Source organism: Grampus griseus (genome assembly GCF_964374135.1).
Source record: "Grampus griseus genome assembly, chromosome: 16".
NCBI lineage: Eukaryota > Metazoa > Chordata > Mammalia > Artiodactyla > Delphinidae > Grampus > Grampus griseus.
This window is the reverse complement of record NC_139010.1, coordinates 24,481,712-24,598,267: the sequence shown is the minus strand read 5'-3', so window position 1 is coordinate 24,598,267 and position 116,556 is coordinate 24,481,712. Positions and strand designations below refer to the sequence as shown.

General features: G+C 43.9%; 4 protein-coding genes and 1 long non-coding RNA gene across 10 annotated transcripts; 4 read left to right on the top strand and 1 right to left on the bottom strand.

Annotated features, from left to right (window-relative positions):
• Nucleotides 1-6,143: 6,143 nt before the first annotated feature.
• Nucleotides 6,144-27,144, top strand: NPFFR1 (neuropeptide FF receptor 1; the record flags this gene model as incomplete). Its single annotated transcript, XM_082673734.1, is given in 6 exon segments — nt 6,144-6,211; nt 6,436-6,506; nt 16,076-16,390; nt 22,946-23,045; nt 26,279-26,936; nt 26,938-27,144. Coding segments are annotated over 6 exon segments (1,419 nt in total).
• Nucleotides 27,145-38,252: 11,108 nt separating this feature from the next.
• On the top strand, nt 38,253-75,193 carry PPA1 (inorganic pyrophosphatase 1). The gene is made up of 11 exons (XM_082673532.1): nt 38,253-38,442; nt 41,068-41,126; nt 52,307-52,360; nt 53,440-53,559; nt 55,708-55,794; nt 62,694-62,820; nt 67,909-68,036; nt 68,312-68,397; nt 73,034-73,103; nt 74,224-74,263; nt 74,848-75,193. The coding sequence occupies exons 1-11, from the start codon at nt 38,379-38,381 to the stop codon at nt 74,877-74,879; spliced, it is 867 nt and encodes a 288-aa protein (XP_082529658.1). The 5' UTR covers nt 38,253-38,378; the 3' UTR covers nt 74,880-75,193.
• An 11,495-nt stretch (nt 75,194-86,688) lies between these two features.
• Nucleotides 86,689-87,479, bottom strand: LOC309834583. The gene is made up of 3 exons (XR_014297872.1): nt 87,330-87,479; nt 86,855-86,932; nt 86,689-86,757 (listed from the first exon to the last, which is right to left on the bottom strand). It is a non-coding gene; the product is annotated as an uncharacterized lncRNA (long non-coding RNA).
• A 174-nt stretch (nt 87,480-87,653) lies between these two features.
• SAR1A (secretion associated Ras related GTPase 1A) lies at nt 87,654-102,668 on the top strand. Of its 5 annotated transcripts, XM_082673377.1 has the most exons (9): nt 87,660-87,753; nt 88,156-88,216; nt 91,207-91,346; nt 91,586-91,658; nt 91,793-91,912; nt 92,343-92,408; nt 95,433-95,536; nt 98,883-99,014; nt 100,229-102,668. In XM_082673377.1, the coding sequence occupies exons 4-9, from the start codon at nt 91,601-91,603 to the stop codon at nt 100,343-100,345; spliced, it is 597 nt and encodes a 198-aa protein (XP_082529503.1). In that variant the 5' UTR covers nt 87,660-87,753; nt 88,156-88,216; nt 91,207-91,346; nt 91,586-91,600; the 3' UTR covers nt 100,346-102,668. The 5 variants fall into 5 exon arrangements, with proteins under 5 accessions (XP_082529501.1, XP_082529503.1, XP_082529502.1 ...); XM_082673376.1 differs by lacking the exon at nt 91,207-91,346 and having other exon boundaries at nt 91,585-91,658; XM_082673378.1 differs by lacking the exon at nt 91,207-91,346 and having other exon boundaries at nt 88,156-88,279; nt 91,585-91,658.
• Nucleotides 102,669-105,339: 2,671 nt separating this feature from the next.
• On the top strand, nt 105,340-112,304 carry TYSND1 (trypsin like peroxisomal matrix peptidase 1). 2 transcript variants are annotated; one of them, XM_082674124.1, is made up of 4 exons: nt 105,340-106,581; nt 108,331-108,461; nt 109,471-109,656; nt 111,901-112,304. In XM_082674124.1, exons 1-4 carry the CDS (start codon nt 105,410-105,412, stop codon nt 112,116-112,118), a joined length of 1,707 nt encoding a protein of 568 aa, XP_082530250.1. In that variant the 5' UTR covers nt 105,340-105,409; the 3' UTR covers nt 112,119-112,304. The 2 variants fall into 2 exon arrangements, with proteins under 2 accessions (XP_082530250.1, XP_082530251.1); XM_082674125.1 differs by lacking the exon at nt 109,471-109,656.
• The last annotated feature ends 4,252 nt before the right edge of the window (nt 112,305-116,556 follow it).

Sequence of the window (116,556 nt, the reverse complement as noted above, 5' to 3'; positions counted from 1 at the left end):
TCAGGGCCGGGTGGGCTAGACCCATCCCTCAGAAAAGGCACACAAGCCCAGATACTTCAGGTCCAAGCAGGAGCAGTCACTGAGCGCCTACTGTTTGTCAGCACTGGGCCAGCACTTGTATGTTTTCTCGTTTACTATCAGCAACAGCCTCTTGGTGCTCACTCTGCAGATGAGGACAGGCGTAGGGCTTGGGGGTTGGTGTGTGGCTCGGAAGGAGCAGAGCTGGGGTTTGAACTGGGAGGCTGGCTCGGGTGGGAGAAGCGATTGCTTTTTCCAGCTCACACGTTCCTTCTCCCATCCCATTCCTGTGAAGAGCCTCTGAGCCTTGCTTTCCTCATCTGTAAAATGGGTGCAAAGACTGCCTCCTATAATGCCACAGGTGGTGTAGGTAAGTAGCCCTTGGTGATCAGCATTTTGCCCATTTCACACACCCGAGAGCTTCCTCACCCATCTGCTTACACTTACACCTGCCCTTGTGTGGACAGCTTTAGTGCCCTGACAAGAACCCTGCCTCTCTCAGACGAGCACAGAGCTGTTTGTCTCACATCCCTGGGGCACATCTGGATGTTGATGGGCACATCTGGATGCTGATTCCCACAGGGAATGAGAAGACTGACAGCTCACCGCTCCCCCCATCTTCACAGTTCAGGGATCTATGAAGTTCTGCCTCGGGCTGCCAAGGACAACTAATAACTCAGGACAATGAGGCATTCAAGGCCTTGGCCAGGAGCCAGTTGGGGTTCATGCTACTCCGTGTACATCCAGATTCTGCCCAGCCAAGAGCATCCTGGCACCCTCTCTCCTGTAGACAGGAAGCACTTAAATTAGGGCGTCTTCAGAGGTGGACCCTGCAGGACCGCCACACCACACAACTCCAGTGGTGCCAGTCAAAACGCATTCTAGCTTATCGACGCCAGTTACCTAGAAAATAACGTGCCTGGGCTCCGGGAGCTGTACAAGGGATGTCTGGACTATATAAGAGATCCAGTCACTAGGATCTTTTTAGATGCAGATTCCAGGCCCACCTGAGCCCCAGTAAACCAGACTCAAAGCAGGGCCCACACCTCTGCACCTTAATGAGTCTCTGTTTCTCCCTCACACAGCACCCAGAGTATCCTTTTATTTTTATTTATTTATTTTGGCCGTGCTGCGTGGCTTGTGGGATCTTAGTTCCCCGACCAGGGATTGAACCCAGGCCCTTGGCAGCAAAAGTGCAGAGTCCTAACCACTGGACCGCCAGGGAATTCCCCAGAGGATCCTTTTAAATCCTAAGCCACTGTCTGCCCATGTCCCACAGGGGCTCTCCAGTGCAAAAGCCAAGTCCTTACAGTGGACTTTAAGACCCGGCATGGTCTTCCCTCCATTACTTCTCTGGGCTTCACTACTTCCCCCTTCTTCACTGTACTCCAAGCACACTGGCCTCCCACTGTTCCTCCATCCCTTGGAGTGGCGGATGGCCAGTATGCATGACCTGAGGGAGGATGGGCATCCCCCAGTCTCCCCCGCTAGCCTGTCACTGTGCCTGAAATCCCACCAGAAGGAGAGCATTGTTTCTGGCTTAGCATCACCCTCTCCCTGAGATCCTATTCCAACCCTTGACAGGATTGCGAAGGGGATTCCTATAGACAAAGCTGAGCGGTTGGCTGGGACTCTCTCTCCTCAGAGCGTGATTCTCAGCATCAGGAGCACCTGGGGGCGTGTCACACCTGCAGAGGCTGGGTCCCTCCCCTTACCTTCTGAATCAGAATCCGCATTTTAACCCCCCACAGGATCCATGGGCATATTAACGTTTGAGAAGCTTGGCTTTTGATGACTCTGTGATCCCCTCTCCCCTTCTCAAAGTCCCTGTGATAGGCAGTGCCAAAGTGTAATTTTGGTACTTGCAGTGGGTCCTGCAGTGGGGCTCTGCCTTGCCTGCATATTAGGATCACCTGGAAAGTTTTGAAAAAATACTGATTCCTAGGCCCTGCCTGCCAGAAACTCTGATTCAATTGGTCTGCACTGGGTCCCAGCACTGGTGGATTTTTTTCTTGAAAGCTCCCTTGTGTGATTCTAAGGTGCGGCCAAGGTTGAGAACCACTGGCCTGTAGAGATTTAAGAAGTTGCCGGGCTTCCCTGGTAGCACCGTGGTTAAGAATCCGCCTGCCAATGTAGGGGACATGGGTTTGAGCTCTGGTCTGGGAAGATCCCACATGCCGCGGAGCAACTAAGCCTGTGTGCCACAACTACTGAGCCCGCATGCCACAACTACTGAAGCCCGCGCACCCAGAGCCCGTGCTCCACAACAAGAGAAGCCACCTCAATGAGAAGCCCGTGACCCACAACGAAGAGTAGCTCCCGCTCGCCAGAACTAGAGAAAGCCCACGCGCAGCAACGAAGACCCAACACAGCCAAGAATAAATAAATAAGTTAATTAATTTAAAAAAAAAGAAAGAAGTTGCAAAAGGGCCCTGAGCTGAATTCAGCCCACAGATGTATTTTGTTTGGCCTGCACAATGTTTAGAAGTAATTTTGAGTTAAGTTTCTCAATAATTTTAAATTGGGAGCTGAAATTTTTCATGAAAAATACCTGGGTTTCTGGCTTCTGAAAAATCAGAAAACCTGGCAACCCTGAGCCTACATTCTGACGGCAGTGATCTCCTGGATCTGGAAGCCAGGCAGGAGTGCCCTAGTGGCCACACCTGGCCACATTCACTTATGTGCTGGCCTCACCTGCCCCGCCCTTGTGGGCCCCCAAGTCTGACACCTGGTTAATGTTCAGCCTGTGCGGAGGGGTGTCTTTCCCTAGGAGGACAGCACAGCAGGAGGAGCGGCCAGCAGGACAGGGGAGGGATGATGAACAGATTTAAAAAGAGGTGGGATTTCCAGCTTTGTGTCCCCTGGGAGCAGATTAGGGCTTGCCAAATGATTTCCTTCTAATTCCACCTCTGTTTTCACATTGATGCCAAGAATGTGGACTTAAGCAACTGTGTAACTTGCTCAAGGTTACACACTAAGCAGAACTTGTTCTAGAACCGGAGGCTCCTGACTCCCAGACACAGCATCACACAGCCTAACACATGGCACACTGCCAGCCTGGACTTCAGCCAGGTTGCTTGGCTAGGCCTCAGTTCCTCCAAGTTCACCACAGCCCATTAAACCTTCCCTCCCTTGGCTGGCCGTTCCTGTTTTGCTTTCTCCAAGGAGAAAGGCAGTCCTTCAGTCATGCGATTGCCCCTCTGACCTCCCTCTGTGCCCCCAGAAAGCTTGATTTAAGAAGATCACCTTGGTCTTCCCTGGTGGTGCAGTGGTTGAGAGTCCGCCTGCCAATGCAGGGGACGCGGGTTCATGCCCCGGTCCGGGAGGATCCCACATGCCGCGGAGCGGCTGGGCCCGTGAGCCATGGCCGCTGAGCCTGTGTGTCCGGAGCCTGTGCTCCGCAAAAAAAAAAAGATCACCCTTTACCTCCTCCCCCGCCATTCCCTTCAGACCCTTCTCCAAGCAGGGGTCCACATCTATTCCAGTTAGCACAGGAAATGCTCCTCTCTTCAAGGACCTTCTCAATCCCACTGCCCTCCTGCCAGCTCCTGGCATCCAGCTTTTCAGATGGAAATCAGTTCCCAGGAAGGTGAGGCTGTCTGTGCAAAGGCTCCCTGGGGCACAGCACTTGAACCCAGCCACAGCTGTTGGGGGTGGGGTGGGATGGGAAGCAGCTCCCCTGAGCATGAGGGGCGAGGCCAAGGGCTTGGCCAGAATGGGCATAGCGGGAAGCCCTGAAGGGCAAGGAAGTGGTGGGGCTCCTCGAGATGAACAGGGATTGCTTCTGTGCCCTGGATGACTGCACTCATAGTTTCTCAGATGCTCCCAGAGGACCAAGAACCTTGACGGTAGGCTGGGGTGGGGGGCAGAAGGGCCAATGCCCTAGGAATCCAGGGGAATGTTCTGCCTCTTTCCTCCACTGTCCAGCTGTGTAATATTGGGTAAGTCTTTAACCTCAGTAGCTTCACCTGTAAAAGAAGAATGACGATGCCTGCTTGACTGAAGGTTTGGGGCTGGGCAGTACCTCAGACTGACAGGCAGGTGAACCTGGGAGTAGGCATGATCTGAAATAGAGCAGTGGCAGTCAGGTTTCCCGGGAGGCCCTTTGGAGGAGGGAGGGGAGTGAGAGGAGAAACTTTTTAAATCTTCATGGAAAGACCTTTACCCAATCTATCTGTGTAGCCTCCACCCATAACTTTGGGGATAAGGAAGGACACTGTGTCAGTGGTACTTGCCTTTTTATCCTCACAGCAGCCTTGAGAAGATGATAAATCCCATTTTACAGATGGGGAAAATGAGGCTAGAGGGTTAAGCGACTTACGCAGGGCCACACAGATAATAAATGGTGGAGACAGAATTCACACCCAGGTCTTTGCATCCACGGCACTGCCCTGCCTGGCCCTCAAAGGCTGGACCACTGAGTTTGTTTCGAATGGTGCCACATGTACTTGGGCACGGTACAAAGGTTCCGATGGTGAAAGAAAGAAGTCTGTAGAAGAGGAGGGGGAAGGAAGGAAAAGAGGCTCTGTGATCCAGAATGATTTAAATAAAAAAGACCAGGTGGGGGAATTGACCACAGGCTTAAGTTAATGCACCAGAATGATGTGGCTGCTAAAGAAAGAAGAAAGGGAGGGGAAAAAAGGAGGAACCGAGAAAAGGTGAGACTGAACTATTCAAAGCCTAGCGCCCACATAAACAGAGCTCATATTTATTGAGCACCTTCTATGTTAGGCACTGTTGTCAGTGCTTTGCTATATGGTAGGCACTATTATTATCCCTATTTTTTAGATGAAGGGAAACTGGGGCACAAAGAGGTTATGTAACTTTCCCAAAGTCACACATACAGTAAATGGCAGTGCTGGACTGTGCAGCCTTGTCCTGAACTCTGCATTGATCAAGGGGGCTTGATGTGACTTGTCGCAGTTCTGGGTCCTATCGGGGAGACTTCAAGAACTGCGAGGACTTCCACAGAAAGGTGGACTCAAGATAGGAATGATACGATAACTAACTTTTATTGAGCTCTTACTCTGAGCCAGGCACTATTCCAAGAGCTTTACACAGAGGAACTGCTTTCATCTTCACAGTAACTCTAGGGGATAGACATTATCCCCATTTTACAGATGAAACTGAGGCAAATCACAGGAAGCAAAAAGCCCAAAGAAACCCAGGTGTTTCACCTGCAGAAGGGCAGACTTGAGAGGGTGCCCTCCCTCCCTCCAGCTCTCTGAAGGGCTGTCCTGGGGAAAAGAGAGTGATGTGAAGGCAGAGAACCCACTGCTGGGCATTAAGATAGGGACACCTGCCCAGGTCAGGGTTACACTCAGTGACCTCTAAGGCCCTTCCAGTCCTGAGACTCTGCCAGCCATTTGGGGCAGAGGACAGGCTAGAGGGAGAAGGGAGACTAGGAAGAAGCCTGGTGGGAACCGTTTGCCCAGAGACCCCCAGAATAAACCCCTAATCCCCAGTAATGGGAAGAATGGGACGTTCACTCTCTTCCATCTGCCTGGAACCTGGGATCATCATTCATATGACAAGAGTATATGGTGGTGCCTGACAGGGGCTGGAATGGTGGGAGGGAGATGGCCTCCTACCCAGCTCAACGGACCATTTGTTGGGCATCTACTACATGCTGGGCAGAAACTTTGACGTCATCTCATTTACTTCCCTAAAAGGCATTTCACAAATGCAGAAACTGAGGCTCAGGTGCAGGTAAGACACTTGCCCAAGGGTAGACATCTGGTGAGCCCCGGCCAGTTAATTCCAGAGTCAGTGGTCATCTACCGACACATTGTCCCTGCTCTCCTTGCCCTCCTGTGTATCACAGCTGCCTCCATCCCCTTCTCAGGAGGGCCTCGGGGTCCTGGACACCAGACTGGGTGGCTGGGGGTCAGGCTGGGGTGAGACGAGGATGAAGAGTGGCGCTGGGATGGGAGTCACGGGGAGAGGGACACAGAGTTATCGGATGTCGCGGCCAGGGCTGCAGCGGTCAGTGGGTTGTCCTCTACTTTGGAGGGGTGCTCCGTCCCTGCGGAGGGAGTCACATCTGGGAGGCGACCCGGGGCGCCCAGGCTCGGACGGATGCTGCGGGCAGGGGGCGCTGCTCAGGCAAACGTGTGCCGGGTGCCATGGCGACGGCGCGGCGCGAGCCCCCTCCTTCTGGACGGGGAGGGCGGGCAGCGGGCAACGGGCCGCGGTCAGCAGAGCCGGGAGGGTAGCTGCGCTGCTCGGGAGCCTTCAGCCCCGGCCGCTGCCCGGCCGCCTCCGGGCGGCAAGGGGAGCGAGACCCCGCGCAGGGCTGGGGCCTGCGAGCGCACGCCCCTCCGTGCGCTTCCGCCGGGCCCTGGACCAGAACCGCCAAGCGCAGAGGCAGGGGCGCGTGCCAGCAGCCCAGCGCCGGAGACCCGCTGTCCCCTGCAGGCTCACAGGGGCCCGCTGCCTCCCTCCGTTGGTGACTGTCCCAGAGCGGGCCGGAGTGGGCAACATGGAGGGTGAGTGACCCCGGGGCTGGGGCTGGGGCTGGGGGTGGGTGGGTACCGACTAAGGAGCAGTGAGCCAAGAGACAGGAAAGGGACTGGGGGGTCTCATCGGGGGCTGTCCAGAGCCCAACACTGTGACACTGTGTGTATGTGTGTGTGTGTGACAGACAGACACACACTGAGAGAGGGAGAGAGAGAAAGACCTAGAGGGCTCTGTAGTGTGTGTGCGTGAATATGTATGTGTGAGAAACTGAGAGAGAGAGGGAGGGGGTAAAAAACCTGGAAGCCTCTGTCCCTGTGTGCATAGGACGCTCCCTCCTGCATGGGCAGGGGATCCTTTGAAACCGGCTGAGGACAGCTTACCTATTAGCTTTAGAGTAATTGCCATCCCTTCCAGCAGGGAAAGTCACAGAGATGGAATTCTACACAAGATCTCAATGCAGAATTTCCCTCCCTGAGAGAAAGGAGAGGGAACTATGGACCTGACCTCCAGGACTTTAAGGGATAGGGACCCCAGGCATAAGGCTGCTTCCTCCAGCCTTAACAGGTGGGGGTCCAGACGCCCCTCTCAGCCAGTGTAGGAAGGGAAACCATATTTGGGCAAAGAAACTGGAGGACTGAGGGCTGGTCCACTGGCTTGCTGGGTGTCTTTGGGGTTTTGCCTAAACCTCTCCATGCTACTGGTTACCCATCTCTTGAATGGAGAAACTTACATTCAGCTGGCTTCACAGAGTGGCTGTGAGGGTAAAATAAGACAAGATGTGTTGAACAAAATCATACCTGTAAAAGAAGACTGCTCCAGGAGGTAATAAAACCCAGAAATGCCAAGCAAGGCATTGCAAACACTGCTGGCAAGAGAGAAAAGGGAGTTTTACAGAACATCGTGTGCAGCTGCAGTTGTAGCTTTCCAGTGAGTTAGGGTTGAAAAGTGCACACACACAAGATACAATGAGAAATGCAGAACCGAAGTGTCAGTGAACGGAAGCCAAGGAAAACTGGTGAAGACAGAGCAAAGAGCTTTCAAAGTCTATGTAAGGATAGCAAATGAACCTGCTCGGGGCTTGGACATGTGGTGCCCATAACCTTTACGCACCAGGGAGAGCAGCCAGCGCAGGGCACAGGCAATTTTACTTCAAATGGTGGAAGGAGGAAATTGAAGCCCAAGATAGGTGATTGGATAAGGCGTCAAGCCACATACAATCCAAGCCCAGACAAATGACATCCCAGGGACCTGGAGCCATTTGCAGATGTAATTATTGCCTTAGAGGAAATGACAGGGAATGAAGGAAGTGCCAGAAAACTGAAGATGGGCAAATGTCCTGATTTTCAGAAAGGAAGGAAAGGTAGATTTAAAAAACCCTAAACTGCTCAGATTGATATTGACCTCTATTAAAATTCCAGAATAAATGATCCAACGTACAGTGAACACTTAGGAGACAATAAAGCAATCCCACATCTAAGAATTTTCTTCAAAGGCTGCCATCCTGTACGCTTGCAAAGATATGTGCCCAAGCATTCTCATCACACAGCAAAATCGGGAGTCATCCAGATGTCCATAAATTAAGTAAATTAAACGATGAGAACACCTGCAACGGCATGCTGTATAGACATTAAGAACTGTGTTTAGGATTTCATTTACTGGCACGAGAATACATTTACTGCCTACTGTGAGTAATTTTTTAAAAAGCAGGTTTTAGAACACATGTTTAGTATGATCCCCTTTATGCAAAATTACATAGGCTTATTATTGGATGTATATGTAAAGTATCTGCAAAGAGATGGTCACTAACATCTTTGGGGGCTCCTGCTTCTGAAAGCACACCCTAAGAGAGCTTATGCCTGGGAGCAGAGGTCAGGAGACTAAGATGGGAAAGGGAGAAAAGGCAAGAACCAGAACCAGGCATGTGGACGAGCTGGGTTCAGCTATGGGCCAGTAGGGTTCTCTCTCTCTGGTCGCCTTCTGAGAAAAGTGCAGAATGCACCTGAGATTTTCGCCACGCAAGACGGGGAGCCGACTGCTGTTTGTTCCTCTCCCCTGGCTGTACTCCCACACGTCTAGGTTGTTCCCGTTTGTGGCTTCAAAGAAAGCAAACCAGAGAGAGCCCTGGTGCAGGCTTGTTGAGGCACTGGAAGTGCAGGGAACTGTCCACCCGGCCAGAATCTTTGGGATGTGTCTGGGAGCATCACAAACGCGTCGGCCACGAGGGTCATCTCTGGGTGTGAAATTTCAGGGATGTTTATTTTACTCTCTTCTTTTGTCGTGCTCCGAACTGCTTTATAGAAAGCACATTGTTTTTTTATAAAAACAAAACAATCTTTTTCAAAAAGAAAGAAAATGATGTAGTGGTCATTAGGAACGTATTAGTGCTCACCAAGAACAGATCAGGCTAAACCTACCACATTTCCTCTTTCAGACTGGGTTTCCAAGAGGTAGAAAGATGAATTACGAGATTTCAGCAGGACCCTGCTAAGTTCTCTCATGAAAGCCCTGTGAACTGATGAAGGGTTGCGGGAAGGGGGCTGGAGGACTGACGGCGGGGCTTTCATTAAGACTTTAATGCAGCTTAGAGGTCCCTCGGACTCTGACCTTGACATGACATTAAGTAATTTAGAGGGAAAATAAAAGGCATGCTCATCAAATCTGTGGATAAGAGCCATGACACCCACATGGCAACAGTTCAAGATTTAAATGAAGGGTATCTGAACATTCTGGAATGCTGGATCAAAACCAAGAAAGTGAAATGTAAATGGAAGTGAAGTGCAAAGTCCTGAATTTAGGTCCCCCCCAAAATCAATTGCATACATTTCAAATAGGGGAGATCTGGTTTGTAATCTTGAGGAAAGTTTCTGGGGAGATCAAAATGGATTGACAGTGAGATAGGTCTGGAATCCTGCTTGCTGAAGAGACACTGAGATGTTCAGGGTGGGAAAAATGGCAGGGAGAGGGGGATGACCTTGGAGACAGGTGCCCATTCTTGTTCTGTGTGGCTTCAGGGAGCAGAACTGGGGCAGGTGGGGACAAGTTACAGTAAGACAACTCAACTCAACAACAGGAAGAACCTTCTGTCCCTCAGAGTTGGCCTAGAAGCTGTGTGCTTACCAGGTCTCATTGAGCAAAGGGTCACGGACTGGCCGGATTACTGACTGGAGGGCAGAAGGAGGTATTCTTGGGTGGCTGGCCCAAAAATAGGATCTGGGTGGTCTCTGAGGGCTTGCAGACAGAACCGCAGTCTGCCCAGCCTCCTGCAGAGCTGCTGGGGTCAGTGGGCAGTAGTTCCCCTCAGGCCTTCCACCCTGGGCCTGGGCTACGTGGTATGCTGTCCAGTGAGACAGCAGAGGACAGCAGTCCTCACCCCACTCCCAGCCCAACCCCAGTCTAGCGGCGTCCTCAGAGCCCCTGGTAGCCTCCACAGCTGCCTGCCCGGCCTGGGAGCTCCATGGCTGAGGGAGGCCAGAGGCTGGGAGGATGTCTGCTCACACTGCCTGGTGGTGGGTGACTTGTGGGGAAGTGGCCCATGCGGGGGAAGGTCACTGGAGAGAGGAGGGGAGAGGAGCAAGCTAGCTGGTGTCCCTCCAGCACGGGACACAGAAGCTTCTTGGAAGTCCAGGTGGGTTCTGCTTTTCCGTGCCCCCAGAAATGCTGCCAGAGACACTGTCAGAGTTGCGAACCACTGAAGTAGTGAGTATTTTAATCATATTTATCAGTTTCCTACTGATTAGAATGGTTAAAACTCAGTTTAGTGAAAAGGAAAATAAGAGTCGCTTAAAACACCCGCTGTGAATATACACTGTTAACGTTTTTTTGTTTATTTTTTGTCATTTGTTTGGAATGACACACACACTTTTATACGGAATACAGTTTATAATGCGTGTACATACTATTTTGTAAGCATTTCAACCTTGGCCAGTATTTTCCCTCACACCATCAGAACTTGTTCTATTCCTTAGGTGAATCCCTAGAAGTGGAACGCCTGGCTCCGGGTGTGAGTCTGGTGTCAGGGTGCTGAATGGATGTGCCCCAGTTGCAAAGGCTGAGCGGATGTGTGTCTCTCCAACGCCCCGCAGTGCACAGCCACCCTCTGGCGTCACTGAGCGCTTTTCCTCTCTGTGAATCTGATTGATGGAAAGCTTACCCCTGTGTTCTTTTAAAATTGCATTTCTTTGATTACAAAAGAACATCTTTGTCTCATGTGTTCATTAGTCATTTGTACTGTGTTGTGTTGTGTTCTTCTGTGGGTCCCCAGTGGCTCACGGCCCAGGCTGTGTTCACCCAGGAGGCTTTTGGGAAGTGGGTGCTGAATGGTGAACCCAGGTCTCTAGTCTGGGGCTGAGCTCCTAGGTGGTGGTACCGGGACAGACAAGCAGGTGGCTATAACGATGAAGGTATTAGTGGGAGAGCTGTGAACTCAGAGGCGTACCCAGACGGATTCTGTGCTCAGGAACTTCATTTTGGTGTTGATTTATCTTTCAGGCTCTGCAGGGAGGCCCACACTAAAAGTATTATAAAAATATCATGCTCAGATTCATTGTGCAGTTTAATGCTGTCAGTAGGGCTGCTGCTGGGCTAACACGTATTGAGTGCCATGTGTCCCATATTTCACCGAGTTCTCTTCTTACGTTATCTCACTCTTTTCAGTAAGTGTGAGCTTATCTCCATTTTGCCAGTGAAGACTTTGGTTTCCAGAGGGGTGATGACTTACCCGAGGTCATAGCCAGGAATTGTGTGTTTCCACTTTAAAGATGAGAACAATAAGTTCCCACATAGATGAGGAGATGTCTTAGTCAGCTTGGGCTGCTATAACAAAATACCATAGACTGGGTGGTTTATAAACAACTGAAATTTACTTCTTACAGTTCTGGAGGTTGGGAAGTCCAAGATCAAGGGGCCAATCCAGTGTCTGGTGAGGACCCGCTTCTTAGTTCACACACGGGCTCCCTGTGTCCTTAGGTGGTGGAAGGGGCAAGGGAACTCTCTGAGATCTCTTTTATAAAGGCGCTAATCCCATTCATGAGAGCTTTCCCTCATGACGTAATTACAGTTGACCCTTGAAAAACACGGGTCTGAACTGCGTTGGTCCACTTATACCCAGATATTGTTTTTTGGTAGATGTGTACTACAGTACTGAACGATCTGTGGCTCGTTGAATCCGTGGATGTGGACCCACAGATACGGAGGGCTGACTGTAAAGTTATATTCGGATTTTCGACTGCACAGGGGTCCGAGCCCCTAACCACCCCATGTGTTGTTCAAGGGTCAACTATACCTCCCAAAGGCCCTACTTCCAAATACCATCACACTGGGGAAAAGGTTATAGCATATGAATTTTGAGGGGACACAGATATTCCATCTATTGCCTGAAGTCACCAGGAAGGAGAGCCGGGATTTCCCAGTCTGTGTGCATCCACTACCTTCAGGGTCTTTGGTCCAACTCCTTTATCTGTGGTTCCCAGACTGGAGTGTCCATCAGAATCACCTGGAGGATGCGTTAAAACAGAGATACCTGGTTTCTGGTTCCCTGGAGTTTCTGGTTCCCTAGATCGGGGGTGATTCCTGAGAATCTGCATTTCTAGCAAGTTCCTGGCAAAGCTGATGCTGCTGGCGGGGGACCACACACTGAGAACCAGTGCACCCCCATCTTCTCTCTGGCCCCAAACTTTCAGTGGCTCACAGCTTGATCTCTGAGATCATCAGAATGCCCTGGAGATAACCATTATTATACCCTGAGACCTCCAGGAAGCTCCCCGAGTAGAGGAATGGCTCAATTGGGTTCAGCGGATGAAATTTTCACAGGCTGTAGTGTATCCACAAAGGCACCAGGCAGACCCCAGGAAGGACGAGGCCAGTTGTTAATGAGGTCTCCGGCTGCTGGCTTGGGGCCCAGGTCGGGTGGGAGGCCTGCCTGCCTCCAACCCATCTCACCACAGGCCAGGGGAGTTGCCAGGAATAGGAAGCAGTTTTTCCTCCTTGAGAATAAATGCCAGAAACTGGCCTAAGTATAGAGAGTGATGCTCAGGCTCAGGGTCCAGGGATGGGCAGGGTTGCTCCCAGACTTCTCAGGGCCAAATGAAAGGCAGTGGGGGAAACAGGCAGACTAGAGTTTAGCTGGGCAGGTTCTGGCAATTCCCTCTACCCATCCACACCCACAGATTTCCCCAAGTCCTGCGGGTTGATTTTGAGGCTCATCAAGGGTGAGCTATCTAGGGAGGCTCCCAGCAGACTCTGTGATGGGGGGTTCTTTCCAGAGGACCCTGGAGAAGGCCTTCCAACACCAGAAATGCCAGCCTTGAGCAGGACCCTGTCACCTGATGTCAGGATTTGTCTTTCCTTCCTTTTTCTCCTCATACAAATATTTATCCATTCAGCAACCATTTAGTAAAGCATTTACAGTTGTCAGGCCCTGACGAGATGCTGGGGATATGACCACCAACGAAAGAGTGAAGATCCCTGCTCTCCAGGACCTGACTTTCAAAGGTGGAGGAAAAAACCAATAAACCTGGAAACAAATAAAATATCGGCAGATTGAAGAAAATAAGCAGGATGCTGTGAGAGATAATAATGGGGCACCTAAATTAAATAGAGTAATCGGGTACAGGCTTCTCCGAGAAGACAATGTTTAATTGACAGCTAAAGGAGGGGAAGAGGCAGAGGGAATCGAAAGAGATAAAGGCATTGAGATTGGAAAGAGCAAGAATGTGTTGGAGGCATCACGAGGTGACCAGAGCACAAAGGGCAAAGGGGAGAGTAGCAGGGGGTGAGGCCAGTGATGACAACAGGAATCAGACCATGCAGTAAAGAGTTTGGATTGTATTCGAGATGCAATGAGGAGTCTAGGCAATAATTGTTAGTGGCTCCTGCTGAAAACATTGGTGAAAAGCTAATGGGGAACTTGACAGTGGAGGGATCAGGCTGACATCAGTTAAGCCCACTGATCAACCTTAGCGTTAAGAAAGAGACCACCTAGGGCTTCCCCGGTGGCGTAGTGGTTGAGAGTCCGCCTGCCGATGCAGGGGACACGGGTTCGTGCCCCGGTCCGGGAAGATCCCACATGCCGCGGAGCACCTGGGCCCGTGAGCCATGGCTGCTGAGCCTGCACGTCCGGAGCCTGTGCTCCGCAATGGGAGAGGCCACAACAGTGAGAGGCCCGCGTATCACAAAAAAAAAAAAAAAAAAAAAAAAAGCCCAGTCTAGCCTCTTGGAAGATGAGAGGCCACATGGAGGAGAACTAAGACACCTTAGCACCAACCACCAGCCACGTGAGGGAGGTTATCTTGGACCTGCCAGCCCCAGCTGAGCCATCAGATGACCACAGCTGCATGAGTGATCCCATGAGAGACCTGCAGAAGGGCCGCTCAGATTCCTAAGCCACAGTGCCATGTCACGAGATTTCGGGGTGGTTCACCACATAATACGGAATAGAAACAGAAACCTTGTTCGGATCCTCGCTCAAACAAACCAATTATTTAAAAAATTCTGTAACAATGAGGGAATTTTGAATGCTGGATAATTGATAATATTGTGACATAATGGTTGATTTTGTTAGGTGTGATAATGATACTGGGTTATGGATTTTTCTTGAGCCCTAATTTTTAGAGATACAATCTGAAATATTTATGAATGAAAGGAAGTGATGTGATTGTGCCCCAGAATAATCCAAAGAGAGGTGTGGGTATGGATGAAACAGAATTGGCCTTGAGGTGGTAATTGTTGAAGGCGGATGATGTATACATGGGCGTTCTTTATACTCTTCTCTCTTGTCATGGTTCATTAAACTATATACTCTTGTATATATTCACTATTAAATTCTCTCTTGTACATGTTTGACATATTAAAATAAAGATGTTTGGGTACAACTGGCTGCACCTGGAGGGCCTAAGCAGGGGAATATCATTTCCTCTTCTCACTGTGCACCCAAAACTTCCAGCTTCTCCCCCTCCACCGGCAGTCCCTCCACCCCCCTCCTGAGTGCCCCGCTGTACCTGCTGGTCCCTGTTGTCCCCACTGTGCCAGGTCATCGGCCTGTGCTCCCCCAGGGTCTTTCTAGCCTCCAGGTCCCAAGCCTCTGGCCGTCCTCCAAGCCAGTGGCTGAGCTCTGGATGCAACAGAAGATTCCCCTAAAGACTCCTCATCTCCTGGAACAGGCCACATTCAGTCCCAGAGGAAGGCAGGAGGAGAGTTTACAAGACGACATCATGAGTCACCATAACTAGTGACTTCCCAGAAGAGCTGTGGTTGGACACTCAGCCGCTCCCTTCCATACGTGTCTAGAGAGACACACACTGAAGCCTGGGATGAATTAGAGACACACGGAGCAGGGCCAACTCTGTTGCAGACTCCTGTGTCCCCTTGAGCGAGTCTGGGAACCCCTCTGATCCCAGTTCTCCCATTTCAAATGGGGCTAATACCTAACCTGTTTACCTCACGGGGTAACGGGGAGGGTTTGATCAAATAATAGACACGGAAGCGCTTTGTTAAATGCTGTGCAAATGAGGCAGCTGATACCGCCATGGGAGGAGGTAAAGGATGGGTGGCCTTGGCTTCAGATGTTCTTCCGGAGAATTTAACATGTGCTTTCTTTGATCCTCAGCCCTGGTTCGGAGTCCCCTTTCGCTCTCTCTCCCTCTACGGCCTTCTTGCCTTCCCCAACTAAAGTTCTGTGGACATGATGATGAGGGATAGCAAAGATTTTGAGGGTCTAATAGTTAGGATCCCAGAAGAAAACAAGTGGTGCACTCAGAAAGGATTTAACAGAAGAGAGTTTAATAGAGAGACTTTACAGTGGGTAGTGGAAGGCAGGAGAACCAGCATGGGATGGTGACTCACCCAGCAACTGGCAGTCACAGGAAGCGGTCAGTGCAGAGAGGGAACGGTGTCACTGTGGCTCTGCAAGAGCTGGAGCCGTGGGAGAGGAGTCACCCAGCAGGAGCTGTGCCCATAAAGACAGCCCCACAGGAGACCTGGTCCAGGCAGGGATGGAGTCAGGAGATGAATACCCTGACTTCTCTCTCCTCCCTTCCTTCAAGCTCCTTCAGTGCCTCCCATTGGCTGAACCCAGTCAAAAACCAGAGGGCAGGGAATAGAATCTAAAAAAGAGTGGATATATGTATACGTATAACTGACTCCCTTTGCTGTACAGCAGAAACTAATACAACATTGTAAATCAACTATACACCAGTAAACAAACAAACAAACAAGCAAACAGCCCAGAGCGCAAGGGAACTTGGGTCATACAGTCCTGATGTAATGTAGTCCTGAGAAGTCAGCCTCTGGGGCAGAGAGCAGGGCTGAGAAGGATGGAGGCTAGATGGGGCCGAGGGGGATTGTCTGCAAATGGAGAAGAGCCAACATTGGGAAATGAAATGAGTGGTGGACAAGACGGGGTGGGAGGTGTGAGATCAGGGTTTGAGTGGCTGTGGGGTAGAAGTCTTGCATCAGTGCATCCAATTGCAGTTAGAGTTGAGTACATGATCTGGGTATTAGGGCAGGGGCAGGATTTGGAGCACAGAAGGATCTCGCCAGCGGTGAGAAGTCAGTCATTTCTTCTTCGCCTGGGGTCCTGACCCGTGTGCTCCTTTGCTCCTAGGGGAGCCCTCCCAGCCTTCCAACAGCAGCCGGCCCCCATGCCAGAATGGGAGTGATGCCGAGGCCAACACTGCTGCAAACCTCACCTTCTCCTCCTACTACCAGCACTCCTCCCTGGTGGCTGCCGTGTTCATTGTGGCCTACGCGCTCATCTTCCTCCTCTGCATGGTGGGCAACACCCTGGTCTGCTTCATTGTGCTCAAGAACCGGCACATGTGCACTGTCACCAACATGTTTATCCTCAACCTGGCCGTCAGCGACCTGCTGGTGGGCATTTTCTGCATGCCCACCACCCTCGTGGACAACCTCATCACTGGTGAGTGGAAGCCCTAGAGGCAGCAGGAGTACCCCTACCACTGAAATCATGGCTGGTCTGGTCTCTTGGCCGAGATGCCATTGTCTCAAAATCTCAGGACAGCCTTGTGGCTGAGGGATTCGACTAGAAATAATAGACGTAATGAATTAATCATTTTCTATGTTCCAGGCATTGTGTGATTTACTCTTCCTGCATGATCTTAACTAATCCTCACAACAACCCAATGAAGTATGCGTTATCGTTACCCCCAATGTATGGATGAGAAAACGGATGCGCAGAGTGATTAAGGGGCAGGTCTGTAGTTTACACAGCTAAGTGTCAAGTCCTGCATTCACACATCTATATTTCTAACCACTACACTGTTCAATCCTACTCTCCCAGGTAGCTCCCTTGGGCAGAACTAGAGCCAGCGGGAAGAAGCGGGAGGGAGGCAGGTTTCCTCTGAATAAGGACCTAAAAACTTATTTGAGTTGTTTTCCAACAAAAGAGTGTTCTCTCGTACAGGTATTGTGCTCCCTGTCACTGGGAGTGTCTAAGTAGGGACTGGCTGGCTGTTTAGCAGGGATTTTGTAGAAGGGATCCAAGCAGAACTAGACCAGCCGACCGCTAAATTCCTGCCTATCATCCTGCAAATATCAGAAGGATCCTACCGTCATCTATTCTCTCTCCTGTGATTTGCCTTTCTTACTTCAGAATAAGCCTCCACAGACTAACTGGTGGGAAGGACTAGTTTCCAGAGCTGTGGAGACCCCTAGAGGTCTGTGCCTGCAGGTTCTGAGCTCAGAGCTCCCAGGAACTCAGGATTCAAATGGACAGCCCCATATGGAGTGACTTAGCGGACTTGAGGCTGGGGGACTAGCAGCCTATGTTTCTGTAGGTTCCAGGACCCAGAAAGTGGAGCCGGGGCTGCCAGCTTCCCGTCGGCTGTACTGGCTGTGCCTGGTGGGATCTTTAATCACAGCTGAATCCCAGGTTCTTTCAGGGCTGCTGAACAGAAACTGCATCCTTCTTCCCAAAACACATAGGCAAACATATGCATGCATGCACACACGTGCAGAGGTGCACACACATACAGGCGCACGCACGCACACACACACCAGTTAACAATGATATGGTGAGGTCACTAGTGGGTTAAGGTGGTGTCTGCCGGTCCTTTTCACATGTGTAAATTTAAAAAATTGTTTAAATTGACAACACATTCACATGGTTCAATGGTCAAAAGCTAACAAAAGGTATCCAGTGAAAAGTGCTCCTTCCACTTCTGTGCTCTGGCCTTCCAGCTCTCTCCTGGGAGGGAACCGATGCTGCCCGTGTCTTGTATGTCTTCCCCAAAATACTTGGTGTAAGTACAAGCACTTTCCAAAAATATTTTATATAAGTACAAGCAAATTAAGGAAATGCTAACTTTCTAACCAGTCAGTTCTGCACCTTCACTTTTTCCCTGCTTAAAAATGTAATTTGTAAATAGGATTCATTAAAATTAACTCACATAGAGTGAGTTACTCCATACTAATAAATGAAAGAGGTTTTTATTCTTTTTTTACAACTGTTTAGAATTCCATTGTATAGATGTACTACAATTTATTTAACCAATCTCTTTTTGATGGGTATTTACGTTGTTTCTAATAGAATCTTCTGCAAGAAAAGAAAACTTCACATAGCTTTTCTTTCTTTGTCTTTGTTTCTGCTTTTTTGAATTCAGGTGCAGAGAGTTGAATTATTCGCATCCACTGTTCCTGGCACTATGTGACTTCACTGTGTTGGGAAGCCCCTTGTGTATCTTTATTCATTCCCTTCTGTACCCTTACCCCACTCCAAACCCCCTCCCCCACTGACAGGCAAACATTCTATTAAATGTAATGTTTGTGATTTGCATGCATTCTTACAAAATGTGCATCGTACATGTGTGCATGTTTTACATTTAAATATTTTGTTAAGGTATAATTTAACATACAAAAAACCCACCCTTTTTAATGTACAGTTCCACAAGTTTTGACAAACATATACAGTCATGTAGTTAAAATCAAGACATAGAACAACTTCATTGTCCCCCAAAACTGCCCCTTGTTCCTTTGTAGTTGCTTCTTCCCTCTGCTCCCTGGCACCATTGGTCTGTTTTCCTGTAGGGACAGAAAATATCGTTTTGCCTTTGCAAGAATATTATATAAATGGAATCATACAGTATGTAGCCTTTTGAATCTGGGTGTGTTTTGTTTTGCTTTCTTTTACTTTCTATTTTGAAATAATTTTAGATAGATGTGCTGAAAAGTTGCAAAAATGGTAGAGTATTCCTGTATACTCTTCACATACCTTCCCTTAATGTTATTATTATTTTCTTTTTTCTGGAGGAGATTAAGCTTTTATTTCTTTTAAATTTATTTTATTTATATTTTATACAGCAGGTTCTTATTAGTTATCTATTTTATACATATTAGTGTATATATGTCAATCCCAACCTCCCAATTCATCCCACCACCCGCCCCCCACCCCCTGCTTTCCTTGCTTGGTGTCCATACCTGTGTTTTCTACATCTGTGTCTCTATTTCTGCCTTGCAAACTGGATCATCTGTACCATTTTTCTAGATTCCACATATATGTATTAATATACGATATTTGTTTTTCTCTTTGTGACTTACTTCACTCTGTATGACAGTCTCTAGGTCCATCCACGTTTGTACAAATGACCCAATTTCATTCCTTTTTATGGCTGAGTAATATTCCATTGTATATATGTACTACATCTTCTTTATCCATTCCTCTGTTGATGGACACAGGTTGCTTCCATGACCTGGCTATTGTAAATAGTGCTGCAATGAACATTGGGGTGCATGTGTCTTTTTAAAAATAAATAATTAATTAATTATTGGCTGTGTTGGGTCTTCGTTGCTTCACACCGGTTTTCTCTAGTTGCGGTGAGCAGGGGCTACTCTTCTTTGTGGTGTGCGGGCTTCTCATTGCAGTGGCTTCTCTTGTTGAGGAGTACGGGCTCTAGGCACGAAGGCTTCAGTAGTTGTGGCATGTGGGTTCAGTAGTTGTGGCTCGTGGGCTCTAGAGGGCAGGCTCAGTAGTTGTGGCGCATGGGCTTAGTTGCTCCCCGACATGTGGGATCTTCCCGGACCAGGGCTTGAACCCGTGTCCGCTGCATTAGCAGGTGGATTCTTAACCACTGCTCCACCAGGGAAGACCTGGGGTGCATGTGTCATTTTGAATTATGGCTTTCTCTGGGTATATGCCCAGTAGTGGGATCGCTGGATCATATGGTAATTCTATTTTTAGTTTTTTAAGGAACCTCCATACTGTTCTCCATAGTGGCTGTATCAATTTACATTCCCACCAACAGTGCATGAGGGTTTCCTTTTCTCCACACCCTCTCCAGCATTTGTTGTTTGTTAGATTTTCTGATGATGCCCATTCTAACTGCCCTTAATGTTAATATCCTAAATAACCATAGTATAATGATTGAAACCTGGAAATTAGCATTGATACAATACTATTAACTCATCTGCATACTTTATTTGAATTTCACTCCTTTCCCCACAAAGGAGTCCCCTGGAGTCCTTTTCTAGTCCAGGATCCAACTGAGGGCCATACATTGTATCTGTTTTTTGTTCGTTTGTTTTCTCCAACCTGTGACTGTTCCTTGGTTCTGGACTTTCCTGACCTTGACGTGTTTGAAGAATACTGATCAGTTATTCTGCAGAAACCCCAGAAACTTGGGTTTGCCTTATGTTTTCTTACAATTAGATTTAGTTTATGCATATTTGATGAGAATACTACAGAAGACATATTGATAAGGCACGCACTATCAATACGTATTAATGGTGGTGTTGATGTTGATCACTTTGTTAATGTGGTGTCTGCCAGATTTTTCCATTATAAAGCTACCATTTTTCCCTTTATAATTAATAAGTATCTCATAGGGAGATACTTTGAGACTATGCAAATGCCTTGTTTCTCACTATACTTTTACTCACTACGAGCATCCATTGGATGGTTCCTGCCTGCAACAGTTATTACTGTTATATTTCCTCAGTGTTGATCTTCTACTTAACATCATTCCCCCTACATTTATTTTACTCTATGGGTTATAACCCAGTTTTACCATTATTTTGTTGCTTAAATTACCCCCAGTTTTGACTATTGGGAGCTCTTTCAATTTGGCTCCTGTGTCCTTTTGACATGCCACCATGGATTTTTTTTAGTCTCTCCTTACTTTCTGGCACCATAAAGTGTTCCAGGCTCACCTTGCATGTTCCCTGCTCCAGCCCTGGAATCAATCAACAATTTCTCTAAGAAGGTCTGGTTCCTTATATTGGAGAATGACATTTAGGAACCAAGACCTTGGCACTAGATGTGATCGTTGGCACTGGGGTTTCATTGCTTCTAGGCCCTCTCGAGGGACAGAGCTAGGAAATATATGTGTGCTAACACACACATACTTAACATGTGCATCTTTATTCCTATATCTATCCATCTGTATGTATATTGAAAACTATTATGCCTCTGATTCCAATCTAATATTACAGGATCATTTTAACTTTCCTCTTTTCCTCACCTGTAACTTCTTTCTCTAACAGTGAGAAATCTAACTCTATTCATCCACAATATATTTACTTATTTGTTCCATCTTGGTATACACATAAGGTAGATTCAGTATTGCTAACCCATACCCTTGTGAGAGACACATTTATTGATGAGAGTGTAGTGTACGTGTATAGTTCTTTTTGTAATCTTACAGTATACGGTCAAAATACTGTTTTCCAAAGTTACCGAGGTTAGTTTCTTGCTTCCCCATTCCCCTTCAGTGTGGTTATTTTATTCATTTGTAATGCATTTAGGTTCATTTGTTATTGTTTGTGTCCCACTTTGGGTTTCCCCCACATCCTGATGTTAATTAACTTATTTTTTGAAGATGTGAAACATTGCCATAATTCTAAGGAGTCAGATCCATACAAAAAGATATACTCGGAGAAGGGTCACTCCTCTGTCATCTCTAGTACCCATTCTTCCTCATTCTTACTGCCTCCCTGTATAGGTAGCCAATCTCGTTATTTTCTGATCTTCCTTCCTATACTTCCTTTGTACAAATAAGCAGATAAGTGTATATTTTCCTATATCCCCTTCTTTCTTACATGAAGGGTAATATACTATAGATACTCTTTGTACTGTGCTTTTTGCATTTAGCAGTATATTTTGAAAACCTCTTCATATCAGTTCATAGAGGTCTTCCTTATTCTTTTTTACAGCTGTATGATACTCTTCTGTGTGGATGTACCATAGTTTATTCAACAACTTCTTTATATGGGCATTTAGATTGTTTCTGATATTTTGCAATTACAACAATGCTACAATGAATAACTCTGTGCATATGTATTTTGTGTCATCAGAGGTGTATATTCAGGATAGAGTGAGATTGTCAGATCAAAAGATAAGTGCAGAGGTTAGGCATCGCCTAGTTCCCCTCCAGAAGGACTGTATCGGTTTTCATTCCCACCACCGATGTCTGAGAGCTCCTATTTCTCCACAGCAAATATCATTTGCATTTTTTAAATTATGAATGAGGTTTGAACATTTTTTTCATGTCTATCAGGCTGCTGTCTACAGCGATCTTGACTTTCCATGACATTTAAACTCCCTGGCACCCAGACCAAACTCTCACCACTAATCCATAGTGACTTAGGGACAAAGAGACTGTAAGTCAATTAGTCTCCCCCTCAGTTTCACATCTGTAAAAAGGAGAGAATAATGGGGCTGCTGTGAGGATTGAGTGAGCCAGCGCTCGGCATCTAGTAAGTGTGCAGGCAGAAAATCAACATGGGGGAGGCCATTGGTGAAAGAAGACCCCAGCCTTGGAAGATGACTCCTGTCTGCAGGCACAACAGACAAGAACAAGGTGGGCCCCCCCGCCCTGCCCCCAGGCCTAGAGGGGCAGAAACACTAAGCAGTTACCAACACACGGCCTCAGGTAGCCAAGATGTGGACCTGGCTACTAGTCCTGAGAGCAGGTGGGACCCAGATCTCATGAGAAAGCAGAAGCTTGGGGATCAGAGTGAGGACATCAGGTAGGAGGGGCTAGAGCTGCTTATACCTCCCCCTGCCTGACAGTCAGGCTTGATCTGTCCTAGTGGTTCTCAACTTTGACTGCCACTCAAATCTCCTGGGTAGATTTGGAAAATATGGTTGTCTGGTGTGAGCCTGGGCACTGGTCCTTTTCCAAGTTCTCCGTTGATTCTAGTGAGCAGCCAGGGCTGAGAACCACTGGCCTAGAACCTGGAACAGGGCTATGGGAGCAGAAAGCCAGGCAGGGCTGGATGGATCTAAAGTTCATGGAGAGAAATCGCTGGTCAGTATAAAGACTGTCTCTAATAGAACTGTCCACGGTGGTATTGGCTGCTCAGTTCCTCACTCCTGGAAGTGTGTAAGCAGAGGCAGGATGACGACCTGGCAGGACATGGAGGAAAGATGCAAGCCAGAGGAGACTGGCCCCGATGGCCGGAGGTCTCTGGCTCTCTGCGAATGAGGCATCTCTCACTCTGGTGGCTTCTGTCATTGCAGGGTGGCCCTTCGACAATGCCACGTGCAAGATGAGCGGCTTGGTGCAGGGCATGTCCGTGTCAGCTTCTGTTTTCACACTGGTGGCCATTGCCGTGGAAAGGTGAGAAGGTTCCTGTCTGGTTATCCCGGGCCTGGCACTAGGCCAAGCTGCTGTCTCCACTTCTGGGCCTGCCAGGAGGCCGGGGCTGCTCTGTGGTCGGTGGGGCTGAATCCTGAGCCACAGAGGCAAGGGTTGTGGGGCTGGCTGCCTTCTAGACTTGGGGGACTGCAGAGGACACTGCCACCTCCTTCTGGAAGGCCCGGAGGCAGCTCCTGAGGAGGTTTAAGAGGGATTCCTGGGCCCTGAGAGGAGCTTGGGGGCAGTCCTTGTTTCCTGAGCAGCAGGCCTCCTTGCAGGTCCCTGATTCCCCATCTCCACTATGTCCAGCTACTTCTGGTCTTTCCGCCTCAGATTCCATCAGATTCTCTGAAGCGTGGGTCTGCTAATGGAATGGAGCCAGGGACCAAGGAGGCTTTCGTTGCAGGCAACACATCCGACCCAACTGCAGTAGGTCCTCCTCTCCATCCTCCCTCTCAGTGAGCCCTTTCAATAAGGGTTCACTCCAGGCACTTCCCCCAGGGCACTTCCCCCAGGGCAGGTAAGCTGGAGGGCTGCCTAGCTGCATGACCTTGGTTAAGTCAATTAACTGCTCTGAGTCTCAGTCTTCTCATCTGTAAAATGGTAAATATCCTACAGGGTGGCTGGGAGGCTTCAGTGAACTTCTGTTTGTAAAGCTGATACACACCACCTGGCACAGAGACCAAATGTCAGCTGTTAATATTATTCTATTTCTTCCTTACACCCACACCCTCCTCCTTGTCTGCTTCCCAACATGGGCACCTACTGGCTCCACCCTTTCTAGAATCTAGTGTCTTCATCCTCTCACCACTTTGGCCCTCATCAAACCCAGTCTTTTGTGACCCAGTGAAGTAGGCAGCTGGGGAGATAGAACTGGGTTCCTGTCTGCAAGGCCACTGGTGGTGGGGGAAGTCCTCCTTCACTGATCTTCATTTTGTTGTCATCGTTAACGATAGGTGAGTGTGCAGTGTCTCCCAGTAGTGTTTGGACTATTCTTCAAGTTCCTATCTCCTCCAGGAAGCCTTCCTGGTCTGCCCCAGGATTCCCCTCCATCCATTAAGTGCTATTGCACTTACAGCCAGTACTACGTGCTTTAAGAATTATTTGTTCTCTGGCAATTCCTTAAGTATGTGATGCTATGAGACCAGTAGGCCAGAGTCAGGTAGGTTGAGAAAACAAGGCTTGAGACTGGCTGTGGGGAAAGTAGAAAGTGTTGTCAGGCCGGGGAAAGGGTGGGGAGTCGGGAGAGCAGGACACAGTTTGCTGAAGTAGAAAGAGCAACATGGCTGGGAGTCAGCTCTAGGCCTGTGTTCTAGTCTAGGTTCAGCTCCTAAACTGCCCCATGACTTTCTTAGACTAATCAGATTGGCATCCTCGACCAGGAGAACTGGGCACAGGTATTTTTTTAAATGCTTCAGGAGAGCCTAATGCACAGTGAGGGTTTCCGGCTGCAGGTTTATAAGGCACAGCGGAGCAACACAAATCTGGGCGCAAGGCTGGTCCTTGCTACTTGCTAGCTGTGTGACCTTGAGCCAGTTACTTATCACCTCTGAATCCCAGTTTCCTCAGATGTAAATTAAGGGTGTAATAATAATCACTGCTGAGACATCCTAATGAGGAAATGGTGCAGGTCTGTCCTAATTCTGTGGAGGCACTGTTGGAAGGACGCTGGCCAAGGTGACATAGGGACAACCTGTCATGTAGACTCTGCACCTGAACCCCCAAGATTTTCTGGAGAAGCCATAAACAGCTAAAAATTGTTTTCTCTGATACACCTACCCGATCGGCCTACTCAAGGACAGAATGTGCGGACTTATAGCTCTGCAACCTGCGAATAGCCACTGGACTCCTTGCCCAGCCTGTAGGGCCTTCCTACCGCCCTGTGGCTAACCTCTCCAAACAGCTAGACCCAACCATTCGGGGATGGCAACCATGCCTTTGGGCCCTAGCAGCAGCAGCTGAACTGACCAAACAAACACTCAAACTGACTCTGGCCCACCCACTCACTCACCGTGTTTTCCTCCCACTGGCTGGTCGACCTCCTAGGCCACAAGTCTCTCTCCCTCCTGGGCCCCTCCCGCATCCAGGAGTTCCACCTACTGTTCATTGAAAACCCAGCTATTTCTCTTGATCTCTCCCCTCACCTGAACCCGGCTTCCCTCCTGCCCATCTCTGGCACCAGGGGTTTTCCATCCCATTCCTGCCCTCATGTCATAGAAGCCTTCAAACCACCAAGAGAGAGACTCTTTGACAGCCCTCTTTCAAACCCGGACCGCACCCTCTTCGTAGCACGCTCGCTCCCTGTTTTCTTAGGTTCCTTCGCAGGCGTGTGGAGGAAGTCTCGCGGGTGGCCACAAACCAAATGCTCCTCGGCCCTTACACCTTGCTTCCTACAGAACCCCCCACTGGTCTCCCCTAAGCCTCGGACCTCTGGTCGCCCGACTCCCTTTTCGACGCCCCCATTCAGCATGAAGTAGCCAGAGATCAGAACGCCGCCCCATTACACCAAAGATGTCGGGGTGTAAGGCCAACTGGCCCGAGGCAGGGGAACACAATCAGATTCACAGGTTGCATCAGACCGAAACTCTCCGGACCACCCAGTTCCAGAAACTGACCTGGGGACTTTGCACCCGGCCCAGCCTTCCCGCCTTTCGAGGGGCGGGACTAACGGTCCCCCAGGATACCCGAAAAGACCACCAAATAAGGAATACCCTGCGCCTTCCCAGATTCACCACACCCCTTTCCCTTCTTCCCCTATAAAATCTTGCCCAACCCTCGCCCGGGTGCGACTTCTCTGGCCCCTTTCTCTCGGACCAGTGAACCTCGCCCTGGATCGCTCCCTAATAAAGCTCACTTGAAGCTTTCCTGTTTCGCGGTGCCCTTTGTTAAGATCCGACCTTACACCTGCCAGCTAATGTTTATCCCCCGAAGTGCACAAACAGGATTCAGCTCTTGTAAAACCCTCCTTTTGCCTTTGTTGCGTGGCTACTCAGCCGAGGAGCTGACTCCCCAACAGGTGAGAAACCAGTTTGCTTGCAAACGAACTTAACATCTGAGCCTTCTTTGATGCCACCTAAGGTGCAAGGTCGAAGGTGGAGTGCCCCTACCCCGCTCCCAGCCCTCCGCCCTCAATCGGGGATGGCTCTCATCCGTGGGGCCACTGGGACCCCTGGGACCCGCCCAGACCCCCGCTTCTCTTTCCTCCGTCGCCGCAGGTTTCGCTGCATCGTGCACCCTTTCCGCGAGAAGCTGACCCTGCGGAAGGCGCTGGTCACCATCGCGGTCATCTGGGCCCTGGCCCTGCTCATCATGTGCCCCTCGGCCGTCACGCTGACCGTCACGCGCGAGGAGCACCACTTCATGGTGGACGCCCGCAACCGCTCTTACCCGCTCTACTCGTGCTGGGAGGCCTGGCCCGAGAAGGGCATGCGCAGGGTCTACACGGCCGTGCTCTTCTCGCACATCTACCTGGCGCCGCTGGCGCTGATCGTGGTCATGTACGCGCGCATCGCCCGCAAGCTGTGCAAGGCCCCGGGGCCCGCGCGCACCGGCGAGGAGGCGGCCGGGGAGGGCGGCCGCGGCGCCCGGCGCAGGGCCCGGGTGGTGCACATGCTGGTCATGGTGGCGCTGTTCTTCACGCTGTCCTGGCTGCCTCTCTGGGCCCTGCTGCTGCTCATCGACTACGGGCAGCTGAGCGAGCCGCAGCTGCACCTGGTCACCGTCTACGCCTTCCCCTTAGCCCACTGGCTGGCCTTCTTCAACAGCAGCGCCAACCCCATCATCTACGGCTACTTCAACGAGAACTTCCGCCGCGGCTTCCAGGCCGCCTTCCGCGCCCAGCTCTGCCCGCCGCCGTGGGGGAGCCACCGGGAGGCGTCCCAGCGGGCTCCTGCGCACGCAGGTCTTCGTGGAGGTGCAGCCCAGCGACTCGGGCCTAACCTCCGAGTCGGGCTCGAGCAGCGGGGCCCCCAGGCCCGGCCGCCTCCAGCTGCACAGTGGCCACGTGGCCCCCCCTGGCTTGGCCGCTGAGGGTCCCGGCTTTTCCCATACACCCCTCACCATACCAGCCTGGGGCGTTTGAGTGGGACATGGAGGGCCGGCCCCTGAACCCGAGGGCCCCGGCTGGACACGTGACACCCAGGCATGCTAGCGGCCTGGTGTGGTGTTTGCAGAGGGTACCATGTGCCTCCCTCTCAAATACAAGGCAGTGAGCAGTTAGTTGCTAGTGGAATCTTCTTTGCCACCTCCCCCCACAGACAGAGGCAAAGGAGGGTAAGGGGAGAGGAGCCTTGTTCCCCGAAAACCCTTCTGTGTGGTAGAAGCCACCGGCATCATCTCTCTGAATTCTCAAAACGCTTTCAGAATAGGGGTTTTTCATCCCCCTTCTGAAGACGTGAAACTGAGGCTAGAAGAGATGCGGCTAGCCCAGTCTCAGCTGGAAACCCTACAGGAGTCTGTGTGCCTCCAGTGCCTGATGGTTTTGACCATCTCCAGCTGTCTCCAGAAGGACCCCCGGAAGGTGAACACAGTGAAGAGTGTAAATCCTAATTAGGCAGCTGGGAAGAAGTGAAAAGCAAGGCTGGCCTGTCCATCGGATGCTTGGTGTCCACGTCCTGGTGTCCTGTATGTATGATTGAAGCCACTCCCCTGATCCCTTCCCAGAACATAGTGTGTTCTGTGTAGCTTTGTCTTGTTTGTTCCAGGAAGTGTCCAGGGCCATTCTCTTCTCCCCAAAGTACCATTTACAGAACGTCATGTCTGAGCAGCTGCGGAACTAGCCCTGGGGAGCCTGCATCAGTTTCAGGCACTCTGGGTCTGAGCCCAGAGAAGGGTGGGTCTCTGTCCTCCCTCCTCTACCCATAGGGCCCACCGCCATCACGGCGGCCCAGGTGAGAGCTCACAGTGCGACAGGCAGCTGCAAGGCCACAAGAAGCATCAGTTTATTTATTCATGGACAGGAGGAAGGGAGGGCATAGCACCCAGTTTCAGCCTTCCGAAACACATCTGCTCACTGGAGCTGCAAGTATAAGCCTTCCCCAAGGCCTTTCCCCCTGCTCCTTCCAGGGGATTGCAGGGGAGAAGTTGGCCAACCAAAGCTATGGTGTCTTCTGGGGCCTCTGGGATGACAAACACTAAACCTCTCCCTGGCATGGATAACTTGTGTGCCCTAAAAAGGGATGGGCACCATCCCTTGTTTGCTCTGGCTCTCACCCAGCATATCTGCATCACCTTGAAGAGAGAGGCTTCTCTCCAGGAGGTGGGAGGAATTGGGATCACCTTGTGATCCTTGCATGGCTCCAGTAATCTGCAGTTAACTGGGTATTTCCCCCTCATCTCTATAGAAAATGCACTGCTGCCAGAATTTTAGTGAATAAAAAAGAAACATTTCCAGGGCAGAGAATGTGACTCTGAGGCTCCAGTAGTCTCCTTAATCGACACACGATGACTTAAGTCTTAACCCTGTTTACTCCATTCTAAGTACTAGATGTAGGGGCAGAAGAAAATTCCTAAGCCACTGTACAGTGTGTTCTCCAAGCATGTCGCCAGACACTGTCTCATCTGATCCATACAAATGAGGCTGAAGGAGATGTTGCTGTTTTACAAAGTAACTGAGGCTCAAAGGGACCATGTGAGCCACAGAGGGGCAGGGTTTGGGTTAGAATTTGTCTTCTGGTTTCTTCCCACGCCCCTTCCTTCTTTTCAAGGAAGGTGGATTGGGGAGGAGAGCCAGAAATTCCCACAAAGACTTTTTGCCTGATGGTGAACCAGAATGCTCACAGATCCAGAATCCCCACCCTCAAGCTCCTGGTCTGGGAAATGAGAGTCTATTGTATTTACTCTTGTACTATCTGGCCTGAGCTGTTCTGTGTATGCTCTCTATGACCCATATACTGAGCAGGCTGCCAAGATCCATCATGACCCCGCCCTGGTCAAGGTGTCTGGGAGTGATGGATGTGGGTCTTAGGAAAGGGTGTGCCATCCTGTCCCTCATTAGGTAGTGCGTGTGTGGGCCCCATTTCTGGTGCTGTATCAGTGTTCTGTGTCACATAGGCCAGAGGATTCCTGGCTGCTTGCTGTAAAGAACTCTGACTCCAGGCTCTAAAAATAGACCAGAGAAAGGGCCCTCTTAAACCCAAATGCTTGTCCCTGTGGCAGGGGGGAATCTGTTGGGAGACACTGTCTGGTCTCTCCTCCGGTGTGTGTTTCTCCCTTAGCATGGTCTCCCCAACCACAAAATCACAGCCTTTACAGCTGGGGGGAGACCAGGGCACTCACCCAAGCCAAACTTCTATCAAGGCCCCTTTGTTTTACTTCCCCCCAAAGATGCCATGCTTTGAAAGATTGGGCCTGCCAAAACAAAAAACAAAAAAAACCTGCACTAGGCCATAATTCATATATTTGCTGTTACTGTTATTTCTTTTAAAAAAATCTTTCAAAGGCTATGCCTGCTGGTTCAGATTTGATTTGAATCAGGCATGACGATGCTTTCATGAGGGGTGAGGCCTTGTGGGTTCCTGTGGAATGTCTGGTTTTTTGTGTATGTGGCAAAATATATACAACATAAAAGTTACCATGTGACCATTTTTAAGTGTACAGTTCAGTGGCGTTAAGTGCCTTTGCATTGCTGTGTAACCATCACCACTATCCATTTCCAGAAACTGGAAACTGCAGTTTCCCAAACTGCAATTCTGTACCCATTAAATAACTCCCCATTCCTCCCTGCCCCTGGTAACCACCATTCTACTTTGTCTCAGTGAATGTGATTACCCTAGGTACTTCATGCAGGTGAAATCATACAGGATTTGTTCTTTTGTGATCGGCTTGTTTCACTTAGCGTAATGTCTTCAAGGTTCATCCGTATTGTAGTAGGTGCATAATTTCCTTCCTCTCAAAGGCTGGATAATATTCCATTATATGTATATGCCGGTCATCCATTCATCCATCGATGGACATTTGGGTTGCTTCCTCATTTTGACTATTGTGAATAATGTGTGGAGTTTCAAGATATTGGAAGTAGCTCCTGAAGATAGGGTGTGTGTGAGCCCTGAGGACAGATGCCGCAGGTTGGGACCCAGGATCTTTCCCATCTCGGCATTTATGGGTGATGAAGCCGAGGCTCAAGGAAAGCTATGATTTGTCTCATTCCCCTGTGCCCACCCCATCTGCTCTGAGCTTCTGTTGGGCTTTACTTCTTGACTAGAGTAGCTAGAAAATTGTATGCTCCCTCCATGAGGTCATATTTTACGAAGGTATTTTTATAAGTGTAGGTTTATTATTCTGGCTGGAATCCTGTGACCCAACAAACACCTGGGCCCTGTCAGGGGCCTTGCCCGGTTACCCCAAGGCACACAAGGGCAAGCAATATGGATTTCACCCCATGTGCCATCCTTTGCCTACAAGCTGGTTGGGTCGCCTAAGGTGACTGCCCTTTCATAGGCAGCACGTTTGGAAATGAATTGGATGTGTGATAGGGGAAAAGGGCCAGAGGCCTGTTGACCCTGAGCGACCCTACCCCAGCGAAGCTCTTGAAGGGACTCCGCGTCCTGTCCTGCCGTTTGCAGCATGAGCGATCATTCTAATCGTGGGTCTGCACTGAGGAATGGCCTCTTGACTTGACCAAGACCATGCAGCACTCCACAGACCAATGTGAGCTGGAGGCAGATGCCCGGCCTGGACCCCGAAAACCATAATCTGCCCAGCCCTCTGCCGAGGACTTTCTCTTGGGGCCTGGAGGACACATGAGTTGACTTAGGTTGGAATGGAGGACAGAGTTGGCCACTAGGATGACAGCCCCCCTATCATTAGTCTTCTGTGTATTCATCCAAAAATCCAGGTGACAGCCAAACTGAGAGCTGGATGGACAAAGCATTGCTATTAAGCTGTGTACCTTTTTGCATCTGTTTCCTCAGCTCACCCCTCAGAAGTGCCACTGAGGAAAGATAGATGAGAAGGAGGTGACCCAAATGGGCTTCACTGCAAGCAAACAATGTGGAATCAGCAATAGACTTCTTGTTGAACAAGCCAATTATTTATGTTTCTGGCATTTTATTGTTGGTGTTTTTCTCTCTCTACACAAATACTCCATTGTGGAAATTTTACAAAATTTAGATAAGGAAAGAGAAGAAAATAAAAAGCACCCAAATCCCACCACAAGAGATAAGTATGGAATCATTTTCTATGCATATATATGTTTTAAAATTTTATAACAGCTTTATTAAGGCATAATTTGCATACAATAAAATTCACCCATCTTAACTGTACATTTTGATGGTTTTAGCTATTGTATACAGTTGTGTAATCACCACTACAATCAAGATACTTCCAGCATCCCCCCAAAATTCCCTTGTGCCAATTTGTAGTCAACCCTCTCCCCTCCTCCCTGCCCCAGATAACTACTCATCTGATTTTGGAAGGTCAGATACTTGGAACAAGTGTGTAGCTTTTTGAGTCTGGCTTCTTTCACTCAGAATAATGCTTTTGAGTTTCATCCATGTTGCAGCATGAATCAGTAGTTTGTTCCTTTTTATTGCTGAGTAGTATTCCCTTGTATGGCTATATGATATTTTATTTGTCCATTCATCAGTTGATAGACATTTAGGTTGTTACCAGTTTTTATGAATTTATGAATTATGAATAATGCTGCTATGAACATTCATATATGTCTTTATATGTATATATGTTTTCAGTTCTCTTGGGTAAATACCTAGGAGTGGGTTGGCTGGGTTATAAGTGTATAGTTTATGCAAGAAACTGCTGAAGTGTTTTCCAAAGTTGCTGTGCCATTTTGCATTCCCATCAGCAGTGTATGAGAATTCTAGCTGTTCTTGCCAACACTTAATAGAATCAGTGTTTGAAAAACTTACCTGGGACTTCCCTGGTGGTGCAGTGGTTAAGAATCCGTCTGCCAACGCAGGGGACGTGGGTTCGAGCCCTGGTCTGGGAAGATCCCACATGCCGCAGAGCAGCTAAGTCCGTGAGCCACAGCTACTGAGCCCACGTGCCACAACGACTGAAGCCCACGCCTAGAGCCTGAGCTCCGCAACAAGAGAAGCCACCGCAATGAGAAGCCCGAGCAACCGCAACGAAGAGTAGCCCCCGCTCGCTGCAACTAGAGAAAGCCCGCGTGCAGCAATGAAGACCCAATGCAGCCAAAAATAAATAAAAATTTAAAAAAATAAAAAAACTTTCCTGATGACTAGGGATGCCGGGCATCTTTTCATATGCTTATTGGTCATTCTTACTTTTTAAAAAATTTATTTATTTATTTATTTTTGGCTGCATTGGGTCTTCATTGCTGTGCATGGGCTTTCTCCAGTTGTGGCGAGTGGGGGGCCACTCTTCATTGCAGTGAGTGGGCCTCATTGCGGTGGCCCCTCCTTGTTGCGGAGCATGGGCTCCAGTCACGTGGGCTTCAGTAGTTGTGGCGCAAGAGCTCAGCCGCCCGGCGGCACGTGGGATCCCCCCAGACCAGGGCTTGAACCCGTGTTCACTGCATTGGCAGGCGGATTCTTAACCACTGCACCACCAGGGAAGTCCCGGTCACTCTTATGTTATTTAAAGTGTTTTGAAACCTATCTTTAGAAATATGATTATATTGAAATGTAATTCTATGATATTATTACATTGTAGAGACTTTAGTACAAAAATTTGCCCTGAATCTAAGAGGAATTTATCACTAACAGAGGATTTTCAAACCCATCAAGAATGGGTTTAAAGCAAGATAGATCCTTTGAAAGGATCCTGTGGGTAGAATGTGGTAGGAGTGGAGGGCTGTTTTAATAAGTGATTAGGAATGGCCTCTCTGAGAAGGCGAGATTTGAATATAGATATGAATGAAGTGAGAGAGGGAGCATGTGAACAGCTGAGGAAAGAACAACCCAGACAGAGAATATCATGTGCAAAGGCCCTGAGATAGGAGAGGGAGCATGAGAAAGGAGGTCATGCACATCAAAATGGTACTGAATTTCAATAATTACATTTCTGGTCAACTCAAAACATTTACCGAGTGCTTGTTGAAAGCCAGGCACAGTGGCACAGCACTAAGTGCTTTGTGTCTGTTATTTATTTCTCACAACAGAGCATAAGCTCCATGAGAACAGGAGCTATGTCTACTTCACTCACTTTTGTGGACTCAGATCTAGGGCACTGCCTCGTACGTAGGAGACACCCAATAATAAATGTCTATTGAATGAATGAAGTAATTACATAAATAGGTATTTCTTATTATTCCAATATTATAGATGGAAAAACCAAGTCTCAAAGAGTTAAGTAACTTACCGAAGGTCATATAACTAGATGGTGCTGAAGCTGACTCAAATCCTGGCGTGTCTGAGCAGGAAGCCCAGATTTTTGCCACTCCCTCAAGCTGCTGTGAATTCTCCTTCCTATATTTGGGAAACTGAGGTTCAGAATAAAAGAAAGAGGCTTGATGGAGATCCCCTTTAATCCTCAAAATAAAACCAGCCAGCCACAGGCTCCAGACCGCTGTTTTAGCTGTTAAGACCACATTTCCATCACATTCAGTGGCTTCCACAGATCTGAGATGGAAGGAATACCAGCAGTTTAAGTAAACGATGTGCACTTAGTCTGATCCAATACCACATCGAGCCTTCGTGGCAGCCATGGGCTGAAAGAAATCATCCTTTGGACTCCTCTGCCTTGTGGTCATTGATGAGGTGAAAGGTGCTGAACTGGCTGTCAGGTCCCGCCTTGAGCTGTTTGTGTTCTCTTAGTAACTGCAATGCGCAGGCCTTTGAATCCCATAACCAACAAATGCTGCTGTTGTCATGTGCAAGCAACCAAATGAATGTGCGTGGAAAAACCCAAGCTTGGTGATTTGGGCAAATTAGCTTATCTGTCACATAGCCAGTGGTGGTGTTAAATCACTCTCCGTTAGAGGAATAATCACTCCCCACTGCCCTCTGTCTTCCCCTCTGCTGTAGCATGTGTTAGGATTTCATTCCTTTTTCAGGCTATTAGTCTATTTTAGCCAAGATATTTTGACTTCAAGTAACAGAAATACCCAATTTAACTGGTTGAAACTCTATGAAATTTGTTATCTAATGCAATAAGAGATTCAGAGGAAAAGTAACTCCAGGCTTGGTTAAGTCAATAGCTCAAAGATATCTTAAGAATTCAAGTTCTTTCCATCATTTGCTTTGCTAATCTCTGCATGTCAGCTTGGTTCTGTCTCAGGCAAACTCTCTTGGTGGTTAATGCCTCATAAGAGGGCTGCAGCAGTTTCAGTTATTTGTGTCAGCCGGGCTTTGGCTAGATTACGCTACTATAACAACCTCTAAAATTTCTGTGGCTTCAAACAACAAGCATTCAGGAGTATACTCTCCTTTTAAGATAAAACCTTTTCTGGAAACACTGGGCAGCCTTCCCTTCATCCCATTGGACAGAATTGTATCACATTTGCATGCCTGAAACAAATACTGACAGCCATGATTGTCTTAGCTTATTTAAAATGCATTCCTTTGCAGGGGGAGGGCGGAGGGATAAATTAGGAGTTTGGGATTAACATATACACTCTACTATATATAAAATAGATAACCAACAAGGACTTACTGTATAGCACGAGGAATATTTTGTAATAATCTATAAGGGGAAAGAAGCTGAAAAAGAATAGACAGATATATATGTATAACTGAATCACTTTGCTGTACACCTGAAACTAATACAACATTGTAAATCAACTATATTTCAATAAAAAGAATAATAAAATGAAATGCATTCCTTGAAGACAGTGGAGGGGCTGGCTGCTCTGAAGCAAAGGTATGTATAGAGGAGTAGATTCCTGAACAAATTTAGGATTCTCTTAGAAAGGAGGAGGTAATATGATTACTGGGCAGGCAACTAGCAGTGTTTGCTATAATATTCAAAACTAAAGCCATCATTTTGCTTACCCTCCATCCTAACCAAACTATCTCAGTAAACGACACACCATTCAACCAGTTGTCGTAGCCAGAAACCTAGAAATCATCCTCAAATCCATCTTCCTCATCTTCCACTCTGTCCAACCAATGATCAATTCCATTGATTCTACCTTGAACATAGCTCTGTAATCACTCACCTCTTTTGCCACCCAAGTCCAGGGCACCACCATCATCTTTTACCTGGGCCACTGCAGCAGCCTTCTCATTGTTCTCCCTGCCTCTGTTCTTGCTAAAATTCAATCCAGGCTTCAAGCTGCTAACAGAGCCACCTTTAAAAGCAATTCTGACATGTCACTTTCCTGCTAAAAACCCCTTCTAGGTTTTTCATTTCTCTTTTGGAAAAAGTTCAACCCCCATGTCATGCCTCCACCATTTAACTCTGACCACATCTCTTCATAGTCTCTTTCTGGCTTCTACCTTGTCCCTTTTGCTTTATTAACTCCTTGTCATCTTTCAGGTCACAGATTAAGGGTCACTTCCTTGGAGAGGTTCTCTGCTCCCACAAGGCAATGCCTTGTACTTCCTTTATCACTCTACTTATACAAACCATTTTTTGGGCAGCTCCCCACAGCTTCTGGGATCTCAGTTCCTCGACCAGGGATTGAACCCGGGCTGTGGCAGTGAAAGCCTGGAATCCCAACCACTAGGCCACCAGGGAACTCCCTCTACTTATCCAAACTTTTTGGACGTATTTGCTGAAGATTGTCTTCCCTTCAAACTATAAGTTCTGTGAGGGCCCAAACCATGTCTTTCAAAGCACTACATCCCTACCACCTAGCACAGACAATAGTCACAAGTGTTAAATAAAACACAGTTACACATTTGAAAGTTTTCCTGTTATAGGACCTAGAGGTGGTAGTTGACACCAAATATATACATAAGGTAACCTAGGGAGAGGGTATCTCTAGAGAGAGAGAACATGAGATGTTAGAAAGACAGTGATGATCGAGATGAAGGGATGAATGGGACTTCCTTGGCGGTCCAGTGGTTAGGATTCCAAGCTTCCACTGCAGGGGGCGTGGGTTTGATCCCTGGTCGGGGAACTAAGATCCCACATACTAGTGCGGTGCGGCCAGAAAAAAGAAGGAAAAAAAAAAGATGAAGGGATGCAGAGAAGGCTAAAGGGGAAAATGAGAAATAAGTGGCCAGAGAAGTAGGAGGGATGTCAGAAGGACATGTAGTCACAAGCCAAGGAAGAGAGAGTGCATCAGGAAATTGGAAGTGCCTAACAGGGTCAACCACAGCAAAAAGGATGTGGACTGAAAAGGGCCACTGGTTTGGTCACAGAGCAAGAAAGACAACGTTTGAGAACAATTGGGTTCATCCTTTGTCAAACTGTTATACTTAAGAAGGTATTTTTGCCCTCTTTTTCATTAATTCCTCTATCTGTTGGTCCAGCAGAGTCATTAAACACCTACTCTAGGCCAGGTACTGTGCTAGGCCCCAGGGAGACATGAGAAAGAGAACAAGGTCAAAAGGGCCTGTGGGGTTCACCAACCTTGCCTGCAAGGGAAAGTTACAAAGCACTGACTTCTGCCCCAGCTAAGGCAGGGCTTGGCTTTTTAATGGAGTTGGTACTGATTGGCTCTCTGAATACATTCAATACAAGAGCTAGCATGCAAGTCCAGAGGTCAGCAAGACTTTATTTGCTTGCTCTGACCTGGCAGGAAGCAAAAGGGAAAGTGCGTGTGGCACACTATTGCATCATTTCTGTCTGTTCACAAGTCATCACAGATGAGATTCTGGGGTTTTCCCAGAAAACTAGCTCCATCTGCTCAAAGGTAGAAAATTGACGGCACAGTTCAGTCGGAAGAGCATCCTTTTAAGAAACTCTCTGAACATGAGCCTACTTAGTGTTCACTCTGCAGAGATTCCCTTAGCTTTCAGTAATGCGTTGCATTACTGACTAAACTACTGCTCTACTATTTTGTTTTCCTGCCCTTGTGTTCTAACTACAGTAAAGATGTGTGGTGTAGTGTTCAAAAGGTCAGTGAGTCATGACCTTCTGAAGATTAATGGGAGTCTGGCTGGAGATAAGGGAGGAACACTAACTAGAAAATTATCTTACTACGTTTTCATTTACTACAGGAAGCACCTCATTTATATAATAGATATTGATTTGAAAAAAAAAAAGAGTTTAAGTCAAAATGTCATAGAGGCACATTATCTTTAATGCTCTAGAAAATCAAGATCATTTAAAGAAGACCAGCCCATCAAAAATTTTAAATGAAACTAGGCATTCTTCGAAATAATTTTGTAATCAAATTGGTGAATAATAATTGCCTAATTTGAGGATTCTGAAATATACAGTAAAAAAAAAAAAAAAAACCCACATACAACTGGGGAAGCAAGTGATGCAAATATCTGCCCACAACCTCAACTGACTTCAGCTTTTGGGGTCTGGCCTGACACCATGAAACAGTGGTATAAAAACAAGTTTCAAGGAGCTTGCACCTGAGGAAATGTCCTCAGGGGACTCTGAGCTCACGCCTGGACTATCCCACTGCTTCCATCTGAAGTCCTAGGGGACGTGGGGAGGGTTGGGCAAGCCGGGGGAGCAGACTGAATCCTCCACTGGGGAGAGTGGGAATAACAATTTACACTTCCCGAGCGCTTACAACAAGCCAGGCTCTTCCTCCAGCTCTTGACGTGTATCAACTCAGTTCATCATCCCAGCAACCCCTGAAATCGTTACTATTAACATCTCCATTTCCCAGGTGAGAAACTGAGCCACAGAGGTTAACAGCAGTTTGCTCCATGTCATACACTAGAAAGTGATGGAGCTGCTACCCAGCTGGTAGCCATTACACGTGTCAGTAATATGTCTTAACTTTGCTTAAAAGGATCAGAAAACCGCTCACCTTTAAGACTGCTTGGCAGGGATTGCCAGGTAAAGCAGCTGACTCCTAAACGTCTTTTGAGATAAGGAATTACTCTGCGGAGAAGGGTGTGTGAGTCAAAGGTGAATTTCCAGTGTGCGTGAGAGGCGAAAAGTCGACGGTCAATTCTTAGCCGGTCGAATCTGAGAACGTGTTAACAACCTCCGTCAGTGCCCCAAAGCCCGCCAGCCCAGAGGGATCACTCAGCCAGAGCCTGCCGCCAGCCACGTGGCCCAGCCTGGGAGCTGAGGGGAGGTCCGCGGAGGCGCGGCCCGAGGGGGCGGGGCTGGGGCGCTGGGACTCGCGGGCCCTACGGAGTGCGCCTGCGCGCGGCGTGGGCTCGAGAGCGCCAGCAGCGTTAAAGGCTGCTCCCCGCCCTGCTAGCCGGTCCAGTCACGGCAGTGCGCAGGCGCAGAGCTTACTCCTTGTCAGTCGGCGTCGCGTGCTGGCTAGAGGCTTTGTAGCAGCGGCGGCAGCGGCGGCTGGTCTCCGGCATCATGAGCGGCTTCAGCAGCGAGGAGCGCGCCGCGCCCTTCACCCTCGAGTACCGAGTCTTCCTCAGTGAGTGTCGGAGGCCCGCGGCCCCTCCCTGCCCGCCCGCCCATTCATTCCTGGGCCTCGCCTCCCCTCCCGCCCTGGCGGCTGCGGCCCGCGCTCGGCACCTTGTCCCGGGCGCCGGCCGGGCTCCTCGGGCCGGTCCCGGGGGCCTGGGCGGGCCTGGCCCTCTCATTTCACACGTCCCGCTCGCGGCCAGGGCGGCGTGGGTCGGCGTTCCTCTTTCACATGCTCGATTGGACCTGAACCTGGGCCAGGCTAGTTTTGCAGGTGTCCGGCTCGGGCAGTGTCTGATGGGAAAAGGAAACCACTGAGTCACCCTAGAAAAGGTGTCTGGGGGTAAACTAATCCCCGTAAGAGGATTATTCAGTTTGGAGGAACCGCGTGGCGAGGGGGAGGAGGTGATGGTGGTGACTCCCTAAGACCTTAATTCCTCCACTGTAGCTCAGATTGTGGGCACGTAGCGGGGTCAAGTACAGGCCCTCGTCCGACAGACGGGGAAGCTGAGGCCCAGATCTGGAGCGATCAGTGGAGGACTGGACCCATCCCTCTGGGGCCCCAGTAGCGCTCCTGCCTCCCTGACGCGTGCTTTCCAGTAGCACTGATGCTGGGAAAACGCCTTGTGAGACAGAAATCTGTTCCCCTCCAAACAGGTGACGTCAATCTGGGAAGCATGAGTAAGAAAGTGCCAAATTTTGGCCCCTGTGCAGCGGATCGCGTCTAAGGGGTACCTCCCCTAAGTCTGCGTTTAGAGCCGAGGAGGCCGCAGGCGCTGCTTTCCTTGGTGCACCACCTTTAGCCTTGTAGGTGGGGGAAAGCTACCTCGGGTTTATCTTTATCCTCTTACCACCTCCCCACCTCCCCGCCCCCCCGCCCCCAAAAAGATTATTAGAGATAACGGAGGCGTTTCTATTTTAACTTCTTTACAATTTTGTTCCCAAGGAAATAGGCAGGTGCCTTGAATTCTCTGAGTTCCGGTGTATGAAGGGCAGTAAAGAGAGAGGAGGAGGGGATGAATGGTAATACTGAAAGAACAAAGCTCCTAGCAAAAAATAGCCTGGTGTGAGAGGAAAAGGAAAGTGAACTATAAAGTTACACAACTAAAGTTTAGATTGCCATGTAAAATCCAGTGACGTGTGGGACCTCTTCCACCCATTTTATTTAATTTCAGAATTCAGCAACAAGGGCAGTGCAGGAACTTTTGACAAATAGTTCCCTGAACTGTTTTTCTGGAGTTGGTGTTGGCTCCAGAATTTCTCTGCAGGAGGGATTTAGAGAGGTGACCCTCTAGTTTGTAGGTGGGGGGGATGATTAGGGTAATTGTTTTCAAGCTATATTTGCAACACAAATACAGTTTTTACTTAGATCATGTATTGGTAGTGAGTACTATATAATTTTAATTTAAAAAATCATAGATTTCTTAATATCCTTCCTTAATAGGAGAAGATTTTTACCTCTATAATGTTACATTTGCCAGTCTCTTTAAAACTGATGGTGGGTTGGATCGCAAGTCACTATTGACACTGAAGGGACCAGTATGCCATTGGGGATGGTCACAGATCAATTTTGCCTATTCCACTTTGAGTTTTTTTGTCCTTTTTTTTTTTTTTGGCCACGCCATGTGGCGTGCAGGATCTTAGTTCCCCAACCAGGAATCGAACCCGGCCCCTTCACAGTGAGAGCACAGAGTCCTAACCACTGGACTGCCAGGGAATTCCCTCCACTTTGATTTTTTATATTTTTTATTTTTTTGCGGTATGCGGGCCTCTCACTGTCGTGGCCTCTCCCGTTGCGGAGCACAGACTCCGGACGCGCAGGCTCAGCGGCCATGGCTCACGGGCCCAGCCGCTCCGCGGCATGTGGGATCTTCCCGGACCGGGGCACGAACCCGTGTCCCCTGCATCGGCAGGCGGACTCTCAACCACTGCGCCACCAGGGAAGCCCTCCACTTTGATTTTTAATCGTGAAGGGATGCAATGTGGACTGACCCTTAAGGTTTTCTAAAGAATAGTAAGGAAGTTTTAAAATTACTTTTTGGATATGGTAGTTAGGTCTCTAGAATACAGAAATTACCTGTGAAAGTGCTGTTACAGCTAGATTATCCTTAAGAAAAATCCTAATCTAAGATGGTTCTGTCTCCCTGGAACACCATTTAAAGCAACATTGTTTATAATTTGGCAGATTGGTCCCCTGCCTTCTCCCAGAGCCCAAGTATTTCATGAGCTCTGTTAACTGTTAACTGGTATAAAATCAAACAATTTGATTGCCTTTTGTATACCAGGCACTGCTAGGCTCTGTGATACAAAGGCTTGTAAGGCAGTCCCCACACTCACCATAGAGGTTAGTACCTTTTAGACCCCTAAGGAACATGTAGGATGAAAACCTAACCTGATCTTGGAGCAGTCAGGAAGGTGAAGCATATAGCCAGTTTTTCTGGGGTGGGAATAAAATCTGGTGAGTGGTGTTGATAATGGGAAGAGAGAGGGTATGTGGGAAATCTTGGTACCTTCTCAATTTTATTGTAAGCCTAAAAATTCTCTTTAAAAAAAAGTCTTAAAAAATGTGTACTTCATGCATCTGGAAATATAATTAACCAATAAAAGCAATAACTTTTTCTAATTAATTTTGCAGAAAATGAAAGAGGACAATATATATCTCCATTTCATGATATTCCAATTTATGCAGATAAGGTAAGACATCCTTCTCTGACCGTAGTCTCATTGCTCAGATCAGTTAGTTCCACGTACGGATTTTCTTATATGTCTTAACAAGTGCTTAAAATGCCTCATTGTGCTGTGAGTTAAAGGTGCATTGACTAAATAAGGAGACAGTCTTAAATCTAGATTATTTGGTTAGAAGAAGCAACTATAATTTGGAGAAGGAGTAGAGGAACAGAAACAAATGTTTTAAAGCTGCCTTGGTTAAAAAAAAAAATCACCAGAATTGCTGGTAACTCTTTTTGTTTTTATTTTCATTTTTGCCTTTTTACATTTCCTTTTTTTTTTTTACAAAGAGCATGCATTGTTTGTGCAAATTTAAATAGCTATTTTTTTAAAAAGCCATTGCTTGTTTTAGACTCCCTCCCAATAAGAGAAGTTTGTGCTGTATTTAGGAACTGACACAAGGACAAATGTCTGATTCTTTTTTATACCTTAAAATTTTTTTTCCATTCAACCAAGAAGGATTCACACTGAGTGCAAATCTTTTTGAGTCGTAAAAGCTTCATAGGTTATTGATCTTCCTTAGCTAGATGTCAATACATAATACATGTGAATATCACATTCCAGTGCATGTCTAGAATAATAAAGATGAAATTTTATCCTTGTGTGTGCTGTCTTACTTTTTTTCTGTGCTTGACTATCATAATTAGATAAATTCATATACTTCTACCAGGAAGATTGCTACAGTTCTGCACTGACACTTGGACACTGGCAGAAAATCTAACCTGAGTGTTGCTTCTGAGCAGCCTGCCTGAGCTGGGCTCTAGCTGGAGACAGTGGAGCAAACAGCTCAAGGGCAGTTATGTCCCACAGTTACAGGAGAGACCTCTAATTGGCATGTGTTCTCCTGTGGGATTCTCAAAGCTATATTTATTCAGAAACTTTTAATTTGTTACATCTGATTCCCTGGGAGTTGACAAGAACTGCAGAATCCTTCCTTCCTCTTGAATTGGCATCATTTGGTTGGTTTAAATTAGCTGTTGTATAATTAGTATGTATATCAAAGTACTTTGCAGTAACATCTCAGACCATTTTGAATAATGAAGAGGTAAAAAATGATGACCCTAAGTTTACTGATGGTACCTTGGCATACAGATGTACTAGGGAAAGGAAACATTTTCTTGACCTGTAGCTGGGTTTCTTTGCGTTCATAAGTGTCTTGCCTGTTTGGGCTGCTATAACAAAATACTATAGACTGGGTAGCTTATAAACAGCAGAAATGTACTGCTTACAGTTCTGGAGGCTGGAACTCTGAGATCAGGGTGCCAGCATGGTTGGGTAAGGGCCCTCTTCTGGTCGCAGACTTCTAGCTGTTTCCTTATGTGGCGGAAGGGGCTAGCGATCTCCCTGGAGCCTCTTTTATAAGGCACTCATCCCATTTATGAGGGTTCCACCCTCATGTCTTAAGCATTTCCTAAAAGTCCCACCTACTATACATCACCTTTGAGGGTTAGGATTCCAACATATGAGTTTTGGAGGGACACAAACATTCAGACCATAGCCTTAAGTTATTGGACAATATTCTAGCCAAGGACCAGAAGAATCATAGCAGTTATGGTGCCTAATCTTGTTGCTGCTGCAAGTTACCCCCAAATAGGAAGCTGAGACTACATTTTGGTGTCATGTAAAACATCTTCACTCAGGTTACTCTGCAACTCCTTGAAGTTTTTTACAGGACTGGTTGTATCTGTAATCTGGGATTACTCAAATGAAGAATCTGCCTTTTGTACCACATTGGGCTGGCTGAAAAGTACAAGCTCTTGCAAAGACTCTGGATTTCACCAGTGGTCCAGACCTCAGTGAACTTCAACACTTCAGATTCCTGCCTCAGAGGCAGGAAAGAGTTCTTTCTGTTTTGTTTTTAAGGAAGTTCAGTTTATACAAAGCACAAATAAGGGTGTGGTACACATAACCTATTTTGGATTCTAGCCTAAACAAAAGATCTGATTAATTCCGTTGGTTACAGAAGAGTATGGTTTTTGAAAAAAAAATTTTTCAGTGTGATTAAGTTTATGTAAATACATTTTTGTGTGGGTAGCCATCGACTTTATCCCTAATATGGTCAGTCATTTGAGGGGTGATAATGAGGGAATGTGCCTTTAACACAGCTCAGCTCTATAAGGAAAAAATGCCCAAAGGCTTATATTCTACTCCACAGCAGGACCTTTCAACGTGGACAGCATTTGATTTAGTATATGTGTCATTAGGTAATCCAGCCAGCCAGTTCTGGAAATCCTTGTGACTCAGATACCCTACTTGGGTTATTTCCAAATCCACTGGGTAAAAGAAGGCAAAGGCAAGGACTCACTGGATGTGTATATATTGTAGGGCTGTTCTTTGCTTTGGGTCTATTTTGGAATCAAATATAAAAACACCTGTAGCTCAAAGTGTCTTCTGACATAAAACTTCTGAGATAACAGAAAATTTAACAATCCAGAACATAATCAGCATAAACAGTGTGAAACACTGGGTAGATTAAAAGCTTTATCTAAATCTTAGAGTACTCAAGTATCATGACTTGACGTTCTCATTTTAGAAGTTTGGTATTTTCTATTCTGTATCTTAAACTTCCATGTTAAATACTAGTTCTAACAATATAGGCTTCTATAATGTTTTTCAGCTGACTGTTGGGAGAATATATAAATATGGAACTTTTCTCCTCTAAAAAAAAGTCAAGCTACTAGTCAAATAGGTGGGTGCTTCAGAAACTGAATAGGATATCTTTGGCAGTTGTGTATCATTCTTAAATTTTTAAAGATACTATCTTACTGTACCTGAAACTTTTAGAGGAGATAGGCCACCCAAGTGGATGCTTTTAAAATTATAGTTGAACCTTGAACAATGCCGGGGGTAGGGGCCCTGACTAGCATATAATTTATAGTTGGCCTCCTGTATCTGAGATTCCTCCGTATCTGGAGATTCAACCGACAGATTGTGTAGTTCTGTAGTATTTACTATTGAAAAAAATCCACATATAAGTGGACCCACACAGTTCATACCTGTGTTGTTCAAGGGTCAGCAGTACTCACTTCCCTACAGGGTTTGCTTTGTTTTGAATTTTCTATTTCTTTTTGTAGATAGTTCTATAAATGGAACTTAAAAAAATGTCACCAAATTAATCATTTAAATACTGTTGGTCTTCTCCAACTTTATATGTATATAGAATGGTTGGGGTTTTGTTTTATGTTTTCCAAACCGAAGTTAGAACTGGCAGCATAGATGAAAACTGATAACAGACTTAATTGGCATGTCATAACTAAGAATAAACTCCTATTTTTTCCCTTCAGATGAGCTTTAAGGTGACTAAATTTTGAAAACAGATATTCTAACCATAATGTCTGTGGTTTAACAATTTTGTCAAAAGATAAAGTTGTAAAACAAACTTAACGAAACAGAAACAGACATACGTAAAGAGAACAAACTGGTGGTTGCCAGAGGCGGGGCTGAGGGAAATAGGTGTGGGAGATTAAGAGGTAAATCTTCCAGTTATAAAATAAGTCATGGGGATGTAGTGTACAGCGTGGGGAGTATAGTCAATATTGTAGTAACTTTGTATGGTGACATGGTAACGACTTACTGTAGTGATGATTCTGTAATGTATAGAAATATCAAATCACCATGTGGTACAGCTGAAACTTGTATAATATTTTAAGTCAATTATACTTCAATCAAAAAAAAAGTAAAAAGGGCTTCCCTGGTGGCACAGTGGTTGGGAGTCCACCTGCCGATGCAGGGGACACGGGTTCGTGCCCCGGTCCGGGGGGGATCCCGCGTGCCGCGGAGCGGCTGGGCCCGTGGGCCGTGGCCGCTGGGCCTGCGCGTCCGGAGCCCGTGCTCCGCAGCGGGAGGGACCGCAGCGGTGAGAGGCCCGCGTACCACACACACACACACACACACACACACACAAAGTAAAAGGACAAAAGTTTTTTGGATAGCTTTGACTACAAAAAAAAGTTGTGTTGATTAAATATGCACGTAATGTGCAGTCACAATGCCTGGCTTATAAAGTCTCAATATACAAAAACCAAAAAACCCCCCCAAAACCCCACAATAGGATGATGATGTTAACCACAATGACTGGTTATGTCTGAAGCCTTTCGGAGCTCTACTGTATAGAGTAAAGATCACTGAAATGGAAGTAAGAAACCTTGGTTTTAGTCCTGGTTTTACCACTAACTGGCTTTGCCATATTGAGCAAGTTGCTTTACCTCTGAGCACTGTTGGTCTTAGTGGGTGTTTTAGATTACATTTAGCGCTATGCTAAAGCCTTATGTGGATTTTCTCCTTTAGCCATCATTTCAATCTGTGAGCTGGGTTCTTTCAGTAACTTAATTGTCCAGGATTACCAACTAGAATTCATAAGCGGTAGTGGCAGGATTCAGACCCAGGCATTCTTGTTCAGAACCTGTGGCGTTAGCCACTGAGCCACACTGCCTCGAGTGATAAAGGGTGGTGGATTTTACTTTGTGCTTTTTGGTATTTTCCAAATTTTCTACAGTAACTATCTCTTTGATATTTACAAAGAAAAAAAGCAGAATAAAAGGCTTGCTTAATTTTTTTTTTTTTATGCTGAGAATTCAAGGGAAATGAGTAAGAACTTCCTTCATTCGGGAAAGCTATAAAGTCTTCTAGTCCAGGAATTCTTGGTGACCCTGAGACCCTGGAATACTCATCGATGGGTTTCTGAGGTTCTGAGTTCTGTCTGAAATTGCAATTTGGTGTAAATGTGCATTTTTCTTGGAAAAGGTTCTATGGTGAAAATTCTTAGTCATTGCAGATCATAGAAGATGTTGACAGCTGGAAATACAGACTCTTGCTTGATTTTATAAAGATAAGAAAGTAAACAGATTATGGTTAGAATATCTGTTTTCAAAGTTGAGTCATCTTAAAGCTCATCTCAGGGGAAAAATAGGAGCTTATTCTTAGTTATGACGTGTCAATTAAGTTGTATTACTTTCTGTGTATGTGGCGTATGGCAGTATGCATTACCAAATACAATAGTTTGTTGAAACTGCTATGAGTAGAACATCTGTGTGATTGGAAACAAATGAGCATTACTGAAAGCTGTTTGTTTTTTAACTATCTCGCCTGCTCAACAATTTGTTGAGCAATTTTTTGGGGGGTTGGTATAAATCATGTTTTCCTTTGTGAAGTTATAATTCTAAATGAATAAGAAGCACACAGTGTGAACTTCGGTCATCATATTTCTTCTGTGTCAGCTTCTCCAATAGACATTTGTCACTTGTCACTGAAAGAAGTCAGGAGCCCATTTATTTTTTCCTTAAAATTTTTTTAAAAATTTATTTTTCAGCTTTATTAAGGTATGATTGACAAATAGTCATTGTATTTAAGGTGTTCAGTGTGATGTTTTGATATATGTATACATTGTGAAATGACCCCACTAATCACGTTAGTTAACCTCTATCACCTCACCTATTTATTTTGGTTGTGTGTACGGTGAGAACACTTAAGATCTACTCTCTTAGCAACTTCCATAGAGCCATACTATACATTAGGTTTCCAGAACTTATCACTTATAACTGAAAGTTTGTACCTTTGATCAACATCCCCTCATATCTCCCACCCGTCCAGCCTTTGGCAACCATTTTTCTACTTTCTCTTTCTATAAGTTCAACTGTTTTAGATTCCACATACAAGTAAGTTTATGTAGTATTTGTCTTTCTCTGTCTGACTTATTTCACTTAGCATAATATCTTCCACATTCATCCGTGTTGTCACAATGGCACGGTTTCCTTTTTCTTTTTTAAAAAGGCTGAATATTCCAGTGTGTGTGTGCGTGTGTGTGTGTGTGTGTGTGTGTATGTATCACGTCTTCTTTATCCACTCATCCATTGATAGACACTTAGGTTGTTTCTGTATCTTGGCTATTGTGAATAATGCTGCAGTGAACATGGCAGTACAGATATTTCTTAGAGATTCTGATTTAATTTCTTTTGGATAAATACCCAGAAGTGAGATTGCTGGATCATATGGTAGTTCTTATTTTGTGTTTTGAGGAACTGCCATGCTGTTTTCCATAATGGTGCACAATTTACAATCCCATTGATACTGCATAGGAGGAACCCATTTACTTTTAACAACTTAGAATATATCCTGTAATCACAGAACTGGCTTTGAAGCCAAAACTTAAAACCAAGTGTTACTTGGTGAGCACTTAATAGGATAAAAATACTCTTGGAAATGATGAAATCTGTTAAACCTTTACAGAAGCACCTTTATGGGAGTAGAACATTTCCTTACTAACTACATGAGCTCTTCTGATAGGAATTTTATTCTCCAAAAATACTTTAGAGATAAAAAAAAAAAAAAGGCAAACTGCCCTTGTTTTCTATTAGCCTCTTGCTTTATATCTAATCTCTAGATAAATTTAGAAGAAAATCCTCTCTACCACCATTGTTTTTCTCCAAATTTTATTGCAAAATGGAAAAATAAAAGAAAGGATGGTGAAATCAGGATGATTTTGTATTTCTTCGTAAGTCTGGTATTTATTGTACTTGGTTCCTGAAGTTATCTAGAGAAACACATGAAGAGTCAACTTAAATGCTAATTTAAGTCACTTATGCAGTTTTGCAATACAGTAAGTCATGTTCACTAGGCTTCAGATCCAGTGTTGGGAAAAGATCATAAGTCATGAGGTGTTCGTAAGTCTCCCAATAAAGACACATTTAACTTTACTACTAAGATTCAGAGATGGGATGTAATTAAGAGTATGTTCCCTGTATACGTGCTTAATGATATTAGACATAATAGCCTACCAAGTAGCCATAGCCTATTCATTAGTAAATGACTTGTCAGACTACTGACTTGATCCACAAGAAAACTAACCAGTTTGGAGATGAGACCTCTGATCACTGTACTACTGTGATACTCCTGTTTCATCAATGAAATTAAAAACCCGATCAATATATAGGTTATATTTCTTCTATCTGTAAAACAATTTTATTTTAAATCTTTTTGATTAGTGGAATGCCATGATTTAGACTTAAGTTTCTAATCTCCTTAGAATCTGGACATCTATAACATTAACATTCTTGTCTTCCTGTTGAAATGACTGTAAATCTGGGAAGTCAGACTGATTGCTATGTCTCTGACTTTGGAAGTCAGAGCTTAGAGCTATGCTTTGCCTTTCCCCTGCCTCCTACAGCCTTGTCAGCATCATCCTACTAGGGGTACCAACGTCTTCCTTCCTTTCTCTGGAACTGTAAACGGAGCTGAAAGCTTGGTGCCAGAGCAGGGATTGAGAATCCAGAGCATAGCAGAAGTGGAGAACAGTTCTGAGAAGTCCTAACAATGGGAATAATAAGAAACTAAATCCAGGATTGAGCTAAGTAATAGTTTAAACCAGTTAGGATTAGAGAAAGAAGGCATGAATTTTTAACTAGGTAGTACTAAACTTCCTAAAATCTTGTCTCATTCTTTTAAATGCCATAAACATTGGAAATATTAGAATGCATAATTTTTTCCAGTTTTTTAATGTAAAATACATAAAGCATAAAATCTACCGTTCTAACTATTTTAAAGCATACAGTTTGGAGGTATTAAGTACATTCATATTGTTGTGCAACCATTACCACCCTTCATCTCCAGAGCTCCTTTCATCTTGGAAAACTTACATTCCATACTCATTAAACATTAATTCCCCAGTCCCCTGGCAACCACCATTGTGCTTTCTGTCGCTATGAATTCGACTTCTCTAGATCCCTCATGTAAGTGGAATCATATAGTCATTTGTCTTTTTGTGACTGGCTTATTTCACTTAGCATAATGTCCTCAAGGTTCATCCATGTTGTACTACATGTCAGAATTTCCTTTTTAAGGCTGAATAATATTCCATTATATGTACATACCACATTTTGCTTATCCATTCAACCTTTGATGGACACTTGGGTTGCTTCTGCATTTTAGCTATTTTGAATAATGTTTCCATGAACATGGGTGTACAGATATCTCTTCAAGACCTTGCTTTCAATTTTGGGGGGTATATACCCAGAAGTGGAGTTGCTGGATCATATGGTAATTCTATTTTTAATTTTTTGAGGAACCATCATACTGTTTTCCACAGTGGCTATACCATTTTACATTCCTACCAACAGTGCACAAGAGTTCCAAATAGAATGCATAATGTTTTAACAGTAAAAGTGTTTTTTTCTAGTAGCAATGGAGTGATTGGTTGAAATTCTCATGTCAGTTGCCCTGAAAATCCTAAGTATCATTCTGTACCTAGTGGCAACACCCTGAATTGTAGCCATGGTGTCTAGGAGAAATAAACTGTTCTTTACTAGTAGTTCCTTCTAAAGAATAAGAAGTCTGCCCTTTTTAATATCAAAATAATAAAAAAAACCCCTCTGTTTAGATAATGATTGATGGGGAAAGTAGTGACAAAATTACTACACATTCATTGCCTTAAAAAAAGATACAGGGACTTCCCCGGTGGCACAGGGGTTAAGAATCTGCCTGCCAATGCAGGGGACACGGGTTCAAGCCCTGGTCCGGGAAGATCCCACATGCTGCGGAGCAACTAAGCTCATGCACCACAACTAATGAGCCTGCGCTCTAGAGCCCGTGCTCCGCAACAAGAGAAGCCACCGCCATGAGAAGGCCGCGCACCACAATGAAGAGTAGCCTCGGCTCGCCACACCTAGAGAACGCCCACGTGCAGCAACGATGACCCAACCAGCCAAAAATAATTGATTTTTTAAAAGATCCAGTAATCACTACGGTATCTACATACACTTGAAAATATGCTAAACATTCATTTTACAGACTAGTCCCTCGCCTAGATTTGTGGACCCCAGGCTACAGCCTGAGGCCTGCAAGCTGAAATGACCTGGTTTGGCGATCCAACTCTTAGGGAGTTAAAAGCGCTTTAATTCTGTTCACTGCTAGTATCTGGCACAAAACAGTGGTGCTCAATAAATATATGTTGGCAAAAATGAATGAATTGTCTCTGAGGCTCCTTGCAGGATACTCCTTGCTATTTTTGGCCCAGCTAATTTCTAAAAAGTACCAAACCCTCAGGCTTTCGGAGTTCTTCTGTTTGCAGTAGAGTCTTTTCCTGAAAGATGTTTTCTTTCCTGTAATGTTGGCTCTTTCTTCTCTCTTTCTCTTCTTTTCTTCTGCTTTCCTATTATGTAGGTTTGTAATATCAGGTAATGTGGTTTTTGAGGATCTCTATGTATTTATCATTTAATTCCATTAAAGTGTTCAGTATAGTTTCCAAACTTTGAATCAGTGATTTTAGCTTTATTTTCTACTTTTTGTCTTGAGGCAATTTATTCATTTGGTAATATTTTCTTTTAAAAAACTAGCCAGTTTCTTTGGTTTTCTCTTCTCAGGTGATCTTTCATGTAGTAACAGCTCTATCTTGTGGACCTTTAGGGTATTACTGCTGTACACTTTTAAGTTTGACTTGGTGTTGGACGTGCAGATCTTTCATTTTAACACCTGAGGCGTAGGGGTGGTGCTAGATAGACACAGGTCTCGCTTACAATGAGTAGAATGAAATGTAATCGAAGATTGGGACTGAGGTTTCCTACCCATGAACAATGTGTTACTTTTTCTAAAACCATCCAGTTATGACTTTACAGGGATAGAGCAGTTTATGCAGTCCTGGATTTAAACAATGTCTCCATTCATTGTGGTTTTTATATTGTATAGAGTAGGCAGACGTCAGGAGGCTTGGAGCAGAAACTATGGAATACTTTAGTCTCCCTCAGTAAGTGACAGAAGTTTTCGCCTCTTGAATGCAAATCTGTGGAGCTTTCTGCTTGGCTAAAATAGCAAGAAGCTAATTATCGTCTGGAAATCTTTGACTTATTCCCTTGTATTCAATAGCTTATCAGTACCTGTTTGTTTGTTTTTTTGTTTTTGTTTTTGTTTTTTTGCGGTACGCGGGCCTCTCACTGTTGTGGCCTCTCCCGTTGCGGAGCACAGGCTCCGGATGCGCAGGCTCAGCGGCCATGGCTCGTGGGCCCAGCCGCTTTGCGGCATGTGGGATCTTCCCGGACCGGGGTACGAACCAATGTCCCCTGCATCGGCAGGCGGACTCTCAACCACTGCTCCACCAGGGAAGCCCAGTACCTGTTTTTTGATGCAAAGTAGCAAAGAAGTAATTCTAGCAAGTTTGTAACTAAGTGATTTTCATTTTAAATCAACTGTTTAAAATATGCATTTTATAAAAGTAATGGCAGAGTTGGCTTCATGTGTGCCCTTTGTAGAGGTTTTAAATTGAAAAACTGAACTTAGTTTTATTCCTTGGCAAAAATAATTTTCTGACTATTTAAAGCTCAGTTTTAATTACAAAATGTATTTCAACTTGGTATTTGACTCTGGTGTGCAAAGGAGATGACAACGTGTGATTTTTCATTAATTGGGTTTTTAAGCAGTTAAGCATCTGAGAATTTTTTAATATGTCATCCAATTTCAAGTAGTCCATTTAAGGCTGTAAACTAATTACAATAGAACTGCCATTGATTAAAATATTTTTGGAACATAATATTTTATCTTCAGTATCAAACTTCTTGTGTTTTTGAGGAGTACCTGATTTTTAAAAACAGCCTAATTGGGAGAATAATGTGGGTAATCAAGCTGATTGATTTTGTTTGAGGCTAAAACTAAAGTATGACAAATAAATTTTCTGATTTGGGGTTTGTCTTATAAACCACCTCTGAAATAGAAGTTCCAAAAACATTTTGAGTAATTGCACTGTCACTGGAGGATATGCATAGCCTATGGAGACAGTTGCTTTGAAGATGGCCCTCCTCAGAGATACAAGTTCTGCTATGTTTAAAACTGTTTCCGTTCTTTATAGGAAAATTCTTTCCACCTCACCCTCTCAACATTTTATTAAGAAAAATTTACTATGTTTATTAAAACAAACAAAAACTTTAAAGAAAAATACAGTGAACAATCATACACCCACTACTTTGATTCTACAATTATTTTGCTGTATTTGCTTTATCTCTTCATCCATCAGTCTGCCTTATTTTTTGATGCATTTTGTTGAAAGTCCATGACTTCAAAGTTTTGATACAATGAACAGTTTAACTTTGGAAGGACTGGGGCATACTCATTGAAGTAATAGAATAAATGAACTCCTGTGACCATCTCACCTTCTCTGTGTTTTTCAGGATGTGTTCCACATGGTGGTTGAAGTACCACGCTGGTCGAATGCAAAAATGGAGGTATGTTTCACCTTTGCTAGTCAGATGTTGGATATTAGTTTTGATCTAGTTGCACCGATTTGCTCAAGGGTTAAACAACTAATGTCCAAGGTTGTCCTCTTTCTAGTCCCAATCTATTTTCCAGCTGTATCTCCCATTGCCTGCCAGTCTTCCCTCTGTGCTCCAACTAAACTCAACCATTTGCTGTTTACAAATATGCTACAGACTTGCCTTCTGTCATTCCCAAAGCCTAGAATTACCTTTTTCGCTTCTGTCTTCTTCCCTTTAATTCCATCGTTGACTCCTCCATGTAGTCAACAGGCTTGCTTCAGTCACTCCAGCCATAAATGATTTTATTGGAATTTTTGTCACATTTTGTTAATTTATTTCTTTTAAAAAATTTTTATTTATTTATTTATTTTTGGCTGCGTTGGGTCTTCGTTGCGGTTCGCGGGCTTCTCATTGCGGTGGCTTCTTCTGTTCCAGAGCACAGGCTCTAGGTGCGTGGGCTTCAGTAGTTGTGGCATGAGGGCTCAGTAGTTGTGGAGCACGGGCTTAGTTGCTCTGCGGCATGTGGGATCTTCCTGGACCAGGGCTCGAACCCGCGTCCCCTGCACCGGCAGGTGGATTCTTAACCACTGCGCCACCAGGGAAGTCCCTGTTAATTTTTTTCTGATGATACCTAATAGATTTGACTTTTCATTATGGATATTTGTAACATTTTCTGTCACTTAATAATGCTTTCTGACAGTAACAACACTTCACATGTAATAGACAGCCAAATATTTGAATAATTTTAAATGTTTTAAAGGAAAGCTGAAGTTAGATATTTTCTCAAATGTTAGGATTTATTCCAGCTAATTTTTGCTTTCTGGAATTAGTAAATGTTCTTTTTCCCTTTGTGATAGTTCCTGTATACCTCAAATGTTTTCCACTTAAAGGCTGATTATGGAGAAACTTATTTCAAATTATAAAAGTGTTAGGGGTAAAAATATATCATTAAAGTGGAACTAGTGCATTTCATAATTCATTTCCTTAAATCCCTATTTGAATAGTATTTCACATACAAATATACAATGATTTGAAATTTTTTATTTCAGATTGCTACAAAGGATCCTTTAAACCCAATTAAACAAGATGTGAAAAAAGGAAAACTCCGTTATGTTGCAAATTTGTTCCCTTATAAAGGATATATCTGGAACTATGGTGCCATCCCTCAGGTATGTCTCTGTGCACTTGCTAGAAATGTACTTTTTAGCTTACAAAAATTTAACCTACTACTGTTAGTAAAAAAGATTTAAACACCTTCAAAAAGTTTTGCTATAGTAGTTTATAAAAACATAAGGGGTAATTAACTCATTTTAATACTTCCTTAAGTAACTTATTTTCAAGATGAACTAAAAGGTAAATATTTACAATGTTTGAATTCACATTTGAAAGTTTGCTCTTTTCTGAAATTTTTTTTATATGGACTGGTTATAAACTACACAAATTCCTTCTTTACAGAACGAGTGGCGTATCTATTGAGAGAGGCCGTGTAGACTAGTGCTTAAAAGCACTGATCTTACGGCACCACACAGATGAGGGTGCAAATTCCAAGTCTGCCACTTACTTTTTTTTTTAGATTTTTTTTGATGTGGACCATTTTAAAAGTCTTTATTGAATTTGTTACAGTATTCCTTCTGTTTTATGTTTTGGTTTTCTGGCCGGGAGGCATGTGGGATCTTAACTCCCCCATCGAACCCGCACCCCCTGCATTGGGAGGCAAAGTCTTAACCACTGGACTGCCAGGGAAGTCCCAGTTGCAGCCTTCTAAAGCGTAAATCAGATTCATTATCATGTCCCTGCTTAAAACCTACCAGTGGCCCTCACTAAAACTGAAAATAAATCTAAACTGTCTACGAAAGCTTATCTAACTTGCCTCTGCTTCTTCCTCCCTGAGATGTTAATATTTTCTCCTGGGATATTCCTAGTACATAGCTTGTGTGTCTATTTGAGGAATAAAGCACTTAGTACCTGGCACATGTAAGTTCTCACAGCTGCTGACTTGTATCTCTATAGTCCTGATTACTTTCTTTGTGCCAAGCTATTTGTGGTAAAGTAATAATGGGATTCTGTTTCCTAAACAGTCAAAGCTTTGAGGAGGGGGGATATCTGCATTGTTTACCAATTTATCCCCAGCACAATACCAGTGTGTAGTAGGCTCTTATTTAATATTTGAATGAAGAATCACTAGCATCGTGTCTACTATGAGTAAATAATGTATATTTAATTCTGGTTTGGTTAAGCTAATGCTGTGGCACTTAGGATCTTTAAATGAAATATTCAATTTATTTTCTTCCTGTTGATAAATGGTTTGTTTTTATTAACCATTAAGTCTATTAAGTGGAATCTACTGTGAAACGATCTGTAAGTTACTAAAACATAGGTCAAACCCATCTAGCTTGCTAGGTAGTCACAAGGTCGTTTGCTTTGTTACAGCACTTCACCTTGTGTTTCAGTTGATTCACTATTTAGTCTTGAAATATCATCCCTCTGGGAACACATTGCTGAAATACTTACACTTCTGTAGGTTGGATTTGGCTTTGTTGGGTCCAGTCTTCCTTTTCCCCCTTTACTTTTATCTCTCTGCCTTTACTCCAGCTGAGTAAGCAAACAAATCCAAGAAACATGTTCCGGATTGGGAGGGAAAAGAACCAAAACAACAGCTACACTTTAAACTGAACTTCCTGGCAGGCACAGGCCATCACTTCTTCTGTGAGCTGCTCTGCAAGGACTCTGTCTTGCAGTTTAGCAGGGAAGAAACCCAGCAATTTAAAGCTTCAGCAAATCCTGATTAAACTTTTTATTCTTGGCTCCTGGTCAGCGATGACATTTTTGCCACCAGCACACGTCATTTCCATCTTAATATTACCACCTACCCATCTCTGCTTGGAGATTTATTTTAAAGAAAATCTGGTTAGTAGAAGATAGTAAGTACTAAAAGTTCATCAAAGCAGTTTTCTTTTACTATATTTTTTAAGTGAACATCTGGCTCTACATTTGTGTTTGCATATTGTCTCAGTTATTAGATAGTTGGGTTTTGTTTGTTTAAAATAGCATGATTATCCATTTTAAAGATTAAATTTAGTTCCGCATTATGCACTTAATAGGAGCCCAGCATTTAGTTAAGATTATTGTGTGTAGTTAAGATTCTTAGACGTGAATAAAGAATTATTTTTTAAAAAGATCTTTTTAATGAGAATAAATAGCTGAAGATTCATATTTTTGCAGAAAGATCATGGGATGTTATCTTTTAATGCCAACATGATCCACTTTGTCATTAGCATATACAGGAATGATATACTCTATCTTATTTTTTTTTTTAGACTTGGGAAGACCCAAGACACAACGATGAACACACCGGCTGCTGTGGTGACAATGACCCAATTGATGTGTGTGAAATTGGAAGCAAGGTAACGGAATCTGAAATATTTTTCTGTAGAGTTGAGATGATATCAATGAAATATACAAGCTTCATACTTTTAAAAATATTGTAAATAACATATATGAATATTAGTGAAGTTATGATGGGTCTCTTTGGGTGACAAAAGCTTCCATTCCATTCTAAGCATTTCTACATTATAATTTGTACATTTAAACCTAGCCTAGAAAAAAATGTGTATTGTATGCATGTGTGTGGAAGAACTGTACATGTTCTGCATTGCTTTAGAAGGCAGATGAGTAGTCAATAGATGAAGGCTACCAGGAGGCAACAAGGCAAACCTTGCCTAAGGATTTGGAATGACCAGTGAATTGGCCCAAACCAGGTAACCTCATGAGTTGGAGATTTATGGTAGGGATTCCTCTCTCAAGGAGGGTTGCTCTAAGATTCTGATTATAGTTATTTTCTTTATGATCTTTCCCAGCCTCAAGAAAATCTTAAGCGACTGAAAAGAAAGTTGTCATTCAGTTGCTTAACTCATCACGTTCAGGCATATTGTATGACTTGCCTAACTCAGTGACTTCTATAAAATAAAAGGTAAAGAAAGTACATTAAAATAGGTATTTGAAATAAATTATGGAGGACTTTTTCTTCAGTACCATCGATGACAGATTAAAAACATTAATTACCCTCAACTCTGATGGGACTAATGGACACTTGTTTAGCTTTTTTTTTTTTAACATCTTTATTGATAATTGCTTTACATTGTTCTGTTAGTTTCTCCTGTATAACAAAATGAATCAGCTATATGTATACATATATCCCCATATCCCTTCCCTCTTGTGTCTCCCTCCATCCCTCCCTATCCCACCCCTCTAGATGGTCACAAAGCACCAAGCTGATCTTCCTGTGCTATGCAGCTGCTTCCCACTAGCTATCTGTTTTACATTCGATAGTGTATGTATGTCAATGCCACTCTCTTACTTTGTCTCAGCTTACCCTTCCCCCTCCCTTTGTCCTCAAGTCCATTCTCTACATCTGCATCTTTATTCCTGTCCTGTCCCTAGGTTCTTCAGAACCATTTTTTTTTTTTTGATTCCATATATATATGTTAGCATACGGTATTTGTTTTTGTCTTTCTGACTTACGTCACTCTGTATGACAGACTCTAGGTCCATCCACCTCACTACAAATAACTCAATTTCGTTTCTTTTTATGGCTGAGTAATATTCCATTGTATATATGTGGCACATCATCTTTATCCATTCATCCGTCGATGGACACTTGGGTTGGTTCCATGTCCTGGCTATTGTAAATAGAGCTGCAGTGAACATTGTGGTACATGACTCTTTTTGAATTATGATTTTCTCAGGATATATGCCCAGTAGTGGGATTGCTGGGTCATATGGTAGTTCTATTTTTAGTTTTTTAAGGAACCTCCATACTGTTCTCCATAGTGGCTGTATCAATTTACATTCCCACCAACAGTGCAATACACCCTCTCCAGTATTTATTGTTTGTAGATTTTTTGATGATGGCCATTCTGACCAGTGTGAAGTGATACCTCATTTTAGTTTGGATTTGCATTTCTCTAATTATTAGTGACGTTGAGCATCCTTTCATGTGTTTGTTGGCATTCTGCATATCTTTGGAGAAATGTCTATTTAGGTCTTCTGCCCATTTTTTGATTGAGTTGTTTGTTTTTTTGATATTGAGTTGCATGAGCTGCTTGTATATTTTGGAGGTTAATCCTTTGTCAGCTGCTTCATTTGCAAATACTTTCTCCCATTCTGAGGGTTATCTTTTCGTCTAGTTCATGGTTTCCTTTGCTGTGCAAAAGCTTTTAAGTTTCATTAGGTCCCCTTCATTTTTGTTTTTATCTCCCTTTCTCTAGGTGGTGGGTCAAAAAGGATCTTGCTGTGATTTATGTCATAGAGTGTTCTGCCTATGTTTTCCTCTAAGAGTTTTATAGTATCTGGCCTTACATTTAGATCTTTAATCCATTTTGAGTTTATTTTTGTGTATGGTGTTAGGGAGTGATCTAATTTCATTCTTTTCATGTAGCTGTCCAGTTTTCCCAGCACCACTTATTTAAGAGGCTGTCTTTTCTCTATTGCATATTCTTGCCTCCTTTATTAAAGATAAGGTGACCATATGTGTGTGGGTTTTTCTCAGGGCTTTCTATCCTGTTCCACTGATCTATATTTCTGTTTTTGTGCCAGTACCATACTGTCCTGATTACTGTAGCTTTGTAGTATAGTCTGAAGTCAGGGAGCCTGATTCCTCCAGCTCCATTTTTCTTTCTTAATATTGCTTTGGCTATTCGGGGTCTTTTGTGTTTCCACACAAATTGTGAAACTTTTTGTTCTAGTTCTGTGAAAAATGCCATTGGTAGTTTGATAGGGATTGCATTGAATCTGTAGATTGCTTTGGGTAGTAGAGTCATTTTCACAATGTTGATTCTTCCAATCCAGGAACATGGTCTATCTCTCCATCTCTTTGTATCATCTTTAATTTCTTTCATCAGTGCCTTACAGTTTTCTGCATACAGGTCGTTTGTCTCCTCAGGTAGGTTTATTCCTAGGTATTTTTTTCTTTTTGTTGCAATGGTAAATGGGAGTGTTTCCTTAATTTCTCTTTCAGATTTTTCATCATTAGTGTACAGGAATGCAAGAAATTTGTGTGCATTAATTTTGTATCCTGCTGCTTTACCAAATACATTGATTAGCTCTAGTAGTTTTCTGGTAGCATCTTTAGGATTCTCTATGTATAGTATCATGTCATCTGCAAGCAGTGACAGCTTTACTTCTTTTCTGATTTGGATTCCTTTTATTTCTTTTTGTTCTCTGATTGCTGTGACTAAAACTTCCAAAACTATGTTGAATAATAGTGGTGAGAGTGGACATCCTTGTCTTGTTCCTGATCTTAGTGGAAATGGTTTCAGTTTTTCACCATTGAGAACGATGTTGGCTGTGGGTTTGTCATATATGGCCTTTATTATGTTGAGATAAGTTCCCTCTATGCCTACTTTCTGGAGGGCTTTTATCATAAATGGGTGTTGAATTTTGTCAAAAGGTTTTTCTGCATCTATTGAGATTATCATATGGTTTTTATCCTTCAGTTTGTTAATATGGTGTATCACATTGACTGATTTGCGTATATTGAAGAATCCTTGCATTCCTGGGATAAACCCCACTTGATCATGGTGTATGATCCTTTTAATGTGCTGCTGGATTCATTTTGCTAGTATTTTGTTGAGGATTTTTGCATCTATGTTCATCAGTGATACTGGCCTGTAGTTTTCTTTTTCTGTAACATCTTTGTCTGGACATTTTGGTATCAGAGTGATGGTGGCCTCATAGAATGAGTTTGGGAGTATTCCACCCTCTGCTATATTTTGGAAGAGTTTGAGAAGTATAGGTGTTAGCTCTTCTCTAAATGTTTGATAGAATTTGCCTGTGAAGCCATCTGGTCCTGGACTTTTGTTTGTTGGAAGATTTTTAATCACAGTTTCAATTTCAGTGCTTGTGATTGGTCTGTTCATGTTTTCTATTTCTTCCTAGTTCAGTCTTGGAAGGTTGTACTTTTCTAAGAATTTGCCTGTTTCTTCCAGGTTGTCCATTTTATTGGCATAGAGTTGCTTGTAGTAATCTCTCATGATCCTTTGTATTTCTGCAGTGTCAGTTGTTACTTCTCCTTTTTCATTTCTAATTCTGTTGATTTGAGTCTTCTCCCTTTTTTTCTTGATGAGTTTGGCTAATGGTTTATCAATTTTGTTTATCTTCTCAAAGAACCAGCTTTTAGTTTTATTGATCTTTGCTATCGTTTCCTTCATTTCTTTTTCATTTATTTCTGATCTGATCTTTATAATTTCTTTCCTTCTGCTAACTTTGGGGTTTTTTTGTTCTTCTTTCTCTAATTGCTTTAGGTGTAAGGTTAGATTGTTTATTTGAGATTTTTCTTGTTTATTGAGGTAGGATTGTATTGCTATAAACTTCCCTCTTAGAACTGCTTTTGCTGCATTGCATAGGTTTTGGGTCATCGTGTTTTCATTGTCACTTGTTTCTAGGTGTTTTTTTAATTTCCTCTTTGATTTCTTCAGTGATTTCTTGGTTATTTAGTAGCATATTGTTTAGCCTCCATGTGTTTGTATTTTTTACAGTTTTTTTCCTGTAACTGATATCTAGTCGCATAGCATTGTGGTCAGAAAAGGTACTTGATACATTTTCAATTTTCTTAAATTTAAAGGCTTGATTTGTAACCCAAGGTATGATCTATCCTGGAGAATATTCTGTGAACACTTGAGAAGAAAGTGTATTCTGTTGTTTTTGGATGGAATGTCCTATAAATATCAGTTAAGTCCATCTTGTTTAATGTATCATTAAAAGCTTGTTTCCTTATTTATTTTCATTTTGGATGATCTGTCCATTGGTGAAAGTGGGGTGTTAAAGTCCCCTACTATTATTGTGTTACTGTCGATTTCCCCTTTTATGGCTGTTAGCATTTGCCTTATGTATTGAGGTGCTTCTATGTTGGGTGCATAAATATTTACAATTGTTATATACTCTTGGTCTGAACCCTTGATCATTATGTAGTATCCTTCTTCATCTCTTGTAATAGTCTTTATTTTAAAGTCTATTTTGTCTGATATGAGAATTGCTACTCCAGCTTTCTTTTGATTTCCATTTGCATGGAATATCTTTTTCCATCCCCTCACTTTCAGTCTGTATGTGTCCCTAGGTCTGAAATGGGTCTCTTGCAGACAGCATATATATGGGTCTTGTTTTTGTATCCATTCAGCCAGTCTATGTCTTTTGGTGGGAGCATTTAATCCATTTACATTTAAGGTAATTATCCATATGTATGGTCCTATTACCATTTTCTTAATTGTTTTGGGTTTGTTATTGTAGGCCTTTTCCTTCTCTTGTGTTTCCTGCCTAGAGAATTTCCTTTAGCATTTGTTGTAAAGCTGGTTTGGTGGTGCTGAATTCTCTTAGCTTTTGCTTGTCTGTAAAGGTTTTAATTTCTCCTTCGAATCTGGTTGAGATCCTTGCTGGGTAGAGTAATCTTCATTGTAGGTTTTTCCCTTTCATCACTTCAAATGTGTCCTGCCACTCCCTTCTGGCTTGCAGAGTTTCTGCTGAAAGATCAGCTGTTAACCTTATGGGAATTTCTTTGTATGTTATTTGTTGCTTTTCCCTTGCTGCTTTTTTTAAAAATAAATTTATTTATTTTGGGCTGCGTTGGGTCTTCGTTGCTGTGCGCAGGCTTTCTCTAGTTGCGGTGAGCAGGGGCTACTCTTTGTTGCGGTGCGCAGGCTTCTCATTGTGGTGGCTTCTGTTGTTGCGGAGCATGGGCTCTAGGCACGCGGACTTCAGTAGCTTGGCTTGAAGGCTCTAGAGCGCAGGCTCAGTAGTTTTGGTGCACGGGCTTAGTTGCTCTGCAGCATGTGAGATCTTCCTGGACCAGGGCTCGAACCCGTGTCTCCTGCATTGGCAGGGGGATTCTTAACCACTACACCACCAGAGAAGCCCTCCCTTGCTTCTGTTAATATTTTTTCTTTGTATTTAATTTTTGATAGTTTGATTAATATGTGTCTTGGTGTGTTTCTCCTTGGATTTATCCTGTATGAGACTCTCTGTTCTTCCCTGGACTTGATAGACTCTCTCCTTTCCCATATTAGGGAAATTTTCAATTATAATCTCTTCAAATATTTTCTCAGTCCCTTTCTTTTTCTCTTCTTCTTCTGGGACCCCTATAATTCGAATGTTGGTGCATTTAATGTTTTCCCAGAGGTCTCCGAAATTTTCCTCAATTCTTTTCATTCTTTTTTCTTTATTCTGCTCTGTGGTAGTTATTTCCACTATTTTATCTTCCAGGTCAGTTATTTGTTCTTCTGCCTCCATTATTCTGCTATTGACTCCTTCTAGAGAATTTTTAATTTCATTTATTGTGTTGTTTGTCATTGTTTGTTTGCTCTTTAGTTCTTCTAGTTTCTTGTTAAACGTTTCTTGTATTTTCTCCATTCTAGTTCCAGGATTTTGGATCATCTTTACTATCATTATTCTCAATTCTTTTCCGGGTTGACTGCCTATTTCCTCTTCATTTGTTTGGTCTGGTGGGTTTTTACCTTGCTCCTTCATCTGCTGCATATTTCTCTGTCTTCTCATTTTGCTTAACTTACAGTGTTTGGGGTGTCCTTTTCACAGGCTGCAGGTTCGTAGTTCCTATTATTTTTGGTGTCTGTGCCCAGTGAGTAAGGTTGGTTCAGTGGCTTGTGTAGGCTTCCTGGTCGGGGGGACTGGTGCCTGTGGTCTGGTGGATGAGGCTGGATCTTGTCTTTCTGGTGGGCAGGATCGCATCCGGTGGTACGTTTTGGGGTGTCTGTGAACTTAGTATGATTTTAGACAGGGGTGGGGTTGTTTTCCTGTCTTGCTTGTTGTTTGTCATGGTGTATCCAGCACTGGAGCTTGCTGATCATTGAATAGAGCTGGGTCTTAGCTTTGAGACAGAGATCTCTGGGAGAGCTCTCGCTGATTGATATTTCGTGGGGCCAGGAGGTCTCTGGTGATCCAATGTCCTGAATTCGCCTCTCCCACCTCAGAGGCTCTGGCCTGACACCTGGCTGGAGCACCAAGACCCTTTTGGGAAGTCTGAGGTCTTCTGCCAGCATTCAGTAGGTGTTCTGTAGGAGTTGTTCCACATGTAGATGTATTTTTGATGTATTTGTGGGGTGGAAGGTGGATCTCCACATCTTACTCCTCCTCCATCTTGAAGGTCCCTCCTAACTTTTTAAAAATTGCTTAAAGGAACAATCTTAAGTTTGCAGAAATTTGGCGTCTTCCTCATTTCCTATTATCCACCAAGTAAAACTTTTCTTCCAAAGTTTCATTCTGTAGTATTGATCTGGCTGTGTTTTTTGACTTTCAGGTATGTGCAAGAGGGGAAATAATCAGGGTGAAAGTTCTGGGCATACTGGCTATGATCGATGAAGGGGAAACCGACTGGAAAGTCATTGCCATTAACGTGGATGATCCTGATGCAGCCAATTATAACGGTAAGAAATATTTGTAGGGTCTGAAGTCTTTATACCTAAATCTTACCCAGCACCAAACTTAACCTGTAATGACAGAGTTGTAAACCCATGCCTTCAAACTGTTAAAGAATGGAGGAGCAAAAAATTTAACAAAGCATTGTTATTTCTACTACTGAACTTCTGTGGTTAACTAAGTAAACTTTCTCCTTCATTCCAGGAAAGAACAAATCTGGTAGTTTGTATTTCCTGTTTTCTTCTTTCCTTCCCCACATGCTAACACTTAGTTGCTCTATTTATTTATTTTTAAAAATTTGAAAACTGAGATATAATCCACATGCCATAAAATTCACCATTTTAAAGTGTACAGTTCTGTGGGTTTTGATACATACACTAGTCTGTTAACCATCACCACTATCTAATTCCAGAACATTTTCACCACTCTGACAGGAAGCCCCATATCCATTAGCAGTCACCCCCTATCCCCACATCGCTCAGTCCCTGACGACTACCAGTCTATTGTCTGTCTTTATGGATTTTCCTATTCTGAAAATTTCACACAAATGGGGTCACATGATATCCGGCTTCTTTCAGCTAGCATACTGGTTTCAAGGTTCATCCACATTGTAACATGTATCAGTACTTCATTCCCCTTTTTTTTTGGTGGTGAAATTAACATAACATAAAATTCACCATTTGAACTATTTTAAAGTGTACAGTTCAGTGGCATTTAGTACATTCACAGTGTTGTGCAACTCACCACTCATCTCATTCTAGAACATTTACATCACCCCAAAGAGAAACTCTACCTTTTAGTAGTCACTCCCTGTTCCCTCCTCCTCCCAGGACCCGACAACCACTAATCTGCTTTCTGTGTCCATGAATTTGCCTTTTCTGGATATTTCATGTACATGGAATTGTAAAATATGTGGCCTTTTTGTGTCAGGTTTCTTTTACTTAGCATAAGGTTTTCTAGGTTCATCCATGTGGTAGCATGTATCAGTACTCATTTTTTTAATGGCTGAGTTATATTCTATTATATAGAAATATATCACATTTTGTTTGTCCATTCATCTGTTGAAGGACATTTGGGTTGTTTTTGGCTATTAGGAATAATGCAGCTGCTATGAACATTCCTGTACAAGTTTTTGTGTGGACGTGTGTTTTTAATCCTCTTGGGTGTATATACCTAGGAGTGGAGTTCCTGAGTCATATGGTAACTCTTATGTTTAGTCTCTTGAGAAACTGCCAAACTTTTTTCCAAAGCGGCTGCACCATCTTACAGTCCTGCCAGCAGTGCATAATGTTCCGATTTTTCTACTTCTTTGCGAGCACTAGTTGTTATTTATCTTTTTAAATTATAACCCTTCTAGTGGGGTGTGTCTTTTTATTTTTGAGTTATAAGAGTACTTACATGTTTTGGATACTAAACCTTTATCAGATATATGATTTGTCTGTATTTTCTTACATTTTGTGGATTTGTCCTTTCATTTTCTTTTTTTTTTTTTTTTTTTTTTTTGCGGTACGTGGGCCTCTCACTGTTGTGGCCTCTCCCGTTGCGGAGTACAGGCTCAGTGGCCATGGCTCACGGGCCCAGCCGCCCCGCGGCACGCGGGATCCTCCCGGACCGGGGCACGAACCCGCGTCCCCTGCATCGGCAGGCGGACTCTCAACCACTGCGCCACCAGGGAAGCCCTGTCCTTTCGTTTTCTTAATGGTATCCTTTGAAGCACTCAAGTTTTTCGTTTTGATGTAGTCTATTCTTTTATTGCTTGTGCTTTTGGTATCATTATCTAAGAAACCATTGCCTAATCCAAGGTCACAAAGACTTAGTTATGTTTCCTTCTAAGAATTTTATAAATATAGCACTTACATTATTTCTTTCTGCTGTTTTACAGAGTACGATCTCATATATATTTAAATATATGCAAATTATATGTAAACTCATTTAAAAAGGACTCAACGCCAACCTTTAATAGTACATTGGGAAGAAAGATGAAAAGAGTCTGACTTTTTGTTTCAGATACTTCTGTATTGACTAAATTTTGTACGATGAGAATGCATTCCGACATTTAGCTCTGATTCTAAATGTAGGAATGTGTGTCCATTTTCAGATGTGCTATTTACACAAGAGTGCACATGCTAAATAGCGTGCTTTGGCCACAGTTAATGAAGCCACGCCATCATTACATCAGCACAATTTTCTGGGTGTCATTTCCCTGCAGTAGAGGTTATTAGGACCCTAAAATTTTCTCTGGGGGGTTGGCCCCATGATGCAAGCAGTATGCAGCTTTCCTTAAATGTCAGCCTAAGGCAATGTCCATCATCAGTTATAACTGGAAGAGTATTAGGTAGAACTAACTAAGAGTAGAACTCTTGACAAGCCACAACTTTGGGAGGGATACACACAGAGCCATGGAAGAGGATGGCCTACCCAGTAAAGCAACCAGGTTGGCCATGTTGATCCCCTTTGTTATTGTGAGCCCACGACAGCCAGTGACCCTTCTGCCTCAATTGTGGGCATCAGGAAATTGAGCATTTTATGCACATGGTTGCATGCTGGTTAGAGGCTGAATCCAGGGAACAGCACAGAACTGGTGCTGTCTTTGGTAGGATCTTTTTTTTTTTTAATTTATTTTATTCTGAAATCCAGTGACTTTTTGGGGGGCTATTTTTATATTTTAATCCTGGGGGGTTTTTTTGTTTGGTTTTTTTTTGCCATGTGGTTTGTGAGATCTTAGTTCCCTGACCAGGGAGTGAACCCAGGCCCTTGGCAATGAAAGCACGGAGTCCTAACCACTGGACTGCCAGGGGAGTCCTTGTCTTTGGTAGGATCTTGATGTGGCATCAGGAGGCAGTTCAGGGAGCTCTGCAGACCACTGGCTTTGTCTGTACGTGTATAATGTACAACTGGAGGAACAAAAATTGACTGAGTTTTTTTCTCCTACTTTTTTCCTCTGGGTCTGGTGTTCACAGTTCCCTAGTCAGGATCCAGCATACCTTTCAATACCTGGTTCACAGTCAGTGAGTTAATCAACTGTTATATTTTTCCTTGCTGCAATGTAATACAAAAATATGTTTGATCTTTGTCTCCAGTTCCTGGCAAGGAACTCCTAAAACACTTGGACTTTCCTGAGTGACGAGTGTCTTTTTTATTCATAATGAGCCCCTTTCATCACCCCTGAGTTTATGCTAATAAGGTGACTTACGGTGGGGCCCTTAGCTAGCCTCAGACCAGTTCAGTCAACAGGAAAACTGAATGATTAGAGGGTGGGAACCTCCAGCCCCAACCACTGACCTCTGGGATCGGGAGGGGAGGCTCCATAAAAAGTCTGGAGTCACGAGATGTAGAGCACTTGTAAGTTGGTGAACACACTGAATTGCTGGGAGGGTGGCACGCCTCCCCACCAGAGGGCATGGAAACTATGCACCCTGCATACTGTGCCCTATGCATCTCCTCCATTGGACTGTTCCTGAGTTGTATCCTTTATACTAAACCAGTAAACATAGCACAGTGTTTTCTTGAGTTTTGTGAGTCTTTCTAGCAAATTATCAAACCTGAGGAGAGAGTTGTAGGGAACTCTGATTTATAGCTGTTGGTCAGAAGTATGGGTGGCCTGGGACTTGGCGATCAGCGTCTGAAGTGGGATCAGTCTTGTGGAACTGAACCCTCTGACTGTGGGACTTGATGCTAACTCCAGTTAGATAGTGTCATAATTGAATTGTCGGACACCCAGTTGGTATTCCTAAGGAATAGAACTGGATGGAAAATTTGTTGGAAGATACCCTACACTTGTATTTTGGATTTCTGGATTTTCAAACTATTTCTGTATCAGATGATACGTTTTATATGAATTCTAAGTTCCTTGAAATTTATCAGTGTTTAAACATTTCCCAGTTCAGTTTGTAACCTTTCCATACTTTTAGTGGTACCCTGATAATAAAATGCATGGTATTCTTTAACTATGTAGATTATAAACTGGGCTTAAGCAAAGTTATTTTATAGAAATATAAATAAGCTGTTGTTGAATGTATTCCTCCTTCCAATTACAATTTTCCTGGTGGATTTTTTTTTTTTTTTGCACATGTATCTAATATTTGTTTGCATGGAGAAGCAGTTCAGTCATTTAAACTTGAGTTTGATGACATTGAGGCTAGGCACTGTTAATGGCTGTACAGAAACTTTTAAAAGTTTTTTACACAGGACACTTTTTTTTTGTTGGCCAGAACTAAAGTATTGTGATACTGAATGCCTATACTGTAGAGTGAGAAAAGCCTATTCACATTTAATATGTAACCTATCAATGAATATGTATAATGCATTTTTCTTGTCTTTTTGTATGTAATTGGGGTGTGATCCTTGAATACAGCCTCAACCTGTCTTTTGGTATCTTCTGTCCATCTCTTAGAAGTTTATGTACACCTGCCGAACTATTCTCATTATGTAGCTGCCAGTTATTTCTCCCTTCTCTTATCTAGTAGGAGTCACTATGGTACTGATTGTTCTCTTAGTGTACTTAATGTCAGAGCTATTTTAAGACACTAGATGATTTCCTTTTATTTATTTATTTAATTTATTTTTGGCTGCGTTGGGTCTTAGTTGCTTCGCGGGCTTTCTCTAGTTGAGGCGAGCGGGGGCTACTCTTCGCTGCAGTGCCCAGGCTTCTCACTGTGGTGGCTTCTCTTGTTGCGGAGCATGGGCTCTAGGCGCGCAGGCTTCAGTAGTTGTGGTGCAAGGGCTCAGTAGTTGTGGTGCAAGGGCTCAGTAGTTGTGGCTCAAGGGCTCTAGGGCGCAGGCTCAGTAGTTGTGGCGCATGGGCTTAGTTGCTCTGTGGCATGTGGGATCTTCCCAGATCAGGGCTCAAACCTGTGTCCCCTGCACTGGCAGGTGGATTCTTAACCACTGCGCCACCAGGGAAGCCCCGATGATTTCCTTTTAATGTGTGTATGTGTTCTCTTCTCAACAAGGTGTTAGCTCTAACATTGTCTTGAAAGTTTTTGATAATCCATCCCATAGCTCTTTCAAAGTACGCACTTGATATTTTTATTGAATGCATAAATAATTACATACACATCTTGCAATCTGAGAAGAGAATCTTATTCTCTTCTTAGATATTAATGATGTCAAGCGGCTGAAACCTGGCTACCTGGAAGCTACTGTGGACTGGTTTAGAAGGTACAAGGTTCCTGATGGAAAACCTGAGAACCAGTTTGCTTTCGACGCAGAATTTAAAGATAAGGTAATGTGTCACTCAGAACTGTAGCTTTAGGCCTATTTGTATTGAGACTTATAATTTAACCATATTGTTACCATCTAAAGACAATATCGTCATAAAACAGATGTCTAAAGACACACGACAGGCTTGACGTTGATTTATTCATTTAAATGATTTCTTCCATTTTTGATAGAAAGAAGTGATTCAAAAGAGACTAAGTTATCAGGCTTTGGGAAAATATCGAGAATAAGAAAAGAACACGTTTCTATTATTCTAACGTATATCTCTTCAAATTATAGGACTTTGCAATTGATATTATTAAAAGCACTCATGACTATTGGAGAGCATTAGTGACTAAGAAAACTGATGGAAAAGGAATCAGTTGGTAAGCATTAACTCTTTTCTGCATGTTTAACACACAAAGCAGACTAGCTTACTCCAGAGGTTTTAATTACCTTAACATACTCCACTGTTACATTCACTTAGGGAAAGACACTGGTTTTGTCAATGCTTATTAAGTCAGTAGGAAGTGTAGACTGAAAGAAAAACTACACAACGGGAAGGTTGTGAGTTAAGTTTTATTCGAGGACTGTAGCCCGGAAGATAGCCTCTCAGATAGCTCTGAGGAACTGCTCTGGAGAGATAAGGGAGGAGCCAGGATATATATGAACTTTTTTGCCGGGAAAACATGTAGTCAAGCATAAAAAGATTACTGCTATTCATAAAGAAGAGACCTCTCGAGTTAATGATTTTAGTGTTTTTCTATGTATGGGAAGAGGCAAGAATCTGGGGTCATGTGAAATTTTTTCTTAGAAATGCATGTTAACTATCTAGGGGCCAATATACCCAAATGTTTCCTGGTTTTCTCCATCCTGAATTCCCCTCAAGGCTCACTGTCCGTGGGTGACTGTAGTGGCTAATGGCTTGATCCTTGTAGAACTGGAATGGCAGGCAACATTTTTTTTCTTTACAGAAGGTAACTATATAAACAACTGAAAAATGCCACAAGATACTCTCTGAATAAGTACAAACTAAAACTATAAAGGGCACAGTGAGATCAGAGCTTTGTAAGGCCAATCGGGAAAACCTGCCTAGCATCAGGGTGCTCAGAATGGGATGGGTATAATCAGGTTGAGTTCAAGGGTTGGTGTTCTCTGATGTGAATATGTAAGGTTCATTACAACTAAACCAGGATCTACTATGCACACTGAATTAACTACTACTACTACTAATAGCTAATATGACTGAGCAGTTAATATTTGCCAAGCCTGCAACACAGATGCAGGGAGATTAAACTTAACCAAAGTCATACCACAGTAAGCATTTTGGAGTTAGGACTCGCATCCAAGTCTGTCTGGCCCCAGATCATTTTTAGTACAGTACTTCCTCTTTTAAAGCTTATAAAAGAATGCCCACCATTACCACTTAACTAGTGTTGTTCTGGAACTACTAGTTGATGAAGTAAATAAGAGAAAGAAGATGCAGGAATATTGGAAAAGGGGGAGCAAATTGTTGCAGATGATATGATTGTGTACCCAGAAAACCCTAGAAAAAAGAGCTCAGCAAGGTGAATAATTACAAAATGAGTATATATGTACATTGCTAGCTTTCTATATGAAGTGTAACAGAAACTATAATGGAGGAAAAGATCTCATGTAGAATAGTATTTAAGAACAAAACACAGTATAAATAAGAAACCTGAAGGACCCAGAAGAAGAAAAGTTTGACTCTACTGAGAAATATAAAAGATGTTAAATAGAAAGGTATATATTCATGAATAACATTCAGTTTCATCTAGAAAAAATCTGCATCTCAGAATAACAAGGGAAGTTCTGAAAAAAGTAAGGGTAGTGGTGGTGAGGAAGAGTGTTAATTATTTTGGTACTGTTTAGTAATATTGTTTTACTAAGAATTTGGTACTGAAGAAGAAAGTCAAATTATTCAGTTCTGTTAGAGTTTGATAGACCTAAAGTAGATCTAAAGATGTATGGGAATTCAATTTATAATAAAGAAGATGTTTTAAATGAGTGGTTTGGACCAACCACTGTTTAGGAAGAAAATAAGACTAGATCTCTATGTCACTCCTTACATTCCTTACGCCAGATATACACACTGGCAACCACCCTCATGGCTGTGGCCGTTTCATTTTGGAAAGGTGCTGTAACCAGGCAGGTGCTCCACAAGTGCCCTGTGCAAGCAACCCAGCACCAGTGTTCTTACCTCCAACTACTTTATATCCACATGTTAACTGGGTGCTGGCTGCAAACTAGGGTTTGTAACCCTAGTCTTACATCAGCATTTAATTACAGACAGATAAATTGTAATGTGAGAAAATTCTAGAAAAAGTATAGGTGAATTTATTCATTAGCTTGTAATAGGGAAGACCTTTCCAAACAGAAGACAAACTCAAAATCCATAAAAGAAAGATTTACTTGTGGTATTATTTTTTTATGTATCAGGAGACAATTTTTCCCAGTTTCTGCTTAAACAACACATGACAGAGGGCTAAATTCCTTAATTTATAAATAGCTTATTCTAATTGATAAGAAAAAGAATAATTCAATAGAAGGAGAGGAACAGATAAAAAAAGAAAATTTACAGATAAGAAGATGTACAGTCTCATTTTATAATTTTTTTTAATAAATTCTTTCAGGATTTGTTTATTTCATTCGTAGTGGAATTAGTTTATTCTTTTTTTTTTTTTTTTTGGCCGTGTTGGGTCTTTGTTGCTGTGCGTGGGCTTTCTCTAGTTGTGGCGAGCGGGGGCTACTCTTCGTTGCGGTGCGCAGGCTTTCCATTGAGGTGGCTTCTCTTGTTGCAGAGCATGGGCTCTAGGCGTGCGGGCTTCAGTAGTTGCAGCACGCGGGCTCAGTAGGTGCAGCACGTGGGCTCTAGAGTGCAGGCTCAGTAGTTGTAGCATGTGGGCTTAGTTGCTCCGCAGCATGTGGGATCTTCCCAGACCAGAGATTGAACCTGTGTCCGCTGCATTGGCAGGCGGATTCTTAACCATTGTGCCACCAGGGAAGTCCTCATTTTATAATTTAAAATGCAGCTCAGAAAGATAGTGTTATCCCCCAGTAGCTTTGCAAAATTTAAAAAAATTAAATGATAGCTGGGATGGCAAGAATATCTATATCTATATCTATCTATCTGTCTATCTATCTATCTATCTGTCTATATGGTTGGTGAGAGTTTAAATGGGTACAACCTTTGTGAAGGGCAATTTGACAATATTCAGCCCAAAATTTTTAATGCATGTATTTCTTTGTAGAACCACTACTAGGAATGTATCCTATAGATATAGTCCCAAAAGATTTATGTATAAGGATGTTCATTGCAGTGTCATTTATAATAGCAAAAAGTTAGAAACAACCAAAATGTAATGGTTAAGCACATCCATATAATAGAACAGTATATGTCACAGAAAAAAAAAAGTTCTCTCTATGTTGATAAGGAAAGACAACCAAAATATATTAAGTGAGAAAAGCAAAGTTCATAGTAGTATATTTAGTATGATCCCATTTATGCAAGGTGAGATACACACACACACCCCAGCATCTGTTTATATTTAAATTTTTTTTTCTGGAGGGAAACAAGAGCTATAGATAATGATTGCCTTTGGAGACAACCATTTGGAGATGGGAGGGAGAGAGGCTTTCAATTTGTGACTTTCTGAATTTTCTAACTATATATGTGTATTACTTTTTTTTATACATGTCAGTTTATCTGGGTAGTAAGATTTTTTTCTGATTATGAGAAAATCCTAATGTAAAAATAATTCTCAGGAATCTTCTGTTCTGTAAGTCAGAATAATGTCCTGTAAAATGCAAACATTGTCTCTCCACAAACAAGAAAAACTGAGCACACTTACACATTTGTGTGAAAATGTACAATCATGAGACTTTGCTTTTAATAACTTCTCTATTTTGTGGTGTCCTATTATTTCTATGGAAATGGGCTTAATGCATGTTAAGTGGCAGGTAACTGAAGATATTTATTTTTCATTTTAATAGAATATTTCTGATCATACCCATGTTATAATAATACACAATAATTTAATACATAGGAAATTTTGAACTATAGTTAACCAAAAAAAGTTTTTAAAAAATCATTTTAATCACAGTTTTCCCATAGATACTCTTATTAACATTTAGAGTTTTTTCTTTTTACAGTCCTTTGTGTATAAGTATAATATTTTCAAAAATAATTAGGATCATATTGTATATAAAATTTGTTTTATGGTTTAAAAAAGTTAACACTATAAGCATTTCTCATGTCATTAAGAATATAATGCTTTCCTACTATATAACATTCCATCTGTGTAATATTCCATCTCATGGATAAATCATTTTTAATCATCCCTGTTGTTGGACATTTTGGTTACTTCCAAGTTTTCACTCTTACCAGTAGTGAAATCGTGTATGTTGAACATCTTTGTACATCATAGTTTAAATCTCTGAGTTCTGAGGTGTGGAATTTATCCATCAAAGAGTATGTGCTTTTTAAAAGGTTTTAAAAGGTTTCAGACACATTTTTTTGTTTGTTTTTTTATTTTTGTCTCTTACTTTTTCTTTTTTTATTTTGTTGTGGACACATTTTACCAGATTATTTTTCAGGAATATTGAACCAGGTGTTACTCCTGCCAGGAGTGTCTATCTCAGATGTCAACACTGACAGAAACTGGATTTTTTTGTTTTTTGTTTTTTTCATTTTATCTAATTAGGAAAGATATGTTTGTCATTTTCATTTGCATCTTAGCTCTTTCATTGAGAATTACACTGCATTCAATCACATACTTTAAAATCTGAACTTGTTAAGGGATTTGAGTAAAATTGACCACAAGAATAGCTGTATATTAAATAATTAGAATATTTAATATAGGTGAGAAAGCTTTCAACTAAGCCAGACTTGAATCTCATCTGGCCTACCACCTTCATCTTGTTATTTTTAACAAGAGAGAGTTTTAATAAGAGAGAAGTTTTTGTTACTGTGACTCATGACAATTTTCCTTTGTTCAATAGCATGAATACCACAGTGTTTGAGAGCCCCTTCCAGTGTGATCCTGATGCTGCCAAAGCCATTGTGGAAGCTGTAAGTAAAGGTTTCCTTGAAAAAGAACATGCCTGGTGGCCAAAAAATGGGGTGTTGAATGGGGAGGGAAAGTACCTTCAATAAATATTTGAGGATGTCCTGTACACATATTACAATGTAAGATCTTGAAATTACAAACCATAAATACAAGTAGACATTTGACTGAGGGGAAACCTGAGGAGGGTCCTAGCCAACACTATATTGGGCAGATAACAAAGTAGGACAATTTGTAAAAATCAAAATGACTCCAGAATGTTCTAAGTAACCCAAGTGCCTGAGTACTTATCATAAGCCATTTTTCACAAAAGTACCAATGGGAACTTATTTGACTTGGTCATAGCAAGGAATGAGAAAGTTACCAAATTTCAGGTACCATTGCAGGAGTGGTTTATAGTCCTAGAGGAGAATTTCATGTGAGGAAGTAAACTGTCCATCAAAGAAATTATTTTGTTTTTGTATTATTTTTAATGATCTGATTTGTATTAACCTAAAGACTGAAGATTGTCTAAAATTATTCCCATTTACAATATTAAATAAGGAAAACAAATGAAAATGAGGTCTGACTTTACAGCCTTGTAAACAGGGTAATACAAGGGAAAAGGACAATTTAATGATGAAGCCAATACATTTAGATTTATTTTATTTATATATGAATTTTGACAAAGTTGAGATGAATAAGATAAATTAGAAGGGATAAGCCATTGGTTAACAATCATAACTTTTCAATGAGAACATTCTGCCTACATTTTATATATATGTGTGTATATATAAAACCTTTATATATACATATGTTGGTTTTTTAATTCTTTATTTCAAAAAGCAGGTTTTTTTAAATTGGAGTATAGTTGCTTTACAATGTTGTGTCAGTTTCTGCTGTAACAAATTTATTTTTATTTATTCTCCTGTATGTCATTAAAAGGTAAGAGGTTTGAATTTGTTAGCATTTCTTAGCAGTAGAGCAAGCTCTGCATTGTTACTATCTATTGTAAATTATTTTTAGGACCTAAAAATTGGGATAGTTGTCTTCTGTTTAGATTCCTTTTAATTTTTGTATCAGTATACTTTTTTAGCTTATTCTTTTTCTGGGATTAGACTAATACATTTTAACATTTTATTTTAGTTACCACCACATGAACCTGCCTGCACAATACCAACAGATGGTAAGATCTGTATCTAGTAAAATTACGTTCAACATTATGCATATGTGTGGAAAATTACATCTGTATCTATAGATACGTCTTACATACCACATACATACAGAGAAAGAGAAGGACAGGGAGAAGAAGCTTTTTAGAGTTCTGTAGCATATGTGGGAAGAAAAATGGCTGTACCTACCACATTTAGGGCCACCGCTGTGACAGCATGACCATGACCCACTGTTCTCGGAGTTCCTGGTAGATGCCTTGTGGAGGTTGGAGCAGGCTGGGCTCTTCGTCCCCATCTGGCCCCAGGCTGCTTCACCCAGGAAACAGTTCTTTCCACCTTTAGATGTTAGAATTCTCTGTAAGGTTCTTCTTGTGAGAATTGCATGTCCATAGGATCAGCATCAAGAGTAAAGCAGCCCAAAAGAAAACACTGGTAAATTACCTGTTTTTGCTGTAGTGAAGCTTTGCATGTACGTAGGTTTGTTTTAATGTAATCCATAGGAGGATACATTAAAGCAAATATATTATTCATTGTTATATGTTGGGTATAATTTTGATTCCTAACAGGGATTCTAATTTTTTCTTTTCCCTGACTACAGTGGATAAGTGGTTCCATCACCAGAAAAACTAAGGAAATTTCTCTGGAATACAAGCTGATACTGCTGCATCCTTTTCGTCTGAAAGCATTAGATGCAAAAGTAGTAACTTTTCCAAGCTTTAAATTTATAGAACTAATCAATCAAATTCTGCTGTGACCAATCCAATATATCCATACTGTTATCCATCTAAAAGCATCTTTCATATCAACTAAGATAACTTTTAGTTCCTGCTTAAATATCAAGACAGTTGTAGTTTGGAAGTCATCTGTGAATAAATGTCCAAGATAAGTACGTATTGGATGTATATGTTTGCCATGTGTTAGGAAATAAAATTATTTTATTGAAACTTGGTTTATGATATTTTTATTTTAACCTGAAGCCTAACACTACCAAGCAGGCTTGGGTGCTGTTTGGTATTTGTTTTCTGTGAATGATCTTATAATTCACTTTTATTTATTAGACTAAAACTGACTTTATTTGTAGGCACCTGAAAATGAAATCCCTTATATTTACAGCAGTCTTGATACTATACTCTTACCTAATTCCTATCATCCCATTGTGAGCCATCAGCCAAGATAGTTTTGTGATTAAATTCGTGGCTTTGGAGCTGTGCAGACCTGAGTTTTTAATCCTAGCCCGTCTACCTATTTAGCTCTATAATCTCAGGTCAGTGTTGGCATCCACTGACTGTGTTTTCTCAATCAAGTTGTGATTTTCTTGGTTGTTGTTATGATGGGTGATTGTTAATAATATCCGAGACATTTTGTCTGTTATGTTAGGAGACACTAGGATCCATTTAAATCTTTTAGCAGGCATCACCCTATTTAGGGTTAGCACATGGGTCTTGGCCTGCTTTTGTGGACTGTGGTTTCAATGGCAGTTTAATTTTCAGCAGCTTTGCAGTGTTATTTTGGTCAGCCTGGTTTATCTGGTGCCACTGGGGCTTCTGTTGGTTCCTGCTGGTGCTGCCTGAGGGGGCTGAGTATCTCTTGGTGGAGGAGGAGAGTCTTAGGCTACAGGGATAAAGAAGCTTCCTGAACTGATCTACCTATTATAGCTGGATTTCTCCCTCAGGCTCAGCTCACCCGCCTACCTAGGTAACTCTTGGTGGAAAAGGGGAGTCTCAGGCCTTGTGCGGAAGGAGAGTGCCTCCCTGGTTGTTTATTTCTGCCTGGGCTCCCAATGAGCCCCCTTGCCAGGTAGTGTCATGCCCACCAGAGGGACCCCCATTCCCTATGGGGGAGGTGGAGGAATGAGCCTATCTGGACTGCCTTCTGTTGCTAGGTTAGGGATTGGGAAGGACTCTTCTCCTCCTGGTGGTGGTAGGATGCATGTACCCTGTCACTGCTGTTCTCTGGTCCTGGGGGCCCAAACCAGCTTGCCTTCTTAGCACCTTTCAGAGTTCTTGGTTGTGTCTTGTCATCTCCAGGGTCTATAGCTGTGCTTAGCAGGAGAAGTAGAGAAAAACAGGTCTATGCCTTCTTGTCTGGTCCAGGACCAGAAACATCAGCATTCAGATTTTAGTAATATTTCTCTTATTCCTTTTGTAAGTTCTGTTTTTAAATGCTGCCTCAGTCATTGTAATATGTGATTTCTGAAGTGATTTGTTACGATAAGAAATATGTTTTCTAATGAGAGACTATACAAAGTGGGGGACTTCACAAGTATTAGCAATGAATAGGAATCATCTGCCCAAATTTATGGAAAGGAAAGGGGATAGAACACTAGTCAGAAGAAATGTCAGCAATAGTTCTCCTGTATGAGATCCTCTGTAGAAAGCTTCCACTCCTCTGTTCAGGTAAGGAATGTAAAATACTCTTGTATTCACTTGCTAGGCTACCATAACCAAGTACCACAAACTGGATGGGCTAAACAAGAGAAATGTATTGCCTCACTGTTCTGGAAGCTAGAAGTCCGAGATCCAGGTATCAGCAGGCCCATGCTCCCTCTGAAGACTATTGGGAAGGATCTGTTCCAGGCCTCTCCCTGCTTTTGATAGTTCCTGGCTTGTGGCAGCATAACCCTAATGTACACAAGGTGTTCTCCCTGTGTGCTTGTTTCCAAATTTCCCCTTATAAGGACATCAGGGGAAAGAATTCCCTGGGGTCCAGTGGTTAGGACTGTGCTTTCACTGCCATGGGCCCGGATTCAATCCCTAGTTCGGGAACCACAGGCTGTGTGGTACGGCCAAAAAGAAAAAAGTATGAACATCAGTCAGGGCTTCCCTGGTAGTGCAGTGGTTAAGGATCCGCCTGCAAATGCAGGGGACACGGGTTCAAGCCCTGGTCCAGGAAGATCCCACGTGCCACGGAGCAACTGAGCCCGTGCACCACAACTACTGAGGCTACGCTCTAGAGCCCGCGAGCCACAACTACTGAGTGCACGTGCTGCAACTACTGAAGCCCGTGCGCCTAGAGCCTGTGCTCCACAAGAAGGCCACTCACTGCAACAAAGAGTAGCCCCCGCTCGCCACAGCTAGAGAAAGCCTGTGCGCAGCAATGAAGACCCAACGCAGCCAAAAATTTTTAAAAATAAAATAAATTGAAAAATAAAATAAAATAAATAAATAAAGTATACAACACAATGGTTCTTCCTTTTAAAACAAAAAGATACATGCACCCCAGTGTTCATTGCAGCACTATTTATAATAGCCAAGATATGGAAGCAACCTAAATGTCCATTGACAGAGGAATGGATAAAGAAGATGTGGTACATTTATACAATGGAATATTACTCAGCCATAAAAAAACAATGAAATAATGCCATTTGCAGCAACATGGATGGACCTACAGATTATCATACTAAGTAAAGTAAGTCAGACAGAGAAAACAAACATCATATGTTATCACTTATATGTGGAATCTAAAAAAATGATACAAATGAACTTATTTACAAAACAGAAACAGACTCACAGACTTGGAAAACAAACTTATGGTTACCAAAGGGGAAAGGTGGAGGGGAGGGATAAATTAGGGGTTTGGGATTAACATATACACACAATTATATATAAAACAGATAATCAACAATGACCTACTGTACAGCACAGCAGACTCTACTCAGTATTCTGTAATAACCTATATGGGAAAATAATCTGAAAAAGAATGGATATATGTATAACTGAATCACTTTGCTGTACACCTGAAACGAACACAACATTGTAAATCAACTACACTCCAATATAAAATAAAAATTAAATTAAAAAAAATTTTTAAATGTAATCTCAGCAACACTGCATGATCGATGCAGTTTTTCAGGTAAGGCAATCTGAAGCATTGGCCCAGTTGTATAAAGGGTCCGAATGAGAACTCCAATTAGAAGTTCAAAATTCATTTTCACCATGCCTGAGCCCAGGCCTGCACGTGCTGCAGCTGTAATGGCAATTACGTCCTATCTAATCAGCATATTTGCTACGCAAGAGCTTATATTGTGCTTCTGCACAGAGTGTTCTTTACATTTAGAACAGCTGCCTTTACTGCTTTCTGGGAGTCTAGGCCAAAGGGAATTTGCCTTTACACTGACAAGAGTGCTGTGCGAATTGCTTCATGATGACAAGTATTTATTGAAGAGTTATTAACTCGAGTCGATTGCCACAGAGTTTATCGCTCCCTCTGTCTCTCTTTGGGATCTTTCCCTTAGTTATTACAAAACCTTTAAATTAACAGAAAACATTTGCCAGAAATAAGATTAAGCAATGAACACCACAAGGGTATGTGGCAATCTGAATTTTTTAAAAAGGCTGAGAGCAAAAAAAAAAAAAAAAGCCTGAGAGCAATTTGGCAATCTCTATCAAAATTTTAAATTTGTCTTTATACTTTGAGTCAGCAATTCTGCTCTAAGACTTCATTCTAGTTGACTAAGAATAGTCAACCGGGCACACAGCCTATGGCAGCTTCGTTAAGTATAGCAAAACCTGGAAAAATATCTAGCAGTCCAGTTGAGGAATGGCTAAATATTCGTACATGTAGCAGTCAATGAAGTCACTGCATGGGCTGATATGGAAAAGATGTTCAAAATACCTAAGTGAAAAGAGAAAAAGTTGTAGTACTCTATAGCTGCCAGCTATGGCCTGTGGGCCAAATCCAGCCTGCCAGAGGTTTGGTAAAAACACTTTATTGGAACACAGTCACACCCTTTCATTTATGAATTGCTGTGACTGCCTTCCAGCTACAATGAAGACAGAATTTAGTAGTTGGGATAGAGACCACATGACCTGCAAAGTCAAAAATATTTACTATTTGACCCTTTACCAAAACCATTTGCCAATCCCCGCTCTATCCTATGATCCTATTTATGTTTTTACAAAGGGAGCACTGTGGGGAAAGAGACACATTAATGGATATGCTTGTATGGGTATAGACAATTTCTGGGGACAAACCAACAATGGTTATCTCAGGGAGTGGGAATGAGTTACGTGCGGAAGAGGTCAGGCCCATGGAGTTTCCTTCCACTTCGTAAGCTTCTATGCTCTCTTATTTGCTTTTCTTTTTGGCTGTGTTGGGTCTTCGTTGCTGTGTGCGGGCTTTCTCTAGTTGAGGTGAGCGCAGGCTACTCTTCGCTGCAGTGCCCAGGCTTCTCATTGCAGTGGCTTTTATTGTTGTGAAGCATGGGCTCTAGGCGCGAGGGCTTCAGTAGTTGTGGCAAAGGGGTCAGTGGTTGTGGCTCGCAGGCTCTAGAGCGCAGGCTCAGTAGTTGTGGCGCAGGGGCTTAGTTGCTCCGCAGCATGTGGGATCTTCCCGGACCAGAGCTCGAACCCATGTCCTCTGCAGTGGCAGGCGGATTCTTAACCACTGCGCCATCAGGGAAGCCCGTAAGCTTCTATGCTCTTTGAATTGTTTTTCTAAAAGCATGTATAAAATTTTAAATTTTTTTAAAGAAAATCAAATGAAGTAGGAGAAGGACACCAGTGGACAGCGCTCAGCACAGCTAGTGGCAGGGGGCTTCTCTTTCTCTCTATCTCTCTCTCTCTATATATGTATACATATGTGTATATATGTAATATATATTATATATATCATATATATGTTACATATATGATATATGTAATATATATCGTATATATGTTACATATATGTGATATATATACTTATATATGGATATACACGTGGATATATATTATATATACTTATATGTATATATATATTATATATATATTTTAGGTACAGAATAAGGACTGGGAGGGACTGAGCCCTGGAATCTAATTTTTAACCAGTTCCCCAGGTGATTCTAACATCGCCTATGTTTGAAACCACTGCTCTAGTCGTAAATTTCAGAGATCAGGAAAAATTTCTCATGGGGTTGTAGTTATAATCCAGCAAACATCTATCACAGCAACAGCAGCAGATGATAATAGCTCCCATTTGTGAACACTTCCTAAGTGTCAGGCCCTATGCTATAGGATCTATGTGCTTCATCTCGTGGGTATCCTTGTCCTGTCCCTCATCTTAGAGGATATGCTTTCAGCTTTTCACCAGTGAGTTTAATGTCGGCTGTAGGTTTATCATATACGGCCTTTATTATGTTCAGATAAACCTACAGATGTTGGCCGTAGGTTTATCATATATGGCCTTTATTACGTTCACTGTATACCGACTTTGTTGAGAATTTTTGTCATAAATGGATGTTGAATTTTGTCAAAAGCTTTTTCTGCGTCTACTGAGACGATCGCATGATTTTCATTCTGTAATTTGTTAATGTGGTGCGTCACACTGACTGATTTGTGGATGTTGAACCATCTTGCATCCCAGGGATAAATCCCACTTGATCATGGTGTATGGTCCTTTTAATGTATTGTTGATTTAATGTATTTTATTTATTTTTAAAATTACACAACATTTTTAAAATTAAATTTTTTGGAGTATAATTGCTTTACAATGTTGTATTAGTTTCTACCATACAGCAAAATGAATCAGCTATACATATATATATATATCCCCTCTTTTTTAGATTTCCTTCCCATTTAGGTCACCACAGTGCATTAAGTAGAGTTCCCTGTGCTATACAGTATGGTCTCATTAGTTATCTATTTTATACATAGTATCAATAGTGTACATGTGTCAGTCCTAATCTCCCATTCCTTCCATTCCCTCTTCCCCCTTGGTACCCATACATTTGTTCTCTATTTGCTTTGCAAATAAGATCATCTATACCATTTTTCTAGATTCCACATATATGCGTTAATATACGATATTTGTTTTTCTCTTTCTGACTTACTTCACTCTGTATGACACTCTCTAGGTCCATACACGTCTCTACAAATGACCCAATTTCGTTCCTTTTTATGGCTGACTAATGTTCCATTGTTATATGTGCCACATCTTTATTGATTCCTCTGTTGGTGGACATTTAGGTTGCTTCCATGTCCTGGTTATTGTAAATAATGCTGCTATGAACATTGGGGTGCGTGTGTCTTTTTGAATTATGGTTTTCTCTGGGTATATGCCCACGAGTGGGATTGCTGGGTCATATGGTAGTTCTATTTCTAGTTTTTTAAGGAACCTCTATACTGTTTTCCACAGTGGCTGTATCAATTTACATTCCTACCAACAGTGCATGAGGAGAAAACATTTGCAAATGAAGCAACTGACAAAGGATTAATCTCCAAAATATACAAGCAGCTCAATATTAAAAAAAAACAAATAACCCAATCAAAAAATGGGTGGAAGACTTAAATAGACATTTCTCCAAAGAAGATACACAAATTTTAATATGTTAAAAATTCAAAAATTACAGATAAAGTCCTCCTTGCTTGCTGTCGATCCTACTCCCTTCTTAGAGATTAACCACTATCAGTTCGGTATGACTCTTTCTTGATTTTTCTCTATGCTTTTACACACATTTATCTGAATATAAATAGACAATTTAGTATTTTTTAAGTATGTATGGGATCATAGTTATATACATTTTGAAATTTCATGTTATTATTTATAGATGCTACCTAATTCTTTTAAACTGGTGTAAAAATAATACAGATGTATTGTTGAACACATATTCTTAATCGACTCCATGAGACATGTTCCTGAAATCTAATGTGTTGTAGGTAGCTGGGATGCTGATTACAAGTTGGAGAATAGAGGGGGGCCAGGCAAGAAAGGTAGGCAAGGATCAGATAATGAAAGGGCTTGCTAAGGAGACCCTGGACTTTAGGAGGCCCTCGAGAGGCACCAACAGTTTTTAAAACTGGAAAGGACTATTATCTTATTTCCGTAATGGGTACAGAAGTATTCAAGGAATCCTGATGATCTGCAATGCTGTTTGATAATATCTCCCCCTCCCCACCATACCCTTCTCATTAGGAAATATCCAAGCATATTTATTGAATGCATGACTCCTCTATCAATACTGGAATGGTCATGGTGTGATATGCCATTTGAACATGTTCCACAAGCATTTGCTGGGTGGCCCTACAGGAGGCAGTGGAGGGGAGTACGAAGTGGTGTAGTGGTTTCCAAAGCAGGGTCCAGGGCTCTCTGGAGGTGCTAGAGCGCCCTCCAGTGGGGCCATTAAAAATCTAGGGGATGATTTCCAAGTACCACTAGACTGCAAGACTCATGAGGGCAGGGACCCTATCTCTTCTGTTCCCCTCTGTATTCTGAGCACCTAGCATATGTCCTCACATATAGCATGTACTTCATAAATATTGAATGAATTAATCTAAAAAATACAAATTCTTTCATTGCTTCCTAAAGGGAAATAAATATGTAGCAAAATATGACTATAATTGGGTATCCACAAAATAAAATGTATATTTTTGGACTTCCCTGAGAACTCTAATTCAATATTCAAAGTAGTCAAAAATTTTGTAAAGCTTCCACATTCAGGCTTCTTTTCTTTTCCTTTTTTGCACATATGGAGGGGGCTGGAATTTCTGCAATGTAAGGAAAGAATATTTTGTTGCATCCTTAATGCTTCTTGGAGACCTCGACCAATGTTTTTAAATTAAGAACTATTATTAATTATTCTACTAATATTAAGGGAGTATGTTGTGGGTGCTGGGTTAACCCTGTAATATGAATAGATACAAGAGTAGCTGCTAAACCTGTGCCTCCAAAGCCAGAGCCCAAGCCTGAAAAGACCCCTGTAAAGAAGGGAGAGCAGGGACCCAAACAGAAAAGTGGAGGGACTTCCCTGGTGGCACAGTGGCTAAGACTCCACGCTCCCAATGCAGGGAGTCCAGGTTCGATCCCTGGTCAGGAAACTAGATCCCATATGCATGCTGCAACTGAAGATCCCACGTGCCGCAATGAAGATCCCACACGTGGCAATGAAGATCCTGCGTGCTGCAACTAAGACCTGGCACACCCAAATAAATAAATAAGTAAATACTTTTTTAAAAAAGAGAGAGAGAAAAGGGGGAAAGTCGATGTTGGCAAGGATGGGAATAACCCTGCAGAAAATGGAAAGGCCAAAATACACCAGGCACAGAAAGATGAAGGTGCTGGAGGTGCCAAGTGAAACCAAAAACTGTTTTGTTTTAAAAAAAAATTTTTTTTAATATTTATTTTTATTTATTTGGCTGCATCAGGTCTTAGTTGCAACACTCTGGATCTTTGTTGCAGCACACGGGCTCTTTTGTTGTGGTGTGCGGGCTCAGTAGTTGCGGCACGTGGGCTTAGTTGCCCTGCAGCACATGGGATCTTAGTTCCCTGACCAGGGATGGAACCCGCGTCCCCTACATTGGAAGGCGGATTCTTAACCACTGGACCGCCAGGGAAGTCCCCTGTTTTTTTAAATTGTCGTAAAATACACATAACATAAATTTACCATCTTAAACATTTTTAAGTGTACTGTATAGTTTAGTAGTGTTAAGTACATTCACAATGTTGTGCAACAGATCTCCAAAATTCTTTTCATCTTGCAGAACTGAAACTTTATAACCATTAAACAATTCCCCATTTCCGCCCCCTCCCAGGCCATGGCAAGCACCATTCTACTTTCTGTCTCTAGGAAGTTGAGAACTCAGCCCTCTGATTCTCGGGCCTTCAGAGTCAGACTGAACTATTCCACCCAGATCGAAGCTCGTCGGACTTCTCGGCCTCCATCACTGAGTGAGCCAATTCCTTCATGTATCTCCTCTTATACAAATCTATGTATCCTATTGGTTCTCTTTCTCTAGAGAACCCTAACACAGTTGCTTTTCAGTCTCCATTTCAGTTTCTGAGTGCCTGTCGACCTAATGTTGAGCATGCATAGGGGAATAAGAATAGAGTGGGGAGAAGAATTACATAAAACTCCTCTGCTCAAACCCTCCATCTCCAGATCACTCACAAGAAAGTCTAAAGTCCTCACAGTGGCCTACAAGGCTCTAAAGATTTGCCCCTGTTGGGAGACAATTCTCTATGAATCTCTTATATTTCTGCACTTCTTGGAGCAGAGGTACTGGAGGCCTTTATTTCGACTATCTTTTCAAGGACATTTATATAAAGAACAGCCTTGGAAGAGACTCTTCATCTGAGGCAGGGGATAGTTTTGTCTGCTGTCCAGTGTAATACTGTCTCCATCTGGGTCAAAAGTCAGCCAGGTTTGCCTGCAGTCCAGTATGAAAGGCTGGGGTTCCCTAAGCTCTGGGTTCTTCAGCTGTGATGCAAATCCACTCTATGGGCAGAATCCACCTGGGCTGCTCTGCATCACCCCAGAGTACTTGTTGGGGGGCAAGTGCAAAATACACAAACATGAAGCTCAGGCTTTGAGGTAATAAAATCCTTTGTCTCTGCCCCAGGAGTCTCGTGTTTGCCAGTATCCATGGAAGTGTGCCTGGCTAACTCATTAGGTAAACTCTCAGAACCTTCCCAATTCTTAACCACCTACCCCACACCTTTCTCACCTCACCTCCTGCTACTACTTCCCTTTTCACCCTGCCTGGCTATGCTGGCCTCCCAGCTGTTCCTGGAAGCTGCCATGAACACTCCTCCTTGAGGCCTCTGCACATGCTGTGCTGTCAGCCTGGAACATGTTACCCCCAGATGTCCTTCAGGTCCTGTCCAAATGGCACCTTGGTGGGGCCTTCCTTGACTACTCTCTACAACAGCCTCGCCACCAATAAACGGGTCGACTTTTGCCAACCTGATGGGTGAAAATGGTATCTCAGTGAGTTTTAAATTTATTAACTTTTGTTATTTTCTGTATTTATTATATTTCTATTATGAGTTTATTATGATTAAAAGCCATGTGTATTTCCTTTCCTGATAATTGTGATTCTCTCCTTGTCTATTTTTTTTAACAACAGTCTTTTTCATGTTAATTTTTCACTTGCCTATGATGTGATTACACATATTTTTTCTCGTCATCTGTCTTGAGTTTACGGTGTTATCACTGTTGCTGTTTTGCCATATAAAATATTTTTATTTTTCTGTGGTTAAATTTATCAATCTTTTCTTTTATGGCTTCTGGATTTTCAATCATAGCCAGAAAGGCCTTCTCTATTCCAGGATTATAAGGAATTCATCCATGCTTTTTTAAAATTTTTCTAGTACTTTTATGGTGTCATTTGTAAATATATATATTTTTGAATCATTTGGAACTTACTTGATGTGGCATGTGACTTATAAATTCAACTTTTAGGTTTTCTTGACAACCCAACTGTCCCAACCCTTTTATTATTTATTTTAAGCACATAATTGAAACACTTCTTAAAAACGTACTCTGAAAAAATTGCTTACGTGCATGACAATGCCTCTTTCACCCATTTTAGAGGTGGGTACACTGTAGTTTGGGGCATTTGTCAACTTGACCAAGGCTTCCCAGCTGGTAAATGAAATTTGCAGCTCTCCTGAGAATCTGCCTGTGTGCTCCCTCCCTCCTCCTGAGTCCCCCAAGTCATCCTTGTGGTTTGGAAGCCTCTTACCTTACAGCCAGGCTTCTAACAAGGCCCGGTAGTCCAACGCATTAACTTGCATCATTAACTTGCACCGGGGCCAACTTGTGCCTCCAGGTGTGCACACCGGGGTTCCAAGCCCTCTGGACATAGTTCCCCTGGTTTAGTCAAAGCTGGTGAGAGGCCTCAGAACATAGCCTGACCCCTTTCAAATGTGTCTGGGCAGGATTCACACTCAATGCAGAAGACCCACAAGATGAAAGGAGGGGGAAGGTGGAGAGCTTGCCTATCCAGCCCCCTCTGAGTATTGTTGGAGTTGCCAGGTGCCATTTTATCTTTTTAAAATTTTATTGTTTAAAATTAACTTTTGGGGACTTCCCCGGTGGTCCAGTGGTTAAGACTCGTTGCTTCCGATGCAGGGGGCGCAGCTTCGATCCCTGGCTGGGGAACTAAGATCCCACATGCCACGCAGAGTGGGCAAAAAATAAAAAAATAATAAAATTAACTTTTATTGGAATATAGTTGATTTACAATGCTGTGTTTCTGCTGTACAGCAAAGTGAATCAGTTATATATATACATGTATCCTGTCTTTTTTAGATTCTATTCCCATATAGGTCATTACAGAGTATTGAGTAGAGTTCCCTGTGCTATACAGTAGGTCCATATTAGTTATCTATTTTATATATAGTAGTGTGTATATGTCAATCCCAATCTCCCAGTTTATCCCTCCCCCTACCCAGGTGCCACTTTAATTTTATTTCTGCATGTATTTGAGTTTATATCTGTACTTCGTTCCATTGGTTTGTGTGCCTTTTTGTGCACTACTACCAAACTTTTAATTACTGAGGATCTATAATGTTTTAATATCTGATAGTGCTAGATCCCTCTCATTGTTCTGCTTCTTCAGAGCCTGTTTTCTGACTATTCTTGTTTATTTTTCCATTTGAATTTTAGGAACAAACAGGGTAGTTTAAAAAACACACACATAACACTCCCCTTTCACTTTGCCAACTGGACTTATGTCTTTATTGGTCATTCAAGTGGGGCAAAGGAAATACCCTTTTAAAACTCAAGTAAACGGGGTGTTTGTCTCGTAACCTGTCAGAGGAAACAAACTGTAATAAAAACACACACATAATAATTAATCCTATTAGTTCTTTTATAGGAATCAGGTTAAATTTGTAATTTTACTTACAGAAAATTGAGATCTTTATGATAGAGTCTTCCCATCCAAAAGCATCATTCATCTTTACATTTGACTCAGTTTTCTTATCTGTAAAATCGGAGTAATAATACCAATCTCATAGGGCTGTCCTCAGAATTAAATGTGAAAATGCAGGTGAAGGAACCAATGATTTGGTTTGGAAGTGATTTGCCACTTCCTAGGGTATGAACTCGGGCTTCGTTACCACAGTATTCTGAACTTCGGTTCTCATTTGTAAACTGGGGATAACAATAGTATCTGCTTCACAGGGCCGTAATGAAAGGGTCAAATGAAATGAGGCCTGCAAAGTACTCAGTGCACTCGAACATAAGTACTCAATAAATATTAGCTGTTCTTCTAGAAAACAGGCTATCCCAGGGAACTGCGATTTAACGCAGAAGCTCGCTGGGATCCATCTTAGGTCGAGGGCTCTGAGGTCAACTCTTCCTTCCGATAACCTACCTACCTGCCGGTCGCCACTTCTGATTTTCCCCCAGCGTCTGAGAACGCACTCGGTCGGATTTGAAGCCGTCTAGGTCCCCCGCGAGACTCCAGGACGACGCCCCCACCCTCCGGGGCACGGCGCTGCCACGTCTCGCGGTTCCTGCACTCCCTACGGGAGGAGGCGGGGCCAAGTCGGGCCCGCCCCCGAGGGTCTTCGTCTCGCCTGAGGTCCGCCCCTCCGCGGTCCCAGTCGCTGGTAGGGCGGCACCGGGTGTCAGAGCGACGTGACGCTGCGAAGGGGCGGGGGCGAGCACGCGCCCGGAAGTCCCGGGGGAGGGGGTGTTACGTATATCCGGCGAGTAGGTGGCGGTCCAGGGTGCTTCTGGGCTCTGTGCTCTGAGGGAGGGTCCAAGCCGCCCGCCGCCGCCGGAGGAGCCCCTTAGGCCGTGAGTCGGGGACCGCGGCGAAGGAGGGAGCCGGGGCCGGAGGGGCTGGGGTGGCCGGCGGAGAGGGTCGGGGCGGAGGCCGGCGCAGGCGGGATTTTGGGGGGGGGAAGTGACACGCAGGCGGTTCTGTGGGGCCGCGGGACTCGTTCTGGGCGGGGACGGGCCGGCTTGGCCGGGTCTGCTCGGTCCCCTGCCGGCCTCTCGGGTATCGGGTCCATCAGCATTCCGCTCGGGGGTTTTGCAGCTGCTGGGCAGGATAACAGTTTTCCTGTCGGTACGGTGCGCTCTGGTTTACGAATCGGCTTCATATCCCCTGTCTCGGATGAGCTTCAGCCCTCGGTGGGGTGGATTGAAGTCCTTGATGATTATCCTTTTTTATTTTATTTTATTTTTATTTTACAGATTCGGGGACTAAGGCTCGTTGAGGCACAGTGAATTGCCCAAGGCCCCGCAGATAGCAAGTGTGAGCGTTTGAACCAGATCTCCTGGCTCCTAGTCCAGGGCTCTCCCCACCCCCACTTCAGCTGTGTGTTATCATCTGCTGCTGTCCTGGGTCGAACCCCGTGTTTTCTTCTTCCACTTCCCCCTTTTTCCCCTCTCTCTTCAGTGCATGGAAAAAAATCTCTGTTAGTATTCTCCCTTGTTCTCGTCTTTTCTCCTTTACCGCGGTGCATCTGCTTAGGTTTTGACAGGGGGCCTTACAGAGTTTTGACGTTTACTCTGCAGCCAAGCAGAGTTTCTTAGCTAAAAAACAGCGGCTTGCTACCCCCAGATCTGTCTGAAACAGTGTCTTCAGGTTGCTCTGAGCATGAATAAGAAGTAATGAGTATGTATAAGAAGTGATGCATAGATTTTTTATTGGTTATTTGTCAGTCTAGTGCTCCTCCTTTTTATTTATTTGAATCAGTTAGTCCTGAAATTTGCAAATGTTAGTTTTAGGTACGTTGGCAGTGCTTTTGTTGGTAGTTAGAGCCCTTAGATTGTAGTCTAATTTGCCATAAGGTGCCATAAGGTGGTAAAGTGGATGAAGGATAGAAAAGGAATAAAATGCTAGTTATTAATATATCGTTCAGAAGTTGTGATGAGTTGTAAGGAAGAAAACAGCAGGTTATTATCTGTGTAGTTGGTGGTTTAAGGAAGCTTTATGTTTTTTTAAAGCATTTTTGTGATTTGCATTGGAATTTTATGTGATATTAACAGGAAGAGCTTTGGCTTTGGCATTAAAAGAGGAGGGTTTAAGTCCTGGCATTGTTACTTTTTCAGCTGAGCAGTCTTGGTTAAGCTAGCTAATCTAGGACCATCAGCATCCTCATCTTGTTAAATGAGGCTAAGGATTCCTACCTCATAGGGTTGGTGTGAGGCTGAAATGAGATATATGTGCAGGCACTGTATAAACTGAAAAATTACTCACGAGGGGGTACAAAGCCTAAGATCTCAAGGATGGAGGAGCCATCAGAGACATTTCCTTAACTTTGGGTAACAATACAGTGCAACTCTTTGGGTCCAGTAAGGGGTTTTATTATTTTTTAACATCACCTGAAGAGTTTCTTCAAGTACTTTCCGTAGATCATTTTGGAGGGAAGAATTATGGGACTTTTAAAGCAAGGATGTCAAGGGAAAATAAATTGGAAAGTCAAAGTAGTTCAGTTAACCGTGAAAAATTCCCTAAAATGGGCTGTTCCCCTTGTCACCTTGGGAGAATTTATCTAGTTGGGAATACTTCTAAAATGATGTAGTAAAACTTTACAAACTATCTAGAAAGTAATGACTGCAAACCAGTGTAATATAAATGAATATATAAGTGTTGGGTTTTAAAGTCGTAATCATTGGGAGTGACCTTAATGAGAGGTGTTCTCTAAAGGTGAGCCCTGCTTCTCCAAGTAGTAGCCGGAGAAAATAGGGAAGGATGACTGGTGTGGTGGGATTGCAGAGGAGAGGCACATTGTTCTTTTACTTAACCTGCAGTGGAAACTTAAGCACAGGAACTTTGTAAGTATATTTAAGTCATTGGACTTCTTAAAGTAGAGACAAGGTTTCTGGACAAAACTATTATTTAACATACTAAATTTGGTTTTTCTGCCAAAATATATTTTGACGTTACTGAAGAGGGGAAAAAAACCTTATTTAGTATCCTTTTTTGGTTTTGGCCGCACAGCGTGGCATGCAGAATTTCCCTGAACAGGGATTGAACCCGTGCCCCTGCAGTGGAAGTACGGAGTCTTAACCACTGGACCACCGGGGAAATTCTAGGATCTTTCTATAAAAGCTTTTTCCTTCAGTCTCCATCCCACCCAAACTCCCAAGCTTCATTTGGCCCTTCTATGGTAAGAGCCATAGAAGATAAGCACTAAAGCAGTCCCTAAAGTTTACATGTGAGGCCACAGGCCTGATTTTTAAAAAACGCAGTAATTGGATGAAAAAGAAAATTAACACACACTGTCTCCATTTTTCAATTTCTTCTTCATCTAGCATTCTTTGAATGAAGAATATAGGTGGGTTTTTGTGGCTAACCCTTTTACAGTAAACTTCTGTTTACTTTTTTTCTTTTTTTTTTTTTGTGTGTGTGGTACACGGGCCTCTCACTGTTGTGGCCTCTCCTGTTGCGGAGCACAGGCTCCAGACGCGCAGGCTCAGCGGCCATGGCTCACGGGTCCAGCTGCTTCGCGGCATGTGGGATCCTCCCGGACCGGGGCACGAACCCGTGTCCCCTGCGTCGGCAGGCGGGCTCTCAACCACTGCGCCACCAGGGAAGCCCTGTTTACTTTTTTTTAAAAACAAAACTTCAGCAAATTTGTTTGATAACAGTTGGCCACCTTGTGTTCAGGTGTTCTTGCTGATGAAGAGGAGTGAAAATGGGGGATCATCCTTTTTTCTGCACCAAATCTGAGATACTGAGGCAGAAGTTCAGTGTGATCAGGACATGCTGACTCTGAGAAACCTTAACACCCACCATTAGCTCTAGATCCTACCCTCTTAACATTCAGAGGTCCTCTTGCTTATTCCCCAGTGTATGTAGACCTTTTAGGAGCTTCGGGTCATCTTCTGTTTTGTCTAGGCTTATGGGAAACAGTAGAAAAAGTGGTGTTAATATCAGTATTGAGGTATGTACTTGGCTAGGAACCTACCTCTATGCCCTGAATGAGTATTGTTATTTTAAGAAAGTCCATATTTGTAAAATGGGTTAGGTAGGTGTTGATTATTCACATTATGATCGGATTCTCTTATCTCTTCATGGCTCTCCATTATAGTGATATCATCTTTTTTTAAGTTGAGATACATATTATAAGAGGGGTTAAACAAATATTAAGAAGAGATAGCATTGGTAAATGGAGCAGTGCAAATTGTGCCAGCCAGTAGGATTTTGGTGACCTTGTTTTTTAGAGTTGTTTGCAAGGATGGGTTAATATGCTTTTCATTCAGGTTAATATGCCTTTATTCTTATTTTCTACTTAGTGCATCATTGTGACATTTTGATCCAGATTATTGATGGGGCTGATTTCCTAGAAGTTTTGCTAACTGGTAGACAGCAGTGGTGTATCTAGGGAATGCGAATGAGCAGCTGCCTGGAGGAGTGAATCACACAGCAAAAGAGGAAAGTATCTTTAACTCCTAGTCTTCTGAGTATCATAGATTGGAAACGTAGAAAACCAGAAGTTTGTGCAGATCTGAGGACCCCAGAGACTTCCCTCCAGAGTGCACAATCCTTTGTTTTCTTATGCCCCAAAACATGGGACTGTAAACATGCATCAGGGCCAGTGAATGAGAGTTAACTTCTCCGAAATATACTAGCATTCAGAAAGCTAATGTTTGCTGCTTTCCTATTTTATACAGGTAGTAAGCATTAATAATGTCTTTCATCTTTGAGTGGCTCTACAATGGCTTCAGCAGTGTGCTCCAGTTCCTAGGTAAAGCCATTTCCTTGAAATATATCATAGGTTTCAAACTATGTGTATTTCCTGTAACCATTTAAATGTTGATACAAGTAGGCTTTGGTGTGTAGAGAGAAAATTATGTTAACTTTTGGTTTTTTCTTTTTTAGGACTCTACAAGAAATCTGGAAAACTTGTATTCTTGGGTTTAGACAATGCAGGCAAAACCACTCTTCTACACATGCTCAAAGATGACAGATTGGGCCAACATGTTCCAACATTACATCCGAGTAGGTTTGAAAATACCCGGTGACCTTTTGATATTTGAGGGTCAGTGTCAGGGCTGTAGGATGAATCCCAAGTTGATTCAGTTCTGTTATTAACTGAAGCCCCAAAAGACAGCTTACTTGAAAAAAATTCCTTATAGTATACACTCAGGTCAAATACCCATAAATCTAAACCTCTGGAACTTTGTCACTATCTGTTCTCACTAGTCCTGCAATGGGACACATCTCCCATATCTACTTCTAAGGAGCAGCAAACACCTTGGAGGAAAAGAGACTTGTTGGCTTTTTAGAATTATTTAAGAGTGTTTTCACCGTTGTATCCTTTTCTTTACATAGTGAAAGCTTCATTAGGTTTTGCATTTGTATTGGATTAGAGTACTGGTAGTTGGGCCTTGTTGGATGGAGAAGTTTATTTTCTTCCTTTATTTTTCAGCATCAGAAGAGCTGACAATTGCTGGAATGACTTTTACAACTTTTGATCTTGGTGGGCATGAACAAGGTAAGAGATGGTTCAGTGGAAGGGTGGTTGACTTCTGGTTCATTTTGTTGCCCTTTTTTAAAGCAGTGTGTCATATATACCTTTTAAATTGCTTGAGATCTTACTTAATGAAGTTGTTTTATTCACTTATTTTTAAGTAATTTCAAACTTGCCAAAAGTTGCATAAATAATACAGAGAACTCCCCTCCTTTATAACTTTTGCCCACATTTATTAGTCTCCCTCTCTGTGTAAAACATGTTAATATTTATTTTTCTTGACCCTTTTGTGAGTTCATCATGTTCTTTTACTCCTTAAATACTTTAATGCATGTTTCCTAATAACAGGAATATTCCCTTATATAATCATAATAATTATCAGACCCAGGAAGCTTTATTTGTCTACTCTATAGTGTATATTCCCTTTTTTTGTCATTTGTTCTAATAATCTCCTTTATAGCATTTTTCCTCTTATGCAAGATCCATTACAGTATCACATATTGAATTTAATCATGTCTTTCTTGTATCTGTTATTCAATGGAGTTAAAGTATGTAGGAAATTAAGTTATTTGTAAGTAATTTTAAATTTGTCAAAAGTTACAAAAATAATACAGTGACTATTTGTGACCACCGTGATCTGAATTGATTTTTTGTATACTCTCCCCATTTTGGGCCGTTGGTGGAACATTTTCTTCTGCCTTCTTGCTCTCCATTTGGTTCCCAGTTCTTGTCAGGTGTTTTGGAGATATGCAGAATGGGGCATCTTTATCCGATCAATGCCCACTTTACATTTGGCAAGACTCTAGGCTTAGGAGTAAAACATTTAAGATGTGGGAATAAATATTCTGGGAAGGTAGAAGAAAGAACCTATTGAGATTCTGTCAGGTTTACTCATTTGTTATTAAATTGAGTTGAGATGTCTCCTTTTGGAGCATTATGTTATTAGGTTGAATCTAATACAGTTTTTTTTAAAGTGTAGTTTAAAAAAAGTAGAATATTGGTAATTGTAAATGTAAAGTCAGATAATTTTAGCTAGAAGGCTGAGAAGAGATCCAAATAATTTTATAGTCAGTGATTTCATTAACGTATAATTACATTTATTTTATTCATTTATTATTTATATCCTACAAAATCATTTATGTAGTATGAGCACCATCACATAAAATACCTATACAGAAGAAAGATTGAAAGTACACAGAAACATTAGCAGTGGCTGTGTATTGATGGAGGATTATAGATTATCTTGTTTCCTTTTTTTCTTTAATGAGCTTGTATTATTTCCATTTGGGTAGGGATGGGTGTATGGTCTCTTTTCTGCTTCTTTCAAAAGTATTTGTAACTGCTTACAAATTTAAATTCAGAGATAACACGGTTATAAGCTGAACTGAGACCATCTGGAGAATGCAGAAGGAGTAGGTGTTTTTAGACACCTGAACTGGGAATTGTGTATTATTTGGTGTGATAAATTTAGCTTTCAGGTTTTGATAGAGAAGGGAAATGCGTTTTTGTACAGATGGTCCCCAACTTAATGATGGTTCGACTTAAGATTTTTTGACTTTATCGTGATGCAAAAGTGATACGTATTCAGTAGAAACTGTACTTCAGATTTTGAATTTTGATCTTTTTCCAGGCTAGCCACGTATGGTATTGTACCATACATAGTCTCTCATCATGCTGGGCAGTTCCCAGTCAGCCATGTGATCCTGAGGATAAACAACTGATATACTTACAACCATTCTGCACCAATGCAACCATTCTCTTTTCCACTTTCAGTACAGTGTTCAATAAATTACATGAGAGATTCAACACATTATAAAATAGGTTTTGTGTTAGATGATTTTGCCCAACTGTAGGCTGATGTAAGTGTTCTGAGCACTTTTAAGGTAGGCTGGGCTAAGCTCTGTTTGGTAGGTGTATTAAATGCATTTTCGACTTATGAGATTTTCAATTTACGATCGATTTATCAGGACATAACCCCATTGTTAGTCAAGAAAAATCTGTACATAGTTCTGTTTTGTTTGAGGAAAATTTACTTAACAGAAACACTTTTTCAGGATAACCTAGCCACCATTTTACACAAATTACTAAAATGCTATACATTTGGAGGTTTCCTTTTTTTTGGTATAACTTAAAAATTTTAACTTATGCAAGTAGTCCAGGATCAATGTCACAAATTCAGTATACAATCAGTATTCAAATATGGGAGGTAAAAGTGAAATTCCCCAACCTCCCCTTCCCAGTCCCACTCTTCAGAGGTAACCATTGTTAAATGTTTGATGATTTAAGACACCGAGAGATGCTTCCTTAATCATCCCATTGAAAGGACCAGAAACGAATGGCTTAGAAATTATAATACAATTAAAGCATTACTTCCCAGACCATTATCATTTCATGTCATAAACAAAAAACTAAATTTATAGGGCACACTGGGTTAAATAAGGAAACTGAGGTAATTGGCCTGGGAACTTCAACCACCTGTCAAGCCTAGTCTCCCTATGGGCTGCGTGGATGAATGTGTCAGTACGCTTACACATTGGTTACTTAGGAACACATTGGTTACCTGGGACGAAAGTTATATTGAAAAGTAATTTGCATCCTGATATTTTAACTCAGAGGTTGCAAACTAAAATGGCTCCAGGGGTGAGGTAGGTCATTTGAGTGAAATTGGGAGTAAGTAGGGAGTGGTGGTAACTTTTTCAGACTGAAGAACTGAGACCTCATCTAAAGGGGTAGCCACCACTCAGTTCCAGCTGATTATTATCCATCCGGCATGTGGATAGATAGGCATGGGATTGCCAGATGTTGCACTTTTTCAGAAAGTCAGGCAGAAAACCTTGATTTTCAGATTTTAAAAAATCAGATTCAGTTCATGGACCATCAGTTTATATCCTCTGTTCTGACTTAATATTGGCTAGGGTTTGGAGAATCTATACAGAGTCTAATGCTATTGAAACCTGGCCAGGATTTGTCTACTTTATAGACCATTAGGTTATTCATTTTCAGTACATATGTTTTTAAATTGATGTAACTGCAAACTTTGTCTTTTAGCCCGTCGAGTTTGGAAAAATTATCTCCCCGCAATTAATGGGATTGTCTTTCTGGTGGACTGTGCAGATCATCCTCGACTCATGGAATCCAAAGTTGAGCTTAATGTATGTTTATATTTTTTCCTTTCTTGGCCTCTGTTTAAGAAATACAGCTCAGTAGTGCTAATACTTAATCATTCCAGTTAACATTTGGTAAAAGTCCTAGTTGCAGGAAGAAAGTGTTTTAAAATCTAAGACATTGCTTTTCGATGTTCTGAGGAAACTTGGCTTGAACACGAGTAAATTAACTTTGCTTATATCTATCATAGGGTGACTCTTTGTGCAGTTTGCTCAGGACACTCCTCAGTTAATGCCTGTTTTCCCAGCATAATTAACGTCTTTCCCTTTCACATAGCACATATGTTCACTGTTTATGAAGTGCTGGCATAGTGAAACCTTAAAGGAGATATTAGTGTTCTTTGCGTTTTTGAATCTGTGTTCTCAGGTTGTGCCTGCCCACTCTTGCACTGAGTGACTTGTCAGACCTTAATAGTCTGTTCTGTCTTCAGTTTCAGTCACGTGCAGTGTTTGATACTAACTAGGACTCACCTCAAGTTTCTTCCTTTCTCAACATTGCATTTTCTTGGCTTGATAATTTCTGTAATGTTGCCTTTGTAATGCCTACTGTGTTACCCTGTGCCTTAGTCTTTCTCTTTGATTTACAACTCTCTCTCTGCATTTTTGTTCCTGGCAATTTGAACCTCTCAGGTTTAAGTATGTTTGTTGAATCTGAAGCTCTAGTCTCATGGAGAATCGCCTACAGGGCAGTCCTTCCCTTACTTGACCCCTTGGCACTGGTCATTCTCTCTCTAAATTCCCCTTTACATTCTTGGTTTTGGTGCTTTCTCTCTGGCTGATACTTCTCAGACTCTTTCACAAGCACCCATTCCCCTGCTTAGCCCTTAAATCTTGGTGCTTTCCCAGGCTGGTCCAGGCTTCTCCCATTCCTTCATCTGCAACCCACATGCCAGTGACTCCCAGATGGATTTCTCTTGTTTAAACCTCTCTTGTGCTGCAGCCTCATACATAATGCTACTTATTAGAAACTCTACCTACCATTTCTGTTCTCCCAGAATGGAACTGTTCATTTTCCCTCATCTACGTGGACATGCAGTGAATTACTGTAGATTCCACCACCACCCTGCCATATACTAATGCTGGAAGGAACTTACTCAGACTTGTCTTTGCCCTACTTAATATTCTTGAATAGGTCTCTTACCACTTTGGTGATAAAATCCACAGATCTTTTGCTTAGCACATAAGATCTTTCATGATCTTTCCTCGTTTATTTCTTCAGCTTTTCTCTCTATTGCCTACCTTGATCTACATTCCAAACTTAGATAACAACTTGTTTTCCCTTGCGTATGCAGAAGTAACTGTCTCTGCCTGGTTTTCTCACCTGACCCTTACCCCATTTTGCTGGTAAATTTCTAAATGTCCTTTTAAGAGATTTCAGAGTTCAGGTATGACTGCTTCTGGGAAGCCTTCTCTGACCTCTCAGACTGTTAAACTCTCCATCTTATCAGTGTCTGTTGTCTTTGCTGATTTTCTTTTAGGACTCTCCCATCAGACTGTGAACTTAGATGGTAGGGACCTTGTCTTATTTCTTTTTTTTTTTTTTTTTTTTTTTTTTTTTTGCGGTGCGCGGGCCTCTCACTGCTGTGGCCTCTCCCGTTGTGGAGCACAGGCTCCGGACGTGCAGGCCCAGCGGCCATGGCTCACGGGCCCAGCCTCTCCGCGGCATGTGGGATCCTCCCGGACCAGGGCACGAACCCGCGTCCCCTGCATCGGCAGGCAGACTCTCAACCACTGCGCCACCAGGGAAGCCCCCTTGTCTTATTTCTTTGTGAAACCCCTGTACCTAGTAAAGCCTCGGGCACATAATACGCACTTTGTTAGTATTTAATGAATGAATGACATTCTTACTCTGATTTTGTATAACATTTCCTGGAACTTGAGATGTTCAAAGTAGGTTTCTCTTCAACTCTGCTCTTCTTTCCTAGCTTTTCCTGTCAGTGAAATAGATTCCCAGGCTTGAAATCTCTGCCAGCTTCAACTCCTGTGTTATCTGTCTTATCATTTAGATATCAGTCTCTTCACTTTTTTCTCCAGAATGCCTGCTGCACTATTCATTACATGCTGCTAGCTTAGGTTAGATCATCATCCCTTACCTGAGCACCACAGGTAGATACTATTTGCAAATTCATTGTACTAAAAGTGTAGATTCTATCTAATAATTTCTGGATTGGGGGTCTTTGGGATCTATTGTAGCTGACTTCTCAGACTGGCACTATAATGCTTGTCATCCCTTCCCAACCCATTTACTCTGTCAACACATGTCACCATAAATGCTTTAATCCAGCCAGGTGATACTCCATGTGGCTTCCTGAATTCTTTTCCTGCCGTAAAGCCATTGCTTATGTTCTTCCTTCTTTGGATTCTGCCTGTCCACACGCTGCCCCTCCTTCAGAGTCCAGTTTAGTTTCCACATCTTCACTAAGACTTTCCTCAAGCCCACATTGCCATTTTATTTTCCTGAACGTCTTTTAATATTTATATTCTCTTCCTATTCATTGTAACACTTAATCATCCACTTGCCTTGCTTTGCTGACAGATGAATATAGAGTGAGGATTTCTTGAGCCAGGGATATGTCTTACCTTTCCTTTTTTTAAAAATTTTATTTATTTATTTATGGCTGTGTTGGGTCTTCGTTTCTGTGCGAGGGCTTTCTCTAGTTGCGGCAAGCAGGGGCCACTCTTCATCGCAGTGCGCAGGCCTCTCACTATCGCAGCCTCTCTTGTTGCGGAGCACAGGCTCTAGATGCGCAGGCTCAGTAGTTGTGGCTCACAGAGCCAGTTGCTCCGTGGCATGTGGGATCTTCCCAGACCAGGGCTCGAACCCGTGTCCCCTGCATTGGCAGGCAAATTCTCAACCACTGTGCCACCAGGGAAGCCCCTTACCTTTCCTTTTGTCTTCCTCTCAGTGTCGGAGATAGTGCTTTGTGCACATGGGACATCTAGTGTATATCTGGGGACTCTGGTAGTCATCTTTGAGGCTCTGTAGCCAGAGCTTTGTTCTTCTAGGACAGTGCTCAGGGGAGAGCTGAGGATGGCTTGTGGCTGAGTGATTTAGCTCAGAGTTAAGGTTGGGCAGTTTTGCTGCCTTGCAAATAGACACAGCTTTACATTATAATTGTTTTGAAGCTGTTAGGGGATTTCTAACTAATGTCAAGGTAATTTTTAGGGGCTATAATGTCAAGATTAACTTTTAGTTAATCACTCAGGTATAAATATGGTCAGATTTTCACTTTACATTTGATACCTTATAGACAAGTGAAAGTCAAAGTTGTTTTCATTATTTGGTGGGCTTTTATAGATTCCTCACTCAACCCATTTTTTATCTTGTCTTTAGGCTTTAATGACTGATGAAACAATATCCAACGTGCCAATCCTTATCTTGGGTAACAAAATTGACAGAACAGATGCAATCAGTGAAGAAAAACTGCGTGAGATATTTGGGCTTTATGGACAGACCACAGGAAAGGCAAGAGAAGAATCTTCAGGGGACATATTATAAAGGAAATTCACAGCTTGTGAAACATTCATGTTGTGCTATCTAGATTTTACTTGTCTTTCGAAAGTAACTAGGCTTAGTATTTGTTTAACTAGAGGTGATTTTAGACTCTCTCAAGGCAGGAGCATGTTCTTTTTTTAACTGTTTTCTAATGAGAGTTTCCTCGGGTATATAAGGATGAAGGAAATGGTAGAAAAAGCAAACTTGTCATTTTAAGAATTTTCTGACTGTCTTTCAAATCCAGTTCTGAGAAATCAATTTTGAAAGCCCCCCTTAGCCAGAAATTTTTTTCCACTGGAAATTTCAGATTATGAAGAGTGATCATTTATATCACTTTCCAAGCATTGAAATCAGAGCACTGGGTTATCCTCAGTGCTCCTTGCTGAAAGAGGTAGGACTGTTACCTCTACTTTGAAGATGAGGAAACTCTGAGAGTTATTGGATCAGGTCTACACAGCAAGTCAGTGATGGAATCAGGAATAGAACCCAAGTCTTCCAGGTCAGTAGGTTATGCTGTTTCCAGTAGGAAGGAGAACCCTGTTGCAGAAAAGTATGCTTGGGAGAGAAAAATTTAGAACAGCCATAATTACAGGAAGCCTGGTCTTTTGGGCTTGGGGTTTTGGCATATTTAATTTTTTTAAATGTCCTTTTCTGGGATCTTTAACTTCCTGACTTTTTTGCATGGCTCCTTAGTCTTGCTTCTTCTTGGTTATCTAGTTCTTTCTAGAAATGCTTCCTTTAATTAATTAAGTTTTCCCTCTTACAGGCACATGAATTTTTAATTTTCTTAATGTAACCTGTCATTAGTATATATTTCTGAATGCTTGTGTTAATGAGGATGTCCTTATGTCTAAGGAGTCCTGGATTTCTTTTGTCCATGAAAGAGCCTGCTGGTTCTGTGGGTCCCAGTGGCCTTTTTCTTGGTTTGCTGCCATAGCTTTCCAGATGCACGTTGGTGTGTTCAAAGCAAAGGCTCTTCACAATGAGAGGGAGAACCTGGTAATAGGACTGGGCTGCTTATCTGTCCTGAAAGTACAAACCCCAATGGCCTTGACCACATTTCTGTAATTAATCCCTACTCAGATTTGCTTTTGAGGGAAAGAGAAAGTGATTTTTGTTGTCACCCTTTCAAGCTTTTCCACCTGGAGACGCTAATGGACCTTTCTTGATTTTGCCTCCCCTAGGGGAATGTGACCCTGAAGGAGCTGAATGCCCGCCCTATGGAAGTGTTCATGTGCAGTGTGCTCAAGAGGCAAGGCTATGGCGAGGGCTTCCGTTGGCTCTCCCAGTATATTGACTGATGTTTGGACAGTGAAAATAAAAGAGTTTTACTTCTCTGGACTGATCCTATTCACAGCTTCCTCATGAACTTTTCTAATAGAACAAGGAAAGCTCTCCAACCATGTCTGGCGTTGAGAAGCCAAGAGTCTCTGTCAGCTCTCTCATCGCCCAGTGGTGACATGTGCTCTTCTCCACACTGTTGGGAGGTAACGCTGCCCCACGTGCTGGTGCAGGTCAGCACCCCGGGACTTGGAAGTGGCAGGATTTGCCAGGTAGAGCTGTGTGCCATCATGGAGCACCTGGAAAGAAAAACACGTCTCACCACTGTGGTTGATTTCAAAAGAAAGTGATTCTATTTTTTAAAGAAAGTGTTATTAGTGTAATTGGTGACCCTCCTAATAACTTTTTGAGTTCACAATTTACTTGGTCCAGAGTTTGCTTTTTTTTTTTAACTAGTGAATGGCATTTAGATACTTCATAAAATTATGCACAGATACACGTTGGAGGCCAGAGCTCAGTCAAATGAACAGCAGGCTGGTGAGAGAGGCTCCCCTCTCACTAACTGCCTTGTAGTAGGTGGCACCACCTTGTGCACAGAGCACTAGGAAAGGGCAGAACCCCGGCCGTGCAGTTAAGGCCAGTTCCCACAGTCTCAGGCTACCGTCATTCCTCATCCCAGCATGCATAGCAGATTGTTCACTGCGGAGGAGTTAATTGTAGAGTGGGTTGTTATTATTTTTACTCATAAAGTTACAAATTTTAGCCAGTCTTTACTTTTATGTAGTTGTGAAATTTCATTTCCCTCTGTAGCACCTTTTTCATTTTCAGTCGTAAAAGTGATTTTTGCCTCATGAAAGACTTGAGAACACATCCCTTGTTGTCACACACTGCAGTGTGTCACACACACTGTGTGTCTCAGCCATTTTTGCAGATTCTAGGGGAAATTTTTCTGAATAGGAGAGTCACACAGGATGAAGTTAACAGCTTAAGGGCTCTTAATTCTGTGAGTTGAGAACTTAAAAATCTGGTATTGTAGCATTTGTTTGAATCTAGGAAAGATTCATTCATTGGGCTTTAAAATTTCCACTTGCAGAATTTGGTTTCTTTATTGGACTCTTCATGAGCTCTATTTTTTTAAATTGGTTATCAACTTATTTTTGATGTTAAAGGTTAACATCTGTAGCTTTTCCAGATTTTTTGGGGTGGGGTGGGGGGGTGTTAGGAAATTGCCTTTCTCCAGTCCAGAAATAATCTGGGGAAACTCTAAGCCAAGAACTTTGTGTTGAGCTGTTCTTTTGGGCCAGCATCACTTGTCAGTAAGCACCTGGTATAAAAGCCTCAGCATCCCCAGTAGTGTGATGAGGATTATTTTTATAGCATTCCATTTTCCTAATGCCACGTGTGAAATTGGATTATCATGATCTTAACCAATATTTTACCCTTGTAATAAAGGATGAAGGGATAGGAGATGGTCTCCATGTGGGAGGATATCTTCATTCATTTTTCCTTTAATGAAAGATAAGAGGTATTTTCCTCAAAACTGAAAATTGTAATTCTGAGGTGTATTTGCAGAGGCCTGAACTAAATTCAGTGGATTGTTGCTTCTAATATGAGGGTGGGGAAGGTGTGGATAATGTATTCCTGGGGTGAGAGAGTATCGTTCTTTAGTTGGATTTCCCAGGTGAGTACTGAAGAATGTTTCCCATTCTTCAGTACTCACCTGTTGGGAAAGCATGCTTTTTCACTGCTAGGTACCAAATGCAGAGGCTCAGTGAAGTATAAAGCTGGGAAGAGCATGCCTTTCATTTATTAGCAAGCATAGCTGGTTTGGAAAGGGGTTAAAGCCTTAAGTGAACAAATCTAGCTAACAGTGAATGAACTGGGTAGTTAACTTGCATACTTCTAATTTTCTTTGGCTAAAGGTAACCCATACTTCTCTCTCCAGAGATACGAGAGGTATGATTGCTTCAGTGTTAGTTTTCTGGTTTTTGGTTTTTTTTTTTTATATTTGTCCCTAATCACTTTTTAGCAAGCTAGAAAACTGGATTCTACACAGGGCAGCTCTTTGTGAAGGTGGTTTATTTTGGCCACTGGAGAAAGAGTCGGGATTGAAAAATCAAGTGGTAGCAGTCTATTTCTTGTCCCACAGAAATAATATAGAGGAAAGAAGCCGCTGTGAGGAACTTGGCTCGACAGTTAGGGTCAGAGCTTTGTACTGGAACTCCCATGAATTGAGACTTTTCATTCTGTTTTATCAGAGTGCATATATGTCCTATTTCAGGAAAAGTAAAACAGTCATTTACAAAAGAAAGTCAATCTGTATCCTAAGCGTTTTAATAAAAAGTTAAAACAAATTTGGTATCTTGCTCCTTTTTTTGGCATTGGTTTGTTCTGAGTATGAACATAGCATGACATTTGTTGTGGGGGGTGTGGCAAAAGTTCTTCCATACTTACGGGAAGAAATATTTACAACGGGTATGAGAGACAGACTTTGCTACGGGGGGGCATGGGGTATGGGTGGAAAGGCCAGGCCAATTTACACATTCCACTGGAAGTAATAAATTTAGTACCGTTTGAGAGCCTTGGAACATGCAGTGGTCCCAGGACTGGTGATCATTTATGCAACAGGAAGGACATGGCAGACTTTTGAACAAAATCTGTTAACATGCTAGCAAGGACTGGGTCCAGTTTAGCTGTGTTTCATCATTTGATACAAAATTGGAGAGAATCCGGTTGAATGCTACATTTGACAAAATAGAAGTAATGAAACCTGTGCTTGTGCATTTACTAGGCTTGTAGGAAGCTTTGCTTTTAAAAAACCCAAATGAGGTTCTAAAACTAAAGTACTGGAATAAAACAGAATGGGAAGCAAAATGCACCAGGTTCTTTTTGACTGAGTATTAAATTACTGGAGGCATCGAGATTGAAACTAACACAGTGGAATGATGCCATGGGTTTTACGCTTATATGGGTTTGTGTCATTTGAGTCAGAGCAGTACATGAAAATTAAAGGCTGAGTCAATGAGCCCAGCACTAGGGGGTCTCACCTTGGCTGTTGACTGTGACTTGCGACTCCACTGTGATGTGCCGTAAACAGAAAAACATGCAAACAGTTCATGCTGGAGGCTTGGGCGTCATTAAGGGAGAATCACTGGACTCCAGAGAGAGAGAAGCAATTGCTAGGAAGTTGGATAGTTAATAGGTTTTACTGCGATCAAGCCATCTTCTATGTCAGAACCAAAAGAAGACAGTACCTGCTATAGGAAGACTGCTGATTTCAGTCCTGCCTCATGCTATAATGGATCATCATTCTCCTTTCTCAAACAGGTTTGTGTCACTGGGAGCATTGAGCATTACCTTGTGTTGTGCTTGGGATACACCAAGCAGTGTTAGTTTATTCAAAATTTTGAGGCAGAAAGGCTATGTAATTTAAGTAGTAATTGAATATTTTCATTAATGCTGACATAAATACGTATTAAAATAATCTTATTAAAATTACTTTAGTTGACATTGTGATAGACCTTCATAAAATGTCTAGCTTGTGGTGACTGCTTCAGGGATATCCTGCAGCCCCCCAAAACATACTTGTTCATGTTCCTCTGTCCTCAGTGTGACTTCATTGGAAAAGTAAGGATGTTTTATGTCAGGGTAGAGCAGGGATGGCAAACTACAGCTCATGGTCCAGATCTGGCCTGCTGCCTGTTTCTGTATGGCCTGTGAGAAAAATAAAAAAAAAAGAATGAAATTTTGTGACATGCCACAATTATATAAAATTCAAATTTCAGGGCCCATAAGTAAAATTTTATTGGAACACAGCCACCGCATTTCTTTAGCTTTTGCATGCTACAACAGCAGAGCTGAGTATTTAGGACAAAGAAGGTATGGCCCACAAAACCTCAGCTATTTATTTACACTCTGGCCTTCTACAGAAAAAGTGACCCCTGATCTAGATAAATCCTGGCTGATGGTTATAAATCATTATATGAAATGTGCATAATGCAAACTATAGGGTTGTGTAATTTAAAACTTTGACTTCAGCTACTGTTTATCATAGTTTTAAAATGCAATTTTTGGAGCAAATCCAGTTTCCATGAGCTATGTAGGGTGTGGCTTTGGCATCAGAAGACCAGAGGTGTAATCTTACGAGCTCCATTATCCCCCCTAGTGGATTACTGTACGGTTTACTTACAAAGTTTCAAAATACTGAACAGCTTTTTTATAATTATTAATTAATTAATTATTGGCAGTGTTGGGTCTTTGTTGCTGCACGCGGGCTTTCTTGAGTTGCTGCGAGCAGGGGCTACCCTTCGTTGTGGTGCGCGGGCTTCTCATTGCGGTGGCTTCTCTTGTTGCGGAGCACGGGCTCTAGGCGAGCGGGCTCAGTAGTTGTGGCACGTGGGCTGAGTAGTTGTGGCTCGCAGGCTCCAGAGCGCAGGCTCAGTAGTTATGGCGCACAGGCATAGTTGCTCCGCGGCAGGTGGGATCTTCCCGGACCAGGGCTCGAACCCGTGTCACCTGCATTGGCAGGTAGATTCTTAACCTCTGCGACACCAGGGAAATCCCCTGAACGGCTTCTTTGCCCGTCTTATCCCAGGGATCAGAGGTCGGATGTCTCCTACACCTGGGCAGATACTGACAGGTCCTGGCAAGGCCTGGGCAAGTCTAGCCACCTCAGGGCGCATTTCTGTTCCCTTTCCTGAAGCTCAGCGAACAGAGACGAGACTAGGCTCCGAGGGACCAGAACGCCCCTATCTCCCGGTAAAGCCATATTCCTGTCACCCTCCCGTATCTCTTCCTCCAGTCCCGCTTCGCCCTCAACGTCGCACAGGTGACCTGAACCATCTAGGGCGCGGAAAGGCGGGGTCAGCCTCGGCAGCCAATCAGGGCTCGGCCCCTAGCCCAGCCAATCGGGCCGGGCCAGTTGGGGCTTAGCCAATCCGGCCGGAAGAGGAAGACCTGGGATAGTGCCTGCGCTTCTCGCTGCCAGCTTTGGGTGGCGCTACGTGGGGTCAGCTGGTGCCGGCCGCGGTCCTTGCTCGCTCGCTTGTTCCCCGGGAAGCCCCTGGTGTGCCGTCCCCGAGGCCATGGGGCGGCAGTGGGGGCCAGCCATGAGGGCGGCCGAGCAGGCGGGCTGCGTGGTGAGCGCCACCCGGGCTGGGCAGCCCGAGGCGGGCTCGTGGAGCTGCAGCGGGGTGATCCTGAGCCGCCGCCTGGGCCTGGTGCTGTGCCACGGGGGCATCTTCACCCCCTTCCTGAGGGCCGGCAGCGGGGCGCTGACCGCGGCCGGCGCCGTCTTCCTGCCCGGCGACAGTTGCGGCGACGACCTGCGCCTGCACGTGCAGTGGGGCCCAACGGCCGCGAGTCCGGCAGGCCGCGCGGAGAGGGGCCGCCCGGGGCTGTGCACGCCCCAGTGCGCCGGCCTGGAGCCCGGCCCGCCCGCCCGGTTCCGCGGACGGCCGCTGCAGCCCCCCCGCCCCGCCGAGCTGCTGCTGCTGTTGAGCTGCCCGGCCTTCCGGGGCCACTTCGCGCGCCTCTTCGGCGGCGAGGCGGCCAAGCAGTGGAGCTTCGCGAGCGCCGCACCGGACGACGAGGTGTCGGAGGAGGAGGAGGAAGACCAGCTGAGAGCGCTGGGCTGGTTCGCTCTGCTGCGCGTGCGGCCGGACCCGGAGAAGGAGGCGGAGGCGGAGGAGCGCGGGCCGGTATTGGCCGTGGCGCCTCTCGGGGCTGTGCCCAAGGGTGAGCCGCTGGTGGCCTGCGGCTCCCCGTTCGGGGCCTTCTGCCCCGACATCTTTCTCAACACGCTCAGCTGCGGCGTCCTCAGCAACTCGGCCGGCCCTCTGCTGCTCACCGACGCGCGCTGCCTGCCAGGCACCGAGGGTGGCGGCGTGTTCGAGGCGCGACCTGCGGGGGCGCTGGTGGCGCTGGTGGCGGCGCCCCTCTGCTGGAAGGCCCGCGAGTGGGTGGGCCTCACGCTGCTCTGCGCCGCCGCCCCTCTCCTCTGCGCCGCCCGAGCGGCCCTCTGCCGCCTGCACCCCGGCGCCGCCGCCCTGGCCGCCTTCCTACCACATGAGATGGGCTCCCCGTGGGGCCTGCCCCTCCGAGACCCTGGACCCCCCTGGGCAGCTGCGGCCGTGCTGGTGGAGTGCGGTTCCGTTTGGGGCTCCGGAGTGGCCGTGGCACCCCGCCTCGTGGTGACCTGTCGGCATGTGGCCCCTCGGGAGGCGGCCAAGGTCCTGGTGCGCTCCACCACCCCCAAGTAAGGCCCACAAGGTTGCCCCCACTCCACTCCCTCACCAGCTGTCATATCTGGATCCCAGGTCTCAGGTCATAATCCTGAGGATTATGGAGGCCTTCTGGTCTCAGGCTCAATGCTTGGTGATGCAGTGTGGTTAGAGACCTGGGACCCTCCCCTCATCCTTGGCACCCAGAACCCCAGAGTAGGGGGTTCTGGACCTCCTGGCAAGGGGTGAATGGGGCTTGGGCAAGATGACAAGCAACTCTGGGGAACTGTGGGGTGGTCCAGCATCCCTGGCTAGGCATCTTTGAGCTCCCCCTCCCAGTCTGAATTCCTTCTGGGCAACTTCTCTGTCTCATCCTTGCACCCACACACCAGAGGCCCTTGAACAGAGTCTTCCTAACCCTGCCCTCTTTCCCCTGAATGCCGTAGTGAAGCCCCAGGGGCCCAGGATGCTACCCTCCTGGGTTAGGAGAGGAGCCTGTTACTCTTACTTGATTTATCTCTTAGATCTTAACCAGAACTTCCCTTCTGGATCAAAATGAACAGATATGTGGTTCCACCTAATTAGAATGTGGGAGTGGGGGCCAGGCAAGTATATTTTGAACAATCATTGAGTGCTCTTGGCAGCCAGGTTGGGACTTCAGACAGTCATTTGTTCCCTCTCTGCAGGGTGAGCACTCTTACCCTCCTTTACTTTGACTTGCTGTGACAGTGGAGACAGCAGCCTTGGCTTCCTGGCTTGGTTTTCTAATACATGTTCTGTTTCTTCTGTAGTCCAAGGTGCTTGACTTAGGCCAAAGCAAACACTTGGTGTTTGCGCCTTGGTGTTAATGCTCCTTGGTGTTAATGCCTGTTGTTCTGTCCCTGGCTCAGCCTCTCAGCCCAGACCTTTCCAAATGCCTCTATTGAACTCCTGAGGTTAATCCAGCCCGGCTTTGCCATAGAGTCCCCTTTGGCAGCCACCCGGACAGCCATGACTTTATAGGGAAGACTGATGATGAGAATTTTCCTCTGTGTGTGGTCCCCAATTCCTCACCCCTCCACCTACCCCCACATACTCTTGGTTCTAGGGAACGCAACAGGTCTGCTGGAAGCTACCCCTGCAGAGTGTGTAGTAGGAAGCCCCTGTGTAATCTTGGGCAATTTGCTGAATCTGTCTAAGCTGCTTTCCCATGACATGTAAAGTCTTGGAACAGCCTGCCACGTAGTAAGAGTTATAGAAGTGCTGGCATTTATGTAAACAGGGACCCAGAGGGATGAAATCGTATCATGTCTGCCCCCCCACCTGACAGGATTGTTGGTATCAAATGAGGCAGTAAAGGAAAATGCTGAGAATGTTTGCCCTGGCTCCTGCCACTAACTATGTGACCTTGAGAAATTACTCAACCTCTCTGGGCCTCAAATGCACCATCCAAAATGGAGGTAATACCAGTGCCTAGTTCATAGGGCAGCTGTGAGGACTAAATGAAATGATGTCCATGGAACATTAACACCAGGCCTGGCCCACAGTGCCCCCTAGGTGTCAGGTGTTTGTGATGACGGTGAGGCCCCGGAAGCTTTACACAGCAGTACCCTGCAGTTGGTAGAGCATGTTTGGAGGTTCCACTGTGGATGTGCCCAGAGTTGCATGCTGGTATGTTTCAGGGCTGACACCAAATCTTTTGAGTCCCAAGTTCATGACTTTTACTGTCACTCTCATTATTTTGCTTCCTCCCCGTGCTGAGCGTTTGGAAAGCTAGCCTGTCATTTTGTTTTCCTTGTTCCCAGGAGCGCCGTAATCTGGGGACATGTGGTATTTGCCACCCAGGAGACATCTCCCTATGATATAGCAGTGGTGAGCCTGGAGGAGGATCTAGATGGTGTCCCTGTACCTGTGCCCGCTGAGCATTTCCATGAAGGTAAAGGACAGAGGGGTTCTCTGGTCTGGGGTGAACCTCAGGAAGGAAAGTCAGTGTTGGGCGCGCTAACCCTGCAGATCAGGGGCCAGTCCCACAGGTCAGCTCCCTTCCCCACCCCTGCTGGAGTAATGAGTCAGGCTGGCACCTTGTTACATCCTGGTTACAGTGCTTTGGCCGGAGTTGCTCTTGGAGGCCTCCCTGCTCACGCCCAGCATGCCTAACGTCCTGGGGGGCATGTGGAATTCCCAGCGAAGGGTAAGGCACGCCTTTTTCCTGAGGCCCCACAGCAGTGTAGTGTGTTGAGCCTTGGGGTCTCCTTATAACACTGCAGGCTGGTCTGAGAGATGTGTACTTTTGAGGCTCCAATGGCATGATTTGAGTAAAAGGCTTTGTGATGCTGCCACAGAAGTACCAGAGGTCTCGCTTTGTGGATGTCGTATGCTAGAACATAATAACAAGGATTACAAGCTCTCTGCTTTCGCATCTTCTGCCACTTATTAGCCCCGTGTCCTTAGGCAACTTAGTGAACTCTGCCTCAGTTTCCACATCTGTAAAATGGGGATAATGCTCCCTACTCCTGGGCCTTGTGAGGAATGGGTGAGATATTGTCTGTAAAGCACTTGGTGAAGGAAGGTGGTGCCCGCTTTGAGACTTCTTAGTCTCAGGAGGTGGGTGTTAATTTCACAAACATTTATTGAGCCCCTGGCTAGGTGCTGGGAATCCTAAAAAGTGACTACCCAGTCCAGCAGGGGAATGAGGGCTGGAGAACAGCCTGATGCTGAAGAGAAGTGTTTGAGCAGATACAGTGCTGGGAGCTCAGTGGAGGTCCCGGCCTGTTCCTGTGGGGGGCCTGGGGAAAGTTCTCATGGAGGCAAGAGTATCTGAGCAGAAACTCAAAGGGCAGAGAGGGTTTGGAAATTTGGAGTGGCCAGGGAGGGGGTTGGGGAATGTGTGAGTCCTGCCAGACAGAGGAGGCTCCCCAGCTTAACCCTTCTTCCCTCCCTGGCAGGCGAGGCTGTCAGTGTGGTGGGCTTCGGTGTCTTTGGCCAGGCCTGCGGGCCCTCGGTGACCTCAGGCATCCTGTCAGCTGTGGTGCAGGTGGATGACACACCAGTGATGCTTCAGACCACGTGTGCTGTGCATGGTGGCTCCAGTGGGGGACCTCTCTTCTCCACCTGCTCCGGGGACCTCCTGGGTAACCAGCTCCTTGGTCCTCTCCCAGCCTTCCCCTTGCCAGAGCCTCAGTCCCATCCTGGGAGTGCTTGGTTTCCAGCCCTGGGAGCCACCCTCTGTCTGGAAAGATGGTGGGCCTTATGCGCAGAGGTAGTTAGCCAAGGTTTTCAGGCTCTTGTGCTTCTGAGGGTGGAGAGGGACAGAAGCTGAGCTTGGAGGGAAGAGATCTGAGTTCTGGTCGCTTCTCTGCCACTGAGCCACTGCACAACCTTGGGTAAGTCACTTAATGTCATTTGATCTGTGAGACTCAGGAGTTGGATTAGTCCAAGGGTCACAAACTCGAAAGCCTACAGAGGCTGGGCTGTTAAAGTGAATGAATGAGTGAGTGAGTGAGTGAGTGAAGACAGCAGTGAGTGGAGGGCAAGGGGGAACTGGGGTGAACACCACTCAGCTCTAGTACATTGTTGCCTCATTACAAAGATATGTGGGCCTAACGCTGGCTGACTTTCCAATTTTTCACAAGAAGCTGTGAACCTTTTTTTTTTTTTTTCAGAATTCCTAACCACACCCCCGTGAGAAACGAATTTACCAGCTAGAGAACAGTGTTTGAGCACGTACAGTTCTTTTTATCTTTAGCCTTAAAGTGTCCAGTCAAAACGCTCTTTTCCAAAGTTTCTTAGATTAGCTCCTTCCCCTTCCCCTTCAGTATAGTTATGTGATTCATTTGAAATAGAGTTAGGTACATTTGTCCTAGTCTGCATTCCATTTTTCTCCCATATACTGGTTGACCTTTTAAAAGATATATACCGATAAGTGGACACAGAAATAAATATAGATGTGTGTATGCATGACTTAGTGTGTGTGTGTGTAGATATATGTGACTCCTAGCTCAGTCTGCTGAGAGGGGCTAGAAGCAGTGACATCCATGTGTAATGAACACAGCGAGAGTTCAGATCTTGGTTTCTAAGAGTCATTCTCTAGGGCTGCCTTGTGGTGCTGGAAAGGAGGGAGGGGTAGCAATAACAGCAGCAGCAAAATGATGGGCACGTCAGGTGTTGAAAGAACCAGGAGCTGACGTGAAGGAGCTCCCGCTGGGACAGCTTCAGCAGCAAAACAAATGGTAGCGGTTTTGGTTTTCAGAAGAATTCCCATTGATGAATGTAGAAGAAATGAGGGAAATAGAAAATCACTATTAGGACACCCCGGCAGGAACTGCTGCCGACAGGATCCATCGATGAATGCCAGAATCAGTAGGCAAAAGTTTAAGTAGAAACAAGACAACTGCGTAATCCTAAAATATTTCGTACTTACCAAGGGGGTGATAGTAAGTCTACAGCGGAGAAACCTGGCAGATACCACCCAAGTAATGAAGGTTAACATCGCAAGCAGTGCTTATAGTCAGCACACATCTCCTGATAGCATGCACTGAAAAGGACACATTGCTTCTATGGTTTTCTTCTCAGTGATGTTTAACCTCAATCTTATCATGAGAAAACATCAGGTAAACCCAAATTGAGGGACATTCTACAGAATAACTGACCTGTACTCTTCAAAGTGTCAAGGCCATGAAAGATAAGGAGAGACCGTGGAAGTGACCCAGATGGGAGGAGACCTAGGAGACATGACGACTAAATGCCATGTGGGATCCTGGATCAGAAAAAGCATTAGTGCAAATACTGGTACATCCAAGTGAGTTCTGTACTTTAGTTAATAGCATTTCGCCAAGGTTAATTTCTTGGTTTTGATGAATGCTGTATGGTGACATAAGGAAAAGCTGGGTGAAGGGTATACAGGAATCCTGTACTATTTTGGCAAGACTTCTGTTAAGTCTAAAATTGTCTTCAAAAAATTCATACACATGTACTGAGCAGGCCAAACAAAAGTTCTGTGTGGGTCTGATTCATTTATTCAGTCACTCAGCTAGTATTTGTTGAGGTCGTCCTTTGCCAGGCACTGTTCCAGGTACTGGGGAGACTGCATGGACAGAACACAGCAGTCCTGCCCTCATGGAGCTGAAAGATAACAGAAGTTGGAGAGAGGGATAACAAAACAAGTGAAACATGGGGTATTAGATACTGATAGTGTTGGGGAGAAAGTAAAGCCAGGAAGGAGGACTGAGGCACGAGGAGCCCGTGTCCATGAATGAAGCCTGGTGCCTGTCACTACGAGGGGGCTTCAGGCAGGTCTAGGGCCTCCAGGCTGGAGGTGAGCCTCCCTCCCCTGTCCCCTGGCTCACACCCTCTTTTCCTCTCTGGCTCCTGAACAGGCATCATCGCCAGCAACACCCGGGACAATAACACGGGGGCCACCTACCCCCACCTGAACTTCAGCATTCCCATCACAGTGCTCCAGCCGGCCCTGCAGCGGTACAGCCAGGCAGGCGACCTGGGCGGCCTCCGCCAGCTGGACCGCGCCCCTGAGCCAGTGAGGGTGGTGTGGCGGCTGCAGCGACCCCTGGCAGAGGCCCCGCGGAGCAAGCTCTGAAGCTGTGGCACCCCTCTAGAGAGAAGAGCAACCATCTGATGCCGTGGGGAGCGCTGAGGCTGGTGGCCTGAGGACCCTGACACGGCACACCCCAGCCAGGCTGCATCCCCATCACCACCCACCTTGCTCAGCTCTGGAGTCTGGACCAAACTTCTCTTTAGCCCCCACGGATCTCTTACCTGGCAGTCCGTTTTGGGGTGCTTTCTCGAGCCGCCACCTCTCTCTTCCCCCGACACTAGGCTCAGCTCTGTTCTTTCCCCTTCTGGGGAGCGCAGTACAACCGTACAACAGACAGACCTGGTCCTGACAGACAGATGTTACTGGAAGGCAGGCCCAGCCACGGTTCCCTGTCTCCTGAGGGTCACTGGGCGCCTGCAGCGGTGGCTTCCTTGGGGCCTGGACTCCTCTCTGCTCTCGGTCAGAATGGGGCTGACAGCACTGGGGCTTCCTCAGAAAACCTCAGCAGAGAGGCCCTGCTCTGAAGACCAGAGGCGGAAGGGAAAGAGCATCTTCCTGTTCCGCTGGACCAGCGGTGGCGTCCCCGAAAGCCAGGACTCCCGGCTCTTCGTGTGTCGGGTGCCCTGACCTACAGGGGCACGCTGACACAGTGCCTTAATTTTCCGGCCCGCAAAGTGGCTCTCAGGGGTCGGGGGTGGGAACGTGGGGGGGAGGGGTAGAATGTGTCTAGTTGGGGTTTGGGAATAAACAGGACCTACGAGGGACAGGACCTACTTCTATATATCAGCTTCTTTCTTTTCCTTCTTTGTTTTGAGAGTTGAATGGGGAATAGGAAAGCACCAGGCACAGAAATATACCTTTCCATCCTGCTTTCTCGGGGGTTTGATCTCACGGGACACTCTTGCGCCAGACTAGTCCTGGTAGCTGGCCGTGGTGCCAGTTAGCACTGGGCGGGGCTTGCAGATCCCAGACGGTGGTGGCCTTGGCCTGGCAGCAGCTGTTTACAGGCTGCCTGGATGGACCCAGGCCTGTGCCAGGTCCTGGAATGGATGGGGGTTGGGGAGTTCAAAGGTGAATGAAGCCAAGGCAGGCCCTAGGAACTAAGACCAACCCTGGGAGTCAGGAACACGCACTGTGTGCCCAGGGCCCTGCCTGTGCAGGCTGTCAAGAAATGATTGTTAAATCACTGACAGGTTGAATGCCATTGGGGAATGACTGGGGGAGAGGGGGCTAATCTAAGCAGAGAGAATTGCTGGGAGTACTTTGTTTCTAACATCTGTTTGCTGAGCACCAGCTCTGGGCAACCACAGAACACCCCTGAGACAGTTGTTCCCCTCTGTGTGGATTAGGAATGGGGCCAGAGGGCAAAGTTAACTTGAGAGAAATCCTGTAGTGAATTTATGGAGGTGGGGAGGGAGAGCCGAGTTCTGACCTGGCTGCAAGTGGGAAGGGGAGGATTTATTCCAGCATGTGTGGGTACCAAGGAGCTCAGGCTATTCTGGGGAGACGGTGTGTCACCCCGTTAGTGGAATGAGCAGGGCGTCTCTGTCCTGTTCAGGTGGAAGACCACGTCCAGGGGCCCAGAGCAGGGAGGGTCAGGCAAGGATTCATGCAGCTGAACCCTGAGGGGAGAGTAGGTGTTTACCAGACGGAAACAGGAAACAGGGAGGGTGTCCAGATTGAGGGCAGTGGGAGCTGGGACAAGGAAGTGTGAAACTACATTTGTGTGTCTGGCCATGCTAAATGGAGAAGGGATTGGAATGGAGGCTGGGGAACCAGTGACAATGGCCCTGGTGACGGGGAAGATGGCCACAGCAGGCCTGGTGGGCATAGAGATCAAGCATGACACGGGAGGTGGACCTGACTGGATGTGGGGCAATGCAGAGAGAGAGAAGGGTCAAATGGTGCTGGGTCTCTAGCCAGGATAGTGATGAGTGGCTGACAAGTTTAGGGACGAGATGTTTCCTTGGGTGTCCGTGGGATCTCAAGTAGAGAGGCACAGCAGGCTGTTAAGTGGATGAGTTAGGATAACGCAATAAAAGGTCCCCTCTCCCCCATCTCAGTGCCTTAAGACAATAGAAGTTTGTTTATTGCTCATGTAAAGTCCAAAGTCGTGCACCTGACCAGGAAGTGGGGGATTGTGGCTCCTGTGCAGTTCTGGTTGAGGGACCGAGCTCCTTCCTTCTTGCGGCTCTATCACTGGGTCTGGGACCTCAGATCCTCTGCCAGGTCTTCTGTACCTGGATGGTGGACAGGGGAAAAGAGAGAGGAGAAGACATTGCTGCTGCTTTTTAAAAAAATGATTTTATTTTGAAGCAGTTTTAAACTTACAGAAAAGTAGCAAGAATCCCCACACGCCCTTCCCCCAGACATCCCATACCATTTGTGCCATATGCCCCAGTGATGTTCTCTGTAACAAAGTGACCTCATTTGGGATCATGAGTTCTACCCACCTGCCATGGCTCTCTCCCCTTTGACTTGGAGCAGCTCCTAAGGCTTTCCTTGAGTTTGCTGCCCTTGACCTTCCTGCAGAAAACAGGGCAGTCATTTTGCAGAATGTGCCTTAGCTTGGGTTTGTCCACACTTCCTCATGATTAGATCTGGGATACACATCTTTGGGATATAACATTAGTGATGTTGCCTTATCATCATGTTCTACTGGGTGGTGCATGACCTTTATTTGTCAGATTATAGATGATAACCTTGAACATTTGAGTGAGATGGTGCCTGCTGGGTTTCTCCACTGTAAAGTTCCTTTTTTTCTTTGTAATTAATAAGTATTTGTGTGGCAGTATTTGGAGACTATGTACATATCCCTATCCCACTTCCATCTACTATGCTTAGCACCCACTGATGTCCCTTGGCTGAATAACTTTAATGTTTGCCCAATGGAAATTTTTTATTTTCATTTTTCCTCCTACATTTATTCACTGGCTTTCTATTGTAAGTAAAAGCTTTCCCTCCTCTCTGTTTAATTATATCTGTGTGGAACCATGGATTCATAGTTTATTCAATGGATTATAATCTATTGTTATCATTATTTTGATGCTTCAATTGTCCATATTGGCCAGTGAGAGCTCCTTCAAACTAGCTTCTGTGTTCTTTTGACATCTCCCCATCATTCTTTGAGCACTTCCTTCAAAACAAAATGTTGTAGACTTACTTTGTACTTTCCCTGGAATCAGCCACTTCTCCAGTGTCCTCTTTACTAGAGAACGGTATTTAGAAGCAAAGATCTAGGTACGAGGTGTGCTTCTTACTCTGAGGTGTTGCTGCTCCCAGGCCCTCTCGGTAGACAGACCTTACATCTATATTTATTTCTATCTCTATATGTTGCAGGCCATGCCACGCGTTAACACTGATAGTTCCAATTTGATACCACAAGTTCAATACCACAAGGTTCATTCTAGCTCTCCCCTTTTCATATTGGTACCTCCCTCCTGTCAGTGAGAAACACAGCTACATTATCCTCAATATATTAACTTGTTTGCTCCATCCCTTGCATGTGGCTAGTCTTCTGACCCTATCAGGCTGCCCCTGCCACTCTGCTCTGATGCTGCTCTTATACGGGTCACCATTACTGCTCCGCACAAGCCTGCCTCATGATTTTTTTTACTTCATTTTTTGACAGAGGTAGAGCCGGAGCCTGCAAGGGGGCTGAGAAGAGACAAGCAGAGGCACAGGAAGAAAACCGGGGAGGCTAAGACCTAGGTCAGCAGGTCAGACACCAGAATCTGTTTTCCTCTCTTTGTGGCCATACACTAGACTGCATCTCCTGGCCACCCTCACGGTCAGGTGTGTCCGTGAGTTGCAAAGGGCAGAAAGGAGGTGTGCCACTTCCAGGCCTGGCCTATAAGAACCTTCTACCTGGCCTTCTCTGCAGCCTATCCCCTGCCGCTGGTGGGAGTAGAGGCATCCCTTAAAAGAGACCTTTGGGGGCTTCCCTGGTGGCGCAGTGGTTGAGAGTCCGCCTGCCGATGCAGGGGACACAGGTTTGTGCCCTGGTCCGGGAAGATCCCACATGCCACGGAGCGGCTGGGCCCGTGAGCCATGGCCGCTGAGCCTGCGCGTCCGGAGCCTGTGCTCGGCAACGGGAGAGGCCACAACAGTGAGAGGCCTGCGTACCGCAAAAAAAAAAAAAAAAGATCTCGTTGAATCTTTTCTGCAGTGATTCGGGTAGGTGCTAATATTTGCATTAAATAGGTGAAGATGGATTATCTGTCACCAAACTGGCTTGGTCCTACCTCCAGTTTGTAGCTTGCAGCAGTACATTTCCTGACAGATCCGAGTGCTTTCTTCTTCTCCCTGGACTCCCTGCCCAGTTTACCCAATTTCAGGCAGCCCTCCCATTGCCCTGTCTTTTCACCCTCCAACATAACTCAGACCTCACTCTTCAGCTTAAAACCCATCAGTGGCATCCCGTTGCCCTTGGGATCACACGGGCAGTCTTTACCAGGACCTGGAGGCTTGTGCCACCCTG

What these genes read in the sequence shown, in the direction of transcription:
- SAR1A (XM_082673375.1), top strand. Translation starts at nt 91,601, where the DNA reads ATGTCTTTCATCTTTGAGTGGCTCTACAATGGCTTCAGCAGTGTGCTC. An exon ending in CAGTGTGCTCCAGTTCCTAG is followed by an intron (nt 91,659 to 91,792) that starts GTAAAGCCATTT and finishes TTTCTTTTTTAG; the next exon opens with GACTCTACAAGAAATCTGGA. An exon ending in AATCCAAAGTTGAGCTTAAT is followed by an intron (nt 95,537 to 98,882) that starts GTATGTTTATAT and finishes TCTTGTCTTTAG; the next exon opens with GCTTTAATGACTGATGAAAC.
- PPA1 (XM_082673532.1), top strand. Translation starts at nt 38,379, where the DNA reads ATGAGCGGCTTCAGCAGCGAGGAGCGCGCCGCGCCCTTCACCCTCGAG. An exon ending in TGATGCAGCCAATTATAACG is followed by an intron (nt 62,821 to 67,908) that starts GTAAGAAATATT and finishes TTCTCTTCTTAG; the next exon opens with ATATTAATGATGTCAAGCGG. An exon ending in CCAAAGCCATTGTGGAAGCT is followed by an intron (nt 73,104 to 74,223) that starts GTAAGTAAAGGT and finishes ATTTTATTTTAG; the next exon opens with TTACCACCACATGAACCTGC.
- TYSND1 (XM_082674124.1), top strand. Translation starts at nt 105,410, where the DNA reads ATGGGGCGGCAGTGGGGGCCAGCCATGAGGGCGGCCGAGCAGGCGGGC. An exon ending in GTGCGCTCCACCACCCCCAA is followed by an intron (nt 106,582 to 108,330) that starts GTAAGGCCCACA and finishes CCTTGTTCCCAG; the next exon opens with GAGCGCCGTAATCTGGGGAC. An exon ending in CGCTGAGCATTTCCATGAAG is followed by an intron (nt 108,462 to 109,470) that starts GTAAAGGACAGA and finishes CCTCCCTGGCAG; the next exon opens with GCGAGGCTGTCAGTGTGGTG.